The sequence below is a fragment of the Vipera berus genome (genome assembly GCF_964194415.1).
Source record: "Vipera berus genome assembly, chromosome: Z".
NCBI classification, from domain to species: Eukaryota; Metazoa; Chordata; class Lepidosauria; order Squamata; family Viperidae; genus Vipera; species Vipera berus.
This window is the reverse complement of record NC_138205.1, coordinates 26898727-27042905: the sequence shown is the minus strand read 5'-3', so window position 1 is coordinate 27042905 and position 144179 is coordinate 26898727. Positions and strand designations below refer to the sequence as shown.

Sequence of the window (144179 nt, the reverse complement as noted above, 5' to 3'; positions counted from 1 at the left end):
TGGAAGGCTGAGTCAACCTTGAGCCTGGTGGGATGCGAACCTGCACTAATTGCAGGCAGCTGGTGTTACTTAAGGAGGCATTAGCCCACTGCCCCACCAAGGCTCCAAGATATAAGATTCCTTCCTTCCTTCCTTCCTTCCTTCCTTCCTTCCTTCCTTCCTTCCTTCCTTCCTTCCTTCCTTCCCTCTATAATACCATCTGCATTTGAAAATATTTAATTGTATCTTTATTTATCCCTATTTCATTCTTCTCACTTAAATCATTCTTGAATGGTCCACCTCGTAAATTTTGATTGTAATTAAGTGTTGCTACTTTCATGAATACTACATTAATATAATAAACACAACTGACTTTCTATACATGACATGGTTGTCTAGCACTTATCTCTTATACCTTATGATATCATTTCAGCTGATTAATGTTTATATTTTATTTAGATTACACTTTGAGAACATTTACATTAATTGTATAGAGGAATAAAGCTGCTAAAACATTTTTGGATTTTTGTTATGAGCAAAGCCAGAGAAAGAACATTTGGTGCACATACAAGCATGCATTGTTTGCCTGGGCAGATCCATGTAATAAATGTATTTTATAAAAACAGAAAATGTTGTGTTGTATTATTAAATAACATAATACTAAACAGAATTAAACTATATTATATTTGCTAAATCAATTTATATGCATCTGGAATATTGACAAATACGAATATGTAGTTTATACATTTTTGAACGTACATTAACTGGAAAAGCAAAAATTAATATTCAAGCCAGGAAAAAAAACCAATAATATATTAAACCCATTCAGAATTATTAAATATCCACTACCAATACTCAGGAATAATAATTTGATAGTTGTATATCATAATGCACTATTATATCTACATCATCTCTTTCCCTCTCTTTCTCTCTCTCTCTCTCTCTCTCTCTCTCTCTCTCTTTCTCTTTCTGTCTGTGTCTCGCAAACACACCTTTATTTCTGTTTAAATATTCAAATGTCATATATTATTTCCAATTTGTATTTTGTTACATGACATTTGAGCATTATTAAAGTAATATCATCTGCAATTTAGAAGTTAGTTAATCACTAAAGATTTTTCACAAGTTAGTCACTGAAGTGGGAAATACAATAAAAAGAATTCATTGATTCCAAGTACAGAATGATTTTAGATGCTTCACCTTCAAATTCATAGCAATCACTTCTGACTCAATCAATTAAGCAATTAAGCAATTATTCAATCAATCAATCAATCAATCAATCAATCAATCAATCAGTATAGAGCTGGAAGGGACCTCAGAGGTCCTCTAATCCAAACCTCTGGTCAAGCAGGAGACCAATACCATTCAAGACAAGTGTGTTTCCAATCTCTTCTTAAAAATCTTCAGTGATGAAACACAACTTCTGAAGGTAAGGTTAATTGGTTAGTTGTCCTCACTGTTATTTTTCCTCACTTTGGGAAGTTTCTCCTTAATTCCAGATTGCTTCTCTCCTTGGTTAGTTTCCATCCATTGTTTCTTGTCATCCCTATACATACTTTGGTAAATAATATGAACCCCTCCTCTTTGTGGCAATTTCTTAAATACTGGAATACTATTTTTTCATCCCTAGTCCTTCTTTTCTCTAGACTAACCAAACCCAAATCCTGCACCATTTTTCATATATTTTAGTCTCCTGGCCTTTAATCATCTTAATTCCTCTTCTTTGCACTTTTTCCAAAGTCTCAACATCTTTTTTGTAATGTGGTGACCAAAACTGCATGCGGTATTCCAAGTGTGCTCTTACTAGGGCCTTATAAAGTGGTACTAACACTTCATTAGATTTTGATTCTATGTCTCCATTTAAAAAAAAACAACAAAGAATGTATTAGCCTTTTTGGCTGCTGCTGCACATTGCTGGCTCAGGTTTAAGTGATTGTCCACTAGAACTCCAAGATCTCTCACACAGTTATTGTTTTTGAGCCAGATTTCTTCTAATATGTACCTGTAGCTTTGGTTTATCCTGCCTAAGTTTAAAACCTTGCTTTTCTCACATTAAATTTCATGTTGTTGGATAGGGCCCATTGTTCAACTCCAACAAGATCTTTTTGGATCCTGAGCTTGTCTTCTGGGGTGTTGGCTAATCCTGCCAGCTTAGTGTCATCTGCAAATTTGATGAGTTCCCCTTCTATTCCCTCATCTAAGTCAATTATGAAGATATTGAAGAGTACTGGGCCTAAGAAGGAACTGTGTGGCACCTGACTTCTTATTTCCCTCCATGTAAATATAGTACCATTAAGGACGACTTGTTGAGTATGGTTTGTCAGCCAGTCAGCCAGTTATAAAACCATCTGGTAGTGATGCTGCCTATCCCACATTTTTCTAGCTTACCAAGAAATAGGTTTTGGTCTATTTTGTTGAATGCCTTTGCACAGCATTTTGCTTGTCTACTAATTTAGTCAATTTGTCAAAGAATGAAATAAGATTGATTTGTCATGATCTGTTTTTAAGAAACCCATGCTGCCTTTGAGTTTTAAATTTGTTTCTAGATGTTCTCAGATCTGTTTTTCAATGATCTTTTCCAGTATCTTCCCAGGTATTAGGCTGATTGATTTGTAATTTCCTGGATTTGTTTGCTTGTTTTTTTTCCCCTTTTTGAAGATGGGAACCATATCAGCTCTCTTTCAGTCCTCAGGTAACTCCCCGATGTTCTAGGATTTTTGAAAGTTATGGTACAATGGTTCTGAGATAACATCAGCCAGCTCCTTCACAATTCTGGGATGTAAACAAACAGGTCCCAGTGGTTTAGGTTCATCAAGATCAGATAGAGTTCTCTAATCATTTTCTTGCTTATTTTAATTTTTATTTCTAGTCTGTCTTTCATGTTTAGGTTTTTTGAAGGTTGGGCTATTCTTTATTTTTGTGTGAAGAATGATGCAAAGAATGACTTAAGTAGTTCTGCTTTCTCTCTACTGCCTCCTACTTCCTTGTCATCTTCTCTCTTAAGTGGACCTACTGTTTTCTTAACTTTTTTCTTGTTATTTATATATTGAAATAAACTTTTTTTTTGTTACAAGTATTTGTTCATTCTGAGCCTTAGCTTTCCTAACATCATCTTTGCAGATTCGGGCTATATGCTAGTATTCTGCCTTAGTTATATGTTTCTCTTCCCATTTTTTGTACTTGTCTTTTTTATCTTTTAGTTTATGAGTGAGATGTTTGTGCAACCATGCTGGTTTCTTCTTGGATTTCTTGTTGTTCAGTGGTATTCAGTGCTGGACTGGGCTTTTATGATCATAATATTCAAAATGTCCCATGCTTCTTGAGTTGTTTTCCCCTTTAGGATTTTCATCCATGAAATTTTTCTTAGACTCCCTCTGAGTTTGTTAAAATCAGCTCTTTTAAAATTTAAGACAGCAGCTGGAATATGTTCTATTGCTTGTGTTTCTATTATATTGAATTCCAATATGATGTGGTCACTCTCACCCAAAGTTCCAGCAATTTCAACTCCCTGTATTATAAGAATCAGGTTTAGTATAACTTTTCCTCTAGTTTCCTCCTTTACCTTTTGGATGACAATGTTGTCAGCTAGGTTGGTTAGGAATCTTTGATTTCCCAGTTGCTACAGAGTTTGTATCCCAGTTGATGTCAGGGTAGTTAAAGTCTCCCACTACTACAGTGGTGTATTTCCTACATACATTTGTTAGTTGTTTAGCAAAAAGTTCATCTATGTCTTCTGCTTGGTTGGATGGCCTACAGTATACACCTATAGCAATGTCATTTTCCCCCCTTTTATAATGACCCATATGGATTCTAGGAGGTTTTCATCCTTGGTTGTGTGGATTTCTGTAGAGATGTAGTGATCTTTTATATATCATGCAACTCCACCTCTTTTGTTAGGTCTGTTTCTTTTGAATAGCATGAATAGTATGCTTCCATCAATACATTGCAGTCATGAGTTTCATTTCACCATGTTTCAGTAATGGCAACTATATCAAATTTCCATATATTTTGAGCATTTGTGTACAGGCATTTGAATCCTTTATGCATCTTGGGTTTATTTCTTATATCTCCTACTTTGTATCTGGGTTTTTCATCCTTTCCATCACTCTTTACTTCATTGTGTTTTTCATTTTTTCTTCTTTCTCTTTACACCCTACCTACATATATGATTAGTTATATAGTGTTTTTTGCTTGGAATTAAGTTCTAAAGGTCTTGAAGATTGCCCTCCTTTCCCTCAATTTTAGTTTAAAACCCTTCTAATAAGATGAACCAGTTGCTTTCTAAATATGTTCTTTCCAGTTCTTGTGAAGTTCACTCTATCCCTTGCCAGTAGCCCTCCATGTAAGCAATGCAGACCATGATCTAGGAAACTGAAGTTCTCTTGACGACACCAGTTTTTAAGTCATTGGTTTGTTTCTAAAATCCTTTGCTCCCTCATTGGATGTTAGCCTTTTGTTCTATAGATGAAAATACCACTTGTGCTCCTATTTCCTTCACTTTCTTCCCTAGCTGTTCATAATCTTTTGTATTGTTTTTTTTTTAGATTCATTAGTGTGTCATTGGTCCCGATATGCAGGAGAAGAAAGACAAAACAAAACAAAACAAAAAGACACTTAAGACAAAAAGTTTTCTAATGTTCTATCTTTCCCCTTCATGGATTACTGCCTTGTCGTGGCGAAGGGGCTTGCGTAATTCAATGAAGCTATGAGCTATGCCGTGCAGGGCCACCCAAGATGGAAAGGTCATAGCAGAGAGTTCTGACAAAACGTGATCCACTGGAGAAGGAAATGGCAAACCACTCCAGTATCTTTGCCATGAAAACCCTATGGACAGTACCAAAAGGCAAAATGATATGATGCTGGAAGATGAGCCCCTCAGGTTGGAAGGCGTCCAATATGCTACTGGGGAAGAGCAGAGGGCTAGTACTAGTAGCGCCAGAAAGAATGAAGCGACTGGGCCAAAGCCGAAAGGATGCTCAGCTGTGGATATCTTTACCCTACAATCAAACCTTCTCTGTTTGGATCTGCTTCTTAATGGTAGCATTTTATATTCACTCTGAACACAACGTATAATTAAACAGGAACTAAAACAAAATACAGCAGATTCACTCTGTGAAGAATACTGTCAGTGGATCAGTATGAAGAGATGGTGCAAACCAATTATTTTCAAATAAAAAGGCTTATTTTTTATTTTTTTTAAAAAAATGTTTGTTAGATGTTCTTTATGCATGATGATTGAGATAGCCTTGTTTAATTAATTGTTTAGTTTATTTGATAGTAGAGATAACAAAGATTTTGCTTCCTGAACACTTTGGTCTGTATTTTATAGATTTTTGGATGCCAATCCAAAATAATCTGTAATTTAACCTATCACATACTGCATTACAGAAATCCTCTGTTTTAGACAATGGCCGTGTACTTCTTTCAGTACCTGTTGGCTCTTCTGCACACATGAGAGAAAGATATGAAAATGTAGCATTAACCCCTCAGAAGCCGCCAAAGCCCAGGGCCTCCTAGTCCCCCATCTCAATTACGCTCCACAGGCGCACTCTCAAGGCGTTGACAGAATGTCCTTTTATCTCTGGGAGCTCATGTGGAGTGAAATGGGTGGCAGGTTCTCATCATCCAAAAAACAAACAGGCCAACTCCTAAGCATGGCAGTCACCATGTGACAGTGTTTATCAGTCCCGTGGGAAATGTGGCCATAATAGTCAATAACTTGTAGCAGCTGCTTGGAAAAACAGGAAGGGGAAGTCTTCCACTACGGGCAGCAATGGGAACCCTGAGTGAAATTAGTCAGCACTCTGCAGCACAAAGTCACCTCACAAGGGCCATTCCCCACACTGTTTACAGCTTGCACAGGTGATAATAATCAGAGTTCGCTGATATCCCCCTGCGAAAGAAAGCAATAAGACTCATCCCTCTCTGTCTCTGTCTCTCTGTCTCTCTGTCTCTGTCTCTGTCTCTGTCTCTGTCTCTGTCTCTGTCTCTCTCTGTCTCTCTCTCTCTGTCTCTCTGTCTCTCTCTGTCTCTCTCTCTCTGTCTCTGTCTCTCTCTCTCTCTGTCTCTCTCTCTCTCTCTCTCTCTGTCTCTCTCTGTCTCTCTCTCTGTCTCTCTGTCTCTCTCTCTCTGTCTCTCTGTCTCTCTCTGTCTCTGTCTCTGTCTCTCTCTCTCTCTCTCTCTCTCTCTCTGTCTCTCTCTGTCTCTCTCTGTCTCTCTCTGTCTCTCTCTCTCTGTCTCTCTGTCTCTCTCTGTCTCTCTGTCTCTGTCTCTCTCTGTCTCTCTCTGTCTCTCTCTGTCTCTCTCTGTCTCTCTCTCTCTCTCTCTGTCTCTCTCTCTCTCTCTCTCTCTCTCTCTCTCTCTCTCTCTCTCTCTCCCTATTTCCAAGGAAAGAATCATGTAAGAACCCCAAACTCCTCTCTGGGTTCACCTGGTTTCTCCCCCAGCAACACCACACCACTCCCCTTTCTCCTTCCCCTTTTCTTTCTTCCACCCAATCCACACCTGCCGCACCCAGACCGACTGCAGCTGTCCGAGCTTCCCACTTCTCTCTCCGGCAAGGCTCCTGCAAAGCCGCTCAACCAACCTCACTACACAAACATAGAAATGTTGTTGCACATCCAGTACACCAAGTACAACTGGAAGATCTTTAAAATCTAAAAAAAGTGGCAGTTGCATTGAATGCAGCTCATATACACCAAGTGTCATTGTTGCATATACAAATCTGACAGACATATTGAAAAGTTGCATTATACTTTTTAAAAATGGCCACTCCTAAAAATTTTTTAGTTCCAGGACAGAAAAATACGGCACATGAAATATTTGTGGACCTGACAAAGATACGTTTGCTTTCATACAAAGATTGAAAGATTGATGAAAAATATTATGAAAGCAATGAATAGGGAAGGTGAAGTTTTTTGTTATTTAAAACAGATGTTTCCAAAAATAACTGATACCAACACTAATGAAGGCATTGATGCTAGCCCACAAATCAGATATGTCGACAATGATAAGACATTTGAAGATCTATTATGGGGCCAGAGAAAAACACCTGGAAATCATTCAGGGTAGTCATTGAGAATTTTCTTGGCAACTACAGAATGTCATATTATATTCAATTGATTGACAAACTTCTTATAGCATTCAAGACATAAAGTGCAACATGTCACTAAACATTCATTTACTGCATTCACACTTGGACTTATTTCCTCAACATGTCAGTACAATCAGTGATAAACATGAGGAAAAGTTGCCTTAATGGAAAACCAATAACCAGACTACTGCAATCCATTCATGCTGGCTTATTATTGTTGTATACTGCAATGGGGTGCCTTAGACATTGAGGAGAAATGAAAATCAGCTGCAAAGTAGTTTTGGCCTTGTTGTTCTCATACAATGTATCAGAAATATTGTGTGATTAGCTCCATTATAGATATTAAGCTAATTTACTATTTCTCAAGATTTCTATGTGATATGGTCATTCTGAAATTATATGTTCAACTTAAAGGGGTCTTTCAGGGAACAAAACTTTTTTTTTAAAAAAAATGTTTTGTCCAATGTTATTAGAGTATTATTAAAGCTACAGTTTCTCCATCAAACTTGCCATGTTTTTTGTGTGATGGACTCATTTGTCTGTAATATAATCTTTAAATCCTATTAATTCACAAAAACAGCCAAAAGTTTCTTTTTGAAATCAAATTTCTGATTAACAACACTTTCATTTTTTTAATAATTCAAACAAAATTTATTTCGTTTTAGGCAAATCATTATTCTCCAACATATTCTCTTCATTACACATTTGATATTCTTGCTTCTCAAATTAGAATTTTTAATATTTTCTCAGTCAATATCACATAACTGATAGTTTTTGTGGTATTCAGTCTTATTCTACTTATAAGAGTGCTTCTTAAATAGACTGAAAATATGAGATACTATTTAAATAGCTGCTGTCACTGTTAACTTGTTTGCTTATAGAGCAGTTGTTTTCAAGTATGCATCTTTTTTAAAAAAAATGCAATCACTGAAAAAAATGAACACCCAGAGTGTCTTCAACACATAGCTTTGTATCATATTTATTTATTTATTTATTTATTTATTTATTTATTTATTTATTTATTTATTTATTTATTTATTTATTTAATAAATATGGCTGTCCAACTTACACATGGTAACCCATGAACCATCCACTCAGCTCCAATAGTTGCTGTCAATGCTGCTAACATCAGAGCCTTGGTGGAGCAGTGGGCTAATGCCTCCTTAAGTAACACCAGCTGCCTGCTTCGCATCTCACCAGGCTCAAGGTTGACTCAGCCTTCCATCCTTCCGAGGTAGGTAAAATGAGGACCCAGATTGTTGGGGGCAATTAAGCTGACTTTGTAATAATGACGCTTGGGGTGTGTGTGAAAGCCCTAATAAGCAGGCATATACATAGAATGAAGGCTACTGCTAAGCTTGTAAGCCACCCTGAGTCTTCGGAGAAGGGCGGGATATAAATGGAATTAAAATAATTAAAAAAATGTTCTTGCTTTGACAACATGTGCACAGGCAGCTTTGATTCTTTAAAACTTATGTGTTACTTTTAGAGATAGAATTAGTTGATGCTGGGGAGAGGAGGAAGAATGTCTCTCATTGCTGTTTTGAAATAAGAGAAAATAAGAATTTGGCAGGTTGTTAAACAGGAGGGAAAGTTTACAATTCTAACTAATTGGAGAATGTAATTTATGATGGTTAATTAGAGGGAGGAACTGTGCTTTGATACTGTGTGCTTAGAGGAAGGGAATTCAGATTTCATCTTGACCATGTACGTGCCAAAGCTATGCTCTTTTGATTAAAGATTCCTTAAGGTAAACAATGCCTCAAGGTTCTTTGAAGAATTGCATCTGTCAGAACCATGACAGTAGCAACATCAGAATCATACCAGCCACTTCTTTGCTCCCTATCAATCTGGGATTCCCCAGGACCTCTGATATAACCAAAGCTTTAGAAAAATATCAAGGAAGAGCCAAATCTTATTTCCAGAGCAATAATATTCCAAAGCAGGAAGTCACCCCAGAGAAGATCCCTTTCCTTAATCCCATTAGATGTACTTCTCTAAGATGTAATTTTATTATCATTCTATTTAGAATTGAAACATTTCAGGGATTGATTCAACTTTGAAAAACAGTTGAATTGAGGCATGGAAAAGATCTTTATTAATTCAGTTAAATCCCACTTATTTCAATGGCTCAATATGAAAAGCTATTTAGGTGCAACTCTATTCTCGTGAGATGGTTATGGATATGCTGGTAGTAAATTTTTCCATGTTATTTAGGAAGACAAAAGATAGTATATTTTTTGGAGCATAAGACACACTTTTTTCCCCAAAAAGTGGGGGGGGGAATGAGGGTGCGTCTTATGGTCCGAAGGTGATCCGTGTGGCCAGCCCCAACCTCTGCAAGTGGAAATCAAGGGAGATTGCCAGGAGCACGAATCAGCACATGCTGAGAAACGCTGATCTCAAGCTCCTTCAATCTCCCTCGCTCGGTTTCAGCTTTCCTTGCTACAAGAGAAAGCAGGCTGAAACAGAGTGAGGGAGATTGCCAGGAATGCGAATTGGCCGATCTTGCGCTGCTGCAATCTCCCTCACTCCGTTTCAGCCTGCTTCCTCTTGTAGCAAGGGAAGCTGAAACCGAGCGAGGGAGATTGCAGGAGCATGAGATCGGCCGATTCGCATTCCTGGCAATCTCCCTCGCTCCGTTTCAGCTTGCTTTCTGCAAGAGAAAGCCGGGCCACAGGGCCGCCTCCGCGGGTACTGCTCTAATGCGGAGAGGGAAGGACAAAGAGGGAGGGAGGGAAGGAAGGAAGGAAGGAAGGGACAATGGGAGAGGGAGGGAGAGAGAGAAAGAGAAAGAAATAGGGAGGGAGAGAAAGAGGGAGAGAGAGAGAAGGAGAAAGAAATGGGAGAGAAATAGAGGGAGAGAGAGAAAGAGGGAGAGGGAAAGAGAGAGAGAAATAAAGGGAGAGAGAAAGAGGGAAAGAGAGACAAGGAGAAAGAGGGAGGGAAATAGAGGGACAGATAGAAAGAGGGAGAAATAGAGGGAAAGAGAAAAATAGAGAGGGAGAGAAAGAGGGAGAGAGAGAGAAGGAGAAAGAAAGGGAGGGAAATACAGGGAGAGAGAGAAAGAGGGAGGGGGAGAGAGGGAGAGAAAGAGAAGGAGAGAGATAAATTAAATTGGTAATATGATTGTTAAGTGAATCTGGTTTCCCCACTAACTTTGCTTGTCAGAAGGTTGCAAAAGGCGATCACATGACCCTGTAACAATGTGACCATCATAAATATGAATCGATTGCCAAGCATCCGAATGTAAATCACATGACCCTGGGGATGCTGCAATGGTCATAAGTGTGAAAAATGGTCATAAGTCACTTTTTTCAGTGCCGTAGTAACTTTGAACAGTCACTAAGTGAATTGTTGTAAGTCGAGGACTACCTGTACTTTATCATTTTTTTTTCCTTTCTTGGGGGGGTCAAGTTTTTAACACCTTGCTGGGCAACTGGTGGTACTCGGACATTGCCTTGTCCTAAAAGTGGTACAATGGATGAAAAGGTTGAAAAGCCCTGTTTTAGTATACCGGTACTATTTGGTTCAGAATATTTTTTTTCTTGTTTTCCTGCTCTAAAAACTGGTTGCATCTTATGGTCAGGTGCGTCTTATGGTCCGAAAAATATGGTACACAGACTATATTATACATAAAAGAACAGAATTAGTTCTCCAAATATTATTACAATACAATGCAATAAATTTCAACTATTGCAATCATTTGGGCCAAGATGGAAAATTTGGGAGGAAACAAAAGAAATCTGGTTATATTTATCCATACAACCATTCTTAATTAGCAAGAGGAAAATTATTAACTGGACAGAATTGAAACAATATGAAAACATGGTCCACATCTCTGCTTCAGGTTTCACTGCTGACTCCAAAAATGATTCAATGTATATGTTATTCTTTGTTTTTGTAAATGATGACAAAATAAAGATAAAGATCATGTATCCTTATGTTTCACTTTTCATTATTGACAAAAATGTTATCTAGCTTTAAGACAATGGCCCAACAAGTTTTATTTTGTCCTAAACATTTTCCAGTGTAATGTCCTCTTCATTGCAGCTTTGACCTCCTTGTTTCTTAAACTATAAATAATAGGGTTTAACATGGGTGTGATGACTGTATAGGAGAGGGAAAGAAACTTTTTTGTGTCTGGAGAGTACTTTGAAGTAGGGTTGAAGTAGGTAGATGTAGCTGTACCATAAAATAAGGTTACCACCAGAAGATGAGATGAACATGTTGAAAAGGGTTTCTTCCTCCCCTCTGCTGAGTGCATTCTCAAGATGGTAATAATGATGCAGATGTATGTGAATAATATAATGAGGAAAGGAAATACTATGAATATCACAGTAGCTGTAAGAGCCTCAATTTGAACTATGTATGTACCAGCACAAGCCAACTCCATCAGTGGAGGACTATCACAAAAGAAATGATTAATTGTATTAGGCCCACAGAATGTCACACTAAAAACAGAGATGGCGGAGACAGTAGAGTTAGGGAAGCCTAAAACCCATGAGGCCACAGCTAGTTGAAAACATACTTTTCTATTCATAATTTCTGGATAGCGTAATGGATTACAAATGGCAACATAACGGTCATATGCCATTGCAGCAAGAAGACAGCATTCAACTGTACCAAAGAAAAAAAAGAAATACAATTGGGTGAAGCAGCCTATGTAGGAAATGGTTTTCTTCTGCAAAATAAGATCTGCTAGTATTTTTGGAACAATTACTGAATTGAAACAAATATCTATGGAAGAAAGATTTCGGAGGAAGAAGTACATGGGACTATGAAGCGCAGGGTCTACTGTTGTGACAAGTATGATGAGGACATTTCCAGTCAGAGTTATTGTATAAACAAGAAGGAAAATGACAAAAAGGGGTACCTGAAGCTCAGGGTAACTGGAAAATCCCACAAGAATAAATTCGGTTACATTTGTTTGATTACTTCTTATATTTGATATTTTCCATGCCTTTAACATTATTTGGAATATGATTCTCTGACAAAGTTGATAAATTCTTCTAGAAGATTTTTCTTTGTCCAATGAGGTACTCCTCTTTATGACCAGATTATATACAGGCAATTTTCTAAACAAACTTTGTTGTCAATCTCTTAAACTGATTCCTTTCTATAAAAAAAAATGATATAAGAACTATCATTAATTAATTATAAACATGTACATTTGGGAGTTTAGGAGGAATAATCATATTTTTATCAGGGAAAGAGTAAAATATTTTAGAGAAATTTTAGGGCAGCAGTAGTTTGGTTTTATGTTATGATTGACTAGCAATTATCAGCCAGGAAGTGGCAAAAATCATTAATGGATATAGTGCAATCTTTCCATAGCTTTCCATTACACAATAACTATTCTCATCTTTTGGAATACCTTTTCCCTATGATGCTGTCTAGAATCCTTGTCTTTCAAAGAATTGTTTAAAATTGCAGTATTACTATATTATGTATTTATAGATAGGAAAAATATGCATATTCTCATCATGGATGAGAAATTAATAATTCCTGAAATTAATGATTCCTGATTCGTGTTTTTGTACACACACACACACACACACACACACACACAGTCTCTAATTACACTAAAATGTGAATCCCGGGTATATTCATGTTGAGAAAAATAGTTGAACACCAGGATAATATACAAAAACAACAACTGATTAATAAACTTAGCTTTCATCAGCTGACTGCCGACATCATCAGAGTGGAATGCCAGAGGTTCAAAAGCCTGCCGTTAAGACCAACTGCTTCTGCACTCTGCTCATTGAAGGGGCCACTGGTCTACCCATCCCTGCTAATCATATTGCTTCTAGTTGTCTTGCAAACGTCTGCCTGGACACCTGTTGCCATGGGTATCATGTCTGTAGATGAAACGGCTATATTCAACTGACTTTATCAGATGATATAACAGATCGCACAAGCCCCGCAGAAGGCAACACACAGATGCTCCTATAACATGGATAACATTGCCATATGTCAATGGGCTGTCAGAAACAACAGCATGTATGATGGCTCCATACAACATCGGCATCACCCATAAACCAAATCAAACCTTATGTGCCAAAGTGATGTACCCAAAAGAGCTGCTTCCCAATGCATAAAGTTCTTCAGTGATTATATAGAGTGTACTGTAAGGACTGTCACTGTAATTATATGGGGAGACAACCAAAAGGCTTAGAACTAGGATCCATGAACACAAACTGGCCATCAGACAACAAGAGCAATGTGGGTGCATATGGCCAGCAGCAATCTCGCATTCGACCTTGCCTCCAGTTTGCCATGCAGCCGCTATGGATGGCTGGGAGACTTGCTCTCTCTCCCCTGTCCAGTTTTGCATCACTGGGAGGCCCTGAAAAGGGCTGAAAGTCATCCGGAAGCAGTGACCAGCAAGGAGGGGCACTTGCTGGATCACAGGAGAGCCACAACTCTCCCATTATACCTGGCGATCCCTCCAAACTGGTGGACAAAAGGACCGACCATTATGGCTCTTCCCTAGGCTGTGAACAGCTGAAGTCACATTTTCCACCACCCAAATCTTAAAGAAGCACAGAAGAGACTAGGTGAGATCTACCTCTTCTACTTTCTGTATCTCCTTAAGCTACAAAGCATTCTCCCTCCTGCAGTGAGGAAAGGGGGATTTCAGTCCTCCCTCCAGAAAGAGCGGTGACTAAATACCCAGGGGCGTTTTAAACATTGAAAAAGTAACTGAATCCCAATTGGAATCTTACTTCTCAAAGCATGTGGACTGAAAGATTTTTTATTTTTCATTATTTACTTCTCTTGAAAATCTGGCTTTTTTATAAATAGAAAAAAAAGAAAAACTGAAAAGATTGAAATAATTTTGGGACTCAAAGGGAAACTTTAAAGGGTGCCTGGCTGACTGCCCAGGGAAATAGATAAGATACATAACCTTGAGAACTTTGAAACAACAGCTGTGAACGGCTTTGTGTAATGTTTATTAAGTATTTAGATTACCTTGCTAGGCCCCAAACATGGGACAAATCTTATTTCCTGTTTCAGCCTAACTCAAGTTCATCCACAGGCAGTGGTCACAGTAGTGACAGCTCATATTTGTGTAATTTTTTTTGGATTGCTAACAAAGAATTAAGGGAGACTGATATGCATTTCAAGCTTATTTGTTCTCATCAGTCAGCCATACCCTTCTGAGATTCGAACCTGGGCTGATTGCACATTAGGCAGTTGTTTTAACCTCTAGGCCATAGGCTCTTTCTCACTTTGTTAGGTGAGAAGCAAGGGAGATATGTGTTAAATGTTTGTTAAGTATTTAGATTACCTTGCTAGGCCCCAAACTTGGGACAAATCTATATATGTCTTTTGGATTTTCTAAGCGTAAAGCCTTTAGTTTAAAATACCAATATGGAAGAAGACCAGGAACAAAATTTCCTTATAGATGAAGATGAATAAACTCTCTATATTTTGAAAACACTAATTCAAACTCTTACCACAACCAATGAAATACTAAGAGGCTGTGTGAAGGAACAAGAAGACAGCTCAGATATGAAAGCCCAAACTTTGACCACAACTAAAGAATCATCTATACAAAATACAATACTAAAAAAATGAAATATTCAAATACTATGACAGAAGAATCTACTATTCAATAAATATTTATATTTGAAAATCCAGAAAAGACATCAACAACTTGGAAAAAGGAAAAGGTTTTTTATACAACTCAGAAGGAACTAGATGATCTAGAAAAAGGACAGTTGGGTGAGAAGATAAACAATTCAGAGCAACTACGTTCATATGGAAGAATAAAGAGATGACCGATTAGACCTACAAGTCCTCTCAAAAAAATGGCAACTGGATGGTTTTGCCAATATCAATTAATATACATGATATTACAAGGAGATTGGTTTGGTGACTGAAAACAAGGACATGGAAGATGATTTGGCAAACGAAAAAAGCCAGAATAAGACTCAAGAAGAATGGAGTTTTGACCATCTTATTGAAATCTAAAACAGAATGGATTTAAATAGATAACATGTGTATGTTGAACACAAGACATTGTTAAGAACTGAGATAAAGAAAAAACATTTGCTCATTAAAATTTAACAGTATAAATTTGTTGTTCTTGTTAGCTGCGAAGTTGTGTCTGACCCATCACGACCCCATGGACAATGTTCCTCCAGGCCTTCCTGTCCTCTACCATCTTCTGGAGTCCATTTAAGCTCACGCCTACTGCTTCAGTGACTCCATCCAGCCACCTCATTCTTTGTTGTCCCCTTCTTCTATTGCCCTCAATCTTTCCCAGCATTAGGCTCTTCTCCAGTGAGTCCTTAATTCTCATTAGGTGGCCAAAGAATTTGAGTTTCAACTTCAGGATCTGGCCTTCTAAAGAGCAGTCACGGTTGATCTCTTCTAGGACTGACCAGTTTGATCGTCTTGCAGTCCAAGGGACTCACAGGAGTCTTCACCATAGTTCAAAGCCCTCAATTCTTTGGCGCTCAACCTTTCTTATGGTCCAACTTTCACTGCCATACATTGCAACTGGGAAGATCATAGCCTTGACCATATGCACCTTTGTTGACAGGGTGATGTCTCTGCTTTTTAGTGTGCTGTCTAGATTTGCCATTGCATTCTTCCCCAGGAGAAAGCATCTTTTAATTTAATTTAATTTAATTTAATTTAAGATTTTGAATAGCTCAGCTGGAATACTGTCACCTCCACTAGCTTTCTTGTTGCTCAGTTTTTCTAAGGCCCACTTCACTTCACATTCTAGGATGTCTGGCTCAAGGTCAGTGACCACCTCATTGTGGTTATCAGGGACATTAAGCTCATTCTTGTATAGTTCTTTTGTGTAATTTTGCCACCTCTTCTTAATCTCTTCTGCCTCTTAGGTCCCTGCCATTTTGTAATACATTTTGGTCCTTTATCATGGCCAGCTCCTGGTCTTGTTTTTACTCACTGGATAGAGTTTCTCCATCTTTGGCTGCAGAGCACATAGTCAATCTGATTTCTGTGTTGACTCTCTGGTGATGTCCATGTGTAGAGCCATCTCTTGGGTTTTTGGAAAAGAGTGTTTGCTATGACCATCGTATTATCTTGACAAAATTCTATCAGCTTTTGCCCTGCTTCATTTTGTACTCCAAGGGCACACTTGCCTGTTATTCTGGTTATCTTTTGGCTTCCTACTTTAGCATTCCAATCCCCCATGATGATAAGGACATCATTTTTGGTGTTGATTCTATAAGGTGCTGTAGGGCTTCATAGAACCGGTCAATTTCATCTTCTTCAGCACTGCTGCTTGGGGCATAGACTTGGACTACTGTGATATTGAATGGTTTGCCTTGGATTCGAACTGAGATCATTCTGTCATTTTGAGGATTGTATCCCAGTATTGCTTTTCCTACTCTTTTATTGACTATGATGGCTACTCCATTTCTTCTGAGGGATTCTTGCCCGCAGTAGTATACCTGATGGTCATCTGAATTAAATTCACCCATTCCTGTCCATTTTAGGTTGCTGATTCCTAAGATGTTGATGCTTACTCTTGTCATTTCTTGTTTGACCACATCCAGCTTGCCTTGATTCATGGATCTTACATTCCAGGTTCCTATGGAGAAAAAATCTTTACAGCATCGGACTTTCCTTTCACTACCAGATACATCCACAGCTGAGTGTACTTTCGGCTTAGGCCCAGTCGCTTCATTCTTTCTGGCGCTACTAGTACTAGCCCTCTGCTCTTCCCCAGTAGCATATTGGACGCCTTCTGACCTGAGGGGCTCATCTTCCAGCATCATATCATTTTGCCTTTTGGTACTGTCCATAGGGTTTTCATGGTAAAGATACTGGAGTGGGTTGCCATTTCCTTCTCCAGTAGATCACATTTTGTCAGAACTCTCTGCTATGACCTGTCCATCTTGGGTGGTCCTGCATGGCATAGCTCATAGCTTCATTGAATTACGCAAGCCCCTTCGCTATGACAAGGCAGTAATCCATGAAGGGGAACAGTATAAATACTAATAGCTAATTTGAATTTTGAGTTGTGTACATAGGTCATGTAAAGGTGAAAAATGTAGATAAGCTAAAAACCTATTGTTGAAAGTAATAAATAAGTCTACATGGAACATTAAAAACAAAAATTATTAGTTTAAGCAAGAGATAGCAGATACAAAGAGGAAGAGAGAGGAAGTATTAAATATTGAAATAAAAATAAATTTTGATTACTACTTAAAAAAAAACCCTGAAAACTTGCAAAAAGGAAGGATATCATATTGTATCCTTAATTTGTTGACATAGAGGCCGAGAATTTAAGTAAATGGATGTGTATTTTGAATATTAGATTTTGTGAGGAATGGTGATAGATGAATTGGGAGTATATTAAAAATCTTGTGAATGATAAATATCAAATGTTAAATCTAAATGTTAGTGGAGTTGGTCTTATTGGCAGGCTTTTGAGCCTCCGGCATTCCATTCTGAAGATGTTGGCAGTTAGCCGACGAAAGCTAAGTTTATTAAACAGTTGTTGTTTTTGTGTATTATCCCGGTTTCAACTATTTTTCTCAACATGAATATAATAGATTATACCCAGGATTCGCATTTTTAGTGTAATTAGTGTTGAAATTAAAGATATTGGATATTGAAGTTAAATAACACCTGGGGTGGGTACAGTTTTGCCATGGCTGATTTATACAAGAATAAATTGTTTTGGGAAGCCTTGGGTAATGAGTTTCAAGGCTGTCAAATAAAATGTTTAGGTGATCCTATTGAGTCACTTAAGTTTCCTTTTGGGTTTTATAGGCATTTTAATCTTCCTCTTATTTTTATTTTATTTTTTTTTTTGAAATGTCCATATTTACCACTATAGCAATACAACTTCCTAATACAGCAGACATCCTTAATTTAAGGAGAGCAAAGATTTAAAAAAAATGTATTACAGAATAGCAAGACATTTTTATTTCCATGATAAATTATGCAGACGTCATATATGAATCGCAGTATGTATATTTGAGAGCGATTCTTTTAAAATATGACTGATTTATCAATTAATGAATCAGTAAACCATCTTCCACAAGATATTTAACCTAAAATATGTAAGGAGTGAAAGAGTACAGCAGCAGATTATCAGCGGATGCAAGTAAAAAATTGTGATATCAGTAAATTTCCACTTAACAGCAATGGTTACCATCTTTGATTCTGAGGGCAATGGTTTGAAGGGGATTTCCCACAGTTTTGTTTTATTGTTTGATGTGATTCTGTTGCTACTATTTGTCTGGTTTGGATTCTTAATTGTAGCCATATTATCTCTTCCTTTCTTTATGTACTGTATGCTTCAATTATCAAGAGCTTTATATTAACAGTTTAAAATTAAGCAGGAAATGTTAAACATTTAATCAATATTCTTCTTTTAAGACGTACATGATGCATACAAAACTTGTGGTGGCACTGTGGAATCCAATATTGCTGGCAAATTCTGCCAATTGCCAGCAGTTCCCAGGCTCAAGGCTGATTCAGCCTTTCATCCTTCTGAGGTTGGTAAAATGAGGATCGAGATTGTTGAGGGCAATATGGCTTTACAGAGGACTGTAAAGCACTATGAAGTGGTATATACTGTAAGTCTAAGTGCTATTGCTATACAGCAGAGTCTTAAACTTTCCTCAAGTTTATTCACTCTTACTTTATATTAAAATGCATATGCTATTACTCAACACCAAGTCAAACCAATATATGTTAACTTTTTTAAAAAAATGAAAGGGACAGTTAAGCTCAATTTACATATACAGAAAAGGAAATTAAATTTTCATACTTACTTGTAAGCACTGGTGGCTAAGTGTGATTAGATTTTTTTATCTTAGTTCATTATTGCCTGTAAGGATTTATCTTCTTGACTTATTCTTCCTAGAATAATTACACAATTAAGTTAATATGTCACCAATTACTTTTTTTATAAGACAGTATAATATTTAATGTGAGTTCCTATGTTCTTTAATTGTATCCAATTATATCAACACAAACTCAAGGGAGACATAAAAGCACTATCCCTGGGACAGTCTCCCTATAAAGATTAGAGAAAGTTTCTATTTTGTAAAAATAACCATATAAAAATGATATGTGAGTGCTTCCTATATTCTATGCTAGTAATATCCCAATATATTATATCTCTGGTAATTAATATTACAATATGCTATGACAATGTTTATACTAGATTCTGTTCTGTTCTGTTAATAGAAATTCACTCAATTTCAATCACCATTCTATTAGAATTACCTTTAAGCTATGTTCTATACATTACTAACATACCTCAATGTTTCCTTCTTTTTAAGACTGTTCTGTCTCAAATCTCCTGTCTCTGAAATTTCTTCCTCTTTTTCTATCAATGGCCAGCAAGTAGAGTCTACTTCTCCACTGACACATATGTCAGGGTTGCAGCATTATTGGTTGACTCTAAGGGGGAGAAGGCTCAATCGGGAATGAAAGAAGGCACACATGTGCAATTTTGTTTACTCTTCCACCCTCCCATGGGGAAAAATGGCTAAAACAATACCTCTGGGTTTTGGCATGTTGGAAGCAAATTATCAAGAATGTAATCAATAGAGTGAGTTAGAGATAGTCAAAACAAAAGAAGATTTTGATTAATGCCTCAACATTATTTCAATATGCTGATGATACAACTCTCAGAAACTAAAAAGGTAGAGAATATCTGATTAAGAAAATTAAAGAAAAAAGTGAGAATTTTGGTATCTTTGTCTGAACATCAAAAAGTCAAGTTCATGACCACTGCAAGGAAGGGAAACATCAAAATAAAAAAAAAATATTTATTTTATTTTAATTCCATTTATATCCTGCCCTTCTCCGAAGACTCAGGGTGGCTTACAAGCTTAGCAGTATGATAATGATAATGAAGAGATAAAATGTATATAAAAAAATCATTTTCCTAGGGTTGCAGATAGCTTAAAGTGGTGAATGCAGTGCAGAAATAAAATGTTAGATTGCCCTGGGTCACACAGCAATGAACATTCTGGATCTTCCCAGAAGATGGGGAAGGGTAGATACTGTAGGTGGGGGATTCTAAAAGAGATTTAAGATTATCACATAGAGGTCAGATAAACCAACTCATATCATTTCATATTTTATGTGGAAGGGTTTGACCAAAATAACAAGGTATATAGTAAGATAACTTTATTTATTCACTCTATTCCACAAACTTCTCCTCTCCTACAATCAAAGTGATTTTCAGTGACTCACAGTGTACAAATACACATACACATAAAAAATATTCCAGATTATATTACAGCCATTCAAAAATCACAACAACAATAGCCACATAAACAAACAAGATGAGAACCTGAATGAGAATCTCTCTATTCCAAGTTCTGTAGTGTAAACACTATGTTAATTATCTTAACAGGGCAAACAAAAATATATCCTTGTTTTTTTAAAAAAAACTTGTTCCAAACTTTTTTTTATTGAAAAGTTTTATAAAGGTTACAATATTATCCCATCCCCAACCCACCCCTAACCCCCCCTCCCCCTCTCCCACTTCCCAAAGCTGATTACAGGGTTACAAATATATAATAATCATAATCTAACTAACATTAACCAACTATATAAATAATGCACTTTAACCCGCCTATAACATAATTACAATCTAAATGTATCCAACTTATACTAATACAATAATAATACCGTATAATATATATATTATTATAACTAATAATAAAAGAAAAAAAGAAAAATAAATAAATTATAACAATCTAAAATTTACTCATAAGCTAAATGGAACTTTTTAGTCCCATATTTTTTCTGAATATATTCTATCCATCTTCTCCAAACCGAAATGTATCTTTCTTGTGAATGATCCTTCAAATAAGCAGAAATCTTAGCTATTTCTGCTAAATTTGACACTTTATGCGTCCATTCCTCTATAGTAGGCAGGCAGTCCTTCTTCCAATATTGCCCTACCAATAACCTTGCAACTGTTATCAAATTCAACATCAAGTTAATTTCTTTAGTATCCCAATCTGTAATAACACGCAATAAAAATAATTGTGGGGTAAACTTTATCTTTCTCTTAAAAATCTTTTGGATGTTCCACCAAATTTTAATCCAAAAAGCTTTTATATTTCTACAAGTCCACCAAATATGAAAATAAGTAGCGTCCAAACTACCACATCTCCAACATTTGGGCTGTAAATTGGAATACATACAAGACAGCTTTTTAGGATCCAAATGCCATCTATAAAACATTTTATAAAAATTTTCTCTTAAATTTTGGGCTTGAGTAAATTTTACATTTTTCATGCTCCTCTGAAGTAGTTTAAGCCTGCTTGTCTTCAACTAGAGTACACACAAATCCTTATTTAGGTCTTCACACTAAACAACCTAGAGTCCAAGATCTCAGTGGTATATATGTACATACATAGAAGCACACAAATAACAAAACAAAAAAATTCTGTCTATGGTGCGAAAATTGACTGGGATTTTTTGCAGGCAATCTTTTTCTCGTTTTTGAAAGAATGTGCAAAATTTTCATTTCCTTTTACACATTGCCCACAATAATTCTTGCTGTAAGATTACAATAGTGCTGCAATAAAATAAAGAATATGACTTCCAAAGAAGTTTACATGGGATGGAGTACAGAAAACCAGAACATTTTAGCTGATCAACTTAGAAAAAGAAAGAAACTAACAATATCAGCAATAAAGAAAGGGACCAAATTTTTACATTCAAGATTTGAAATAACAGGAGAATTGACAGGGTTTTTAAGGATTGTCTTACAATTGAAAGACTGGATAAATTGACAATTTCACCATTATCTTCTCTTTCAAATACCTTCTATGTTTCTTGACCATAGTAAGAAAAACATAATTACTTGTGCAGATGTGTTTCACTCTGACTCCACAAATTTTTGGCCCAGCAAGAATTATTCAGGGAAAGCTAATGTAGTTACAAATTGCTGGAAGGATAAAATCTGATATCAAGAATGAGACAGGTACACTAGGGAAAAAGCCAAGATTTAAATGCCTATGTAAAATCAACACCATCTGTTAGGACACATATATAAATTCTAACTCACATATGTTATGGAGATAGAAAAAAAATGCATTACAAAACAGATGCAAAACTGTATACCAACTGTGATAGCACAACAATACGAAGAGCCATGGACCAAATCCATAAAATTTCACTCTAAATGAATTTTGGTATAAAATGTTTTACATATGGAATACAATTCCATCAATAATTTCCAAGATAGACAAATCATATAGTAATACTTATTGGATATATCAGAAAAAAAGAAGGAACATGATTTCTGTTATGTATTGGGCTCAGTTGTAACACCACGTGGTTAGCTAGAACAGCTAACGGCTATCCAGCAGCTCAAACTCCCTGTCTCCAGAGCTACTATTGGCTGGCCCTAGGTGGCAATAGTCCAGGCTATAGTCAAGGCTATGGTCTTCCCAGTTGCAATGTATGGCAGTGAAAGCTGGACCATAAGAAAGGCTGAGCGCCAAAGAATTGAAGCCTTTGAACTATGGTGCTGGAGAAGACTCCTGCGAGTTCCTTGGACTGCAAGGCGATCAAACCGGTCAGTCCTAGAGGAGATCAACCCTGACTGCTCTTTAGAAGGCCAGATCCTGAAGCTAAAACTCAAATACTTTGGCCACCTAATGAGAAGGAAGGATTCACTGGAGAAGAGCCTAATACTGGGAAATATTGAGGGCAAGAGAAGAAGGGGACGACAGAGAATGAGGTGGCTGGATGGAGTCATTGAAGCAGTAGGCGTGAGCTTAGATGGACTCCAGAAGATGGTAGAGGACAGGAAGGCCTGGAGGAACATTGTCCATAGGGTCGCGATGGGTCGGACACGACTTCGCAACTAACAACAAACAACAAGGTGGCAATGGGTTGCTTCAAACCTATTGGCTGCCACCTAGGGGCCAGGTTATAAATTACTGCAGGCTGCAGCCCAATTCTCAGTTCAGATCCTGCAAGCAATAAACCATGAACTTTGTTGAACTCACTTGCCTCGTCTCTTTTCCTATACAATACTGATGACAAAAGTGGGATCCTGCTTCTCCAAAAGAGCTGAAGTTCACTAGGGGACAGGCAGCTCACATCTGGAGGGAAAAGCTATTCCCCCCCTACAGTCAGCTAGCAAACCATGCTAGTGACCATGTGCTCAGCAGATTCAGTCCCTGGGCCTTGGAGAAGTAGGATCGAAAACCGCAGGAACCAGCTGAAGACAGAATGCCAAAGATCAGAAGACTACGTGAATTTGATGTCAAGCATCCAAAGGGATGGCCTTCCTACTTGTTATATATTCAGTGTTATATGGTTAGTATTATGGTTAAACTTGACAGCCAGCTGGGCATCAGCTGAGCCTCTCCTAGCAACAGTATGCTATTGGTCCGGCCGTTTTTGGCGGGATCCTTGAAGTATGTGGATTAGCTGGCGGCTAGCCGGCAACTGTATATAAAGAGCGGAGCTGTGGAGAGTTCCCCATTCCAACCACAATAAACCTTAGTTCTAACGCAGCGTCCTGTCATCTGTGTCTGACGGTCAACCCACAATACACAACAGTGGCGACGAGGATGGGATACTGCTTGAGCTGAAGCACTAGCTGAGTCACAAGAGCTGAAGCATGGACTACGGGAAAGGAGGGAAGAGTGAACTCTCCCGATTACATTCCTTCCTGTCAAGCAGTGACCAGACCAGACCAGAATGATGCAAATTGGACACGTACGCGAATTTGACATCCGCCACCCAGGGCAATGGGAGTCCCACCTGGGACAAGTCGAGGGGTATCTCTTCGTGAATAAAATCACGGAAGATCGGGCAAAAGCAGCGGTGCTGCTATGCATCAGCGGGCCAGCCGTGTACGATGTGGCTGTCAGGTTAAGCATCCCAGATCCAGTCTTGGCACTGCCCTACGCTGACCTCATCGGCAAGTTGACCCAGCATTTCATGCCAAAAAAATCCAAAATCTATTGGCGACTCAGATTCATCCAGAGGAACCAGCTTCCCGGAGAATCAGCAATGGACTTAGTGGCCGCCGTATGGCAAGCCGCCCGAATGTGCAGTTTCCCTGACCTCGAAGTTCGGATTCGGGACAGAATCGTCTTCGGTCTGAGGGATGATCACCTCCAGCAGAAGATAATCGCAAAACCTACCCTGAACCTGTCAGAAGTCATCAATGAAATTATGGCTCAGGAGGTGATCAACGAAAAGAACACGCTCAAACACGGTGACAATTCAAGTGGCTCCGTGCATCAGGAGAATGCCATGGACAACGAGGAAGGGGAACCAGCCAACGAAGCACAAATCGCTGCCATTCTCCAGAGACTGGAGAAGTTCAAAACCCAACGGGACTACACACCGTCACAGAAGAAGCCGGCTGGAACCAACAAAAGCCCAAGAGTCCAAAGCCGAAACCCAAGGGGAACCAAGGCAAATTGTGCCAGCTGCAGAAGCAACCATCCCAGAGCATCCTGCCGGTTCCGCAGTGCCAGATGCCATGCCTGTGGTAAAACCGGCCACATTCAAACTGTCTGCCGAGCCAGGAACCACGACAACATAAATGACATCGATGAACTGCCAGCAGGTATCAAAAAACCCCTCAAGCCCCCTGAGACCTGGGCACCCTTAGTCATAGAAAATTTGGAAGTGGCATGCCAGACAGCAATCCACCCCCCCCACTCAAACCTAAAATTAAAATAACAATCAGTGAGGAAGGAATCCCTTGCCAAATGGAGGTGGATTCTGGATCACCTGTGTCTCTAATCTCGTTAGAGACCTATTTGGCAATTTGTTTTAAGAGCGGTCAGCGGGTATGCATAAAGCCAACCCAAATTAGACTAACTGACTTCCAACGTTCCCCGATAAAATTAAAAGGGCAGGCAATTGTATTAGTCAAAATTAAGGAATTCCAGGGCCCATTACAAGTTTTAATTACAGAGGGAAAATGAACCAATTTAGTGGGCTTAGATTGGTTCCAGGCCCTGGGCATTTGGTTAGGGGGCATAAACACCATCCAAACAAACACCTTAGACTCCATCTGTAATGAATTTACAGACGTGTTTGGGGGGGGCTAGGGAAATACACCGGGCCCCCAATAAAGTTAAGATTAAATCCAGACATCTTGCCCATTCGAATTAAGGCTAGGAGGGTCCCGTTCATGTTAAAAGAAAAAATCAAAAACGAGCTAGATAAACTAGTGAGACAGGGAATCCTAGAACCCGTAGAAGGGGGAGATTGGGAAACTCCTATTGTTACCCCCCTTATACCGAACGGTAACATAAGAATTTGCGCAGATTATAAGGCCTCGGTAAACTGGGCCTTGAATCCGCATGCTTACCGGTCCCCTCGGTGAAACACGTCCTTGCTGCAATACAGTCCGGCGCCATCTTTGCCAAGCTCGACTTGGCGCAGGCGTATCAGCAACTTCCGGTCACCCGCGAAACAGCTGAAATTCAAACAATTGTCACACACAAGGGAGCCTTTCGAGTGAATCGCTTGCAATTTGGAATCGCTGTAGCTCCTGGAATATTCCAGGAGATAATGGAAAAAACACTCAAAGGCATCCCTGGTGTGTGCCCTTACTTTGACGACGTGCTGATAGCTGGAGAATCGGAGTCTGATCTAGCTGACAGGTTGAGAGCCGTATTGCACAGGTTCCGATTGGCCGGTTTAAAATTACAGAAAGACAAGTGCCATATCGGAGTTCCCTCTACAGAATTTTTAGGGTTCAGGGTGGATGCTCAAGGCATCCATCCCACTGACTCCAAAATAAGGGCTATTAAGATGGCACCTACCCCTAGGAACAGGGCAGAATTACAAGCATTCCTAGGATTAATCAACTTCTACCATTCCTTTCTACCCCATAAAGCAACAATTGCTGAGCCTCTGCATAGGCTACTTGATAATAACGCCCCCTGGAACTGGACCACCAGACATGACAATAGTTTTAAAGCTTACTCTCTAACAATTCAGCTGTCACACACTTCATTGAGGGAAAACCCTTATGCCTAGAGTGCGATGCCTCACCCTATGGAGTAGGCGCCGTACTTAGCCACTTGGAAGAGACAGGGGAGCAAAAGCCTATTGCTTTTTACTCCAGGACACTTACACAAGCTGAGAGAAACTATGCACAGATTGATAGAGAGGCCCTTGCCCTAGTAGCAGGAGTCAAAAAGTTTCACGACTACCTGTATGGTAGGAAATTTACTATCTTCACTGCTCATAAACCCTTGTTAGGGTTATTCACGACCAATAAAATGACACCTCAAATCCTGTCCCCAAGGGTTTTAAGATGGTCTGTATTCCTGTCTGCATATTCATTTGATTTACACTATAAACCTGGTAAGGACATGGGGCATGCAGATGCACTGAGCAGATTGCCACTGTCAAATTTTGAGCCAGATCCAGCCCCAGCCTGTAATGTCATCGCCATTCAAGAACTTCCTGACTCCCCCCTGCAAGCTAAAGATATAGCAAATGGTTCAGCAATTGACAAAATCCTAAGCAGGGTAGCAACATGGGTGGCCTCAGGGTGGTTAGCACAGTGCCCAGGGAAGGATTTCCAACCATATTATACAAGAAGAAATGAATTATCATCACATAAAGGGTGTTTGTTATGGGGAAATAGGGTCATAGTCCCAGACAAATTGAGGGCAAAAGTTCTAGGGGCATTACACGAGGGACACCCTGGTATTGTCAGGATGAAGGCCCTAGCTCGCAGCTATGTGTGGTGGCCAGGCCTTGACAAGGACATAGAAGTGCAGGTCGCAGGGTGTTATCAGTGCCAAAAAACCAGACCCGAACAACCTCATTCCACTGTACACAATTGGGAACCAACACAAGTACCATGGTCAAGAATCCACATTGACTATGCAGGCCCTTTCCAAGGTCACCTTTTCCTTGTGGTAGTGGACAGTTATTCTAAATGGTTGGAAGTAGTGCCAGTGTCTAGCATGACCACAGCAAAAACTGTATAGGTGCTGAGGGGGCTATTTGCAACTCATGGTTTGCCAGATGTCATTGTGTCAGACAACGGCCCACAATTTAAATCTGCTGATTTTCAGGCTTTCATCAAGGCCAACTTGATTAGACACATCACATCCACGCCTTTCCACCCGGAGACTAACAGCCTTGCTGAACGAATGGTAAGATCAACAAAAGACACCCTGAAGTGAATTGTCATCGGAGACTGGCACCAAAGACTGGCACAATTCCTGCTATGCCAACATACCACCCCGTCCTCAACCTCCGGTAAAAGCCCGGCAGAACTATGTTGGGGCCATCGCCTCAGGACTAAACTGGACAGATTGCACCCTGACCGGGTGGCATCAAAAAGACTGCAACACTGGACCGTGTCAGGGCTAGCAATTGGGGACAATGTGTGGACAAGGAATTACTCCAGTGGAGATTTCTGGGTGCAAGGGGTGGTGATTGATAAAACAGGGCCATTGTCATACCTCATTGAGGGGGAAGGGGGCCGTCAGATGAGGAGGCATTTAGATCAGCTGAGGAAGCGGGCCCCGGAAAATCAACATAGAGAAGTCACTAAAGACAGGGGGCAAACTGGTGACCAGGGAGCCACAACAACACCTGGAAGCCCCCCCCTGTGGTGAGTCCACCAAACATGGAAAGGCCAGGGCCTCTTATGGAAGCACAGGACCAGGGCCACCAGCTGGGAGACTCCATGCCCGGACAGGGAAATTGACAGGAGGAACATGACCAGTCCCCTACCAGGGTAGAGTTGCCACTAAGACGTTCCAGCAGAAGGCGCAGGCCTCCAGCATATCTTCAAGACTTCGTGAGGTCATAGGTCACCAGCAATGGCAAACCCAGCGCCGGGTCAACAATTGTTTGTTCTTCATTGGGGGGGAAAGGGGATGTTATATATTCAGTGTTATATGGTTAGTATTATGGTTAAACTTGACAGCCAGCTGGGCATCAGCTGAGCCTCTCCTAGCAACAGTATGCTATTGGTCCGGCCATTTTTGGCGGGATCCTTGAAGTATGTGGATTGGCCGGTGGCTAGCTGGCAACTGTATATAAAGAGCGGAGCTGTGGAGAGTTCCCCGTTCCAACCACAATAAACCTTAGTTCTAATGCAGCGTCCTGTCATCTGTGTCTGACAGTCAACCCACAATACACAACACTACTTGTCCCAGGTAGAAAACTACCTCCAGGCAAACCAAGTTGCAGAAGATGGGTTGAAGGCCACCACACTGCTCTGCGTGTGCAGCCCAGCCACATTCCACCTGGCCGAAAACCTCTTTGCCCCAATGCTGCTGGAGTCAGTTTCCTACACTGACCTCAAGAAAAACTGGGAGAGCATTTCCAGCCAAAGATGTCAGTGATTGCTTGGCATTTCAAGTTTGAATGGCAGCAGCCCAGCGAAACAGCATCAGAATACATCACGGCCTTGAGGCAGGCCACACGGCTCTGTAAATATTCCAATGTAGAGGAGCAACTATGAGACTGGCTCATCTGAAGCCTAGGAACTGAACGCTCCAGCAGAGACGTTTTGCCAGACCAAATTTAATTTTCATCGAAGCCCAAGATGAAGTAAAGGCAGACGAAGCTGCTGGGGGAGCAGTCCAAACAGTCCAGCCCACCAAAATGATGAACAATGAAGAGACAGTCCACCACGAGGACGCCAAATGCTCAGAAGAATCTTCGGAGGAAGAAGATCCTGAAGTCAACCAGCTTCACAAGCAACCTGACACACAGCACCGCAGCAGCAAATAGCAAGAGAAAACTTACAAGACAGTTCTCTTACCTAGATGTAAAGGTTGCAGCAGCAACCACCAATGCGCTGATTGCAGATTCTGGTAAGCCACATGCAGGGCCTGCAGCAAAACAGGCCACATCACAGCAGTTTGCAGAGCTTGCCAGAGGGACCGGCCACCCAAACACCAATCGGAAGATCTGACCAGGAGAGGTACCGGAGCCCAAGGTCAGTTTAGTGTGGGGTTTTGTAGAAGCCGTAGAAGTGTATGCTACACCAGGGCCTGACGCCCCCTCAACCCTAAACTCAAACTGCAGGTAGAGCTAGAAGGAGTCCCTTGTAAAATGGAGTTGGACTCTGGCTCTGCTGTTTCCATTATTTCCCTGGACACCTTCAATTTCGTGTGGAGTCACATTAGAAAATGGGTCAAGCTAAGGCCCTCTGACATAATTTTAACTGACTTTCAAAACGCTCAAGTCAAAGTTAAGGGGGAAGCCACCTTGGCCATAAAATTTAAGGGGCTTTATGGGCACCTGGATGTCATAGTAGTAGGGGCCAGAGAACAAATCTCATAGGACTCAATTGGTTTGATGCTTTAGGCATTCAAATAACTGGTATCAACCAGACACAATCTGCAAACTTTTCGTCATTTTGCGAGGACTTTGCAGATGTTTTTGATTCAGCCCTAGGAACATACACGGGCCCGCCTATCTCATTCAAGCTAGATCCCAACGTAGTTCCCATGTGGGTTAAGCCTCGAAGGGTGGGAAGAAACGCACACTCCCTGGTTTAGAATTCACATGCCCTTTCAGGGACAGCTCTTTCAGGGACAGCCACTTCAAATGGCTTGAGGTAATCCCAGGTGCAAACATTACTGCTAGGACCATCCAGGTGCTGAGAAAACTCTTTGACACACATGGGTTGCTAGATTTCTTAGTTTCAGACAATGGGGCCCAATTCATTGCTGCTGAAGTTCAGGCCTTCCTAAGAGCAAATCTCATCAGACATGCAATGTCTGCCCCTTTTCACCCGTCCTCTAATGGTCAAGCTGAACAAATGGTGAGGACCATGAAGGAATCACTCAAATGCATCATAACAGGTGACTGGCATCACAGACTGGCTGATTTTATACTCTGCCAACATTCTACGACCTGCACTGTTACAGGCAAAAGTCCTGCAGAACTTCGTTGGGGGAGGTGACTGATCACTAAACTGGACAGGTTGCATCCAGATAGAGTGGCAGCAGAAGAGTCTTGACCAAAACCCCTAAGGGGACTGCAAGTGGGCAATTGGGTATGGGCCAGAAACTATGGACATGGGAATCTGTGGGTTCCTGGTAAAATTACCAATCATCTGGTCCCCTCCAGTGGGGCTGGAGGGAGGGCGAGTTATCAGACGCCACATTGATCAACTCAGAAAATGGTTTCCAGAATGGCCACTAAGCGATGACTTCATCATAAGTCCCTCCCAAAGTCCCCAAGCTGGCAGCCAAGCCAGCCCATACATGGACTCTCAAGACTCTTCCTTCTTAAGCAGTGAGGAACTGGGTGTAGAGGAGGGGAGTCCAGAAGTGCCACATGGATCCCCTGAAGGAGCAAGCCCACCAGACTTTGACAACCACTGTGCCAACTCTGCTGATCAGTATGACTCTGGGGTGGGCCAACCTGGAGACGCCAGTCAGAGAGCATCTAATTCCTTTGACTCAAGTGCATCAAGGAACATAGTGTGCTGTTAATGGAAACCTATTCATTCTGGCTAACTGATGCTATAATGCTAAACCTTGTAATCTGTATTGTTTTCTAACAGTTGCTATGATGTTAAGCCTTGTAACTTATATTATTGCCAAATTATTGCTATGACATTGTCTGTTCTAAGAGAGGAGGGGTGTTATGTATTCAGTTGTAACACCACATGGTTAGCTAAAGCAGCTAACAGCTCTCCAGTAGCTCAGACTCCCTGTCTCCAGAGCTGTTATTGGCTGCCCCTAGGCAGCAATGGGTTACTTCAAACCTATTGGCTGCTGCCTAGGGGCCAGGCTATAAATTGCTGCAAGCTGCAGCCCAATTCTCAGTTCAGATCCTGCAAGCAATAAACCATGAGCTTTGTTGAACTCACTTGCCTCGTCTCCTTTCCTGCACGAAGAACTCACTACACAACAATTACCATACATGATGGACATATAGAATTGTTTGAAATATTGGAAGAATATATACAGTACCATCTAAACAATCTTAGAAATGAAATTTGAGATGAAATCACAAGTGTTTTATTAGATATAAACATAAGATTATATATACACACACAAACACACACACACATATATATGTGTGTGTGTGTATATATATATATATATATATCACAGCTGTGAGAATAATGGTGTTCAACATTAGAAGAAAAATACAACACTGAAAATATCTGATTGGGAAAGTAAATTTGGGGGGTATGCAGCAAAGGCAGAACTAGCAGCATATCATTCAGAACAGAGGTTTAAACAAATTCAGGCAAAAATATGCAAAAGGCAACACAAGACAACTATAAGTACTTATAGTATGGTTTCTAAGAGATTATAGAAACTATAAATACTAATAACAACTATTACAAATTGTTCAAAGTATAAAGAAGGGGGAAGTTAGAAATGAAATAGCCATCCATTTCTCTTAACACCTTAGTATTAAGCATGAAATGCAAGATAAAAACCTCTTTTATATTATAAAATAATTTTGTAATTATCTATTGGTGCAATATTCATCTTTAATTGCACAGTTCAAGCAATCTTATTTTTTGATATTTTAGAAATCAACATTGATATAATGTTTGGGAAGGTTCACCTTACATAAAATACCATAATTCTGACAAATTTCTAGTTTATATTGTATAACATCACTTTATTCAGCTAATACCTGTATCTGTAATGAAGTATTTGCATCTTATAATGAAATAAACAACTATTAGGAGGAAAAAAACCTACAGCAAAATATTGCATGCACTTGATCAATTCTATGATTCAGATGAGGCTTTTTTCTCCTTAAGGTTCTAAATAAAAAAGCATATTAATTAAGAATCCAATTTAAAACACACACACACACACAAATAAGCACATGAAAATTGATTTAACTTGTCCTAAGGAAATTTAACTGATTTAACTTATGCTGAGGAAATTCAAATTCTTGAGGTTATGTTTCCCAAATTGTTTTTCTTGACTTTATTTAAAATATCTTCCTATAATAGAAGATTTTGCTAATCAGTTTTTCAAGTGCTGCTTTGATCTCCTTGTTTCTCAAACTGTAAATGAGTGGATTGGCTATTGGTGACACAATAGAATAGAACAAAGATGCAAGGATTTCTTTGATGGATGATTCTGAGCTTGTCTTCAAGTATGTTAATAAACCAGTACTCATAAACAAGGAAAAAACAGCAAGGTGGGGAAAACATGTGGAGAAGGCTTTGTGCTTCCCTTGGGCAGAAGGGATTTTTTTGATAGTCAAAAAGATACGAACATAAGATGCAATAACTGAAGATGAGAAAATTATACCAAAAATAATGCCACACACAAAAACTGCCATTTCATTGCCATACGTGTTAGCACAAACAAGTTTCAGAGTATGAGTGATTTCACAGAATATCTGATCTATGTTATTTGGCCCACAAAAGGGTAAGAAAATGATGTTTAGAGTGTGCAATGTTGAATAAATAATGCTGCTCACCCAACAGACAGCTACCATACAGAAGCACTTTATTTTGCTCATTAGCAATTGATAATGGAGTGGATAGCATATGGCAATATAGCGATCATATGCCATGACAGCAAGAAGTGTGAATTCTACTACTGCAAATGTAAGTCCCAAAAAGATTTGAACCATACATCCAGAGAAAGAAATAGATCTGATCTGTGTTAAAGAGATATTCATGGATTTAGGGACTGTGATAGAGATGAAGCAAATATCAAGGATGGATAAGTTGGCTAGAAAAATGTACATAGGTTTGTGAAGTTGGCAGTCCAGTACTACAATGGTGATAAGGAGAAGGTTTTCAATCAAGGCTATTAAATAGATCAGTAGAAAGAATCCAAAAAGTAACATCTGCAGTTCATGAATATCAGAGAAATTCAGTAGTAGGAACTCCGTTACTCTGCTTGTGTTCGATGATTCTTTTCTCTGCATAGGAATAAAAAAAAGATGAGAAAATGTATTAAAGACAAATGATGCCAAAAGTTGTTTCCAGAACTGTTTAGTAAAGTTTCCAGTACTTTTGAAATAGAAATGAATGGTTCTTTACATTATTAAGAAAGTAGCCACACAATTGCTGCTCAAGTAGATTGACAGACTTTGAATTTCCTTTGACTTCCTTGTACATGCTTCTAAACTTTATTTATCTTATGAGAAGAATATTTGGTGAAGATTCCCATCAAAGCATGGTTTTCTAGTTTATGCACTCTAATCTTCTACAACAAGATAAATTTAGGATTCTGAAACAGTGGACTGTTTGAATCTATACTATACTGTTTTCAGCAGCTTCTACATCTTTGTAATTGAGTTTCATGTAGAAATTGAGCCAAATGTTTTCAGGGTAATACTGTATAACTTTGGAATAGTTGCTGTGCTTTTGTCAGCATTTCATTTTCAGCTCAGTTTTTTAAAAATGTCTGAGACATTGAATGAAAATCCAATATGCAGAGCATTTAATCTGGTCTCAAACCATATTCTGCATATTCCATTTGTTTAATTTATGGATTTTGAGAAATGCAACAAAACTGAACTTTTGCTTTTAAACTTGGTGATAAAGGAGCATATTAAGTCAGGTTGAGATGTTCTGGGTTACTATGTTTTTCAAGATCAGCCATGACTGTTATGTGATATCAGTTCTATGAGCAGAATCCAACAATTTTGCAGTCGAGGAAGAATTGCTGTTGGCTTCTGCCTTATCATGGCTATTTGCAATATCAGTACTGTTATACAATGAAAATAATAATGAAAATAATAATAATATAAGAAATAATGTGCTATAATAACATATAGCTGATGATGAACCAGACCCAATTCTTCAAAATAAAAGCATTCATTTCTTGTTCAGTCTCTGGGTCTCTCCTTTCACTTATAATTGTATTATTTTGCAAAGTACTTAATTTAGAATGGTACAAATTCATTACACTGAACATATATAATAGTTCTGCTGTTAATCTGTTTTTCTTTTTCTCAGTCTTGTTAAATTAATTCTAATTCAGTCTCACATCAAATCTTTTCATTTCACTTATCTTGCCTTCATTGTTGAATATTGTGTTGCATGGGACAAGGGAAAAGAATGAATCACAATTTATTTTTCCACATCAATTTTATAAAACAGTTGATACGTGGTATTAAAGACTTTTATACAACTTTTATCCAGTTAAGCCTAATTCAATTTCATGTTGTATTAGCTTGATTATACTGTATATCCTACAAATATTTTCAGTAGATTTAATCATAGAAATAACTTTCAATGTTCATTATTCATATATTTTTAAACTATAAAGGAAAGATGAAACTGATATTTAAATTGAGAATTAAAATAAGTTTTGGTACATATAATATATTTGAAATGTAAGCATTAAAATTACATTCAAAACACATACCTTTTCCATTTATGTATCAGACAAGCTGCTATTATTTCAGAATAATCAGCTGTAGAAAATGAAGTTAAAGTACATAGTATAAAATTGTGTCTCCAATCCAAATTATCCTTATTAAATAGATTTAATATTATACACTTTCTGCTAAAAGAAATCGTAATATGCACTCTCACTTTCCAGTGAGTAATAAATGTTTTGAGGGCATTATAATGTTGTCCCAAGAGGACAGTGACATTAAAATATTCATATAATTGCTTATCCCTTCAGTGTGCAGTAAAGTAACTAATCAATTAACTAAAACTCTGAATTATTTTCATGTTGTATCTTCTTGACTTGCTATGCTGTCTCCTATCCACATAAATACATTGAGGATTAGATTTTCAGTGGGAATAGTGTAGCTAAGGACATTTCCTATGCTTAGAAAAGATAGTCTATTGGAATAGAATATAGAAATTCTTGTATGATGCTTACTATTTATTGATTAGGGTGAAAAATTAACAGCAGATGCCATCACTAAAAGTCTCAAATTATGATGATATGACACTTCAGGTAAACTAAATTAAAGAAATTTGGTGAATTAATTTGAAGCTAGAATATTTACATTAGCTGTGTTCAAGCTTTAACTGATTTGGCTCAATGTGGAGGCCTTCTATCTGTTTATTTTATGTTTCTTATATCCCATGTGCTACCCTTTTACAAAAAACTGCCTTATTCTCTAAGGAGCTTTTTGAATTTGGTAAAGCACTTCAAAACAACAGCAAAGAACTAGTAAAAGTAAAGGTAAAGTTTCCCCCGCACATGCGTGCTAGTCGTTTCCGACTCTAGGGGCCAGTGCTCATCTCCGTTTCAAAGCCGAAGAGCCAGCGCTTGTCCGAGGACATCTCCGCCATAAAAAGTGGTATACAGAAAATGGGCAAGAAGAAGATGAATTACAATATTTAACAGCACCAGAACAGTATTCAAGTAACATCCATTTGGTGAGATAATGACTGATTGGATAATGAGTTTTTTTCTTGGTTTTATTCCAGCTGAGTAAAAAGTCCCACTATCAATTTCCTTCCTCTTAATATAATAAAATATATTTTAGGGTAATAATTTATTCATTTTGTAATGAGGGGAATTGACCCATGGTGAGTTGGCTTCAGTGAGTTAGCAGTGGCAAATTGAACATGATAAGTTGGCCATGGTGAGTTGTCCCATGGCAAGTTGACTGCAGCAAATTGGCTGTGGCAAATTGAATATGGCAAGTTAGATACTGTCCAATCAACCAGATATCACAATGGTTGATAAGAAGCAGAAGATGGTGGTGATGTGGTGGTGCCAAATAACAGAAATATCAGGAAAAAGGAGAATGAGAACCCGTATTCAAGGGCCTGAACGGGTACTGGAGATTATATGGAAACTAAAGGTCAAAGTGGTTCTAATGGTGGTAAGGGCATTTGCGGCTATGACTCTAAGCTAGCAGAGTAGCTTCAACAGATCCCAGGAACATCAGAACTCTCTGTTCAAAAGACTGTGGTGCTAAGAACAGTGAAGATACTGCACAGAACCCCCAAAACTCTCTGGCCTCAGAAGAGGACCCAGAATTGAGGAAGAGTACCCATAGGGGTATGAGAAGGTATTTTTTTAAAAAAATCCTAATATACTACTTCCATGAGCCAAATGAGACCCTTGGTCACTATAGCAGGAATCATTTCTGACAAATTTTATTTGAAAGTGGAATCTTTTGTGAGTTTATGCATAGATGCTTCTCATGAAGTGATCTATGGATCACAAAATCCTATGCCTTTTAGTAAGATTTTTTTCCTTGAAAAAAGCAGCTACTGGACACTTTGTGACTCTGAACTCCCACAGATAGAGTCATTTCTAACTATAGGGGCCAGTGCTCATCTCCGTTTCAAAGCTGAAGAGCCAGCGCTTGTCCGAGGACATCTCCGTGGTCATGTGGCCAGCATGACTAGATGCCAAAGGCGCACGGAACACTGTTACCTTCCCACCGGAGTGGTCCCTATTTTTCTACTTGCATTTTTATGTGCTTTCGAACTGCTAGGTTGGCAGAAGCTGGGATGAGTAACAGGCGCTCACTCTGTTACGCGGCACTCAGGATTCGACCGCCAAACTGCCGACCTTCTGATCGACAAGCTCAGCGTCCTAACCCACTGAGCCACTGCGTCCCTTACAGATAGATATAGTTTTATATTGCATTTTCCTATATAGTCACAGGAGCTGAAGATCTGTTAATTTCAACTAGATTTTACATTAAGGGAATACAGGAAGCAACTCTGTTCAGGTAATATTGAATTACACACTGAATTGTCCCAAAGGTGCTTTTTCAAAAATTAACTGGACTTCCTTTCTTTTTCCTTGAAGACGTTTAACTTCTCATCCAAACAATTTCTTCAGTTCAGACTGAAGAAGCTTCTTGGATGAAAAGGAAAAACAAAGAAACTCCAGTTGCCTTTCAAAAAAGCACCTTTGGGACAACCATGACCTGGATGACTGAAAATCTCCATAAATACCCACCGAGTTCTATGTTGGTCATGACCATAGCCATAAAGATTTGACACAGAGTTCTTCTAAAATATAGGATCAAATAAAAAATACATATTCAATATATTCTAAATATATAATACATGTATATACCTAATATTCTATTTCTTCAACAGGTGAGATGTAGGATACAGTGAATTTAATGAAACTCTATTTGTTTTGGAGGAAAACAAAAGCCTAAAGTTTGAGGAAGAGTATCATCATTCTAACTGATAATTTTTCTCAAGCAAAATAAGAAAAACCTCTCAAACTTAAAACAACAAACTTTATTGATTTTTCATCTGATCATATCAAAAAAGAAACAGTAAAAGCAATGCATTCATATTAAAACCAATACAGAATTTTGTATTTATGTAAATGTCAATTTTGTTTTATGTAAATGACCACCCTTCTGGGAATGACATTTTTCTTTCATACGCATGACAGAAAGGAATGTCTTTGTGTATATAAATCTTTTATCTCAATGGAAGAAGTTAATGCAAGGCTAATAGCATTCTATAAGAAAAGGTAAGTTACCATAAGTCCTAGCTCCACAAATCAGTACACATTCCTTCAAACAGTACCCCAGCAGAGCATTGTAAAATCCTTTATGCATGAAAAGGTATTCAGAATCTCAAAATATTAAATATAGAGAGCTTAAACAATAGGCATTAAATATACAACTATCTGTTTCATTCATCAAGGTTATATAAAAATTCACTTGTTGCAAAGCCTACTTAAAGTCAGTTTCTAAACACATTTTTAATAGTTTTCTTCACATTTTTATTTTTCAGGCTGTATATAATGGGGTTAAACATGGGGGTGAGAACACTGCACTGAATTGACACAAACTTATCTATTGTGTCTGAGTAGCCAGAGGTGCGAGAGGCAAGTGTCATATATCTGATGATTGCAGTCCCACAAACCAAGAGGACCACCAGGAGATGAGAAGCACATGTAGAGAATGCCTTCTACCTTCCTTCTGCAGAATTTATCTTGATAATGGAGCCAACAATATGAACATAGGAAGTTATAATTAAAAGAAGGCCAGCTAACCCTAATGCTATGCTAAAGACACAAAAGTACTAGTGCAAGACAGCTGTAATAGCAAACGTAACTCACAGCTGAAATGGTTAATGTTACTAGAACCACAGAAGTTTAATCCAATTAGAAAAGAGTATTAATACAGGAATCCAATAAACCTGACAGCCATGCAGCCAGTACCATAGGGTCTCTGAATCTTTAAAAGAACGTCTTGGCTCAGTTGGCCACTCTCAAGGTACTGTGATTGCTTATTCCTACAAAGATCAGAATTGTGCAAGCCACAGTATTCCCATATGATAGTCTGGATATAAAGAGTATAGATATTTTCAAACTCTGGTATTGGAGAAGAATACCATAGGTGGCCTAGGAAACAAATATGTGGATCATTGAACAAATCAACATACTTTAAATACATTCTGTGAAGGCATCTCTTGAGTAGTCTATAAAGCTGGGAAAGCTAGAAGAAAATAGAAGAGCATGAAGGACTCAAAGTAGTGATGAGTACAAAGTTGGAAGATCTGAAGGACACTATTGGAGACAGTCTCAGCTGGAGAAATGTATGTGGTTGCTGGGAGCTGACACTGACTTGATGACATATAATTGATTTATAGGTTCTGTAAACTAGTACTAGAAAATCTTAATTTTACACATTTTGATGCTTTTTCTTAGGTAGTCTCATTGATTTTACATACTCTATGCAGACTCTTTGTAATATTTCTTATATTAAAGGGGATTAGTATTTGGATGCATAGGATTATGTGGACACAATTTCCCTATACTGCATTTTTACTCTATTCCCATGACAGTCTGAAGGAGGTAGTGTGAGACAGAGGGGCGTGGAGAGTCCTGATCCACAGAATGGTTGATGGTTGTTCATGAATGAATAGCTGACAGCAATGACTATATTTACCCAGTAGGAAGATTTTCCTCTAAAAATAACTGCAAGGGCAATGGGATAATAATAACAACAACAACAACAACAACAACAACAACAACAATAATAATAATAATAACAATAACAACAACAACAACAACAATAACAACAACAATAACAACAACAACAAAAACAACAAAAACAAAGTTGGAAGGGACCTTGGAGGTCATCTAGTCCAACCCCTTGCTCAGGCAGGAAACCCTATACCATTTCAGACAAATGGCTGTCCAGTCTCTTCTTAAAAACTTCCAGTGTTGGAGCATTCACCACCTCTGGAGGCAGTTGTTCCACTGGTTAATTGTTCTAACTGTCAGGAAGTTTCTCCTTAGTTCTAGGTTGCTTCTCTCCTTGACTAGTTTCCATCCATTGCTTCTTGTCCTGCTTTCAGGTGCTTTGGAGAATAGCTTGACTCCCTCTTCTTTGTGGCAACCCCTGAGATATTGGAACACTGTTATCATGTCACCCCTCACCCTTCTCTTTGTTAAACTACACATACCCAATTCCAGCAACCGTTCCCTATATGTTTTAGCCTCCAGTCCCCCAATCATCTTTGTTGCTCTTCTCTGTACCCTTTCTGGAGTCTCGACATCTTTTTTACATCGTGGTGACCAAAACTGGATGCATTATTCCAGGTGTGGCCTGGAAGCATTGTAAAGTGATATTAGTACTTCACTTGATCTTGATTCTATCCCTCTGTTAATGCAGCCTAGCACTGTGTTGGCTTTTTTGGCAGCTGCAGCACACTGCTGGCTCATATTTAAGTGATTGTCCACTAGGACTCCGAGATCTCTCTCACAGTTACTACTATCGAGCAAGGTACCACCTATACTATACCTGTGCATTTGATTTTTCCTGTCTAAATGTAGAACCTTACTTTTTCACAATTGAATTTCATTTTGTTAGATAGTGCCCAGTGTTCGAGTCTGTCCAGATCCTCCTGTATCTTAAGCCTATCTTCTGGAGTATTGGCTATTCCTGCCAGCTTGGTGTCATCTGCAAATTTGTTGAGTTTCCCATCTATCCCCTCATCCAAATCATTAATGAAGATGTTGAAGAGCACTGGGCTCAGGTGAGTTGTAGCCACCAGCCTCTGTAGGAAGGATGGGTCAGTTTAAATGGCCTTCCCCAGGATTTTGGTGGATATGGAATATTTTTACAATGTGTTTGGGAATTTCCCAGCACCCTTGGGGGTAGAGCTGTGGAATACTTTGTTAGGCACTTGGGGGTAGGGGCAGAACAGAGGAGGTCTGAATGCTATGTAGGATTGTTCCTGAATAGTCTCTTCCTGCCTTGCCAAATGTGGATGGGTCCTTGGGTTTCCTGCAATTTCCAAGAGATGAAACAGTGAAGAAATACTTACAATGAAGCTCATAGAATATGATTAATATGACCAGTCTCATGCATGAAACAGAATCATTTCTTTGTCTTTATTTCATCTGCAAAATGTCACCCAACTAATGTTTTTAGAATGTCTCAGTCCCTACTTGAACTACTACTACATATCAGAAGATTTGTGTTCTCATCTAAGCAGTCATGAGAGGCTTTAGAGTTCAAAATTAGCTCTTGGAATTGAAGTAACATGATAAATTACTATTGCTTAACAAACGTTTGAAATTACGACAGACCTCTATGTAAAATGTTGGCTTCCAACCTCATGGTCACATAACCGCTTTTCAGATGCAACCCATCTTTAAAAGTAGTTGCAGTATCCTGTAGCCATGTAAACATGATTTGTGATCTTTTTGCTGGGTTTTTTTTTTGTATTTTTGCCTGTTTTGACCATAGAATTCTCTCAATGATCATAGTGATTTGCTTTATGACCCCACAAAATATATTGTAAAATCATGTCCAGTCACAAATGTGCCTTGACGTATTACCATAAAACCTGTTTACATAATACAAGTAAAGGACTACTTGTATTCCATAATTCTGTAAGGCAAAAGCTAAGAGAAAATATATCCATCTTAAACAAATCAATGGCACACATTTCTTCAGACATTACATCAGGAGAATGTAGCAAAAGATTTATATTTCTTTTTCTTTTTTGCATGGGGGGGAGAAGCAGGGAAAGTGCAGAGGGAAGTATCTTAAAATATTTAATAAACATGTTAATAAACTATGGCCAAATATTTCTGCTGTCATAATTCTTTTGTGTCCTCCACCACCTTGCCCCAAACTACAAGAGTAGGATTTAATGACATAGACTTTCTTTCAAAACAAATATATATTGCATTTATTAATTTTCACAATGCCAATATTGGAGTAAGTTTAAGGATGAAGATAAATAGAACAATGTTAATGTAAAATAATAATTGTAAGTAAAAGAAATTTTAAGAATAAAAGCTTTATTAAATGGATGGCTTAGTTAAGAGCTAAGAGTCTGCAATATTCAGCAGACCACAATTAACCTAGATTCAACTGCTTTTAGTCACTGCCTTATTTTATAAGCAGCTGCACAGAACAGGCAATCTATTACACTGATCAATTGTTCTCACTGTCAGGAAATTTCTCCTTACTTCCAGCTTGGATCTTTCTTTAATAAGCTTTGACACATTGCTTCTTGTCCTGCTTTCAGGTGCTATAGAAAATAAAACAACCCTCTCTTTCCTGTGATAGTCCTTCAAGTATTGGATGCCAGCTATCACATCTCCCCTAACTCTTCTCTTTGGTAGGCTAAATATAATACAATAATGGAGTTGGAAGGAGCCTTGAAGATCTTCTAGTCTAATCCCCTGCTCAAGCAGTAGATCTAGGAAACCCCATTCAAGCAAGGGACTCTTCATCAAAGCAATCTCAAAATTTAGTAAGTTCAAGGGCCTTTTTGAAGTAACTTTATAAAAAGCTTCTTTAGAGCATTTTTATATCTTTGTTTTTCAGACTGTTTATAATGGGGTTTAACATGGGGTTTAAGACACTGTACTTATTACCAATATGATGACCATATTTCCTACTAAGGTTAAAGCAGATTGATAAAAATAATAGGAACAATGGTTGGGGTGGTTTTTTTTTGGTGATCTAGTGGAATGTGGATCACCAGAGAATCTCAAGAGAAGAAATTCAGCCTCAACAGTTTTGTTTTCCATAGTATATTTCTAAATGACATTAATTAATTGATTATGTGGCATCAAGTTGATGCCAAATTCTAGAAATCACATAGACTGATTTTGACCATGAATCTTTGGTTCCAACTTGATCTTTTAAGTCTTCCAACTGTAGTCCCATAATACTGGTCTATGAGGAGAAAGCCTCAGAAATGAAAGTAGCTTAATTTTACCTAAATTGGGTCACTAATAAAGGAAAATTAAGTCCTGAGTATTAATTGTCTCCAGTTTCCAAGAAATAGCTTCAGGTCAAAATTGTATCAAAATAATTAGAAATTACAAGTGGGATATGTGATTATGCTTCATACATTTTCTGCAAAATGTGATACAGCAATACCAACTATAATTTGTTATTGATATCAATAACATAACTTTCCATTCATTTATTGGTTTTTCATGCTTTTCCATGAAAAACTGACAAGCTCTCACATCAGATTAAACAACGTTCCATTGGTGAAATCTGGAGGCCAGTAGCTCTCCCTTACTCTTAGGCAATTCCAAATCCCTGACCAGGTCATTTAGTTCACTTTGTGAAATTAAATGTAGTTCAGGAGGAGCATACAGTGGACTAGTATGGGTCCACAGACATAGATAGCCCTGGATCAGCTGCATCCTGCTCATCATCTTAATCATCATCTGGGTCTAGGAAGAGGATTCTGGTGGATCTGGAATTGGCAAATCTTCACCATAAGGGGTACAGGATGCAGTACAGATTGAAGGTTTAGATATTCCATGGTCCGCTTCTTATTTGTTGAGATCCCTTTTGCAACTGGGGGAACCATGCGAAAAGAGCAGTCACTACTATGACTGGTGGGTTCCCTCCACACCATTGGGACTGTAAAAGGCATGGACTTTTTTTCTTATTTAACCAATGACGCAGATTTATTTATTTATTTTATTTTATTTATTTTAATTCCATTTATATCCCGCCCTTCTCCGAAGACTCAGGGCGGCTTACAAGCTTAGCAGTAGCCTTCATTCTATGTATATGCCTGCTTGTTAGGGCTTTCACACACACCCCAAGCGGCATTATTACAAAGTCATCTTAATTGCCCCCAACAATCTGGGTCCTCATTTTACCTACCTCGGAAGGATGGAAGGCTGAGTCAACCTTGAGCCTGGTGGGATGCGAACCTGCACTAATTGCAGGCAGCTGGTGTTACTTAAGGAGGCATTAGCCCACTGCTCCACCAAGATAAGTTGCACATATAATGCAACAATAATAAGAAGTCCAAATCTTGTCCTGATCCCCTATTTTGTATCCAAAATATACATGGTATGCCTTTTTTTTAACCACTGCTGTCATACTGCACTTTTGAGATGCAAATGTAACCTTGCCACAAACATAGCAGAAGTTATCTGCATTGTTTACATAGTTTTGTGGCACATTGGTTTCCAAGGAAAAATATCACACGACTGTTCCTTGAAAATGTTAGGCAATAACACTTTCACAAGCCACCAGATGTAACTTTATGATGCATAGAACTGACCAAGACAAATGTGCCTTGGAATAAAAGAACAATAAATTACAGTTAGGTAATAATCTTTAGTGTCAAAGTGAAGATAAATTTATACAATTGTATGTGGTACCATTTTCATGGTTCTACCATACTTTGTTGAGAAATTATGAGGCATCAAGATCAAATATACTTGCCTGTGTATAAATCTTTATTGTGAAATATCTTGAAAACTTTAGCCAATCAACACCTTTATCACCTGTTTTCTAATTCATCTAATCAAAATATGTAAATATTAATACATTTTATCTCTTCAGTTGGTAAGTTTTCATTTTTCCAGTATTGGGCAAATGCTATTCTCGTTGCTGTCAGTACATGCAATATTAAATATTCATTCTCCTTCTCATAATTAGATCCTAATATTCCTAACAAAAACAATTCTGGCTTAAATTCTATCAGTCTTTTAGTCATCTTTTCCAACCATGTATGTATCTTAAAAACATTTTTGCTTTAGGGCATGTCCACTAGATGTGATAGTAGGTACCTGGCCTTTGTTTACATTTCCAACAATTATTCGAAGTGTTTTTAAACATTTTCGCTAATCTTACTGGTGTCATATGCCATCTATAAACATGTTATATGAGACTGCTTTAGTCCATCTGACATTTCTATCCCATAGTTTCTGTCAGTCTTCCAAGTCTATAGAATATCCAAAGCTTTTTGCCCATGTTATCATTGTTTCTTTTACTTGTTCTTCTTCCATCTTTAAATTTAGAAGAAATCTATAGAGTTTCCTAAACAAGTTTTCATCTGTTTTTAACAATGTTTGATCAAATTCTGTCTGTGTCAAGTTTCTGACGTATGGGCTTTTCAAGTGACTCTGAGGCATTGTTTACCTTAAAAGTCCTTTATTTAGTCTAATACACCAGCAAATGCTTGCTCAAAGGAATCTGGAATCTGAAATCTCCACCCCCTTGCACAATATATTAAACACAATTCTCCACCTTTCTAATTTTGTCATTAATCATATTCTCCAATTAATTTAAATAATCAGTTTCCCTTCCATTAGAAAACCTGCCAAGTTCTTATCTTCTTTAATTTCAGATGGCCTTGAGGCACAATCCTCCTCCTCTCTCCTCCCAGCCTTAACCCTATCTCTTAAAGCAATACACAAGTTTAACATATGAAATATCTGCTTCTTCATCTCTTGTCAAGCAAGAACATTCGATGTTAGCAGTGTTGACCGTCTGTTATTCATAGAATCCCACTGTCTTCAGTTCTTTTTAATATCACATTTGAATTTGCAACTATGGCCACCATGCTAAATCAATAACTTGTCATTGTAAATCTTGTCTATCTTTCAATTTCCCTTCATTATCCGAGATAAGCCATGAAGTCTTAACACATATGGTATTAATGAATATGGCATTCTATATAAAGTGGGCTCTGCTTGAATATTACTATTGTTTGTTTGAAGTCATAAACAGTAAGTGACAAGATAAAAGTCCTAGGAGTACAATCTGTTCCAAACAGGTTGAACTTAATCCTCTAATTTAAAGGGTGTGGATAAAATTGTAGAAGTGACAACTTCAGTTAGTAATTTAATGAGGCATGCCATATTGTGGTCGCCAGTCTTGCTATTTTTGCCTTAATGCAAAAAAATTAATTTTAATTTTAATTTTGAGATTACTTTTAGTCACTTTCTAAAAAACTTCTTCAGAGCATTTTTTACATCTTTGTTTTTCAGACAGTATATAATGGGATTTAACATGGGGGTTAGGATACTGTACTGGATTGATGCTAGCTTGTCCATGGTGTCTGAATAGCCAGAGGCAGGTTTCATGTATCTAATGAAAGCAGTCCCACAAAACATGAAAACTACTGTGAGGTGGGAAGCACAGGTAGAGAATGCCTTCTGCCTTCCTTCTGCAGAATTTATCTTGAGAATGGAGCCAACAATATGAACATAGGAAGCTATAATTAGAAGAAGGGCAGCAAATCCTAATGGCATGCTAAAGGTAAGAATGACCATTTCATTGGCAAAAGTACTAGTGCAAGACAGCTGCAATAGCAGAGGTAACTCACAGCTGAAATGGTTAATGTTACTGGGACCACAGTAGTGTAAGTCAGTTAAAAAAAGGGTATTGACAAGGGAATCCAGGAAACCTGATAGCCATGCAAACAGTACCATTTGGATGCATAAGCGGTGGTTGATAATGGTGCTGTATCTCAGTGGATTACATATAGCAGCATAACGATCGTATGCCATTGCTGAAAGTAAGAAGATCTCTGTTCCAACCATGAAAATAAAGAAAAAGATCTGAGCTATGCAGCCACAGAGAGTAATTGTCTTTTTAGTAGCCAGGAGATTCTGTAGCATTTTGGGAACCGTTACAGAAGAATAGCAGATGTCTATAAAAGATAAGTTAATAAGAAAGAAATACATTGGAGTGTGTAGTTGAGGGTTAGCTCTTATTACCAATATGATTACCATATTACCTACTAAAGTTACTAAGTAGATTGATAAAAAAACCAGGAACAAGAAAACCTGGAATGTTGGATCACCAGAGAATCCCAAGAGAAGAAATTCAGTCACAGCCGTTTTGTTTTCCATGGAACATTTCTAAGTGAAATTAATTAATTAATTATGTGGCATCACGTTGGTATCAAGTCCTAGCAATCACACATATATATATATATATACTGTCTATGAATCTTTGTTTCCAGTTTGATCTTTACGTGTTCCAACTGTGCTCCTATAACTATTGTAAGTTCATCCATCTTGCCTCAATGAGATGGTAATCTGAAAAAAAAATATTATTTTTTTTAAAAATATGAACTACCCTCTCTAAGCAATTTACAGAGTCAAAATATTGCCCCCTAAAATCTGTGTCCTCATTTTACCAACCTCAGAAGCATGGAAGGCTGAGTCAACCTTGAGCGAGTAGGAATCAAACTGCTGAACTGCTGGTAACCAGCAGTCAGCAGAGGTAGTCTACAGTATTGCATTCTATCCACTCCACCTCCACAGATCATTATGCTAATGGAACAATTTTAATTTCATGAACACAAACTGGTTTTGCAGCAAAATAAAACTAGGCTGCACACTGCAAATGAGGCCACTTTTGTCAACAACTTATATTTCTATTTAACTGGCATTAGATTACAAGGTTGTAATGTGTAAGTTTACCTTCTAAAGCAGGGGTGTCAAATTGTCTGTCCGTGGGCCAGATGCATCATGCCAAAACCAAGCTCACCCCATTCCTGGATAAGGGGAAAAAGTTGTGATACATCATGACACATCATGTGATGTTGCAAGTTTGACACCCCTCTTCTAAAGTAAATGGTGTTTAAAATATTTTTTGGCATTAGTACATACAGATTGTATCAGTGCACTACTACATTACAGAATACCTACATACGTTAATGGTTGAAATAATAAATAATATTATGTATGTAACTATAAGGAAACATTCATTTTAATTAAATTTATTTTATTCATCCAAAAATACTGTGATGGAAAACAAAACCTCTCAGAGTTTTGTTCTGCATTCATTTCAAAATACTCAGATTTTTCCTTTAATCATATTTCTCACTTTCTACAATTTGAACCACAATTTTCAATTAAAAATATTCCACAATAGTATTAAAATATGTCATTTCTAGACAAGTTTTAAAGAATAAGTAGGACCATCTCAATAACTTTCTATAGACTGGGAAGCTAAGCAGATTCAGGACTTGTTATTACTTGACTAAGAGACGTCAGAAATCACTGGAACTATAGGATAGACCAGAAAGTTAAAAAGCATCCCAGGGGAAAGCTTAGCAAATTGCATTCATATTATTGCTTGCAGAACGCATGGATACGTCCATGAATTCAGAATCTAATCTTGATTCCAAAGAGCTTTTACTTCATGCTGAGAACAAATATAGTTTGTATGTTTTGACAATCTAAAAATACATCATTAAATGTAAATTTAAATACATTTTCACAATTTCACAAATATAAAGTAATAGGATAAATTGATCTATGAATGAAAACATGTGGAACTGTATTGAAAAGAAGCTAATTTGGCATAAAGATAGGCTAAAGCTAATATTCAAAGTTGTGTTTAAATATATATGCTTTCTACAGACTTTATTAGATATTTTAATAGAGAAATGATTCCCTGTAGCTTTTTTTTTCTTATAAAGTATGGAATACAAGGCATGGTACTACTTGCATTGTAAGGCTTCTTTCAGATTTTCTTTTTTTAGAAATGGACTACTGACACTTTTAGCTTGAACTAGTATTATCATTTGAATCTTGTTCAATCAATCGGTGTGATTGTATTTAAATGCAGCATAGAAACTGTCTGCAACTTCTTAAACCCAATGTGCCTTTTCCAGGATTCTCTTCAAGGAGTGTAAAACAAGTGTCAAATGAAGGATCTTGCAATTTACACCCCTACCTGAAAGTACATGCAATCATGTTTTAAAACTCAAAATGATGCTATATTGGTTAAAAAGCTAACATTCTATAAGAAATGCAGTTGTTTTTTGTACTTTGAATCATAATAGAAAACAGATAAATCTTATCCTTACCTACTTCATCACTCCCAATTTGGACTAACATGGGCTCAGCTTTTAAAAATAAATATTATTTGTACATATAGAGGGAATAACTTCTTTTGTTTTTTTTTTTGTTTTTTCTAAAATAAGAATTGATTGAGAGAGAGAGAGAGAGAGAGAGAGAGAGAGAGAGAGAGAAAGAGAGAGTGAGAGAGAGAGAAAGAGAGAGAGAGAAAGAAAGAAAGTACCTTCATGGGGAATACACCAGAACAACTATTAGTTAAGAGAGGTGGTATTTTCAAAATAAAACAGAATTAAGTATTATTTCGATTGGGAATTCATTTCCCATTGGATCAATTATCTGAACATATGACTATGCTGGGATTATGTTAAACCTGCACAGCAGAATTCACATAATAGCTAACATTATTTTGTATTATGGGGCGGGGGTGTCTTGAAAACATTAGAGTGGATCTGATAAAACAATGAAAATGGATGAACAATGAAGCAATGACAGAAACTAGAGCAAAGTAGAATGACTGCAGAAATAGAAAATATGAGTCTTATATGAAAGAGTGTGCCCAAATATATTGATCTGCCAAGAGAATGTAAATAAAGTAGATTTAAGGAAGATCATACAGGATCTGCTTGAAACAGAGTGAAGAGAAATATTGCATATTTTCACAGAAATGTATGGAGTTACAATGATGAGAAGTATGAAAAATACTGCATCCAGTTTTGGTCATCACAATGTAAAAAAAGATGTTGAGACTCTAGAAAGAGTACAGAGAAGATTAACAAAGATGATTATAGGACTGGAGGCTAAAACATATAAGGTTGCTGAAATTGGGTATGTCTAGTTTAACGAAGGGACGCGGTGGCTCAGTGGGTTAGGACGCTGAGCTTGTCGATCATAAGGTCGGCAGTTTGGCGGGTCGAATCCCGAGTGCTGCGTAACAGAGTGAGCGCCTGTTACTCGTCCCAGCTTCTGCCAACCTAGCAGTTCGAAAGCACGTAAAAATGCAAGTAGAAAAATAGGGACCACTACGGTGGGAAGGTAACAGCGTTCCGTGTGCCTTTGGCTTCTAGTCATGCCGGCCACATGACCACGGAGACGTCCTCAGACAAGCGCTGGCTCTTCGGCTTTGAAACGGAGATGAGCACCGGCCCCTAGAGTCGGAAACGACTAGCACGCATGTGCGGGGGAACCTTTACCTTTACCTTTAGTTTAACGAAGAGAAGGGTGAGGGGTGACATGATAGCAGTGTTCCAATATCTCAGGGGCTGCCACAAAGAAGAGGGAGTCAAGCTATTCTCCAAAGCACCTGAAGGCAGTACAAGAAGCAATGAATGGAAACTAACTAAAGAGAGAAGCAACCTAGAACTAAGGAGAAATTTCCTGACAGTTAGAATAATTTATCAGTGGAACAACCTGCCTCCAGAAGCTGTGAATGCTCCAACACTGGAAGTTTTTAAGAAGAGACTGGGGCTGGACTAGAAGGGGATTGCACTAGAAGACCTCAAAGGTCCCTTCCAACATTTTTGTTGTTGTTGTTATGTATGATTAAATAAACATACTTAAATTGTGGATTACTTTGCATGGAAGGTTGATCTCTGAATGCAATAAGAATGGAATATTAAAGAATTAAAGCTGGCATGAAAATAAAAACTTAATGGCTCATTTTAAACAGGAACTGTCAGATATTTCTTAGCACAGGGAATAGATATAGACCAGCTTCTGATACTGCACGATTGGCTCAGAACCAAATAATTTGCCCTGACTATTTGACAAATTGTTCATACAAGGAGTATGAATCTGTTTATTGATAAATGGTCAGAGACCAGAAATACAGCACATAAAGTACCATATTTTCCGGCGTATAAGACAACCCGGCGTATAAGACGACCCCCGACTTTTAAGAAGATTTTCAAGGTTTTTCGTCTTATACGCCGGAAAATACTTACATGCCAGTTGCCAAGTGTCCGACACAAGCCCGATTCAGCCCCGTCTGATGCAGATGGTGCAAAGCCTCCCTTTTGAAGCCCAAAGGGGCTTTTCCTTCCACCCACCCATTTGAGAGCACATTTGCAGATGGAGCAGCCGCGCGTCTGGAGCCAAGCCCCACCCAGGAGGCAGTCAGCCAGGTGGGCTCGGAAGATGCGCTGGAGAGGTGGGCTTGGGGCGGCCATGCCGAGGCTGGCTGGTGAGGGCCACTGCATGTTCTGCAGGCGAGAGGGGCGCCAGGCCCGCCAGAAGTCCCCAGAAGTTCCTGGAACTTAGAACGGCCTGACGGTGGGTGGGCGCTCCCTCCCCAGGGGGGATTCAGAGGAGGCGTCCTGCGGGGGGGCGGTGCAACCACCCCACCAGCGCCTGGGGTCCAGCTCCACCCCACAGAAGGCGGCTCTCGGGCCCCTGCGGGGAAGAGGGGCTGCTGGGGGGGCTCTTGCCTTCGAGCTCTGGCTGGGAGGATGCCTCTCAGCCCAGGAGGCTCTTCTCAGGGGAGGGCACGGGGGACGTGCAAAAGGGGCCGTTTCACCTGAGGGCTCCTAGGCCTTGTGGGGGGCGGCAAGGGGGCAACTTTTGCCAATTGCACCTGCGTATACAAGACCCGCAAAGGCAAGAACGGAGGGCCGCCCTGCCCTCCCTGTCCGTTGCAGAGGAGGCGAAGGCCCGACTGGCCCCACTGGCCCTCCCGCTGCTCCCGCACTTCTGCCGGCCCCCGAGGCGCAGCTTTTCCCGGGTGGCAGGCAGTGCCAGAGAGCAGCCGCCACCCCACCACGGCTGGCGCCCCTTCTGCTTCCCCCCAGGCCTTGAACTTCTCCCATTGGACGCAGGGCAGGGCAGCTTCGCCCACCGCCTCTTTTTTACAACTCATGTGCCGCTTCCCTCTCACTGTCGGCCGAGGCGCGCTCGGCCCGGGCTCCCGGTCCCTCTTCCCGGCCGGCTTCCCACCCTACCCCTCATGGAGCTGGACTGGGCGTGCAGCCTCTCGGTGTGGCTGCTTTTCCTGGGCAGCCTGGCGGTGCGGCTCCTGCGCTCGGACCTGTTGCTGAGCCGGCGGCTGCTGCTGCGCGTGAGGCTGCTGGCTGTCCTGTAGGCACTGGGCCAGGCCGTCCTGCCGCTGCCCCTCAGCGCCGCGCTCATGGCGGCTGCCTGCTGGCTCGTCTCGGCCAGCACCGCCTGGCGGAAACGCATCCCCGTGGGGGGGGAGAGTGGTGCTGGTGACAGGTGAGTCCAGCAGGCGAGAGGCCCTCCCCTCGGGCCAAGAGCCAACGGGCAGCGCTGCCTTCGTGTGGGGAGAGCCGCCTGATGCTCCCGCCCAGCCGTGTCCCGGAGCCGCGCCGGAGATAGCTCGGTTGCACAGGGCGGCCCAGCTTTGCAAGAACGGGGACGCTCGACGACCCGGCGTATAAGACGACCCCCCAACTTTTGAGAAGATTTTCATGGGATAAAAAGTTGTCTTATACGCCGGAAAATACGGTATGACTGAAATGCATAGTAAGGGAGCCACCACACCAATAAATACCAATAAATCTAAAATTCATTAATATAGCCAAGACCAACAGTAATATATGAATATGAATGTTTACAACTGGTTTGATTGTAGGTTTTTTAAAACTGATTGTCTTGAAAAGCAGAGATGATGCCTGGGTTGAAAAGAAATAATTCAAGGGCTAGGAAATGTATAAAGGAGGCAAGCACTTACTCTCTGGGCATGTCATACCATTAAAGAAAACAGAGTTGCGCTGAAGCAGAAAAATTCAGAAGCCCAGAACTTGTGAATCATCAGAGTTCAGTCCAGGGTCATACTTAAAGGCTGAAGATGTCAAAGGCTCATACTCAGAGGTAATTATGTTCTTTCCATCAAAGGAAAAGTGCTTAGAGTTTGCTTGTATATAGCTCCATTTGTTGCGATGATTTAATTTGGAGGAAACCCTTCTTTTCTGGAGATAAATGAACTCTCTGTTCTGCTCTTCATAGCTTCTGGATTATCATGACTAGACAAACAACATGTGCAGAGTTTGATTAATTTTAAATAAAAAGTTTGTTATATGCACATTTTTATTATTATTATTAATTAAACTTGGATGCCACTCAACTGTCAACAACACTGGAAGTAATAACCAGGATATAAGGATGAGTGGAAAAAAGCAAAGGAACTTAATCTCCAAAACTTCTGCTAGCCCTAGCAGTGAATAGAAATTTTGCAACCTTTCTAGATATTTCAGTAAAATGCTCTCTTGGAAGCTGATTTATAAGCTTGTATTGCATTTGCTCTCATAACTGATTAAGAAGGGTTGCAATTTACTTGCAGTGCCAGGCATAACATTAAGAGCAGTTTAAAAACATGTGAATCAGAGATGCAGCTTTAGGGTGTGAATTAAGATGCAATTTCTACATGTATCCAGAAGCATCTGACTATTTGATCAGAATTATGAAATGAGTATAGTGACATTGTAACACAATGCAAGCTCCAAACATTACATTCTAATACCCAAGATTTTGATACATACCAATCTGTTTTGATTACAAACAACAACTCAGTCCAATTATTAATCCATTAATCTAGAATGTGGAAAGAGAAAAATAACTTATTAAGGGGCAAAAAATGTTAACAATCTAGGATAAATGATAACTATTTATCTTTTTTCCAAAATGTATAGGAACTCTGGTCTTTCATATATGGCTAATTAATCTTAATTTAAGTGAAAACAACCATGAAATGTTATATATGCTTATTAATCACTTCAGTTTGTTTTGCTTAAGACTGACTCCTGTAGAAGCTTTATAATTTCACCATAAATATATAAAAAACTTTTTTTGGAGTATATTGTAAATAAATATATAAAATCTATGCCATTTATTTAAAGATATGGAAAAAAATCAATTCAGATGCTTTCTGAAAGAAGTACATCAATACATAACTTTGATTCCATATCACTGTGACTCTTCTGTTATTGTATGTTAGCAGAAAATATGAGCAGGTATTGATCTGATTAATTGGCATACAGTGTTTAAAACTAAGCTGAAGATGTCTTTCCAGATACATAACTTGGTAAAGAAGGATATGCATGTTGGCAGTATGCTGATTTCAAAAATAAAATGAATTTCTGCACTATGTTTAGTCACTATAGATTTGAGATTATTTTACTTTAGCTATTTCATGGAGAGAAGTGTAATTGCAGCATCACATAATTAGAACAGCTTTATCCTTATTTTCAATAACTGTAATTCCCTGTTCAATTGTTTGGAATCATCCTTATTTTCTTATAATCCCCAAAAGGCAGATATAGGAGTTTCTGCCTGGCCACTGTAGCAGAAACTCAGGTGTCAGACCCATGAACTATATAGCTGCTGAAGTTATATATGTGAAGAGAAAATTATTCAGTATTTAGCTGTATACCACTGCTATTATTGTTTGAGGTTGTTGTTTCAGGTGCTCTAAGTTTTCTTCGAAGAGTAATTGGATAGTAAGTTAGGCTTTTCTTATTACATTTGTTTTTGTAATGGTTATCTATCTTACTTTTCAACAGACTACTGAAATCAAAAGATCACAAATTCAGTATGGATTTTGATTACTGTATTCTTATCAACTGATCTGTAGTATAGCATGTTGAAGTAAATTATCTTGGGCTCTTTTGTTCCTTCCTTGAAAATATAATTTGATTTGTCTGTATGTATGTATTCATGCTAAGAATTTGGATACTATTTAACACAAATATTGATTAAGGAAATGAGTTTTAACATATTTGTAGCATAGAAGTGGCATTTAGAGAAAATTGTAATGAATTCATATATTTAACCAAGTCACTCATGTTCAGTGTTGAAATAAAGAAAAATATTAAGAATGAACCTGGAAGCAGCTACAGCAGCTTAAAATTCTTGGAAAACAGTAGAAAAATATTGAGCTGCTGTTTTGTATATAGATTGTATTTTTTTTTGTTAACTGAATGTCTACAAGAAAGTGCTTAATTATTTGAATGTCTTTGCACAGTTTGAAGATTCCCTTCAAGATATGTACTACATTCTGGTCATAATATCTGGATGTGGAATATCTGAAAGAATTGAACAGAGCAACGGGACCTGCAGTCACTTCATTAAAATATAAAGTGCTTCAAAACTTTTAATTTAGAATGCTGTGTGCTGATTGTGAAATTTAGCTTATTCAACAGACCACAATTAAAAACAATGTGAGTTATTGTGATACAATGGATTAAGTGATGTCAAACTGCTTTTCCTATTTGTTGCACAAATAAGCATATGAACATAAATAATCACATTGTGATAGCATTGTAACATGTTTTTTTTGATAGAGCAAGCAAAAAGTGAGGGTGCAGATTACATTATGTGACTGTAGAGATAAATGGTGTTAGATTCTATGTATTAAATGATGTCAGCTTGGTAGATTTTCTGACCATTAGGTGAGCATTCTTATTCTGTTTTTTTAAGATTAACTTTTGACACAATGATGAATGAATCTGTTCCAAATGAATTCCTCATCGTGGGCTTCTCTGGTCTCCAGAAACTGCAGCTAATGCTTTTCTTTATCTTTCTTGCCACATATATCTGTACTCTGGTAGGGAATATCTCCATTCTCACTGTTGCTTGCCTGGACCCACAGCTTCATACACCCATGTACTTCTTCTTAGGAAATCTCTCTTTTCTGGATATCTGTTATACCACCACTAATGTTCCACAGATACTTGTACACCTCATGGCACAAAAGAAGAGTATCACCTATGCTGGATGTGTAACTCAGCTATATTTTTTTCTGTCTTTTGTGGGCACTGAATGCATCCTACTAGCTACAATGGCCTATGATCGCTTTGCAGCTATCTGCCATCCTTTGAACTACACTTCCATTATGAGAAGAGCCTTCTGTCTCCAATTGTCTGGTGCCTGCTGGGCAAGTGGCTTTCTCAATTCAGCCCTTCACACTTATTTTACATTCCGTCTGCCATTCTGTGGAGCCAATCAAATCAATTATTTCTTTTGTGATATACCTCCCCTTCTAATGCTTTCATGTGGAGACAAAACTTTAAATGAGATCATCTTACTTGTGGTTGGGGTCTTCATAGGATGGACTCCATTTGTTTGCATTCTTCTTTCTTACATTTATATTATCTCCACTATCATGAAGATGCAGTCCAATGAAGGGAGGATCAAAGCATTCTCCACCTGCACCTCACACCTGACTATTGTCATATTGTATTATGGAAGCTCCATTTTCACCTATGTCCGGCCAATATCAACATACTCATTAGAGAAAGACCGACTCATTTCTGTGCTTTATAGCATTATCACTCCCATGTTAAACCCTTTGATTTATACGTTTAGAAACAAGGACATTAAAAATGCGATGAAAAGGATTTTTCTCAGAAAACTTTATTTAAAATTTACAAAGTAACAATTTCTTCTGAAAGAAAATGAGGAATACTCACATATTTTATAAAACTTCTGTTTATCTGTAATAATATGAATTATGTCTCTCCCTATATTTCTATGAATTGTATATTAACTTGTACTGTTTTACTCTATGTGTTTCCTATCTATAGCATCAGCAAGTGTCTATATTTTTTCTCCTTTTCCACCTTTTCTCTGTTAGGTTAGTTATTTTGTTTGTTTGTACATTGTTATGAACTAATTAAGGACTTAAAATGAATATTAATTGTACTCTTTTTCAGTTTAATAAAATGATACAGTAGATACCAATTTTTCCATTAATCACAAACTTTAAACAGGTTTTAACAGTAACAGCAACAAGACAAAGCTTCTACCTCCAAATAAATTTTAACCAACAAAGGGAAGGAGCTTGGACCTGTCATTTTTGTTCCTTTTCTTTTAAAAAATACATGTCAAGGTCCGGCTGAAAAGCCCAACAAAGTAAAACACCGGAGACATGGCGATCTCTAATGTAAACTTTATTAGGCATAGAATACTGGTATGATAGAAGGAAAGTTAGCTCTGGCAATACGTGGGAAACAGATAATTAAAAAATTAAAACTTACCCTCCCTCTCTGATGGTTCAGGTCACATTATCCAATTAAACTCCAAGCAATTGTTATGAGAAGAAACTTTGATTCATCAAAACATTTCTTTGGTGGGTTTGGCTCTCACACAGATAGGGAGCACCTGTGGATCCCAAGCTCTTCTCTTCCCCCGCACAACTGTAGGCAAGCTAGAAGCCCTATGGCAGTCCTAACAATAATAAATCTTTGTAGCTTGATAGGCTGCCCCCCTACAGAGGTGGGTGAACCTGGAAAACAAAATGGAATACACATTATTACTTGTTTTTATTTTTTATTTTTTATTGTACTGGTCCCGGCTTCCAAGGGTACTTAGTGTGGAATTGCTTTACCAAACGATCCACTTTTACGTGATGAGCTTTTATCCATTTAGCTTCTGACATTGGATAACCTTCCCATTGGATTAAGTACTACAATTTTCCTTTTGGGTTTCTGAAATTGAGGATTTATTTGACCTCATAATGCATTCCCCCCTCTACCATTATCGGGGTTGGGGCTACCTTTCCTACTGGTCTTACTGTGGATTACCAATATGGCTTCAGTAAGCTGCAATGGAATGCTGGGTGCAGCTTATCCAATATCCTTGATAGTTTAAGCTCTACCCTCACTAGATTATTGACTTTTATGATGGGGAAAGGACCTACGTACTTTGGCCCTATTTTCCTGATAGTTTCTCTCATCTTAAGATACTTAGTAGGAGATACACTTTATCTCCTACATAGAGTGCCTCCTGGGGAGTTCTCTTATCTGCTTTTTTTCTCCATTGCTCCAAACATGTTGGAATGAACCCACCCACTCACTCAGTGTGCTCGAGGAGGAGACTCCTGTGAGCACTCTGGTATTGGCACAAATTCCATTTCTGTGGCTAACTTAAATGGAGTGAAACTGAGGCTGCTGTGTACTGCATTGTTATATGCTACCTCTGTAAATGGCAAAAGATCTGGCTAGTTCATTTGTTGATAGTTGACATAGCAATGCAGGTACTGTTCCACTATTGCGTTAGCTTGTTCTGTGGCTCCATTTGTACTCAGACACTTTGTAGCTTGACATTACATTTGAGACCATTCCCACTTGCTGCTTTGCAGGTTTCTTTGCATTTGTGTTATACATTATAGATCTAACAGGGAACCAAATTGTTATCCTCAGTGTCTATAAAACACTATTGATAGAATCATTGGGAGTGGGGCAATATAAAAATTGGATAGATGGATGGATGATTGTGCATCTACATGCTGATAAATAGTAAGAATCTACAGCAAGGGTGTCAAACTCAATTTCATTGAGGGCCGCATCAGCATTGTGGTTGCCCTCAAGGGGCCGGATGGGTATGGCCAGGGTGGGCGTGGCCTACTGGGTGGGCGTGTCTAGAGTGCATATGGCCTACTGGGTGGGCATGGCCAGCTCTACATCGTTCACATCAAGGGTGCCTATGGGGGCCTGGGCAGGAGTGGGACAGATCTGAGGGTCTCTGGCAGAAGGAGGGTCTCTGGGCCAGGGCCAAGGCAGAGGGGGCTGTTCCCTCACTGTTTCCAGGTTGGCTTCGCGGGCCACATGAAACCACTTTGCGGGCCGGACATGTTTGACATGTCTGTATTAAGATGTAAAGCCCATGGTGACTGTACACTGTACATTTTATTTGATCTCAGTGACTATGTAACTATCCTCTGCTACAATTTCTATATAATAAAAAATAGATTTTCAAACAGACGCACTATTGATATTCCAATATTCCAATATTGTTAGATGAGAAATTTATAAAATGGAGGGTGAAGTGTTAGGAAAATTATATTCTTCACTAATTCATTTAATTACTTTCTACAGGATTCAAATACATGAAATGGCCAACCAATCTTCAATGAAAGAGTTCATTCTGATGGAATTTTCTGATGACCCAGATTTGCAAATGTTGCATTCTGTGATGTTCCTTATGGTTTACATAGCAGCCTTAATGGGGAATTTTCTCTTAGCAACAACAACTTTATTGATTAGCCCTTGGGCCATATCAAAGTACAAAGTTCCAGCAACAAACCGTCACCAAAACTAGATAAAAGCAATCCGAAATGGAATTTGATAAAATACAATTTAAAATGGAATTAAAATACAATTTAAGTTAAAATAGTAATAAAATGCAAATTTAAGATATAGATAAAATATGGAAACATTATATTTCAGAGTCGCCCTTACAATCTACCCCAATCAGTCCCACATATGCAGATCTTAACTGGATCATTTTGTTCAAATACTGTGCTACGTTGGATGTTATTTTCGAGTTCTGGCCGGACATAAGGTAAGTTATTTTGATATGGGGATCCCAATGGGTCATTCGTTTGGTATATAGACCAAGATACCTGTCTCTCACCCTCTTATACAAACAACAGTCAAATAGGATGTGAGCCAGGTCCTCTACCTCTGCCGCTCCGCAAATGCAGAGACGCTCATTGTACGGTATAGCATGAAATCTCCCATATCTGACCATTGTATCAAGAGGGAATTTTCTCATTATAACAGTAGTGGCAGCTGACCACCACCTTTATAGTCCCATGTATTTCTTTTTGGTCAATCTCTCTCTTTTAGATATTTGTTCCATCTCCACAACAGTTCCAAAATCCATAGCTGTTTCACTGACAAACAACAAAGGGATTTCTTTTGCAGGATGTGTCACTCAAGTCTTTCTAATGGTCACATTTGTTGGTGGTGAGCTTGCTCTGTTAACCATCATGGCTTATGACTGTTATGTAGCCATCTGGATATCTGAGGGAACACCTGCTGCCAGCATCAAGTTCCCTTCGTCCAGTGCGCTCCCACAGGGAGGGTCTTCTCAGGGTGCCGCTGGTAAAAGATTGCCGGCGGGAAACGCCCAGGGGGAGGGCCTTCTCAGTGGGTGCGCCTGCCCTCTGGAACAAGCTGCCCGTGGAGCTGAGGACTGCCCCCGACCTCCGTTCATTCTGCCGGGACCTGAAGACCTTGCTCTTCGAGCTCTCTGGCCCAGGCTGAGAATTTTAATTTTAATTTTAATTGGGGTTTTTACTCTTTCAGTGACTGTTATAATCTTTTTACGGTAATTGTTTTTTAATTTTTGTATTTCTTGTTTTAATTTCCTGTAAACCGCCCTGAGTCCTTCGGGAAAGGGCCGTATACAAATCCAATAAAATAAAATAAATAAATAAATAAATAAAATAAATCTGTCATCCTCTGCATTATAGGCTGATCATGAACTGGAACGCCTGCATTCAAATGGTAGCAATTTCCTTCATATGCAGTCTGATCCATGCGGTGTTAGAAACTAGTGTGACTTTTACATTAAACTTTTGTGGGTCCAATGCGATTGTCCAATATTTCTGTGACATTCCTCAGTTACAAAAGATTTCTTGCACAGATACAAAAGTCAGTAAAATGGTGATACTTGTTGGATTCTTTTTGGATTCTTTTATTTTTGCATTCATCTTTGCTTCCTATATCCATATCTTCTCTGCAGTGATGAAAATGCCAACAGTTCAAAGCAGGTATAAAGTGTTTTCCACTTGCACTCCCCACCTATCTGTTTTTTCTTTATTTATTATCACTGCAGTATTTTCCGATATGAGACCCAAATCACTCTCTTCTCCTTCTGTGGACTTGCTTTCTGCTGTTTTGTACACTGTTTTGCCACCAGTTTTGAATCCTATTATTTATAGCTTTAGGAACAAGGACCTACAAAAGGCTATCACAAAAATATTTAAAAAAATAAGAATTAAATAACATTTTTGCAGTCACTCATCTCTTTTTATTTTTTATTTTAAAAAACAACTATGGTACAATTATGATTTAGTGTTTGCAGCTATGATTTCTTTGCATTTAATATATTTGATTGAAATAACTTGATTTCAATTTTAGTGTGACTTCTTGTATTTAGAGAATTAATAGTTTTTTTTCATGTTTTAATTATTTAATTACTAAACGAAACCCCATCTGTTCCTGCTTCCTGTTTTTCTACTCAACAATCAGGTAAGTTTGGCTAAGAGAGAATGATTGATTGGAAGTAATCCAGCAAACTTTCCAAATGGAATGAACTCCAATTACTGTAGTTCTCCCCATTTCTGGTCTAACAAGTATACACTACAGATCTCTTTAAACAGATGGTAGATTGTATATGGTACCATCAAATCACAGATAGATAGATAGATAGATAGATAGATAGATAGATAGATAGATAGATAGATAGATAGATAGATAGATAGATAGACAGACAGACAGACAGACAGACAGACAGACAGACAGACAAAAGATAGACATAGACAGATATTCCTTTATTGTGAAAGATAGAATAATATCTGCAATTCATAATAAATTATTAAATCTTCATGTTAAATTTAGTAATCCAAAAACAATCTAATTAACATATTTTCTATTTAAAACTTTCTCTCTCTGTGTGTGTATGTGTGTCTGCCTCTGCCTCTCTCTCACTCTCTTGTAATTCTGTCAAAATATTTAAGTAAATATTGTGTCAATGTATGAATTTTTGATAGAGTTTGAATTCAGATATATATTGAGATCATTCTGATCAGATTTTTAACTATGCAAGACAGACATAATTACTTGTTTCTCCCTGTCATGAATGAATAATATCTTTAAAATCCTGGATCCAATTTCTTATTCTGGCCTGCTAATCCTGTAAACATGAAATTCCACAACAGTCTTCTAGATTAAATAATAATAATAAACAAAAAAGTACATATCATTTCTAAAACACTCTCATGATGGACTGATAAAGGAAAGTATAATGTATTGGGATTTTTACTTGTACTGATTCACGTGTCTGTTTAAATGCTGCTTAAAGGTTGCTCAATGGTGTGTCTGTGTAACAGTCTCTGACTAAGCCAGACTTGTTGTCTCCAAGAAGATCATTGGTAGATTTGGGGCAGGAATGCGTTACTTTAAACCTATTAGCCGCTGCCTAGTGGCCAATTGTATAAGTAGCTGCACAGCAGCCACTTTTTCAGTTCTGTTCCTGTTTACTTCAATAAAGCATGTTCCTGTTTGCAACCCTCCATCTCACTTATTGCCTGCAAAGAACCGGCTACACAACACTGGCGACGAAGGTGGGATGCTGCCGCTTCATAAGAGCCTGAAGTCACTAGGGAGTGAGACCAGCACAGTGCCTGGTAGGGACAGTGTTCCCCCCTCGGTCTGCCTAGCAAGCCACACTGGAGAACACCCGGCCCTGAGGATCAGTCCCAGGACCTACAAAAAAGCCAGCAGCATGAAGTAACAGGAGAAATGAGCCACGAAGACTTCTCACCATGTCAAGGGTCCGAAAGCTCAAAGAATTTGATGTCACACATCCAGAGAGATGGTCATCTTACATGTCGAGAGTGGAGAACTACCTCAGGGCAAATCAAGTTGCCAATGATGGCCTGAAGGCTGCAACACTCCTCTGTGTGTGCGGGCCTGCAACATTTGACATCACTGAGGACTTGGTCGCACCAGCACAGCTGGAGTCCATAACTTACGTGTACCTGAAGAAAAGGCTCAATGACCATTTTAAACTGAAGCTGTCAGTGATAGCATGGAGGCATGCTTTTGAAGAGTGAGAACAGCAACCCAGTGAGATGGCCACAGAGTTCATTGCAGTGTTGAGGCAGGCATCTCGTCTTTGTCAGTTCACAGACTTGGAAGAAAGACTTCATGATTGTCTTGTCTGTGGACTCAGGGGTAGAGCGCTCCAACAAAAACTTTTTGCAAAAGAGATTCTGTCGCTCCAAGAAGGCCCTCTGATAGCCTTTAAGCTTGTTCTTTCAGTAATGCCAATTAGGATTAAGCCTTTTGCACTAAAACACAAAATCGATGCAGACCTGGACAAGCTAGTCAGTCAGGGGACACTCCAGCCCATGGATGGGGGAGAGTGGAAAACTCCCATTGTTATGCTACTAAAGACCAATTGGGAAATCAGGATTTGTGCTGATTACAAGTGCACCATTAACTGGGCACTGCAGCAGCACACGTATTCGGTACCAGTCGTTAGCCACATTTTGGCATCGCTGCAAGGGGGTACCGTGTTTGCTATGTTAGATTTGGCACAGGCCTATCAACAGTTACCAGTGGATGAGGCCACAGTGGCTGCACAAACAATTGTGACACACAGGGGGGCTTTTAATGTCAAGCATCTCCAATTTGGGGTTAGCATAGCCCCAGGGATCTTTCAGGGAGTCATGTAGCGTACACTCAAGGGTATTCTGGGGGTCTGCCTCTATTTTGATGATGTACTCATTGCCAGAGAGTCCACTGAGGTCCTGGTAAGGTGGCTCAAAGCTGTCCTTCAGCGGTTCCACACAGCAGGACTTAGGCTGAAGAAGAACAAGTGTAAAATTGGGGTCCCTTCCACAGAAGTCCTGGGGTTCCATATTGATGCTGAAGGCAATTCAGCTGGCACCAAGCCCCAGGTCTAAACGAGAGCTCCAGACATTCCTGGGTCTCCTGAATTTTTACCATGCATTTCTTCCTAACAAGGCCACAGTGGCAGACCTGTTACACTGGCTCTTAAATAAAAACACTCTGTGGAAGTGGACCAAGGTCCAGGAAAACAGTTTTAAGGCAGTAAAATCACTGCTGTCTTCCAATTCAGTGCTCACACACTTTAATGAAAACTTGCCAGTTTGTATTGTGTGTGATGCATCTCCTTATGGGGTTGGGGCTGTAGTAAGCCATTTGTCAGATGATGGGACTCAGTTCCCTATTGCTTACTATTTAAGGATCTTGTCCTCGGCTGAGCACAATTATGCCCAGATTGACAAAGAAGCTTTGGCCATTGTGGCTGGGGTTAAAAAATTCCATGATTATTTGTATGGCCGCAAATTCATGGTTTTCACTGACCACAAGCCATTGTTGGGGTTATTTACCACAGACAGACAGAAACCTCAAATACTTTGCCCCAGAATGTTAAGGTGGTCCATTTCTATGTCAGCCTACAGCTACAGGCTAGTTCACAAACCCGGCAAAGACATGGGCCACACAGACAATAGCCAGTTGCCATTGCCACACATGCAGCTAGATCTGGCTCCAGCCACTCGCATCTTCTCAATTCAAGATTTGCCTGAATTGCCCCTCCATGATGGGGATGTAGCTGCAGAAACAGCTGCAGACAAAATCTTAAGCAGGGTGCTGTCCTGGGTTCACACCAGATAGCTGGAAAATAGCCCGGGACCAGAGTTCCAGAGCTATTACACATGTAGACATGAGCTTTCAGCTAATAAGGGTTGCATTCTATAGGAGAGCAGGGTTATTGTCCCCAGTTCATTAAAAATGTGTACTCCAGTCTCTGCATGAGGGCCATCCGGGTATTTTCCAGATGAAGGCACTGGCATGAAGATACCTGTGGTGGCCAAGGTTAGAGAAGGCTATCGAGGCCCAAGTACATGGGTGTTATTTGTGTCAAACAGTCCAGACCAGAGATGCTGCAGGCCCCTGTCCACTGATGGGAGGAGACTCATACACCATGCCAGACACAGGAGATAATGATTGGACCATGACAGGGGGAAAATGGCTGGCAAACCCCCTCCCATATCATCCAACCACTGCCCAGATAAAAACACCAGGTCGAGAGTATGACCCCCCACATGAGTCGGTCCCTGAATTACCTGGGTCAGGTCCATGGCTGTCATGGAAGCCATGAACTCCCGAGCTAACTCTGACAACCCTCCCAGGGAAGGCAGGTTGAAGTCACCCAGCACTATAAGCCTGGGGAACTCCACCGCCAACCCTGAGAGGGTGTCGAGCAGCCCAGGCAGGGCTGTTGCCATACAGCTGGGTGCCAGGTATATGAGCAGCAAGCCCATCTGGACCCGAGGGCCAAATCTCAGGAGGAGGGACTCACTCCCGCCTATCTGGACAATGGTGGTCTCCCGCGGACATAAAGTCTCTCGAATAACCACCGCCACCCCACCACCCCTACCCTGAGCCTATGGCTTGTGTAGCACACAGAAACCTGGGGGGCATAGCTCAGTCAGAGGGACCCCTCCCTCCGAGCCCAACCAGGTTTCAGTAATGCATACCAGATCCGCGCATTCCTCCTCGATCAAATCATAAATGAGGGGAGCCTTATTAAAAACACATCTGGCATTAAAATACACCAGCCTAAGCTCAGGGACCTGATCACCCTCATCCCCAGGCAAAAGGGTGCTAACCGGAGGGTCGGAGCATGCCACCGCTCGAAGATAGCAAGGGCGCGATCCCAGATATTGATGTGGCCCTCCGTGCAACCACCTGCTGCCATTCCCTATTGTCGTGGGGATTTGACACCCCAATCCAGCACACGCAGAGCCAGCAGCCTCCACCCCCAACCCCATCCCACCAGAGCCAATAATGGGCCCAGACTGAGTGCCGGTTAATAGTTCCCTCCCCTCCCCACTATTCCTCCCCCTCCCTAACCCTTTAAAAGTTGTTTTTCATAGTGGTCAAAAGCCACTCTAAATGGCTAGAAGTAATTCCTATACCCACTATGACTACTGCTAGGACCATCCAGGTACATAGGAAGCTTTTTGCTACACGTGGGTTGCCGGAAGTCTTAGTCTCAGAAAATGGAGCCCAGTTCACAGCATCTTAATTTCAGGCTTTTTTGAGGGCCAACCTCATAAGGCATGTAACGTTGGTTCCTTTTCACCCCTCGACTAATGGGCAGGCTGAATGCATGGTGCGTATGATGAAAGAGTTGCTAAAGTGCATTGTTTCAGGGGATTGGCACCATAGGCTGGCTGAGTTTTTGCTATGCCAGCACACTATGCCATGCATGGCAATGGGCAAAAGCCCTGCAGAACTTTGCTGGGGAAGATGACTTATCACAAAACTGGACAGGTTGCACTCTGATCGAGTAGCAGCAGACACTGCACACAGAAAGGCACCAAGGGGGTTGCAAGTGGGTGATGGGGTGTGGGCCCGAACTATGGGCATGAGAATTTGTGGGTGCCTGGAGTTGTTCTTGGATGGTGGGGCAAGTTGTTTGCCAACATATTGATCAGTTGCGAAGGCATTTTGATGAACAGTCACTAAACGAGGACTCGCCAGAGGGTATGCAACAAGAGCTGGCAGCCAGCAGTCTAACAGAGCCATTCTCATGCTCTGAGGACTCCTTCAGTCATTACACCGGGGAGGTGTCCGTAGATGGACATAGTCCAGAGGTGCAACTTGGATCTCCAGATAGGGAAGGACAACCTGAACAGGCAGCAGCTCTGCTGACCCAGCTACCACACTGGACTTTGGTTTGGCCCAACCAGGAATGGCCATTCTAGGAGGGAGGGGTGTAATGTATTGGGATTTTTACTTGTACTGATTCACGTATCTGTTTAAATGCTGCTTAAAGGTTGCTCAATGGTGTGTCTGTGTAACAGTCTCTGACTAAGCCAGACTTGTTGTCTCCAAGAAGATCATTGGTAGATTTGGGGCGGAAACGCATTACTTTAAATCTATTAGCTGTCACCTAGTGGCCAACTGTATAAGTAGCTGTGCAGTAGCCACTTTTTCAGTTCTGTTCCTGTTTACTTCAATAAAGCATGTTCCTGTTTGCAACCCTCCGTCTCGCTTTTTGCTGGTTACACAACAGAAGGAATTTTATCATTGGTCAACATAATCAATGGGACACCACTGAACGGAGCCATTTGAGCGATTATGAAAAATATCCAGTTGTTAAAATGCTAACATGCAATATCATTTTGATTAGCTTAGATATGTACATAGATATCTTGCATTAGTTTCACATATTCTAACTGCTGCTATGGTGCTTTGTTATTAATGGAATTCTCTTTATTTCTGCATATTAGATTTTTTTTTTTTAAATTATTGAACTAAATCAAGCAAACTCTTTTCACATTTGTCAAAACATCAAATGTTGCTGTAAATTGCTTTTGGTCTCAGCTGTTCTTCCTTTTTAAAAAAATAAAGATTCAAGCAGTAATATACATTTACAAGCTTAGATATTTGTTAAACATGCATGAAAGAAAAAAATCTTCACAGATAACCATAGTATAGATATTTATAATAGCATGAGATATAATTTAGGACATTTTACTGGGTAATTTTCAACATTTGGAACCTAAATGGAAATATGGTGGGACTGGTGTGATATAATGCTTATTAAGATTAATTACATATAGGTAAGATCTTGGTAGATTGGACAAAGAGACACTGACAAGGGAATGGTCAGATAAGAGACAGCAGAGTCTACTATCTGAAGTCTAGATAGTGGGTGGGGCAAGATGCTCAGAAGGGACCCTTCCTAGTTTCCTGGGCTATAAAGGAGAGGCAGTGGGATTGTACTTTCAGACTTTCAAGATTCTGTCAATATACAGTAGCTTTGTAATAAAGAATCACCTTGTGGCAACATAGGTGAAAAAACAAATTTAATGAATGAATAAATAAAACAAAGTAGAATTAATACATCTGGTTTTGTTTCTTCTCTGGTTTACCCCACAAAACTTTATTAATCTGCTTTTATTTGCCTGAACTGAACTAAATGGTTTTGCAGAATATATTACCTTTCCTAAACTGATTGGACTTCTAGAGAATAGAAAATTCTCATGAAGAGCAGATTTTATGGCTTTCAATATTTGCCACCTCCACTGAAGATTCCCTGCAGGTTGTGTTAGAACTACCAACATGGACAACTTTTCAACAGCTGCTTGGCTGGTTACATAGCATGTAGTGCAACATTTTCTACAAAGTGCTCAGAGCTATCTATTATGGAAGATGCCCTGTAGCATCTCAGCCTTTTCCTCCACTGTTCTCCATTAAGAACCTGCTCTTAAGCTTTTACTAAGTAGGACAATCTGAGCAGGACAATGTGCTTATTTAATTTTAGTCTTAGAACTGAGATTATTGGTTTGAGATATTTGTTTCTCTGACCCTTTTGTAAAGTGAAGATATCCTTCAAAGCTTTGCTAAAATATGGACTTTAGCAAGTGATAGAAATGTGTATTATTCAGAAATCTTAGTCTCTTATCATTAACCACCATATGTCTGGTGAGAGCTGGAGTTCTTCTATATCTGAAGGTAATTCGGTGGCCTTTCTTATACTATACAAAATGTGATTTGCAAAATTGTTTAGGCCTGCTTGTAAAAATAGGAACATGTTCAAGAACAATATGAGATACATTCAGTTTATATTATATTCTCCCACTTTTATTTCTAGCAAAAGCAGAGCCTGCTAATAGCATTTCTTAGCTGAAAAACATGATTCATCACTATCATTATCCTCAACTTCTTCCTCCTCTGGATTCTGACTTCTTCATAAAAATCAAACAGTTAAACATAAAATAAAATAAAATCTCTCATTTCCTATCTCTGAGGGAGATGGGCAGTTAAGAAATATGAAACAAGTCCTAGAGAATGTTCAGTTAGTTTCAATGAATCAGAAATTAAAATTGATTCTTCCAAAATGCTTTAATTTATTACATTTCCCTAATCCTCTAAAAATGTTTTAAAGACTGACATCATATTTCTTTTGTTAGAGATACAAAAAATAAAAAATAAAAATAAAAATGAGGGTTCACTAAAAGGTTCTCAGCTTAAGAACTGCTTACTGTTTAATTTAGAAAACAGCCATCTTTAAAGGACAATTTTATGATGCAACTCATAAAACACTTCAGGGAATAGACTTGATTCCTGCTGCTTTTTAAAAATATAAAATATATAAAAACAAACCAGAGGTACATAAACATCTCATTTTCTAAAAGTGTTGACTGCAGGCTGAGGTAAGCAATTTTATAAATGACAGACAGGACAGATTTAAAGTTTTAGATTTTTCTAACAAGGAAAAGAGGGAATTGTATGACAGAAGACCAGTAATAATGTAGCAGTTTGAAAGCATAGAGAATATATTCAAACACAAGTCCTTCTTTTACAAGTCTGCAAATTACTTTTGCTAAATTATATTTTCATTTAAAATATGATAACAGTTTACTTTAAAAAAAGAAATTTAGATGTGCAGCAACTCAGGAGCATAGAAAATACATTGGTGTGAAAGAATGTACACCTTAGAGTTTGTTAAGTTTTACACACACACAAAAGGTATTCCTAGTAAGACTTTATTTTATGGTTGAATGGAGGGATGAGAATGCAGTATAGATGAACAGAGGGATGCATAAATTACTCATATTTAAGAGCAACAGTCAGAGTTTTTTGTTCATCATATGAATTGATCATTTGAAAATCATTTCATAACAAAAGGGATTTTTCAAAAAGGGAGAGAGATAACCCAGCAGTGTATGATGCTGAAGATGAAGCTAGGGTTTGATGTAATTGTGGAAGAACACCTGGAAAAGGAAAATAATTAAATGTAAACATACTACAACCTTTAATCAGGTAGAACAAGTAACAAATTATTTGTTACAAGACAATATGTATAATTAATATTCACATGAAGATATTAATGCAAACTATCAATTAATTGATAATATTGTTATGCTGTAATAATTATTTCTAACCCATCCTTTACAGATATACTGAAATAGGTGTAATGGGCAACAAATCCATTATGACAGATTTCCTCCTAATGGGGTTTTCAGATGACCATGATATACAACTTTTCTATTTTTTTATGTTTCTCTTTGTTTATTTAACAGCAGTAGTGGGGAATTTTTTCATCATCTCAGCTGTGGTCCTCAATCAACATCTTCACACACCCATGTACTTCTTTCTGGTCAATCTATCATTTGTAGATGTTTGCTACATTTCTACTACAGTTCCCAAAACAATAGCCGTTTCAGTTACAAACAACAAAATGATTCCTTATGCTGGATGTGTTGCACAGGTCTTTTTAGTTATTACATTTGTTGGGGCAGAGATTTTCTTGCTCACTATCATGGCTTATGACCGGTATGTTGCCATCTGCCATCCTTTGCAGTACAGATTGATTATGAACTGGAATGCCTGTATCCAAATGGCAGTTATAGCATGGATATCCACCCTGATCCATGCAGTGTTAGAAACCAGTTTGACTTTTCAGGTGAATTTTTGTGGATTCAATAAGATTGGGCAGTTTTTCTGTAATATGCCTCAGTTACAAAAGATAGCTTGTACTGATTCAAAAGTTCATCAAATTCTAATTTTTCTGATTGGAGTCAGTGTGAATTCATTTTGCTTTTCATTCATTTTGACATCTTATTGTTATATTTTCTCTTCCGTGTTGAAAATTCCATCAGTTCAAGGAAGACACAAAGCTTTTTCAACTTGCATTCCCCACCTCACTGTTTTTGCCTTGTTTATTATCACAGCTGTTTTCTCATTTCTGAGACCAAAGTCACTTTCTTCTCCCAATGTGGACTTAATCTCTGGAATTTTATATACAATTTTGCCACCTGTTTTTAATCCCATAATTTATAGTTTGAGGAATAAGGATATTCAAAGAACTGTGTGGAAAATATCGAAGAAATTAAAAGAATTTATGGATTGAATGTGAACATTCTTAATAACGATATAGAAGAAACCCCTAATTATGTAGCTGAGTGGGGATTGTAGAAGATTTGTAGAGGAAACTGGTCCAGAAGATGGCCCATGGTAAATTCAATGATGTTCTTGTTACCAATATTTGACTTTACATAAATAAATGAATGCTGCTCTGCTTTCTTTCCATTTGCAATGTCTTTTCTTTGTAAATGATGAAATATAGTTAAATAGATAGATAGATAGATAGATAGATAGATAGATAGATAGATAGATAAATAAATAAATAAATAAATAAATAAATAAATAAATAAATAAATAAATAAATAAATAAATAAATAAATAAATAAATAAATAAATAAATGTTTTGCAGTGGGTGGACAGCACATAGTAAGTGCCACAGCAATTCTATTTCTATTTGCAAGTCTTTGTATTTTGTTATGTTCTCTCTTCTGTCTCTTCTATTCTGTTGTACCCAGGTTCTGCCTTATCCACTATCTGGATTTTTTTTTCTTATCAACAAGTATAATTATAATTTATTATGGCTATCACCATCTTCTTCATTATGTTGGTTTGCAATAGACACCTTTGAGATTTCTTTGAGTTGGATTATATTGGATTCTTTGTTGGGAGAGCTATGATAGAGGCTTGCAGCATAAAGCTGATAAACAGAACTTCAAAGAAAAAAATATCTTAATATTTGCTAGCAATAATACTAGGAAAATCCCAATAAGGGAGAAGCAATTATCTTAATAAGGATAATCAGTGTTCAGAAGTTAAATCTAGAAATAAGCATCTCTGGGTATATATTCACAGATCCACAATACATTACCATGGGGGTGATAGATGGAAACAATAGGTTGTATTGTAGGCATCATGTTTCTATTACATAGTAAAGCTAAAGTAATCAATACAAAGGAGACAATGCTCCTTCCAAAGTCTGTTATCAGCTACATTTGATAGAGGAACATAAGAGAGACTATACCCATACAAACATTTTGCTATCCAGATGTTTGGACCATTGTTATTTCTGTCCATATTGCCTCCATTGGCATGTAAATTAAATACCAGAAAGTGTCTAATAAGTAAAGCCATCCACATTCCACATGAGTGGTATCAACCAGGTAACTTTCTCATTGGTGGAATTGGTTCTCAGTTAATTTATATTTCATCTCCAGAGATTTCCTATAAGAAACATCCTTCTCTTGATGAGATTGCCATCCAGATGTAAGTAAATAATGACAAACATAGAATGTCTGTCTCTGTCTCTTTCTATCTCTCCTCCCTCCATATATATACATACATAGATGACTCCGTTTCTTTGTGAAATTTTTACCTTTTTCTTTTCTTTTCACAGTATGCTGAAATTCTTCTTTGATAATAAAAGGAATGTCATGTTATATTTAAATGTACATGATGTGGAAATAGATTTGTATAAGAGTATGGCATCTATTGAATTATATAAAGAATGGCTTAAAAATGAACATTCAAATATCATGCTTCCAACCTAAGCAGTAAGAACATAACAATGATCTTTGTAGAAACTTTCTTTAGATTATTTATGAGACATATATTCCAGCTGTCTCCAATGAGTTTCCCTGTAGCTCAACCTCTTTCTTTGAGGAGTATCCCTAATACTCCTTTTCTTACAATAATAATATGATGTTGGGTGGAGGGAAGGTAGGAGGGAAGAAGAAAGGAAGTTTATATTTTATATCTTAGAGGCAAGTTCCAGCTTGAATGAGAAGCTTTGCTCAAATTAACACTTTTTAGGTAGGAATAGTAGGATATCTATATATATTTTGGAATTAATTATCAGAATGTTATTCCTGTGTGTGTGTTTAGCCGCTTCTTAGGAGAAAACAAAAGTAAGTAAAAATAAGAAACATTAACTTCCCTATGTGGATGCAGACTTGCAAAATGACATAGTATCACTGTAAGGGCTTAGTCAGACCAATATTTAGACTTTATAAGGCTTTATAAGGTTTCCTGTACAGATGCACAATTCTTAAATTACTTTTTCCACTGTTTATTACAAGTTTGTATCTCCTAGGCTTTGTTCTGCTCAGTGTAGGGGATTTTTTTTTTTGCCTTTACCCTGTATTTCTTCTTTTTCTTAAACATTCCTTCCCTCCTTCCCTGTAACAATGGTAATATATGATGCTTTAAAATGAATTTGCTTCACTTAAAGATGGAGTAGATGTAGTGCATGGATTGTAAGGGCTTTTTTCCTATGCAACTGAACATCAACGCTTTACTTTCAGAGTTGTACCAAAGTTATATCAACACATCCTTGCCTTGGCATTTGCTGTTAAGGAGATCAATGAGAACTCAAAACTCTTGCCAAATGTCACATTTGGGTTTCACATCTATGACAGCTATTACAATATGAGGTTGACTTATCGGACCACTCTCGACCTCCTTTTCAAATTAAACAGATTTTTCCCAAACTACAAATGTGATGGCCAGAAAGAACTACTAGCTGTCATTGGGAGCCTTGGTGCTGATGTTTCTTTCCATATATCAAAGATTACAGGTATCTATAAAATTCCACAGGTAGGAATCATTATATAGAAATACAAATAGTGTGTTTTGTTTGCAAATCAAGTTGTTTGTTACTGTGGTTTGTATGGCCATAATTTGAAGGGTCAACTTGATTAAGGAATACATTGCAGGGATTAATGACTTCAGATGAGGGAAGACAAGACAAAAATGGATCTGATATTTTCAATCATTATTTCTCAGAGATTATGTTATTTGTGCTGTTAAACTAGGCTCAGATTTATCCAACTAATGTTGGATTGGGGTTTATTTTTTATCTTCATCTGAAATGCTTTGTGCTAGTGTGACATTCATTTTTTTTCTTTTTATTAACTTTTGGGGGGAAAGTGAGTCAAATATATTAGATGTCCATAGTTTAACATTAAACTAGAAGAATAATGGTTTTTAGTTTTTTCCTGAATTTGCAAAAATATGTTTTACAAACTGACACAAAAGAAATTCAACACATGTTCATTTTTACTCATATCTAAATAAATTTACTTTTTTATATAGTTTACTTATGGGTCTGTTGCCACAAGGAATAGTGATACAATGGAGCCACCATCATTTTATTGCATGGTACCCAATGAAGTTCACCAGTATCTTGGAATTATTCAACTATTACAATATTTTGGATGGACCTGGATTGGGATTTTTGCTGTGGATGATGATAGTGGTGAATATTTCTTACACATGATAGAACAATTATTTTACCAGAACAGTATATGCTCAGCCTTCACAAAGAGAATCCCCAAACAAGCCTCTTGGCATACTGAAGACCAAATGAACAATATGGTCTCAACTATTTACCAGCTCTTAACACATGGCACAGCCAGTACATATATTGTCTATGGTGAAACCATAATAATGTCATGGTTGGTTCTCGTAGTAGGTTTTTTGCAGGAAGAAAATATATCATTAAGAAAAGTGTGGATTATGACATCTCAAATTGATTTTGCATTATCAAGCCTCCAAAGCAAAACAGTTCTGCAAGTGTTCCAAACTGTGATTTCTTTATCAATACACTCACAAGAGCTCCAAAACTTTAAAAAATTTCTTCAGAAACTAAAGCCTTGTAAGATGTGGGGAAATGCTCTGTTCAAGGAATTTTGTGAGCAAGCCTTCAACTGTGAGTTTTCAAAAGCTCAGGAGCCAATGGAATTGAGTGGAATGTGTACTGGGGAGGAGAGGCTGCAGGATCTTCCTGGGTCTCTATTTGAACTGTTTGTGTCTGGACACAGCTACAGTATCTACAATGCTGTCTATGCTGTAGTCAATACCTTAAATGCAATGTATGCATCTAGAACCAACCATAAAATAATAATGGAGAGTAGAGGATATCAGGATCTCTGGCCTTGGCAGGTAACAACTACAGGATAAATAACTTCATGTCCATGAACATGTCAGTATACTGTAGAATAATATCAAATTGTCTCTTACAGAATGCAGAACCAATGATATAGTTCTCCACACCGTATTCATATATTGAAATAAATATTTTAAAATTGGTGTGTAAAATTGAAACACCCCCACAATTCAATTCAGTTTTGATTTGAAGAAACATGAAAAGTTACATAAATCTGTTTGCAAATAAATGTTTGTAAAAGTTGTTTCTATAACAAATAATTTACATTTTACTACAACAAAATTAAAATGTGAATAAAACTATTCAGTGTTCTCAGATCACTGCGGTTGTATTTGAAATTCGTATCTGCTGCTATTGCTGCTTTCAAATAATTGTGTGAAAAATACAGCAAGTTTGATGTAGTGGTTGCAATACCAGTCTAGAAAGTAGGAGGCTGTGAGTACAAAGCCAGCTGGGTTAACTTGGGCCAGTCACTTTATATCAGTGCTAGGAAGGAAGCAATGGCAAACAATTGAAATCTGGCCAAGAAAACTGCAGGGATCAGGAGTAAACATTGACTCAGAGGCACAAAGAAATGAGGAAATTTAGACCATTTGTTTTAAAATATGTCTATATTTTATACATAAATATAAAAATATAATTTAAAATATAGGTGTAAACATTTATTCCTTTAAATGCAGTTTTGAACTCTGAAGAGTATCAAAGTTTTGCAAAATGTATAACTAATGTCACTTATCTACAACTCCTTTCTTCTTGGACTGCTAGGAATTTTAGTTCAACAAATCTATGTGGTGAAAAATTCCCTATCTTTAATGTTCATTAGATCTTCAGCTTACAAATATACAGCTACATATGTCTTATTGATAAAGATAAAAATAAGTTATTTATTTATTTCATTTTATTTTTTTACCTTTTTGCAACTAGCTTTACCAATTACTTGATAATATTGTATTTAACAACTCTGTTGGAGAAACAATTTCCTTTAATATAAATAGAGAAATCAGAGCTGGATTTGACATCACCAATTTGGTAATATTCCCAAATAATTCACTGCATAGAGTGAAAATTGGAAAGGTCCTGCACAATGTCCTAGCAGAAGAAGAATTTGTTATTAATGAAACCTTGATTGTGTGGCATAGAAATATTAACCAGGTGTGGTCTTTTAATATCTTTTGGGGCTATTTTATTCAGTAGATGAATATCAGAAAATGCAAAATCTGATCTTATATTGAACAAACAAATCTGATAATATATTTAAAGTTTCACATTAATTCAGATTTTTTGTTTTTAAGAAAAGAGTTTAAAGAGCTAATTATTTTACAAAAGATATAAACATTTCATCATTGTTATGTCAAAGAAATGACATTTATGGAATTTTAGGCAATGATTTTGGGATCTCAATAAATTATTTGCTATAATAGCCATACCTAGTACTCTTATATAAAGCAATGGTCTAAATAAATAACATTTGTGGCACAATCTGAAGTTATCCATAATCGACAATAGATTGTGCAAATTCCAATTGTTATATTAGATTGTGAAAATTCCAATTGTTAATTTCAATATAACAATTGGAATTTGCATGATCTATTATTAATTTATTATTACTTATTAATTTTAAATTAATGTTAATTTCAAAATATAACGTGTTAGATTTTAATATTTCATATGAATAGTTCAGCTGCTAATTACTTTTTATTTTTAATATCTTCTACTCTTATTTTCCCCAACTTGTGCTTATTAACAGACAAAGCCAACATCATTTTGCAGTCACTCCTGCAATCCTGGTTATCAGAAACAAAAGAAGGAAGGAAATAAATTTTGCTGTTATGACTGTATTCCATGTCCTGAGGGGATGGTTGCAAACCAAAATGGTTGGTGATATAGTACACACACATTCATTCTTGTACATATCTATCTGTCAATCTGTCTATGTGTCTGTGTGTCTGTTTGTCTATCTGTCTGTCTGTCTATCATCTATTATCTATCATCTATCATCTATCAACTATTATCTATCTATCTATCTATCTATCTATCTATCTATCTATCTATCTATCTATCTATCTATCTATCTATCTATCTATCTATCATCTATCTATCATCTATCTATCTATCTTCTATCTATGTATGTATTATCTGTCCATCTATCTCTATATATTATCTCTGTCATCTAATAGGCCACAAAAATCAACTGAGCAGCAATTATTATCTAGACCTATATATTGTTTCATAGTGGTTTACAACACTTTCTAAGCAGTTTGCAGAATCAACATATTACCCTGAACAATCTGGGTTTGACCGTTGAAGGCTGGAAAGCTAAATTAATCTGAAACCCATCAGGATTGAACTCCAGACTGTGGGCATAGTTAGTCTGCAATATTGCATTCTTACCACTGTGCCACCAGGGCTCTTTCTGAAAAGAAATAGGGAAGGTCTTTCTATTCAGAGGATGGGGACAGTGATTGAGGAGTCATACTTACATGCACTTTGCCGATGACAATCTCTAATACATGACATAAATTATGGACCAATTGTAGTTTCTGAATGCCTTTTAAGACATACATGGAATAGTCTAGTGACGACCCAAAAGTGTTTTTTTTTCTTCAAAAGACAACTGGACTTTCTTGTTTTTCTTTGAAGATGTTTTGCTTCTCATCCAAGAAGCTTCTTCAGCTCTGACTGGATGGTGGGGAATGGAAGTATTTATATTCTTTGCAGAACAATCCATCTGCATTTAAAAGACAAAGACCAATCTTTTGAAGACAGCAAAGTCCACAATTTAGACAGAGAGGACTGCTGGTTTGACAGAAGGGTCAAAGAGGCCACTTTGTCAAAACTGAACAGCCCTCTCTCAACAAAGGGAGAGGGATAAATTATCTAACTTCTGTCTACAACACAGTCCTTTCAGCAGTTCCAAGAAGGCTCCACCCACATTTGCACTATTCAGGTGACCCTGTGGACACGGATAAACCTCCAAGTGGCCTCAACAACTCTCTAAAAGAATACAAATGACAAGATTTCTGCAAGGAATATAATTCCTTCCATTTCCCATCATCCAGTCAGAGCTGAAGAATCTTCTTGGAGGAGAAGAAAAACATCTTCAAAGAAAAACAAGAACACCTAGTTCCTCTTGAAAAAGTACCTGTGGGACAACCATGACTTGGAAGTCTAGTGAAGAGTTATACATATAACCATAAAATACATTTACAATGAATAGCCACAAATTTTAGTAAAATGACCATTGCTTTATCTATCTAAGAGTTCTCAATCATTTTCATTCATTTGCTCAGATTAAAATTGTGGTTGCTCAGCACAAAGTTGCTCAATTGGAGAAACATTTGTATATTCAGCTATGTGAGATGTAAATTACTCTATTAATGCACTTGCCTGAGTTGGTTGATGATGCAAGAAGTATACTTTACTTTATTACTTAGAACAAGTACATTTAGAAATAGCTGGATATCTTCAGAAGATTAAAGGAGAGCTAATTTGTTTGAGTCTCTCCAATATGAAGTTCTGGTTGTTGTTAGCAAATATAACAGTGTTTGTTTACAACATTCCTTTATTTATTAATACTAATTCTACAAAGTGGAAACTCAGGGCATTCCAAAGATCCAAACTTGGTAATCTCCACATAGCTTGATATCTATTAATATGCATTTTTGAAGTAATTAGTTCATAAGGAAATGCATAAATTTCCTTACAACAGTAAATCAAATTTCCTTACAACACTAAATAAAATCTACTCTTGAAGTTGACAAAAATTCCCTCGTGTTCACACATTAATTATTGCAAATCTGTTCTTGAAGATGCAGAAAAATGTTTCAGATGCCAAGAAGATCAATATCCTGGCAAGAACCAAGATCAATGCACCCCCAAAATTGCAACCTTTCTGTCCTACAAAGATCCATTAGGAATAAGTTTAACTTCAGCTGCAGGATTTTTTACCTTGATCACAGTCCTTGTGCTAGGAATTTTTATTAAGAAAAAAGACACTCCCATTGTCAAAGCCAACAATTTGGTCATCAGCTACATTCTTTTGATTTCTCTCCTGTTTTGTTTTCTCTGTCCTTTGCTTTTTATTGGACGACCCAGAAAGATGACCTGTCTTCTCCAGCAACCTGCTTTTGGTATAATCTTCTCTATAGCCATTTCTTGTGTATTGGCAAAAACCGCTACTGTAATTATAGCATTCATGGTCACCAAGCCAGGATCCAGAATGAGGAAATGGGTGGGGAAAAGGCTGGCCACATTTATTGTTCTTTGCTGTAATCTGAATCAGGGAGTGATTTGTGTAATTTGGTTAACAAGCTCTCCTCCATTTCCAGATATTGATACTCAATCTTTAGCCAAAAATATCATATTAAAATGTAACGAAGGGTCCATTGCTATGTTCTACATTGTCATGGGCTATTTGGGCTTCTTATCCTTTATAAGTTTTACTGTAGCTTTTATAGCCAGAAAGTTACCAGATTGTTTCAATGAAGCTAAGTTTATTACTTTCAGTATGCTCATCTTTTGCATTGTCTGGATTTCATTTGTTCCTACTTACATAAGTACCAAAGGCAAATATATGGTAGCTGTAGAAATCTTCTCAATTTTAACTTCAAGTGCTAGCTTATTGGGATGTATATTTTTTCCTAAATGTTACATTATTTTAATGAAGCCTGAACTGAACATTAGGGAGCAGTTAGTAAAGAGAACATATGGGAAAAACTAAGAATGCTCTATATGTATCCCTTATGACAGTTAATTTTTTATTCATATAACCAATGGAAATATAACCAATATGTACATACAACAATACATACAAAAAGACTGAAAGCCTATGATGAATAATACATATGTTTATTTCCACGAATTTCTCTGTTATCTGTACATTTTTATTTTTTTATTTTTTTATTTTAATCCCATTTATATCCCGCCATTCTCCGAAGACTCAGGGCAGCTTACAATTTAAAGCACAAATCAATGTGCTCAGCAATAGCCTTCATTCTATGTATATGCCTGCTTATTAGGGCTTTCGCCCCCCCCCCCAGCGGCATTATTACAAAGTCAGCTTATTGCCCCCAACAATCTGGGTCCTCATTTTACCTACCTCGGAAGGATGGAAGGCTGAGTCAACCTTGAGCCTGGTGGGACGCGAACCTGCACTAATTGCAGGCAGCTGGTGTTACTTAAGGAGGCATTAACCCACTGCCCCACCAAGGCTCTTTTTAACTGACTCTACTTTACTACCTTGGGATGCTTACATATTATGTTCTTTTGGAAGTTCACTAGAAGTTTAGAAGTTGTAATAAACAAAGAGACAAAATCATAATAAATAAACTAAGAAGAACAAAAAGAAGAACAAAAACAACTCTGCTTCTGACTCTAGTTTCTTGGGGGGAAAATCTTGGTAAGAAAGACCCTCAAAATGGCAACAAAGTTCTGATAAACATAAACACACACACACCCCTCTTCTGCCTTACATCTAGAGCAGGAGAAAGGTCAGTAAGAAACAAATAACAAGAGAACTGAAGAATAATTATTCATAGCTGGTAACAGTAAGCAAACAGTGTGGGCGTTTGCGGGAAGGATAGTAGATTGCTCAGCTTTATTGAGAAGATAAATATATTTGTTAGTTCCTCGGGTGAATACACAAAGAAAATGAAATTTATTTATTGATTTATTTTTAAGCAAATGAGAAATAGACCTGTTGGGCCAAAAATCTGCATTAAAAAGCATTTTAAGAAAGATGAATGTCAATACCTACTGTAGAAGGATAAGAAGTTAACCAATCCTGGCAATGATGAGCAGGTTCTGGGACAAAATTGGATGGAGTTTGTATCTCTGAATGGATCATTCTTTTTTCTTTTCTTTTCTTTTTTTTGCCACTGTCTCTTCTCTAAAGCACAATTTAATGAAATAAAAGTTTGGAGACATGGCATTTAAGGAATGGATTCAAACTGTATTTGGAGATCTTCTAAGGCTTAGCATATTTTGTCATAGACAAACCTCACCAACAGGTTGCTTGCTGCTTAAACTTAAATAAAAGTTAAGTACAATTTAATTCCATGAAACTCCATGAAACACTCTTGGGAAAAGAGGTGGTTTATTCTACTCTTTCCTGTGTGTATTTGGGCAAAAATAAATAAATAAAATAAAACAGACTCAGGTATAGATCCTCAAATTCTAACAGCCCTGATTTCAGCTAGAGGTGAGCAGTTTTCTAAATCACATTCAGTACAAATTTAAACTTCTGGGTTTCATTTCTAAATTTAATATGGTAACTATGTAAGGAAGTAGTGATACTGAGTTAGATATTTTAAAATTAAAATAATGTATGTTTATGTTTAAAATTCTAATAAAAGCTTCTGTGCAAATCTTTTTATGAAAATAAATTAATTAAGTGCACAGTTCATGACTGAAATTTTGGCAGATATTTATGCAAGGATCAATGGGTTTTAGTAAAACAAAAATACTTTATCGTGCCTATTTTGTTAAGCATAGGTTAATGCCTGCATCTTTTGATATTTATGTCAGATATTATAGGTAAAGCAAGAGATTCATGCAAGGCTTTCATGATATTCTGATAGGAATGGTGTTTTTAATTTACAAAATCATTCTATTCATGATGTGTGTTCAATGGGATGTATTCTCATGTAGTGTGGAAAAACTTACTATCCTTTTAAATCTGAGAATTTTGTTGACAAGTTGCTTAGTATATTTTCATACAGTTTACATAAGGATGTTATATGTATGGAAAAGATCAGCAGAAAATCTGCTATTGTTACTTTTTTCTATTTTAGCTAGGAGATTTTTTTTTACAACAGACATAGGACTTTTACATTTTTCATTATGAAATCTCCAGTACACTTTGCCAATATTTAATTTATAATTCCTTTCAGTAGGAAAACTCTACTGCTTTAAACAGTTTAGGATTTTTCCTAGTAATTTATTTCTTGAATGGCTGGGTGAAAGAATGGGGAAGAATGGATTAAGAGGAGAGAGAGAATAGAGATTTTTTAATCTATTATTATACATATAGGAAATATACATGTGGTTGTATATCACAACTGAAACAATGCCCATTTATCCATGTGTCTCAATATGGGATGCGATAACATAAATTAGGTTCTGTATGGTGATGTCTTAAGCTTATATCACTGTAATCCTAGGAATATCTGCATGCATGCCAATTTGAAGAATGCATATAAATATCATCCTCAATAATATATTGATGCTGAAAGTAATTTCACTATTTAATAGTGGAACAAAATTTGGAATGGGTAAGATAAATAAGAGTTAACATAGACCAATATTTACTGATGTTCAAAGACTCCCAAATGTTAAAAAAATATTAATAAATCTGTATAATAATATTATTGGCCCCACATGTGTATCCTGAATTAACAGGCTATTTTTCACCCACTGTTTCCAAAAGAGTTGAAGTAAGTTTGATGAGATTACAATTTAATTCAAGAGAGTTGATGGCAAAATAATTTATCATTTATTAATCTCAGAGAATATTTCAACTAAGGTTCTCAGATGATGATATTATTAATTCTGGAAAAAAGTATTTTTTCTCTAAATGTATATCCTTTCCTGTAAGAAATCATTGACCATTCTGTAATCTACTCTTTGCAGAACATTTGGAATAAATGAAATGGGCAACCGATCCATTGTGACAGAGTTCCTTTTAATGGGATTTGCAGATGATCATGAAACACAGATTTTGCATTTGGTGATGTTTCTGTTTATATATTTAACAGCTCTAGCGGGAAATCTTCTGATCATAATGGCTGTCACCCTAGACCATTATCTTCACAATCCTATGTATTTCTTTTTGGTCCACCTGTCATTTTTAGATCTCTGCTATATTTCTACTACAGTTCCTAAATCCATAGCTATTTCAATTACAAAAAACAGAATAGTAACAGTTGCTGAATGTGCTGCACAGCTATTTTTTATTGTTACTTATGCTAGTGGTGAACTTTTTTTGCTCACTGCCATGGCCTATGACCGTTATGTAGCCATCTGCCACCCTCTGCAATACAGTATGATCATGAACTGGGGTGCCTGCATTCAGATGGCAGCTGCTGCCTGGATAAGCAGCCTGATTCACGCAGCATTAGAAACCATTCTAACTTTCAGAGTGGACTTTTGTGGATCCAATAAAATTAGAGAATTTTTCTGCGATATGCCTCTGTTGCAAAAAATGTCTTGCACCGACTCAAATGTTCACACATTTCTCATTCTCATCCTTGGGGTCATTTTAATCACATTTTGTGGTGGAGTCCTGTTTGCTTCTTATGGGTATATCTTTTCAACAGTGCAAAAGATAACATCAGTTCATGCAAGAATCAAAACTTTCTCAACCTGCATTCCTCATCTGACTGTGTTTTTCTTATTTGTTACCACTGCTGTATTTTCATATATGATTCCAAAAAATATTTCTACCCCAGTTATGGATGTGGTTTCTGCATGCCTGTATACACTTTTGCCACCGGTTCTAAATCCCATCATTTACAGTTTAAGGAATAAGAATATACAAAAATCTGTGTGGAAAATATCCACTAGATTAAAACATTTCCTACAATGATTGCAAACATTCTTAGAAGGGTTATGCAAGGAACTTATTATTTTATATCAGGGCACATCAGCTACTGTGTGGAGACTAGAGATTTGAAATGTATTTGTTGACAGACAGTTCTAAAATCCAATATGTAAAATATTGGCCTATCTCCTTTCTCCACCCCACTTCACTGCTCACTTTCTCTCTTATCTTTTTAGAATTGGAAATTAAAAATTAAAGCAACTTGAATTTCAAGTACAGCTTGGATGGTCCATTAATTTTAAATGGTTTTTGTCTGATATTCTTCACTTGCAAAAGGCAGCTTTGGTGTAATTATAAAGTTCTCCAAATGACCTTGTTCTGAAGCTGAGTGAAGGGAAAGATACAAACTATATTATTTAAAACCAAAAATCTGATAACTATCTGAGAAACCATTGTAGTTAAAATCCCATGCTTGCCAAATTACAGATAAGTTCATACACAAGAGGTCTAAAACAGGGATATCAGTGATGGCGATTTTAGAATGATAAATTTTTGATGGCAACATTTAGATTCAACAAGGGAATTGATTGTAAAAAAGCAAAATTGTTTATTAATCTCAGAATATTTTAATAGTGTTTTTCAGATGACCATAGTGTCATTCTGGAAGTTAACTGTTTATTTGTTTTTTTCCAGAAGATTAGAACAACTTTTAGAAGATAACTTTATGGTCCATCCTTGTAATAAATAATTGGTTGTGTATATATATTACAAACAATTTAGGGTCTTCCAATACTCCTTCTTTCTAAGCTATTAAGATCTGTCCTAATTCATTCAAAGGGGTTCTCGGGACTTGGGAAGAGTTTTCTGGATAGAAAAGTGCTTCAGAGAATCAAAATCTCACTAATTCTAAAGGCCCCTATAGCAAAATCCTGGGATTCCATATGCTGCTTAGATTTCTATTAAGACAATGTTTCATTGACATCATACAAAATTTATCAGGAAAGTTTCATTTAGTACTACTGATTTAAGTGGCAAAGCTTTTCTCCCCTGTCCCCAAGGGTTAAAATATAAACGTTTAACACAAACTATTTAACACCTCGTCTCCACATCTACAAAACTTTTTATTAGATTTTTAACTTTAATTTTTACTATTAACAAAAAAATGTACTTGTAAAATAGTTTACACACTAAAGGAACTTCTTGGAAAACTGCAAATCATCTTTTACTAAACTTTTAAGGAGCTTCTTAGATATGCTCCTTAATATACTTTCTCAGAAAAAAAATATTACCTGATACTTTCCTATCCTTTCTTTCCCTCAATGTATTACTATTTAAGATTAAAAATTCAAGTTTTTTGCTTTCAATATGAATTATTCTGGACCCAATATTTTTTTTATAAAAAAGAGAATGGGTGTTTTGCATTATTTCAAAAGATCATAAAAAGGTCTTGTAAATTTATTTTGATTTATTTTCTTCTTGGTACATTATGGCTACACTTTCTTCACTGTGGTGAACATTCTCTTAGCTGAACAAACAGATTTTTTTTCTCAACCTGAACTCTACACTTAGCAGACTTTTTTTACCATTATTATGATTATCTTTACTCTGTTGTTTTTCATGTACACTGAGTTTCTGCATCACAGACAAATTCCTTGTGTGTCTAATCACACTTGGCCAAATAAACCTCTTCTCTTCTCTTCTCTTCTCTTCTCTTCTCTTCTCTTCTCTTCTCTTCTCTTCTCTTCTCTGCTCTGCTCTGCTCTGCTCTGCTCTGCTGTGATATCCTTTTTTCATAACTAAAACAGAAGAAAACAAAAAAATCCCTGCTAAAATGTAGCATGGAATTTTTTTCTGCAGTTCTTTACCATGTTTGAATCTTATAATTAACAACTTGAGAAATAAGGATATTTGGAAACCCTCCTCTACACTGAAAGATTTTGGAGGATGATTCTTAAAAGAGTCATAAAAGGAACCCTTAATCATATGACTCTATTGAGGGTAAATAACTATAGTTTTCTATATTTAAATACAGGGGTATTAATGCTTTCTTGCATTTATTGGCATTTGTGATATATTTTGTTTCTTCAGTAATGAATTACCATTTTGGCTACCATTATATAGCACCATGCAGCATCTCTATCAGGTAACAAAATCAGTAGGATAAAGAGTCAGGATGAGACCCACGTAGTATTTTTCAATTTATATACTTTCTAACTCACTATAACTCTATCAATCTCTCATTCTAAAGGCTTCTAGGAAGAAGGATTTAAAGTGAGAGGGAAATTTCAGGTTTACTAACTATTCCAGAGAGTCAGATTGGTATAGTCATTAGAGCACCAGGTTGGAAACTAGGAAACAGTGAATTCTAGTCTCACCTTAGGTATGAAAACTGGCTGGTGACTTTGGGTGAGTCACTTGCTCTTAGCCCAACCCCCCTCACAGTGTTGTTATTGTGCGGAAAGTGGGAAGAGGAAGAAGTATTAGAGATTTTTGGTGTTTTGAATTATTTATAAAAATAACTAAAGTGGGATAAAAATAAATAAGTAATATCATTGTTTTCAACCTTTGTACTGTATATTTGCAACAAGTAAACACCTTTTCTTCCAGTAGTCCTGAATATACTCTTACAATTTTGGTCTACATATATTTACCTGAAAAACAGCTGGAAAACAAACAAACAAATAAATAAATCTATGGAGTAAGGCCACTATAAGGCAATTGTTCTCTGTAATTGAAAGGATAAGGAATACAACTTGTCCATGCCACCTTAGAAATTGGATTGACTCTTTGCATAATTTATTGGTTAATTTGACTGTCTGTTAATCTCATGAAAAAGAAAGTATATACTGATTCAGCTAGAGAAATTAAGTCTTATAAATTGTAATGTATTTGGCTGAAATATTTTAATTCCAGTGCATATTTATCTATCAGGTGCACAATTTTTCCAGGTATTTATTTTTTGGAGGGGAGAGGTTTCCACCAAATGTGTAGATCCCTGGTTCAATAGTCATTTGAGATGGAAGTTATTTATTTGGCCAATGATCAGCAAAAGAAGAAGCATATTAATACTATGGAAATAATAGGCACATTTTCAGCCCCAAAGGGAAACAGTTCTATTTTCCTAATGCAAAGTAGAAGTAGCATTCATATCTAAAGAGGAATAAAGCAAATAAGTTTCCTTTCAATTTCTTTATTTCAAGATTTGTTTAACACCTTGCTTTGGAATTCTGTTGAGACACATATAGAACTCTAGGGAATAGTTGTTTAAACTCCGAATTTGTCAACTTACAAATACATATCGGTATATTCTATCAATGCATAATTCTATTAGCTGTTTGCTCTGCAGAGAGAAGAGGTGTGTGATAGTACTGCACTACTTTATTTTTTAAAGAATGAATGATTATTTTGACTTAGTCCTCAGGATTTTTCAGCACCAGGAAAAGAGGAATGCTGGAACATAGCCCTGCTGTAGAATTTCCCATTAACGTGAGGTTTTTGTACATGTTGAGCTCCCTATTTGTCACAATGCTTCCTAATATTGTGACCTTTGAAGATTCTCAAGGTTTCACTAGGACTCATGTTCTAAATAAGTCTGTAGTTAACCAACCAGATACTGAAAGTATGGAAGGCATAGGCTAATAATAAATATCAAAATAATATTTTAATATAATTTACAATATTTAGAAATTAAAATGTATTTATTTGTTTGTTTTTTTGTTTGAACTTGAGAGTCTATATATTGGTGTATGAAAAAAGATGAACAGAATAAAATAAAATATGTGATATAGCCTATGGATGCTGTATCTATACTGATACTGATATGTTGACAGATATGAAACAATGTGGAGACAATGGAATGAGAGACAAGTTAAAATTTGGTTGATACATCTGTTTGGATTAATGTATATTTAATACATGTTACTAAATACTTTTAGCTGGCACAATATAATAGATTCATGGGATAACTAACAATGCACTATCTTGTATTTTGGCATCTCCCCAAACTGAAGCATTATCGGTATGAAACTCAGTGGCAAAAGTAGACTGATTATATTTTTTATTTCTTTCTTTGTTTGTTTTAAGGGACGCGGTGGCTCAGTGGGTTAGGACGCTGAGCTTGTCGATCGGAAGGTCGGCAGTTTGGCGGGTCGAATCCCGAGTGCCGCGTAACAGAGTGAGCACCTGTTACTCGTCCCAGCTTCTGCCAACCTAGCAGTTCGAAAGCACGTAAAAATGCAAGTAGAAAAATAGGGACCACTACGGTGGGAAGGTAACAGCGTTCCGTGCGCCTTTGGCGTCTAGTCATGCCGGCCACATGACCACGGAGACGTCTTCAGACAAGCGCTGGCTCTTCGGCTTTGAAACGGAGATGAGCACCGGCCCCTAGAGTTGGAAACGACTAGCACGCATGTGCGGGGGAACCTTTACCTTTTACCTTGTTTGTTTTATCAAATTTATAAAGTTACCTATCTTAAAAGGATCAAGAATTCATCATTCCTGGTTTTGGCTATTACAGTGAACTGGATTTATACTGCTGAATGGTGATTTAAAAAGTAAACAGCATATTTTTAGGGCTGGTAGTTATACGCCAGCTCCTGCAGTGGAGAACAGCCCCTTAATGCTGATGGATGGAAGACCTTAGAAGACCTCTAAATCTATGTAGTGCTGAAACAAAGACAAGGTGGACCATACATCTCTGGAGCACTGATGCTGGAAATACTGTTTGTTTCTACAGTGTGTTTGTTTGTTTGTTTGTTATTTTTCTGAAAGCAAATGTTAAACCAAACATTAGTGGCTGAATTCATCCTCCAAGGATTTTCAACTGCTCGAGAGTTACAGATTTTACAATTTGTGATGTTTTTGTCCCTTTATTTAGCAACTACGGTGGGTAACATTCTCATTATCATAACAGTATCCCAGAGCAATAATCTTCACAACCCCATGTATTTTTTTCTGGCTATTCTCTCCTCCATTGATTTCTGCTTCATTTCAACCACTGTTCCTAAATCTATGGACAATTCCTTGATGAACAACAATGTGATCTCATTTGCTGGATGTGTCACTCAGGTTTTCCTTGTGGTCTCCTGTGCTACTTCAGAGATTTTCTTGCTTACTCTCATGGCATATGATCGCTATGTTGCAATATGTCATCCCCTGCAATACAAACTAATCATGAATTGGAAAGTTTGTCTCGATATTACATTAATTATTTTGGTATTTGGTGTAATCAATGGAGCAGGTCATGCTGCAAATACCTTCCATTTAGATTTTTGCTCATCCAATATTATCAAGCAATATTTTTGTGATATCCCTCAGTTGTTAAAAATATCTTGCACCAATACAGAAATAAATGAGAAAATTACATTTGGTTTGGTACTAAGTATAGGTTCATTTTGCTTCCTGTTTGTATCTATTTCTTATTGGTGTATCTTCTCAACAGTTTTCAAGATTCAGTCTACTCAGGGACAGTACAAAGTTTTCTCTACTTGTGTTCCTCATTTGACTGTATTTTGTTTGTTTATTATTACTGTCATGTTTTCATACATGAAACCAAAAGCTTTGTCCTCACCATCTCTGGACTTTCTTTCTGCTGTTTTGTATACAACTTTACCTCCACTAATGAATCCCATAATTTATAGCCTGAGGAACACAGAGATTCAAATGTCTTTAAGGAAGATGCAAAAGAAATATTTCAGATTTCATATGTTAACCTGACTATATACAGTAGGTGTTTTATTTATTTTTTCCCAGACCCTAGAAGGTTGGGTAAAAAAGAGAGGGATTCTTAATGTGATCTGTCTTGGTAATTTAAAAAAAACCATTTTCTGTTAACATTCCAGTTTTTTTTGTTTTTTTTTTTTTGTTTTTGTTTTTTTAACTAGAAATATACATGAGTAAACATTTTGAGTAATAATCCTCACTAAATAAATGCTGTGGTCCTAGTGCCAGTATTGAAATAGTTCCTCTATCTTTTTCAAGAAAGGGTCACTAAGAGTGAATATTGAATTTACGGCATTTATGAAATCAGGTTTAATTGATTTTGCTCTTTAGTATAGGAGGTTAAAAATAATTTCTTACTGGATTTTCCATAACTAAGACGTGTATTTCATTATACAGTGGTATCTCAGTACTCGTCATTAATTGGTTCTGGGAGGTGCAATGAACACCAAAAATGATGTCTACAAATTTTTCCCATAAGGAATAATGTAAATAAGTTTATCAGATTCCCAAACAAAAAACAATGCACATTTTTAAAGCAATATGTAAAAAGATAGGTTGTATATCATTACCTTACATGAGAAATGAACCTAAAAATTAATAAATACTTAGATTAAATAAAATAAAATTTTTACATTACTTGGACTGATAAAGAAAAAAGTGCAAAAATACACAAAATGACCACAGAAGCTACTATGTGACTACTGTGTTACCCTTTGTTTCTGCTGGAAAGGGTAGAACTGAGAAGTTCTAGCTTGCACATTGACTACCAAACCAATGACAAGTACTGGAACAAAATTTTCTCATCAAAATGCACTGGGTATCAAAGTCAATGAGTTTCAAAGCAATTGAGTACTGAGGTATCACTCTATATCTTATTTGATTTTCTGGACATCACCCTTATTATCCAGGATCAATACTTCCCTAATTTGTTCCATTTATCTTTGTACAAACTTAGTTGTAGATTTCTGCTACATTTTCATCCTACATTTTATTCATGATGATGCAGTGGTTAGAGTATAGTATTGCAGGCTAACTAACTGCTCACTCCAGAAGTTTGATTCTGAATGGCTCAAGGTTGACTCAGCCATCTATCCTTCCAAAGTTGATAAAATTATGACCCAAATTGTTGGGGGGGCAATATGTTGCCTCTGTAAACAATTAGGGAGGGCTGTAAAGACTATTAAGTGGCATATAAGTCTAGGTGTTTTTGCTACATTTTCATCAGGCTAATTCTTTGATAATCAATATCCTTTTTATAATTCCCAGTAGTATAGTCATACTATACCATCTACAAATCATCTAAACATACTGTAAGATCACCTGGCTATTTCCATCTAGTGTCTTCACCATCTGGATGTTTTAAAAAAAGTAAAATCAAATCACATCATGAACGGGGTGACATTATTTATGAGTCTGGAACTCACAGAAGACAACTTCACCCAATCTCTGCTCAGGGTAAACTAACCAAATCACTCACTTTGTGTTTCAGTTTGATCAAGTCTTGAGCATACTATCTGCCTATCAGTAGCTTTTATCAATTCTTCCTCTCCATGAATTAACAAGTAACCTTTGCTATTTATTAATCCCATTTCTCCTTTTAGGTTTATGGGAGAAATTGGAATGTAGGATGCACATTTAGAGGGAGAAAATTGAAATAATGCATATTTAAATGAATGCTTCAGCCTAACACCTTTGACACCTTTGGCCTCTGATCACTGTTCAGCTTGGACAAACAATAGCAAATTCCAGAGAAATGTTACCTTATCATGACTCATTATTAGACTGAATATGCCAGTTATATAATTTATTATCTGCTACACCAGTTTTCTACAATTCTGTGAATGATTGAATAGTATTTACACAGTAATAGAAATTAAGTAATAGTTTTGATGACAGAAAGTGTGGTGTAATAGTTTAATACACAGGGCTATAATTGTGTAGTGGGTTTTTGGAGTCGTTAACCAGACCGAACTAATGCAACACTATTTTATTACAGGCAAAACAGAACTGAGAGTACCTGACAGAATGACAGTTCAAATCAAAGCTGTTTTCCTGCTCAAACTTAACGTGGCCTCCAAAACAGTTGGAGACACATTTAAATCAAAACACATTAACTCTTGATATCAATACAAAACACCCCTTCCCCCTGGATAAAGTGATTTCTTTTTCTTTCTTTTCTTTCTTTTTTTATAAAGATTTTAATAGTTTTTCCCTTACATACATATGTTAGTATTTCAACCAGCATGCTGTCTGGATTCAAAAGCGCTAATATATAGTCAATTCCTTATCCTTGATTCTTTCCTCCAGCCATTTGTATAATGACTCCCAGGTTTGCTAGTATTCTGTTTCTTCTTTATTTTTCAGTCTCATAGTTAATCTGTCCATCTCTGTGCATTCCAATATTTTTTTTAATTACTTCTTCCTCTGGTGGTACTCCTTCATTTTTCCAGTATTGCGCAAAGACTATTCTTGCTGCTGTTGTGACATGTAGAACCAAATATAAACTTTGTTTATTAATCTTTTTGGCATTATACCTAATAGAAAAAGTTCAGGATTAAATTCTACATGTTCTCCCAACATTTTTTTTTCTAACCAGGCATGTATCTTTTTCCAATAAGCCTTTGCTTTACCACATGTCCACCAAATATAATAATATATGCCTGAGTTATGTTTATATTTCCAGCATCTATCTGACATATTTTTAAACATTTTTGTTAATCTTGCTGGTGGCAAGTGCCATCTACAAAACATTTTATATAGATTTTCTTTAGACAAAGTTGACATTGTCAATTTATAATTTTTCTCCCATAATTTTTGCCATTTTTCTAGTTCTATATAACCAAAATTTTTCACCCACCTTGTCATTAATCCTTTGGCTTGTTCGCTTTCCATCTCCAAAATTAACAAAAAAATATACATTTTCTTAATTAATTTCTCAACAGAGATTAACAATATCGTATCAAACACAGTTTGTTCTTTATAAAACCCATACAATTTCACATCTTTTTCATATCTATTTTGCATTTGTAGATGTGCCCACCATGACAGGTTGATACCCTGACTTTCCAATTCTTGTCTAGATTTTAATGTTCCATCAATATTTAGAATATCTCTATATGTCCAAATTTTTTCGAAGTCTACCAAGTTCGGATGTAAAAAATCTTCCATCGTTGATAGCCACCCTGGAATTTTTACATATATTTTGGTTTTAATTTTTCCCCATACTGTTAGCAAACCATTTCTTATGTATAAGTGATTTTGGAAATACTTATGAATTTTATTTTTCCCATACCATAAAAAAGCGTGCCACCCCAATTGTAAATCGTGTCCCTCCAAATATAAGAACCTTTTATTTCTGAGAGTTATCCATTCTTTCACCCATGTTAATACAGATGCTTGATAGTACAAAGCCCACTCAGGTAGCCCCAAACCTCTGATTTCCTTAGCATCTTGCAACATTTTCATCTTTATTCTTTATTATTTCTTTCCTTGCCAAACAAATATCAAAATTAATGAATTTAAAACTTGGAAGAATTTTTTCTCAAGTTTTATCAGAATTGTTTGGAATAAAAATAAAATCTTCAGCAATATATTCATTTTGACTGTAGCAATTCTTCCTAGTATTGACAGTTGCAAATTCTTCCACTTTTTGAAGTCTAATTTTATTTGTTTCAATAGCCTTGTATAGTTTTCTTCTTTTATTGTTGACCATTTGGCTGATAGGTATATACCCAAATATTTGACCTTTTTCACTATCTGTACCTCTATTGTTACTGACATTCGTTGTTGTTGTTTTTTTGCTTATCTGTAAGATTCTTAACTATTACCTTGTGTTTTTTTTCTCTATTTATTTTTAACCCCACAAGTCCTTCACCTTTGCCCTCTTGATTGTCTCTTTTTCTGCTCTCCTGCTTGTGCAGTTGCTCCTTGAGTCATCTCTTCCATTTGCTTCTGCTCCTTACTCTCCCCTTGTCTTTGTTTCACTCTTTCACTCCTTCATCTAGAGTTGCTCTATTCCTTACTTCAAATTCTTCTGCTTTCCAGACTGAATCCAATTGATATCTTGTATTGTTCCAATTTATTAAAATGCCTTCTGGCATCAGCCATCTATTGCCTTTGGCAATCAGCTTTGTAGTCAAGAAATGATAATGTCTTCGAGTATATCTTACTCTCTTAGGTATCTGCTTTAAAACCACAATTTCTTTATTTTTATATTGTATTGGCTCATCTCTAACTTTCTGCAATATTTCATCTCTTGTTGTCTTCTTTATGAACATATATTTCTCTTGGCAGTTTATTTCTTCTTGCGTAGCTTGAGTTCATGCAAAATATTCCATTGACCTCTAATTGAATTTCTCGTCTATCTGCATTTAAAGCCTCTTCCAGGATGTCAATAATCACCACTGTTATGTTTTCTTCTCTATCCTCAGGAATATTTTGAGATCTTAAATAGTATTCCGCCTTTTCCATTTCTAGAATCTTAATTGCGCCCTCTAAGTCTTCATTTGCTTGTTCTAGTTTTTCATTTTCTTATAATAACATTTCCATCTTTTTATCAATGTCCTCCGATTTTTCTTTGTCTTTCTGGATTCTCTGTTCATTTTTAATTATTGTTTGATTTTGAGCTTCAAATTTTTCCTTTATATCCAGGATTTCTTGACTTACAGTCTCAAGTTTACTTTGTGTCTCTTTGTGGTTTTTTTGTGTCTCTTCATGATTTCTTTGCATCATCTCTTGATTTCTTTGCACCATTTCTTGAAGCAGTTTTAATGAGGTCTGTGTTTTGCTTTGGGCAGTGCTTATTTTCTCACATTGCAACATTGCTTCAATAGATCCCGGTGTTGTTGGACTAGATTGTCCTACAGAGGGCGCAGAAGAGGTTTTCTTCATAAGTCTGGTAATGTTTAATGAACTCATTTTACAGCTTACAGTCTAAAACCAAAATAGTATCTGTTTGAGTTTAGCCAAAGTCAGCAGAAGTAACTTTAAAAAGTTACTTGTAATCTCACAACAAGGTACTTTTGTTATTTGCAGGTGTCTCCTCAAGGTCAGTTATGAAAGCATTTTTTCCATTTCCTTCTTCTTTTCTTTTTCTTTTTTCTCCATTATTTATTAGTACTGTTGTTGTTTTTTGCCACTAGATGTCCTCCTTGGCTTATTTATCAATGTCCAATATTCTTTTTTTAAAAAGCACTTCCCCCTCTTTATAATTACCCACTGCTTTTAAATTTAGTCCTTCTTTACTTTTCAGCCCTTTCCCATCAGGGGCTCAAGATTTATAATCCCCAAGGAGAAAGAAAGAAAATTATGGCTCACCCAGCCTCAGCATGCAGTTGACAGTCAGCTGTTTTGCGGTGCTTCCCTTCCTGCTGGAGATGACTAGGGCTGCCTTGGCTCACCTGGCAGCCTTTCCTCCACCTTTTCAGAGGGATCTTCAGTAAGCTCCGATAGGCTGCCGCCTGATCCAAGCTCCTAGAGGGTCCCTCCTTCTTCGATGCCCCTCCAGGGCAACTTTCCAACCCTTTAAGGGTCACTGGGCAAAAAGAAACCAGACTGGAAAACCGGAGTGCTGGCTTTTTCCACTCATCCCATTGGCGACCAAACAGGAACTCCTGGATAAAGTGTTTTCTTGTACATTTGATGCACATAGTCTTTGAGGTAGACTGGTGGGTTATGAATTCTGCTGGAATGTCACAAGGCTGTTTGGGTTTCCAGATCGACTTGTCGGTTGTCCTCACTGGGTAGAACTGTGCCACTATGTCTGTTTGAGTCATTTGATGGCAGACATGGTAGACTTCTGCCGCTATGTCCATTTGAGTCTTTTGACAGAAGAGGCAATTCAAAGATCTGTGGCATCTCTGTCTCTGCGAACACACTCTCAACAGGTGTGGACAATGCTGGAATAGTAGCTTCACCTGATATGTCTACAGTCCTTTTGAAATCTCCTCCAGATCTCTGATTTTCTGCTAATGCCACAGCTGGTCAATGTGGCACCAGATCACATGACCATCATTCAAGGCCACCTCATATGATAGTGGCCCTGACACTTTAATAATTGTAGCACCCACCCAAGGTGCCCCCTACCCATAGTTCCTAACCCAAACATGCTCACCCAGGTGTAGATTCCTGGGAGGCTTGGGTTGTGCTGTTTCTGCAGCAATTCTGAAGGTGGTCTAACTTTGTAGTGAGCCAACGTCTCCATAGTAGCTCAACTGGGATGCAACCTATTGTGGTACTTGGCATCATGTGCTAGGACAGGAGAAAGTTTACTAGGTGATGATTCCAGTCTCCCATTGTCAGCCTTTTGAGAGCCTCTTTTGTGGATGTCACCATCTATTCAGCTTGGCCATTGGAAGTGGGATGGAATGGAGCCAAAGTAGTATGTCTGATCATATTAGTATTAAGGAAAGACTGGAACTCTGCTGCCATGAATTGTTTACCATTGTCTGACACAATGACATCCTGCAGACCGTGTGTAGCGAAGAGCCTGCACATTTTCTGGATAGTCCTGGCAGTAGTCATAGATTGGACAGGTACTACCTCTAGCCATTTTGAATAGCTGTCCACTATAATGAGGAATACTTGTCCCTGAAACAGACCCGCAAAGTCAATGTGTATGTGGAGCTTGCATGGTCTCCCAGAAGTGCCCAGGTATTTGAGACATTTCTGGTCTGTTCTCTTGGCAAATCTGCCATCCCCTTACTTGAACCTGTCACAAACGTCCTTGACGATGAACCACAAACACAGCTAAGGAACAAGTGACAAGGTTTATTCTTCCGACACACAGCAAACTGCAATAAAGTCAGCGTTGCCAGCATCCTGCTCCAACGTTCTTTGGACACACCCCAACCCCACCCCTCCAGAACAAACTGGCATCCACCCACTACCTCATAAAGACCCCGCCCATCGCCCTGCACACCAGCCTCCCTCCATGCACATTGTTGGCACCCCGTAGGGCCATCTACCAGGTAAGCCTCATCCTGCCCCTCCCTATGCCACCCCAGCCGTCCTCTCCCAGTCCCCACCACCCGCACTGTGCAGCCCTTTACCCGTGGTCACGCCCCCCCACCAGCCCGCCCTGCCTCCAACACCCAAAACGTCCCCACTGCCTGAAGGTCCGCCCGAAGGTCCGGCCGAGGAGAGGGGCAGTGCAGGCATGGCCACCAACTGGCCGGCATCTGCCTGCGGTGGTCTAGTCCATCTGGCTGCCTCTCTATCATCTTGTTCTGGTCAGAGGGAGATCTGCGGGCCCTGCAGAACTGCGGCGCCGAAAGCACATGGCACAGGCGCAACCGTCCTCCAGCCGGTGGCCACCCACACTGGTCCCAGTCATTCAAGCGCCACATGCCCGTTCCATGCAGGCGCATCCATCAGCCAGTCAGCGGTCACCTGCAGATGCTCCGGCTGTTTGGGCAGAGGCACAGCCGGCAGCTCCGGTGCCGGCCACTCAGGCGCCGTGCAGACGTGCAGCGCAGGCGTGGGCATCAGCTGGCCGGCGGCGGGCTGCTGCAGCTGCTGAAGGTCAGACGCCGTACCCGGCCAGCAGGAACGAGGGGGAGCTGCTCCTCTGTGCTGGTACGGGGAACGGCTTCCGGAGACGAGAAGGGGACACCGGAGTCCAGCCGGCACGTCGGAGACAGATGGGCTGGCGTGAAGAGGTGTCCCCGACGGGTGACAAGCCAGTAGGGCTTGACAGTCGGCTCCCCCTACCAAAGCTCTTGGACAACTGCTTCCCGTTTGGTGTCGTATTGTGGAAGTCGTGAAAACGCATCAGCGAGGAAATTCCATCCCCCCGGCACGTATTTCAATATGAATTTGAATCGCCGGAAGTAGATAGCCCACCTGACGTGTTTAGGCGCCAATTTTCTTGGCGACTGCAGGACCTCCAGGTTCTCATGATCTGTCCATACCTCGAAGGGGTGGGCGGCCCTCTCCAACAGATGACGCCATGTCTCCAGGGCCGTGTGCACGGTGAATGCCTCTTTCTCCCAAATCGCCCATGCATGCTCTGAGGATGACAGCTTCTTGGAAGCGTAGGCGCATGGTTGGAGTGCACCTTCCACATTTCACTGCAACAACACCGCTCCCACTGCGACATCACTGGCCTCCACTTGGACCACATACGGTATGTCTGGGTTGGGATGCGCCAATACCGGTTCCCTAGCGAACAGGGCCTTCAAGGACTTGAACGCCTGTTGGCACGTGGTGGTCCATGCCAACTTTGACCCAGGATGTGGTTTCTCCCCAGTCTGCCACGTATGTAACAGGTCCGTCAACGGCAGGGCTATCGCAGCAAAGCCTGGAATAAATTGCCGATAGAAGTTTGCGAAACCTAGGAAGCTTTGCAGCTGTCTTTGCGTCTGTGGCGCTTGCCACTGCTGCACAGCCTCTACCTTACTGTCACAAACGTCCTTGACGATTAACCACAAACACAGCTAAGGAACGAGTGACAAGGTTTATTCTTCCGACACACAGCAAACCGCAATAAAGTCAGTGTTGCCAGCATCCTGCTCCAACGCTCTTTTATTGTGAGGACACGCCCCAACCCCACCCCTCCAGGACAAACTGGCATCTGCCCACTACCTCATAAAGACCCCGCCCATCTCCCTGCATGCCAGCCTCCCTCCATGCACATTGTTGGCACCCCGTAGGGCCGTCTGCCAGGTAAGCCTCATCCTGCCCCTCCCTATGCCACCCAAGCCATCCTCTCCCAGTCCCCACCACCCGCACCATGCAGCCTTTTACCCTTTTACAACCACAGTGCCGAAAGGACATGGCACAGGTGCAACCGTCCTCCAGCCGGTGGCCACCCGCACCGGTCCCAGCCGTTCAAGCGCCACACGCCCATTCCACGCAGGTGCATCCATCGGCCGGTCGTCAATCGCCTGCAGATGCTCCCACTGTTCGGGTGCACGTGCAGCCGGTGGCTCCGGTGCCGGCCGCTCAGGCGCCACGCAACTGTGCAGCGCAGGCGTGGGTGTCAGCTGGCCAGCGGTGGGCTGCTGCAGCTGCTGAAAGTCAGACGACGTACCTGGCTGGCACGAACGAGGGGGAGCTGCTCCTCTGTGCTGGTATGGGGAACGGCTTCCGGAGACGAAAAGGGGACACCAGAGTCCGGCCGGCATGTCGGAGACAGATGGGCTGGCATGACGAGGTGTCCCCGATGGGTGACAAGCCGGTAGGGCTTGACAGTTGGCTCCCCCTACCAAAGTCCCACCTGAAAGGGAAGGACAACATGATGGACAAGCCGGTAGGGGTTGACAGAACCTCAATGTCCTTGTCCAGGTCTGGTCACCACAAGTAATTTCTTGCAAGTGCCTTCATTCTTAGGAGACCTGGATGCCCCTCATGCAGAGATTCTGGCTTGCCATTTGGGTGGAACAATTACTCTGCTTCCCTAGAGCACACAACCTTTGTGGGCTGACAGCTCATCTTTTCTGCATGCATAGAGCTGAAACTGTGGACCTGGTCTGTTTTCTGGCCACCCCCTCAACACCCAGTTGAGAACGCAGCTGAGAGTTCAGTCAGTGGCAGTTTCAGTGACCACATCCCCTGAATGTAGGGGTGTCTCTGGAAGATCCTGTATTACCAGGATGTGAGCTGCTGGATCTGGATCTGGATCTGTGTGTGGCAGAGGCAGTTGGCTGAGTGCATCAGCTTGGCCTATTTCCTTACCAAGCTTATGAACTAGCCTGTATGAATAGGCAGCCATAAAAATTGACCATCATAGCATCCTTGGTGACAGGGTCTGTGGAGGCTGCTTGTTAGCTGTGAAAAGGCCAAGCAGCAGCTTGTAATCAGTGAAAATTGTGAAGGATCACCCGTATAAGAAATCATGGAATTTCTTAATTCCTGCTACAATAGCGCAAGCTTCTTTGTCTACTTGAGCATAGTTTCTCTCAGCTGATGATAGTGTCCTGGAATAGTATGCAATAGGGGCCTTACGACCATCTGCCATTTGATGGCTTAATACTGCCATAATGCCATAAGGTGATGCATAACATGCTAAAGTCATGGGCAGATTTTCGTTAAAATGGGCCAACACTGAGCTCAATGATAGCAGTGATTAGACTGCTCTGAATGCCTTGCCGTGGGTGCAGCTTTGTGTGGCAAAAACAAATGATAAAAGTTTAACAGTCCTAAGAATGCCTATAGCTCCCCTTTGGATTTAGGTCTGGGGGCTTGTTGAATGGCTTTTAACTTAGTCTCTGATGGATGGATTCCAGCAGCATCTATCTGGAACCCCAAAAACTCAGTAGAGTCCACACCAATTTGGCATTTATCTTTCTTTAACTTCAACCCTGCTTCATGGAACTATTGAAGCATTGCCCTAAGGCATTCAGCTAGGATGCTGCTGATCTTCACGCAATCAGGACGTCATCAAAATAGGGGCAGACACCTGGTATATACTTCTCCTCCCTGAGCAGTACCTGACCTTGTTCTGTCCCGGGGCCCATTTACCTTTCTGAGGTATGTCTGCATTGCGAGCTTCTCTGTGGTGACCTCTACAGACCCTGGTAATGTGGCCCTGCTTCCCACAGGCATGGCACACAGCTGTGCGAAACCTGCATTCAGTTATTTTATGTTGTCCTCTGCAGCCAGCACAGTTCAAAGCTCTCTACATGGGGCTGCCCTTGAATACCACTCGGAGGCTCCAGCTGGTGCAGAATGCGGCCGCGCGAGTTGTGATGGGGGTTTCCCGATACTCCCATGTAACACCTCTGCTCCGCAAGCTGCATTGGCTTCCAGTTGTCTTCCGGGTGAGATTCAAGGTGCTGGTGATGACCTATAAAGCCCTAAATGGCATGGGCCTGGGTTATTTTCGGGAGTAACTTTTGCCAGCATTAACTTCCCACCGTCCTCTGCGCTCCCACAGAGAGGGCCTCCTCAGGGTGCTGTCGGTCAGGGAATGTCGACTGGCGACCCCCAGGGGGAGAGCATTCCTGTGGGCATGCCTGCCCTCTGGAATCAGCTCCCTGTTGAGCTCTGGATGGCTCCCGACCTTCGCTCCTTCCGCCGCGACCTGAATACTTGGCTATTTGAACTTGCTGGCCTAGACTGAGGGACTGGGATTTTAGATCTTAAATTTTAAAAATTTTAAATTTTAGAATGTGTTTTATTGTTTAGGGCTATTGGTTTAATTTCATTTTAATTTTTGTATATTTTGTGTTGTTTATAGTGTTTAATTGCCCTGTACACCTCCCCGAGTCCCTTGGGAGAGGGGCGGTATATAAATCCAAATAATAAATAAATAATAATAAATAAAGGGAGGATAGCTTGTTCCATTGCATGATGCCATCTATATGGCTTCTTTGCAACTGGCCAATCTCATTATATTCTTCTGATTCAACCGGTCTCTCAGTGGTCTCCTGATGTATTGCTGTGGGACTGGAGTGTGTCTTCTGCGGTCGGAGAGCCTTCACCGCTCCACTGGCAGCCTCATCTGCCATAACCTCCTTCAGAGCATCTTGGAAGGTTAGATTTTCCATGGCATAAAGGCACTGCTGCAACTGTCTATTCAGCAGTCCACAAATGAGTCTGTCCTTGAGAGAATCCTCCAAGTCAGGGAATTCAGTGGGGTGATGCTTGATGAAGTGCTGCCACGAACTCTGCTACAGATTCTCATAACTTTTGTTCCTGTTGTTCAAAGGCGTAATGGCAAGCAATTACTGACAGCTTCAGTTCGAAGTGCTCTTTCAGTCTCCTCTCCATAGGTTACTCAAAGCTTGCTGGTGCTACCAGATTCTCAGTGATGTCAAATGTAGCCTGTCCACATGCATAGAGTAGAGTTGCCGCTTTCAAACCATCTTCTCTAACCTGGTTGGCCCTCAGGTAGTTGTCTACCCTGGACACATAAGAGCTCCATGGCTCTGGGTGGGAGACATCAAATTCATTTAGTCTGCCTAGCTAGGCCATGGTAGTAGTTTGGTGAGGTCCTAATCACTGCCTATCTTGCTGTGATAGGAGCTGAGCTGCCTAGACCCTGGGGACAAATCCCTCAGGACAACTGTGCCTCAAGTGTGGCTTAATGGCAAGCAGGGTGGGGACATGGTCCCACCAGGACTCTTCTGCCTGGTCTGACACCCAGTGACTTCAGATTCAACTAGGCATCAGCTATCTCCTTCAACAACATCCCATCCTCATCACCACAATTGTGCAGTGGGTTTCTAGAGGCATTAACCATACCAATCTGATGCAACACTATTTTATTTCAGCCAAAACAGAATTGAGAGTAACCGACAGAATGACAGTTATTTATACTTGCTGCCTCTAAGTGGAGACCAATCAAATCAAAGCTGTTTTGCTGTTCAAACTTAAACTTAACTTTCCGGCCAAAACAGTTGGATACATGTTTAAATCAAAACACATTAACTCTTGATATCAATACATAACAGCTATAAACCGGGAGATCATGGATTCTAGTTATTCTTTAGGCATAGTAGCCAGCTGAATGACTTTGGATTGGTCCCTCACTCTCAGCCCTAAGAAGAAGGCAATAATAAACCATGTCAAAAAATTTTTTTAAAAAAATCTGCAGGTACTTTTCCAGTTACTAGGAATCAATTCTCTCTCTCTCTCTCTCTCTCTCTCTCTCTCTCTCTCTCTCTCTCTCTCTCTCTCTCTCTCTCTCTCTCTCTCTCTCTCTCTCTCTCTCTCTCTCTCTCTCTCTCTTACACACACACAATGTAGACAAGAATATTTTTTTACTCAGATTCTTTGATTTTACCTCCTTCTCTCTCAATCTCAAACTATTAAATTAATCAAATACAATATAAAGGTAAAGGTAAAGGTTTCCTTGTCAGCCATGTCTGGCTGTACAGCACGGTGCTCATTTCTTGGCCAAGAAAACCAGCATTGTCCAAAGACAATTTCCCTGGTCATGTGGCCAGCATGACTATATGTCAAAGATGCACAAAACACTGTTACCTTTCCACTGAAATGGTACTTATTAGGCATATGGTGTTAGCCTACAATGTTGGGTTGAAAATATATTAACCATAATGCTATGTCTTTAAGAAGTTAATTGGATGTGTAAGTGTTCTCATGGCCATAAGAGGAAGCTAGGAATGTAGCTTCTCTCTCTCTCTGAATTCACTGATCTCTACTATTACTGTTTTTGCTCTGCTGTTGGTTTACTACTGTTGTAAACCTGAACTGTGTATTGACCTCTGGACTGGTAAGAAGACTTTGTAGTTTGGATTACTCCTTGGACTGTTGCTATTGTGTATGACCTGGACTGTTTATTTTTGACTGTGCATTTTTGTTCTTACACCACCTTCAAGTAAACTACTTTTTGCTTCAACAACTCAGTGTATTCTTGTGTGACTCTTGCTGCTCTCAGTACCCTTTCTTGTCTGTGCAACTCTTTGGTAGCACAAGGAGACCTCTGCACAACAAAATCCTTAACAGTACTTATCAATCTACTTGCTGTCAGAAGTCCCAGCCACAGCCTTGAACCCAACAGAAAACAGGACATTGGGTTCAAAGGAAAATTGGTTTATTGAGGTACACTCTGGCTTGTGAGCTCAAAGCTATTGCAAACAAAGTCAGTGCTGGAAGCAACTACCTCCCAGTGTGCTAAATAGATGGCTCCTGCCTGCCCCCCCCACCTAACCAGCATCTGGAATGATGAGGCAGGGTAAGCAAGGGCTGGTTTCAAAATCCCCAGTTTCTCCACGCCAATCAGCTGTTCAGCGGAGCACCGAACAGCTGATCCAGCAAACCCAGAAGTTCTGCCGGCAGCCATTTTCCTGCATGATGGCCTGGCAGCAGCTAGCTCCCAACCATCTGGTCACATCACCTCCCAGCTGTGCTCCAAACGGCCCCCAGTCATGCAGGTACAGGGGGAAGGGCTGTCACTGCTGTCATTGCTTCTGGCCCCAGCCGTTGCCTCCAGCTGCCGCTGTCTGGTTGACCCCTCCCCCCTCCCATTAGTGACAAGCCCACAGGGGCTTGACACTTGCATTTCATGCTTTGGAACTGCTACAATAACAGTTCTAATACTTAAAAACAATTTATTTGAAATGTATTAATAATGGAGAACCTATCTAGTTCCCCACAAAGGTTCTTTAGATTATGTTGACCGAGGAGGCCTTGCTGGGAATGTTTGTTTATGAAGGAAACTAGTGAATATATAGGTACAATTCATAAAAAATGAAAGGTAACAAGCAATAAACAAATTAGCTAATTTATTATTTAAATTGATTTAATTTGCATTACAGCTTTGTTTACATTTTTATAGTGAAGTTGATAGATTTTAATTTCTCAGTATTTAAATAATAAAAGGAATGTTTGATGAATAATAGTGATGATTCATGGTGATTTTGAAACAAAAACATTTTCAGAAAATTTTATCCCTATTCTTTTAAACATAGATTCAGACATTTGAAGAGTAAAAGAGGTATTTATAATTAATAAATAATTTTGTTATCTCCCAGTCACAAATCATCACATAGATATAATTTGAATTAAATTCAGTGTATTTCACTTATATACAATTTATAGCAGAATATCAGTTTCAATATGTAACAATTTCCTCACTCTTTTCCTTTGAATTAATATCTATTCCTTTAATTAATTAGGAGGTTTGACTGGAAGATATACAAATTATACAGGAAATTATACCTTTAGTATATGAATAGCTGGTCTTTTATTTTACTTTTTGCTTTACTTGGTCAAGCATGTTTAGACACACAAAAAATTTGTTTCTGGTACAGAAACTCTCAGTGTACAAACACCAGACAGTAATCATCATCAACATCATGATCATCATCATCATCTATGTAGCCAATAGAACTAACAAATAATATAAGGGATAAATATATATATATGCACATTTCAAAAACTCAAGTAACTGATGCTGGATAGAAAATGAGTGGAACAACTTCATTTGGAGCAGAAAATCACTCTACAGGATTGTTTTTATGATGGGAAATAGGAGGCAGATGTATTAAGTATGTTGGCCATTTTGAGGTGTGTGAATATGTGTCTGTGTACAGGATAAATCATAATAATAGTAATGCCTATCCCACACCCTGGAGAAGGATAAAATAGGTGGATAAAAATGCCAATCATTGGGCTGACAGTGTGATGACCCATAATAAAATAATCTTTGTCACTACACATGGAGATAATTTTTTTAGCTTATTTGTCTATAGTTATGCTTTTACCAATGTTATTGTGATTATTTTACTTTCCAACATTTCTATTGTAATATTAGTATGCTGCCAATAGATTGGGACAATTCAATTTTAAGGGATGGCAGGCAAAATTGTAAAATAAGGAAATAAATTCAGAGTCCCTTATTTATTTCAGCAGCTGCCCTACTAAATCTGTGGAAAAACAATAGGAAATTTGGCATGTAATATGCTTGCTGATATAATGCAGAACAGTATCTAAATAGATGAAGAAACTTCACTAGCCATGGAAAGATACATTTATAAAATAACAAATCAATTTTAGAAAGTTATTTCTAAATCAATTTTAGAAAGTTATTTAAATTTAAAAGCTTGAATACAGCAACCTTTATTTCCTTATTCCTCATGCTATAGATCACTGGGTTCATCATAGGTGGAACCACTGAGTATATGACAGCAAATACCATATTGGTTTCTGAGGAGACATGAGGTATTGGTCTTAAGTACACAAGCATTCCAGTGAATAAGAACATTGAGAAAACAATGAGATGAGGAATGCATGTAGAAAAGGCCTTTTGTCTTCCTTTTGATGAGGGCATTCGAAGCACTGTTATGAAGATCTGCACGTAAGTCACAACTATAAACAGAAAGCAGCCAAATGCTATGGTAACACTTAGAATAAGAAGTACATGTTCAACTTGGTATAAATTAGAGCATGAGATTTTTAGTAGCTGTGGAAGCTCACAGAAAAACTGGTCAACTACATTGGAACAGAAAGTCATGGCAAAGGTAGTGCTGGTGTGCAAGATGGCATAAAGTAGTCCACTGAACCACGCACTGCCTGCCATCTGGATGCAGGCTCCTTTGTTCATAATTACTTCATATCTGAGTGGGTTACAGATAGCAATGTATCGGTCATGAGCCATGACTGTGAGAAGAGTATAATCAGAAGCTGCAAAGAGGAGGAAGAGAGAAACTTGAAAGACGCAACCAACATATGAAATCAACCTGGTGTTCATGAGAGAATTTGACATGGATTTGGGTATAGTGACAGAAACAGCTCCAAGATCAGTTATAGCTAAATTCATGAGGAAGAAGTACATGGGAGTATGTAGTTGGTGATCAAAAATGACTGCAGAAATGATGATGAGATTTCCAGAAATTGCGGCCAAATAAAAAAAACAGAAACACAACAAATTGCAGAATCTGTATTTCACGGATACCCGAGAACTCCAACAGCAGAAATTCTGTTATGAAAGTTTGATTGGGCATATCATTCATTTCTCAAAGTTAAGTATAGTTTCTGGAGGGTAAAAAAGAAAAAAAACAGGAAAATTAGAAAAGTTTATTTTATCATTACTATTTCATATATTTGAACATTTTTACATTTGCTAGAAATCTGTTATTGGAATAGTCATATTTGAAAAATAAAATAAATGCTCATTATCCTCATTAGTGCAATCTATTAGAATTTACTTATACTGGCACTTGATGGATCTTTGAAAGCATCCATAAAGCTTAGAACACAAACAAGACTGTAATTCAATGTCTGGTTTCTTTCTGAATTTCTTTAGTTTTGCCTCTCACTTGTATGCTACATAAACCAAAGAAGTGCAGCTATAATAATATTTTCATGGAATATTATTTTCAATCCATCCTCTCTGATTTTTCTTTATTTGAATTTATGCCATTGAGAATTGTGACAAATCAAATTTGTAGAAAATAATGATGACAACAACAACTGATCATGGGGGTTAAGATAATGATAACATATTCTCAATTTTTAAAATTATGTTCATCAACATAAAACTTTAATGCATGTTCCAAATGTGGAGACCATATTAGTATACTGTATTTACAACTCTGCAAAGTCAGACTTGATAAAGCTATATACTTAATGGCAAGAAGAGTGAGGGGAAAATATTGTAATATTTCTGATGAGTTCAGGACTTAATGTATGTTTCAACTACTATGATACAGCATAATAACTTTCTAACAATTGATAGAGCAAGGAGTGAAGAGAAAATAATAATGAAAGAGCATGTTAGAAAAAAAATAAGCCAAATGAAAAATACTTACTTTGTTATTTCTGCATTTCTGATTAAAATCTTCTCCTGATAAATAATGTGCACAAATATATTACAATTGCAATTTCATTTCCTTCTGAGCCAGGCACAAAACATGCTGGGAATAAGAGACATTTATTAATGTCTCTTTAGTTTAATGGTCTCAAGAGTCACACAGAGTTGATTAGAGGAATCAGAAATGCAGATCCACACAAAAATTTTAATTGATGGCAAATGAGTTGTACTTACATAGAATACAAATACACATTGATTCAACTGGCAAACTATTTAATCATTGTTTGTTTGTTTGGTATGGAAAATTTTATTTTTTTGTATTACTCCCTACTGATAATATAAACAAAATATTTACTCCTACATTCATGTTGCCTAAAATTAGTTAAATTAATTTGACAGGCTGATTAATATATTCACAATACTAATTTAGTATCAATAAATGATCTAAATATATAATTATACGTAATATAATATATATGTGAGGCTAAAACATATAGGGAACAATTGCTGCAATTGGGTATGTGTAGTTTAATGAAGAGAAGGGTGAGGGGTGACATGATAGCAGTGTTCCAATATCTCAGGGGCTGCCACAAAGAAGAGGGAGTCAAACTATTCTCCAAAGCACCTGAAAGCAGGACAAGAAGCAACGGATGGAAACTAGTCAAGGAGAAAAGCAACCTAGAACTAAGGAGAAACTTCCTGACAGAACAATTAACCAGTGGAACAACCTGCCTCCAGAGGTGGTGAATGCTCCAACACTGGAGGTTTTTAAGAAGAGACTGGCCAGCCACTTGTCTGAAATGGTATAGGGTTTCCTGCCTGAGCAAGGGGTTGGACTAGATGACCTCCAAGGTCCCTTCCAACTTCTTCTTCTTCTTCTTCTTCTTCTTCTTCTTCTTCTTCTTCTTCTTCTTCTTCTTCTTCTTCTTCTTCTTCTTCTTCTTCTTCTTCTTCTTGTTATTGTTATTGTTATTGTTATTGTTATTGTTATTGTTATTATTATTATTATTATTATTATTATTATTATTATTATTATTATTATTATTATTATTATTATTATTATTATTATTATTATTATTATTATTATCTGAAAATGCAGCATGTACTAGGTAGGTACAATATGTTTAATATGTATAGTATGTGCATAGCAATATGCCATATATGCATTCCATTAACAATTGTAACTGACAAATGGTAACACAGAGAGATAGTCCTCTGAATGTTTGAAATTGAATGGACCCCTTGGGGTGTGGAAATTAGACCACTAAGAAATGGCTTAATAAAGTCTCATAAAACATGCTTAAGCCACCATGTGGTAATGAAAATCAGCTAACCCTATTTAAATGTCATTGCTAGTCTTATTCTAGCTAATAAATTATAAGTGGTGAATTCTGTAACAGATTTTGTCACATTCTGCCGGCTGGAGCCTTGTGTCAGACTGTGTGATGTTGGCTTTTGCAGTTCTTTTAAAGTCAGCTTTGGAACCAGAGGTTGCCATCTTCAAAAGACTGCTGGAATTAAATCACTAGCTGTTCAGACCTGCCTGTACAATCTCTCCCATGCATGCTATGACACATCCTTGAGCCTAGCACATCTCCAGAATCACGGGGTATGACATGCCCTGGCATGTCCCGAACAAGGCCTAACCCCCTTTTTTACCAGCAGACACAAACACTCATGCCCCGGATTCGCAGCCCTGACGTGCCTGAACAAGTCTACTTGCCACATGGCTGGTTGCCTCTTGTGAGTATTTTAATTCCTGTTAATATTCCTTGTCTTTTTGCTGTAGGGGGGCAGAATACATTTTATTAAATACCTTTTAGAAAAAGGGGGGGTTAAATGCAAGCCCTGGCTGCCTTTTAGGGGGCTCCTTTTTTCCAGCTTTTGAGGCCCTGATTTTTAAAACTCCACAAAAATTAAAAGCATCATTAGGCTAGAATGATTAGAAATAAAAAGCTTTTTTTTTAATTTCAGAGCTCCCCAAAGAAGGGCTTGTTTCCCAAAAACACAGGCCTCTGTTAATTATTTACTTTGTTTAGGTTATTCTGTTTGTTTTGAATGTCCATAGTCTAGGGTTAAGCTAGTCATGTACCCAGAGGCTTGACTGCCTTGACTTATTGATGGGGGCTAGGTTCAACACGCCTTATCTGAAAATAGGGCTGCTAGGGTTACTCTTGCTTATCTTGATGGGCTTAGGCCAACACGTCACTTCCGCTCGCCTTATCTGAAAATAGGGTGGTTACTTCCGCATATAGGGCCATGATCTGCTGACGTAATCAACACCATGTGGGTTTGTTTACTTTGATGACATCACTGATCAAAAGTGCTGATAATTTTCATTAAAAAAGGTATACACTATTACTACTGACAAGCATTCTTGAAAACACTCAGTAACCAAGGTGTCTTGATTCAAAGTCAGCTTTTTGATGACCTGTAATTTATATGAGTTTTCAAAACAATCTATATGCTTATTTAAGGAAGTGTTTCTTTGTTGCCTGGAGGCTCATTGACTAACTTTGAATAAGATATAGTTCATTGACTCTGATTATAAGAGGGGAGGAGTCTATCAACAGGCTTGTCTTTTTATTTTATTTTTTAAAGAGGATGGATAGCCATCTCTCACTAATTCCTTAATCCCTCCATATAATTCTTGTATGTTGTACCAACAGACTCTTCCTGATTTGTGCAATACTTCATGTACACCCCATGTGCCATTCTCAACCCTGTTTCTATAAATGGTCATTCTGTTTAGATAAGTATTATGTCTGAAATGATGACCAATAGGTTACCTAGAATATAAATAAATATAAAGAAGCAAACAACCAAATAAGTAAAATAAATAAAGTAAAATAAAGTAAAATAAATTTATGTTTTTAATAAATTTCTCATTTACCCAGTCATAATGTTGACATACTACAAAATCAAAATACATATACAAAGATACTTCAATACATTTCTCATTATTCTTTTATGTACAATTTACAAGCAATGTTCCATAAAGCAGACACATTAGATTATTTTCAAATATATTTAATTCATGCTTCCATATAATGTATTTCAGTGTATGTATATATAAACACAGAAAGATATAAACAGAGACACAAACACACACTTTATCTAACACCTCAATATCTGAAATACATAACATTCCATTCAATTATTTAATATAATTCTCTGAATTCTAATTTCCTATGTTTAGGTAGATCTTAGTTCGGTTTCTATCCTGTGAATTAAAAAAGTATACAAACGACATAATTTCTAGTTAAACTACAATTGGAAGAGTTTACTCAATTTCACAATAAAATAAATAAAAATAAATAAATTAATCAACTGTAGTATGAGTTCTAAATGTAGCTTTTTGTAATGTGTAAGATTGTGTGGGATGTTTTCCAAAATTTTATTCCTGCTTTTCTCTTTTCTGTTAAAATAAAAACAAAGTAATTGTTTTGTTTTAAAAAAGAAATAAATAAATGACTTCAAACCTCAAGAAGACTTAAAAGACTTAAAAGAACAATATTAATGTCCTGATAAAGATTAATGAATTTAAAATAAATGCAATAATGGAATACAGAATTATAATTATGAAATCAAAGGGCAATGGAATGTCAGTTTGGTGTGTGGTGGCTAAGAAACATGTGAGTTTAAGTTCTGCTTTAAGCATGAAAACCAGCTGGATGGCTTTGGGTCAGTCACTTTCTCACAGCCCAATCTTCCTCATAGGACTGTTGTTGTTTATTAGGAAGTCAGGAAGTTGTTTTAAAAAAGAAATAAATAAATGACTTCAAACCTCAAGAAGACTTAAAAGACTTAAAAGAACAATATTAATGTCCTGATAAAGATTAATGAATTTAAAATAAATGCAATAATGGAATACAGAATTATAATTATGAAATCAAAGGGCAATGGAATGTCAGTTTGGTGTGTGGTGGCTAAGAAGCATGTGAGTTTACGTTCTGCTTTAAGCATGAAAACCAGCTGGATGGCTTTGGGTCAGTCACTTTCTCACAGCCCAATCTTCCTCATAGGACTGTTGTTGTTTATTAGGAAGTCAGTAAAATTAATCATGATTTTGTAAATATTTCTCATATAGGATATTAGTACGATATTCCACAAAACAAAACAAAAAACTAAATTAAATTACTGTCAAATTCATTTCATCAATCCTTTGTTTCCCCAAATGTCAGGACAGCAATCAATTATGTATGAAATTGGTTCTTTTTGACCAAGAAACAATAACAACAGTAAATAAAGGGATATTAAGTTTTATTATTAGTTCAAGCAAACAGATGTAAAAACATAATGTACAAAGCATACATAACAAGCACAATAATATCCAAATCACTTACAAGCTCTCAGGAGCTCCTTAGTAACCAAAGGGTGACCAATTTCCACAGTACCCAATGCCAGGTTCTGTGTAGAAACTCCTACTAAACAACAAATTTAAAAGCTGGCACCATGACTTAATGATCCCGTTATAGTCATGAGATTACAAGACCTGACCTGAAGCAAAATTCTGAGAAATTCACAGGTTTGCAGCTATGGGAAGATTTTTCCCCATTCCATTTCTCTTTTGTTTAGCAAATAAGAAAGCAAGCAAGTTAACCTGGAAAAAACTCCAAATATTTAAAGTTTTCTTAATTTGAAGGCAAAATAAAAATATGTCACTAAACTTGAAATACAATTGCCTTCTGTATTATAATTGTCTTCTGCATCCTTTTTCTCAAAATATACACTGTAACCTTCTCTCTTGATATTAGATAGATAGATAGATGATAGATAGATAGATAGATAGATAGATAGATAGATAGATAGATAGATAGATAGATAGATAGATAGATAGATAGATGATAGACAGACAGACAGACAGACAGACAGACAGACAGACAGATGAGATAGTGGTTAATCCTCTAGATTAAAAGCTTTCAAGTAGTCACCAGAAATCAGGGTGACAGCGAAAAGAGATATATCTAATATGCTAAACAGATATATGTTCAGTTACAGAAATGAACAATTGTGTTTTCTAATAAGATAACATTTGTGATAATGGAGACTGGTCACATAGTTTTATATGTTATGTTTGTTTTTTCTCTTTCTCACAGATTTTTTTTTAAATTCTGGCAAATGAACACTTGATGCCTCTTTAAAAAGAAATAAATCTCAGATCAAAAAACTTTGAAAGAGCAGTTTTGATCTTCTTGTTTCTCATGCTGTAGATTACTGGATTCAACATGGATGGAATAATGGAATACATAATTGTAATTATGAAATCAAGATGAGATGGATTGTCAGATATGGATCTTAGGTAAGCAAAGCAAGCAGTAAACGAAAATAGGGAGAAGACTATAAGGTGTGGCAAACAAGTAGAGAAGGCCTTTTTCCTTCCTTGTGTAGAAGGAATGTTCAGCACAGCAGAGAAGATGTGCACATAAGTAACCATCACAAAGACAAAACAACCAAATCCTAAAGTAGAACTGAACATTATAATTCCAGGTTCAGCTACATATAAACCAGGGCAAGCAATCTTAAGTAAATATGGGATTTCACAATAGAACTGATTGATGATGTTAGAGCAGAAAGGAAGAGTGAATGTTGCAGTAGTGTGTAATGTGGCATTGAGAAAGCTGGCAATCCATGCACTGCCAACCATTTTAGTACAGGCTTTTTTGTTCATTATCATTTCATATTGTAAAGGATTACAAATGGCAATATACCGATCATATGCCATAATAGTAAGGAGGGAAACATCACAGCCCAAGAAAAAGAAAAACAAAATAACCTGAGAAACACACCCAGAATAAGAAATGTATCTTATATTTGTAAGAAAATTTAAAATAATTTTAGGTATAATGACTGAAACTGAACCAATGTCTTGGATAGCTAAATTCATCATGAAGAAATACATGGGAGTGTGAAGATGATGGTCAAAGACAACAGCAATGATAATGAGAAGGTTCCCAGTTAATGTTGTTAAATAAAGTATCAGGAATAAAGATAAGTAAATAATCTGTACCTCCCAAAGTTTTGAGAAATCCAAAAGAAGAAAGACAGATGTGTCATTATGCATTCTTAATTACAATAATCTTAAAAAAGCAAGGAAAAGTTAATGGAAAGCCTACTTAGCTTGAAGTATTTTAAAAACTAACTGATCAACTTTCACTGAACGTTACAATAAATCTTGATCATACAACTTTTGGAGTAACACCATTACATTTTGATTTGCCAATTATCTTACTTATTTTTAATTTCAGAGTGGTAAAACTTAGGCCTTAAGGCATTGTTATATTTCTTGAATTTGGAGATATTTGAGAATACATCTAGAAGTTTGAAGATATTCCTTCAGTATTCATGTGTAAGGACTGATCAGATTCAAACTTTTGGTTTCTTTGTTTTCTGTTTAGAGTCAAATTAATTCAGATGAAATTATCCAAATTCAATCAAGTTCCTTCAGTCTGAAGTGATTAAAATGATAGATCCAAAGAATGCCTGGAGAAAAAGGCTTTGCATAAGTTGAAGCTTTTTAATCATTTAAACAAATCAAAGTTAGTGACTTTGGTTTAGAAAGTGAATGAAAATGCCTTTTGAGAGAATGTTCATCTTGAACATTTATAAAGCCCTGGCTACTAAGGACATGTTAAAAATGAAAATGAGAGCATAAAGGGTAATAAACTGAATATAGATTACACAAAGATAATGTAAAACTCCAAACTCAGTTGATTCTTAAGCATTGACTTCAGTTGATTACATTCAATCAAGACATTGTACAAGACAGTGTTTTACTAGTTGTAAGCCACCTAGAGTCATCTCTAGGAGAGATGGGCAAGATGATTGTTAAATAAATAAACTCAAATAAAACACAAGAAAAGCCTTGGCTGAATAAGTTCAAAATCAAATAAGTCAATGTCTCACCATCTTTAGCCATCTATTGATCTATTTTTTTCCTTCAGCCATCAGTGAGATTTACTGTACATTATGCAGCTAGTGCTAATATTTAATCCAAATATATTTCCCCAGAGATGTTTTTACAATACTGACTCCATTGGGAGGATAAAAAAGACACTGTAGAATGTTTTTCTTTTCTTTTACTCCTTAGATTATTTCCTTAGAATCAGCACTGTTTTAAGTGGGATGAGGGGAAAATAATTTACAGGATCAATAATGAGAAATGTTATATTAAAGTATATGAACACTAAATGTAACTCTGTCAATTTTCATGTGATGGAAATTTTGTTGTTATTGTGCAGGATATTTTATAGGTGTCCTTAGAAATAAGGTGCTATTTGTTCTTCATTAAATAATGACAGAGGATGATGGTGTAAGAATTATTCTGATTTTAATTGTTGTATTCATATGCAGGTTCTGAGGTTTTGCTTGATAAAAAATACAGGAAACCAGAAGTTGCCTTCAAGCTTTACGTGTTTATTCAGCTGAACAAAGACCGGCTTCTCTAAAAAGAGACAAAAAGTCCCAAATATCAGAAAAGCCTTATTTTTATACCTACTTTGATTACATAAGTGATTCACCCAGCAAACCAGATACACATAAGATTAAGACTTTGCCCTTTAAGGGAGACACACTGTAGATAAGAAAGCAGAAGTAGCTAGTATGTTCCGTTTTGGGTGTTTCCCCAATATACTAGCTGTTCCCGGGTGGGATAGAATATTCTGTGTTTCCTTTGCTGTCCTTTCATGACCCTGCATTCATAGACCTGCAAGTGGCCATCTGCACATATTCACAATTGATACTGTCCCCTAAGTCCTGGTCATCAGTATACTGTATGTGATCCCTAAAAATATTTTTCTGTCCTTTTCAAACAAATTTCCTGTGTTATTCTGAAAATCAAGGGTTGGCAAACTTTTTACTATACAGAAGCTGTACCTAGCAATTTTTTGGAGAAGTGAGAATGACAATGGGAAACTTGGTCATGCAAATTTCACAGAAATATGCTTTGTTTGTAAGTGAAGTGATGTATTTATATTTTCCCTTTTGCATTATCTACCACAATATATATAATTCTTCAATATATATAGTTCTTCAATAAAGTTTGGAGTCTGATTGATTATATTTTATCAAGTTGTATTCACTCGTAGGAAATACATAGATTTTCTCTAGGACAGGGGTGTCAAACTCAGTTTCAATGAGGGCTGCATCAGCATTGCGGTTGCCCTCAGGGGGCCAGGTGGGTATGGTCAGGGTGGGCGTGGCCTACTGGGTGGGCGTGGCTAGAGTGCATATGGCCTACTGGGTGGGCGTGGCCAGCTTTACATCATTTGTATCAAGGGTGCCTATGGGGGCCTGGGCAGGAGTGGGACAGATCTGAGGGTCTCTGGCAGAAGGAGGGTCTCTGGGCCAGGGCCAAGGCAGTGGGGACCATTCCCTCACTGTTTCCAGGATGGCTTTGTGGGCCACATGAAACCACTTCGCGGGTCGGATCTGGCCCCCGGGCCTTGTGTTTGACATGTCTGATCTACAGGAAGAAAGAAGGGAAAAAGGCAAGGCTCAAGAGACTTTTATTCTGCTAGCCTGCTTCTTTAGTAAAAAAAAATTGTAGACAGATGAAGATACAGCTTGCCAGCCTTTTTGAGTGTAGCACATTACTGAGTCCATTATATATATAGATAAATCATTAAAATTATTTATTTATTTATTTATTTATTTATTTATTTATTTATTTATTTATTTATTTATTTATTTATTTATTTATTTATTTATTTATTTATTTATTTATTTATTTATGGTTACTTTTTATCCCACCTTTTATTCCTTAGATGTTTCTAGATCTGAATGCAACCATCTATATATTAATTAAGAATTACCACAAATAGAATTTGAATTCTAGTCCCACCTTAGGCACAAAGCCAACTGGGTGATTTAAGACCAGTCAGTCTTTCTCACCTCTAGGAAAAACAATGGCAAACCACTTCCAAAAATGATGTCAAGAAAACTGCTTGTATAGGCAGTTGCCAAGAGTCAGGAGTGACATGAAAGCAGGTGTGTGTGCGCACGTGCATACACACACACACACACAAACAGAGGGAGACAGAGACAGAGAGAAGAGAATTATTAAGAAGCTGCATTTTTTTTAACTTAAAACCCAAGTGGCTTATTTTAATTTTTTATTTTATTTTTTAATCCCATTTATATCCCGCCCTTCTCCGAAGACTCAGGGCGGCTTACAATTTAAAGCACAAATCAATGTGCTTAGCAATTAAGTCATACATGGTAACTTAATTGCCTAAAGGGGCGTATTCAGTTGTGCAATATATTTTGTAATTAAATTTAATGAAAGTCTATATCCATTATGGGAACTCAAAAGCTCTTAAGGTTCTTAGGTTAGAACATTTCATTTTCTTTTGTCTACCACCTGTGCAGGTAAGTTAGGCAGATTCCACTTTGAGGAATCCTCCTTTTGGACAGTTATTAGGAAGGGCTGTGATTCTTTTTCTTGTCCTAATTTCATATTCATACCGGTTCTCAGAATTTATTGCAAGGTTAGATTCAGTGATACTTTTATGGAGTCATGTTTTTCTGGCTTGCATGTTTACCCAATTATTTCTATGGAAGTACTTTTTCTAATACATAAATCATATTTGTTTTGGCACAATTTTATACATACAAATGTGCACTTACATCTAAATTGAGAAAATTAATATCAGGTAATCAAGACCACTCAAATTTATTTTATCTCTGGTTTTTATTGCCTGATATAATTGATACAACTTATCTGAATGCTACTAATACTATCATATTGATGATGGAAATTGATAGGGGATAATTGCATGATTATTTGAAAAAAGCATGATATCCTTGTATTTAATCTGTATCAATTGTTTTTCATTCTGTTGGTCACAATTCTAACAACATATTCATATTTGATTATTAATCTTTTGTTGCATCTTAGCATAGCCATTCATTTTGGTATCTTAGGTTAACAGGTTCCTTTTAGGTTTAATTATTTAATCTTAGGATTCATAGATTTAATGCTCATAATTCTGTATTATATTTTATTGCTGTATATAATTGAAAATATAGTTTATTTTGCTATTTGTTGTAGGAAATGTTATATTTCATCTTAACATATTTATCTACAGTATATTGACTTATATAGCTATGGGGAGTAAAGTAACAATGTAACATATCTTACAATTATAAATATCAATAGCTGTATTTTAAATTAAAAGATGACATCTTAATTTTTATTAGCATTCACTGGAAATTGCACAATTTTAGAAATGATTATGACTCACATACTAAGACATAACAACTGGATATTAACAAATCTGAGAAACAGTTGTTTCTTTAACCCAGTTGAAACTTCTTAGTGCTTTTCCCCCCCAAACACAGAGTAGACTTTGGGGTACATTTTACACATTTCCACTTAAATTTGGTCTATCTTATATTCATTATTTCATGATTATTTCTGTATTTTTGTCCAAAAGGTGCTCATAAAAAAGCACCTTTGGGATAACTATGACCTCAATGACTGAGAATTTCCATAGATTTCTTTTTTTGTTTGTTTGTATCTATAGTCACATGCCACCATGCTTTTCTCTATATATTATTCCTTTCATAATCAATCATACTTATTAACAGATATGATAGTTTAATATTTTGTACATTAGGTACTATTATAATCCAGGTTAAAAAGGGAGCAACTCTACCATTTGCCTTTTTATTCCATTTATGAAAAAGGAAAACATCTGTGATAAAAAGTTAAATATTTTTTTTTCTGGTGAAACCAATCTATCAGAGCAACTTGGTCTACCCAAATATGGGACAGAGCTAACTGCTTCCACTTTCACCTTTCAGCCCCAGTCTAGGAGCCTTCACAGGCAGTTACTTCTGCGACAAACTATTTCTGTGTTAAATTTAAATTTACTGACAAAGAAATAAAGGCAGACTAGTATAGCAATATTTGACCTAGCTGATGAGAGCTAAATAGCTCAAAATAGCTATACTAGTCTCCCTTTAATGAAAAAAGAAGGTAACTATCCTTATTGTTCCCTAAATGCCATACTTTTATTAATCAATGTTATGTATAAAAGAAATAATTATATCTCAAATGCAAATATAAATAATATCATATTTCTATTATTTTTTTCAGTCTGATTACTGTGTGAATGATGGGACAAACCAATCAGTCAGTTGTCAAAGAGTTTGTATTTGTGGGATTCTCCAGGGAACAAGGAATTAACCAATGCTTGTTTGTGATTGTCCTCTCCATGTACCTCATTACTCTTGTGGGCAATTTACTTATCATCACAGCTATCCATATTGATGCACGACTGAACACACCAATGTACTTCTTCTTAGGCAACTTGTCTTTTTTGGATATATGTTTTACAACCAGTGTGGTGCCTCAGCTGCTGTTCCATTTTCTAAGTAGTCACAAAACTATCTCTTTCAGCAAATGTATGATTCAGCTTTGCATCTCTTTGACTTTTGGCAGCACTGAATTCATTCTATTGGCAGCCATGGCTTATGATAGATATGTAGCTGTCTGCTGTCCCTTGCACTATGAGATCATCATGAGAAAGAAAGTGTGCATCCAGCTGGTACTGGCTTCCTGGAGTGGTGGATTTCTTAATGCTGTAATACAGACTGGGTTTACCATGCATCTTGATTTCTGCTCATACAGCACCATCAATCATTTTGCTTGTGAAGTCCTTGCTGTTATAAAATTAGCTTGTTCAGACCTGTTTGTTAATGAAATCTCTCTAATGGTGGCAGGATTCATCCTCCTCCTAATTCCCTGCATTGTGGTAATTCTTTCCTACATCTACATAATCCATGCAATTTTGGCAATTCATTCTTCTCAAGGTCGCTATAAAGCCTTCTCCACATGTACTTCTCACCTGATGGTGGTTACCCTCTGCTATGGCACAGCAGCCTTTGCTTATATGAACCCCCAAAGTAGCAAAAGTTCAAATCAGGATAAGATCCTTGCTTTCTTCTATGCGGTAGTTACACCAATGTTCAACCCCCTCGTATATAGCCTAAGAAACAAAGAAGTAAAAGGAGCCCTGAAGAAAATATTAGGAAAACATATTTCTGAAGAAAATGAATAAATCATTTGTGTACTGTGAATTGATGTACAATATTATAAAGACACAATACTAACTCAGGTATTTCCATGGTTATACAAGAAAGAAAGTATTGGGATATTAGTTCTACTCAGTGCTTTTTTTGTAAAAGAAAAAGGTGCCAGAACTCACACATGTCATACAAACCACCTTGCCTACCCTACAAGGTTCTATCCAAAAAAGGTGCCAAAACTCCGTTCTGAGCGTTCTATGAGAAAAAAAGCCCTGGTTCTACTCCACTAGTTCTAGGTATCTCTCACTTGAGTGCTTACCCTCTGCTATGGCACAACAGTCTTTGCTCATATGAATCTCAAAGCCAAGACATTCTCAAACAGAATAAGACTTTTGTATTTTTCTATGGAGTAATTACTCCCATGATAAGTCCTACATATATAACATAAGAATGAAGAAGTAAAAGGAGCTTTGGGTAAAATAGCAGGAAACACATTTCCACATAAAGCTAATGAATCATTTCTGAATTTTGTACTTCAGATTTGAATTCCCAAAAGAAGTTTAAACAGTATATCATGATACAGAGGTAAAAATGCAAAGAAATCATGGGGTATTCGATTCATTCCTCCTGTCTCTATCACTGTTTCCCTCTTTATTAACACAAATCCCATAGCTTTAATGTGTCTAGATAATCTAATGCAGACTTATAGTTGTATTAATATGAACACATTAAGAGTATCCATGTGAATGAATACCCTGTTTGATGAAAGAGACCGTAGAGACACTTTTATGACCTTTGAGTTTAAAATGTTTTTGTGTTTAAAATAAGTTGGGAGTAGTGAAGACAAAAAAAAATATACTATGTGTGGTGCCTTTCTCTTCTGTACCAGCTTCTCATGTTCAGGCAAATGTTCAAAAAATTCCACATTGTTCTGATGTTGTAAGGATCGTTAAACCATGTATAAACATTAATTATGTGGTGTTGATTATGGAAAACTGAGAATATATTTGACTAATCTGTACATTTCTTTAAGACTCCTCACAATAAGAGCATCTGAATTGAAAGCAATTATTGTACAGCATTACTTAGCCAAATCTCATGTACAAATCTGTCATTCAACAATGCTTCCAAATTATTAATAGTGAGCTATCTTGTCATTGATGGTAGTAATGGGAATCAGAGGATCATCTGAAATTTCAAAACTTCTTTTCTGTTGCGTTCTCTTTTCCAATGACACCCCAGATTCTATTTTAATTTAATTTAATTTAATTTTCAATTTAAAAGCTATTGACATGAAATTTATTATGTTTTTGACCTGTGGTAATGAACAGTAGGTAGAAAAATTAGCACTTTGATTTATCTGAAGAGCTCTGTGCATCTGATACTTTGTGATTGACAGCTAAATATGTGAGTTTGATACAATGAAATTTTGCTATCATGGATATGATAATCTTAGGTTGCAGATCTGTTTCTGTAATTTCAGTTAGCTCATAGCTAATTTTAAATTAAATCTATCAGATAAATATGAAAATATAAAGTGAAAATTTGCATTTAAGATTTGCATCTAACTGAGCTATATAATCCAATGATTATCTTTCTCCCCCTTCACACACATAGACAGACACAGATACTCATAACAAACACAGACATATTTATTGCATCAATCAACTGGATCTTTATTTATATTTAATTGTTCAAAATACTTACAGTATATGATTCCCTATCTTTCATAGCACAACTCTGAAAGACTCACAACACACCACATTTCAAGCATAGCAAGACTAGGGGAGTGGCAATGGGAGAAAAACATATTTAACAATAAAATATGTTATGTTCCTGGAAAATCAATAACATACAAGATGTATTGAAACCGTGATGTTACATTTTCACCTAGTGATTTTTAGCAATATCATGAGATCATCACTGACACACATAGACTTTGGCTCTTCACAGTGAAAGCTATAAAATTTTGCTCTGAAAGTCTTATATAAAGATCTTCATGGTGTGTAATGCAACTTGTCATGCAGCAATCCCTATGACAATATGTCCCTAATATAGATAGGGCTTATTTTCTCACAGCAAAGTTTAGGTGGAATCTATTTGTAATTGAGCTTCAATGTGAAAGATTGATATCTCTAGGAAGGTTCTCATTTTTATTGATATAATTTATTATGTAAACTAATTAAAATATACAAATTAATCTAATACAGACATGTCAAACTCGTGACATCACATGACATCATGCAATGTATCGGGACAGTTTTGCCATTGCCGGCAATGGGTTGGGTGTGGCTTCCGGATGATGTGTCCAGCCCGCGGGCCAGCAGTTTGACACCCCTGATCTAATATTATTAGAGGATTGATACAATTTTAAAATGAATATGAAAAGGGAAAGATGTGGGGCAGCTGGAAATATTCTAAAGAAAACATCTCCAAAACTTTAGATATATTGTTTGAAAGTTGTCATCTTTGCCCCTTTGAAGAAAAAAAAAATCACCTTAAATCAGTGTTGGCAAACAGCACATAGAGGAAGTGGTGGATTTTTGCCTCTAGATGATTCTCCTCCCATATCTCTTTTTGTCTAGATGTGTGTCTAATTGTCTTGATGACTGCCTGCAAGTTCCTGAAAATTTATTGGCAACATTTTCAAAAGAGGCTTGTCATTGCTCTCTTCCATGGACTAAAAGAAAGTGACTGGCCCAAAATTGCCCAGTTTGTGTCTGATGTAGACTAGAACTTGCAGTTGCCCAATTTCTAGGTCTGTTTTTATAACCACTACATTAAACTTAAACTCCCCTTTACTATTAGATAATAATAATAATTTTAGCGAATCTTCATAAGTGAAAAATTCTTAATGTTTGGTATTTCAATAGATTTCACATATGGAGAACAAATCCAGGAATAACTTATACTGCATTCAAAGATGCTATCAGTTCAAAATGAAGCACTAAAAACAAGCAATATGAATTAAAACTATGACACCAGATTTAAATTTATAACTTCAGGGTGATTATAATCATCACATAATAAACAATAAATATTATTGCAGTACCTAGTGCATACAAGACATTATTTCTATGTATTAGTTTCACTATAGCATTCAGCTATACCACATGGATCATTTTATTAACACAGATGATGGAGTTTTAACTTTGGCAAACCCCATTGCTGCATTAAAGATATGATTAAACTATTTTATATAAATATTTAAACTTAACAGAAGTAGAATAAATATAAAAATATAATTTAACTTCTATATAGATAAAAAAATTTATAATCGTCAAGAATGTAACAATTTTTGTTGTACTCCTAATACATTCACTTTGTCTTCTATCCATTATAAAGTACATTCCTATGCTATTAGTGTGATACTTTTGCATTAAAGCAGAATATAGGAAATGAATATAAAAGCAACATTTTAAACATTTTTTCAGATAATATTATGGACTTCCAAATCCTTATGCTTAACCCACATGGACACATAATTCCAATGTTCAGCATCTGTGGCACTTACAAGAAAACACAATATAAACGTTCCTTGTAAGGAAGAAGAAAACTTTTATTTTTAAATTAATATTTTCAGTTTTAAATAAAAAAAAGCATGTGTAACTCAGCTGACCTTTCCCATTGTTTTGACCAAAGCCTCCTTAACATCTTTGTTTCTCAGGCTATAGATGATGGGATTCAGCATGGGAGAGACCAAAGCATAGAAGACTGAGGCCTTTTTCTCCTGGTCTGCTACATGATGAGATCTGGGTTTTAAGTAACTGAAGCCAATAGTAGTGTAAAACAATGTAACAATAGTAAGGTGGGTAGCACAAGTGGAGAAAGCTCTTTGATGACCTTTAGTTGAGTGCATGCTGAGCACCACTCTGGCAATGTGGGCATAAGAAACCATTATGAAGGTAAAAGGTAGCATGAGTACAATCACACTCAGGGCAAAGATAAGTGCCTCTGCCATATATGTATCCATACAGGCCAGTTGAAGCATTGCAGGTAACTCACAATAGAAATGATTAATCTGATTGGGTCCACAGAAAGGAAAACTGGTAGTGATGGCTGTCAGCACAGAAGCATTAAAAAAATGCTGTGATCCAGCAGATCCCTGCCATCTTCATGCATACACGCATTCCCATAATGGTTGGGTATCTTAGAGGCTGACAAATTGCCACATAACGGTCATAGGCCATGAAAGCCAGAATGAAGCACTCAGTCATTCCACAGGAAAGGCTCAGGTTAAGTTGGGCCATGCAGCTATTGAATGAAATTTTATTGACCCCAGAAGCTATGTGTGCAAGCATCTGAGGGACAGTGATTATTGTGAAAAGTATGTCCAGCAAAGAGAGATTACCAATGAAAAAATACATAGCTGTGTGGAGGTGGGAGTGAGTCCAAACCAGGAAGATAATGAGACTATTTCCAATTACTGTGCCCAGAGCCATAACCAGACACATCACAATGAAAAGACGCTGCAATGTAGGATGATTGGTAAAGCCAAGAAGAATAAATTCATTCACTGTAGTTCTGTTTGAGCCCCACATCTTCTTTACCTGGCACCTGAAAAAATAAATCTAAATAAGTCAATAGGAAACAATATCATGCAGCTTAAGAAGAAGATCTGGCATCCAATTTCCTATTCAAATATTCCCTCCACCACCACCACCCACCTCTTCTTACACAAAAAGACATTGATTCTAATGTCACAAACATTTATGTTCATTTCTAATTTGCTGCTTCCAGTTCTGCTCAATATAGTCCTTTCTGATATAGTGGATTTACATTTGCCTTAATCTTATTCACAGTTTGTTTATTTTCAATAGAAACTAGGTTCATCAGGACATTGAATTTATATAAATTCGCGATGAGTCGGACACGACTTCGCAGCTAACAACAACAAATATATATATATATATATATATATATATATATATATATATATATATATATATATATATATATGTGTGTGTGTGTGTGTGTGTGTGTGTGTGTGTGTGTGTGTGTGTGTAAATTTTTTTGGATTGGTAGCAAAAAAAATACAACACACATATGAGCTGTCACTGTTGTGACTACTTCCTGTGGATGACCTTGGGTTAGGCTGAAACTGGAATAAGATTTGTCCCATGTTTGGGGCCTAGGAAGGTATTCTAAATACTTAACAAACACTTAACATATGTGTGTGTGTGTGTGTGTGTATTTGATAGATAGATAGATAGATAGATAGATAGATAGATAGATAGATAGATAGATATAGATATATACTGTAGATATAGATATAGATATAGATATACAGTAGATATAGATATATAGAGATACTGTACATATATATATATATATATATATATATATATATATATATATATATATATATACAGATATATATACAGATATATATACAGATATATATACAGATATATATATAGATAGTGCTTTTTTTGTTAAAAAAAATGGTGCCGGAACTCACACATGTCATACAATCTGTCTGGCCTAACCTACAAGATTCCATCCAAAAAAGGTGCTGGAACTCCGTTCTGGGTGTTCTATGACAAAAAAAGCCCTGGATATAGATATTGATATAGATATATACACACTATTCATAAGTAGCTTTGTTTATCACAATGTTATCAAGTTACTGGAATATCCTGTTTCTGTAGATATGTATAAGACTGTGGCTTTTCTTAGACCTGCTACTACATCACATTTTTTCTGTAACTGATTTATGCAGAAATGTCAGCAGGTAATTATTCTGTATCATTTTTTATTACAATCAGAAAAAGACATTGAACCAGTATACTAGAATTAAAAATATCTTTAAAAAGCATGTAAACATGGTTGAAGTCCTTTCCCTTCAAATGTTAGTGTAGTATTTTCTTTAAAAAGCTTGTGTGATTTGAAGGCCTTTTCTGAATTGTCTACATGTTCATATAAATATATATCAAACTTATTACTTAAAGCAGAAGTGTAGTGTATTTGCATTTATATTTGCAAACTTCTGGGGAAAGCTTTCTAAAAGATATAGCTCCTTTAACATTCTGGAAAGAAGTACTTTACTGATACATGCTTTGCAAAACATCTTTTTAAAAATACTTTGCACAATTCTATAAAAAAGAGTACTAAATATATTCAACAAATTTTGCTGGAAGTGGTTCACCTGATCCATAAATCAAGTTTATTTTGTAAATATAAGATAAGATAAGATAACCTTTATTGTCATTTTTTACTGTGGGCACAATGGCACACTACAAAACTGAAATTTAGTTGCCTGCTCTCAAAGTGAAACACATAGATGACACACACTTAAAACATACTACATACAACGTATGTATAGACCCACACCCCTACATATACATAACAATAAAATATTAAATACTGTCCATCTTGAATATATAACAGAAGGAGGAAGCTTGAGAATTCACAAGGTTAATGCTGTATGGAATGAAACTATGGTTGAATCTGGATGTTCTGCTACGGATACCACCTCCTTCCAGAAGGAAACAGGTTGTGAAGAGGTAGTGTGCCAGATAATCTTACGGACCCTGTTCAAACAACACTTCTGTGCTATGTCCTGGATGGGAGGGAGGGACATGCCAATGATCTTTTTGGCCATCCTCACCACTCTCTACACCACCTTCCTGCCCAAACCAGACTGTGATGGTGCATGACAGGATGCTCTCGATCATCCCCCTGTAGAAAGTGGTCAGAACAGGGGAAGGAAGATGAGCTTTTCTTAGGCGATGCAGAAAATGCAGGCACTACTGCGTCCACTTTACCAGTTTCTCACTGTTGAGCGACCAAGCCAGCCTACTCATTAGCTGCATGCAATAGAAAATATAAGTGTTGGGTTTAAACATGATGTGACTACATACAAGGAAATTTTAAGTTTGGAAAGGAATGTATGGCATTTAAAGTCGTATAATATTTTAAGAGAAGAAAAGATTGTACAAACCTGGTGATGACATACAAGGCCCTACATGGCATGGGTCTGGATTACCTACGGGAGCACCTACTGCCAGCGTCAACACCCCTCCGTCCTGTGCGCTCCCACAGAGAAGACCTCCTCAGGGTGCCACCGGTCAAAGAATGCCAGCTGGTGGCCCCCAGGGGGAGAGCATTCTCAGTGGGTGCGCCAACCCTCTGGAACTGCTTGCCTGACGAAATCCGGATGGCCCCTGACCTTCGCACCTTCCGGCGTGACTTAAAAACCTACCTATTCCAGCAAGCCGGCCTGGCCTGATAGATTTTGGGGTTTCATTTGTTTTTACCATTGTTTTACTGTATACTTACCTTGCTCTGTACACCGCCCCGAGTCCTTCGGGAGAAGGGCGGTATATAAAAACAAACAAACAAATAAATAAATAAATAAATTACAGGCCAGGTGGAAAGAAGACCAGAAAATTGGTTTTTCAATGACTGATGAAAATCTGGTAAAGCAAATTAGAGATCAAGGCCAAGCACATATTAAAAGGATATATCTTGCATTGATAGAAATTGACTCAGAGACAGAACTTGTTAAAGATTGTATGATAAAGTGGGCTCAGAATTTTCAAGAAGTTATTACAATGGATACCTGGGAAAAGATTTGGGTGAGAAATGTAAAATTTACGCAAGCTCAAAACTTAAGAAAGAATTTTTATAAGATGTTTTATAGGTGGCATTTAGATCCTAAAAAATTAGCAAGTATGTATCCGAACTGCCAGCCCAAATGTTGGAGGTGTGGTGGTGAAGATGCAACGTATTTTCATGTATGGTGGACCTGTAAAAAGGTTAAAGCTTTTTGGATTAAAATTTGGTGGAATATGCAAAAGATATTTACGAAAAGGATAAAGTTTTGTCCGCAACTGTTTTTACTGGGTATTATTACGGATACTACTGTTGTGGACACTAAGTTGATCTTGAATTTAATTACGGCAGCAAGACTTTTAGTAGGGCAATATTGGAAGAAGGAAGAACTGCCGACTATAGAAGAATGGACTTTAAAAGTTTCCAACCTGGCGGAAATGGCAAAGATTTCAGCGTATTTAAAAGACCAGTCGCAACAGAGATATATTGTGGAGTGGAGAAGATGGATTGATTATATCCAGAATAAATATGGGACTAAAACGTTTCACCTAGCATTTGAATAAGTATTGATGTGATATTTATATTGCTTGTAGTTAGTTTATAAGAGTTAAAGTGTGATAGATTTAATAGTTTATTGTTGTTTGCATAAGGTAGACTATGATTGTTTGTATTTTTATATTTTATTTATTTTTTTATTTTAATTCCATTTATATCCCGCCCTTCTCCGAAGACTCAGGGCGGCTTACAAGCTTAGCAGTAGCCTTCATTCTATGTATATGCCTGCTTATTAGGGCTTTCACACACACCCCAAGTGGCATTATTACAAAGTCAGCTTAATTGCCCCCAACAATCTGGGTCTTCATTTTACCTACCTCGGAAGGATGGAAGGCTGAGTCAACCTTGAGCCTGGTGGGATGCGAACCTGCACTAATTGCAGGCAGCTGGTGTTACAAACAATCATAGTCTACCTTATGCAAACAACAATAAACTATTAAATCTATCGCACTTTAACTCTTATAAACTAACTACAAGCAATATAAATATCACATCAATACTTATTCAAATGCTAGGTGAAACGTTTTAGTCCCATATTTATTCTGGATATAATCAATCCATCTTCTCCACTCCACAATATATCTCTGTTGCGACTGGTATTTTAAATACGCTGAAATCTTTGCCATTTCCGCCAGGTTGGAAACTTTTAAAGTCCATTCTTCTATAGTCGGCAGTTCTTCCTTCTTCCAATATTGCCCTACTAAAAGTCTCGGGGAGGGGGGAGGGGGAAGGGAGGGAGGTGTTGGGGAGGGTTGGGGAGAGGGGAGGGTTGGGGAGGGGTTTTGCTTTGTTAAAAATGTATTGTAAACCTTTTCAATAAAAAAAAGAATTTTATCAAAGCTGACACCAGAAACAGACTAACAGATGACCTGAGTGCTGCATGTGTTGCTCTCAAACTTACAAAGTATAAGCCAAGGTTTGACAAATTATCAGCATGCTTACAATAGCAAAAATCACATTAATTGTTCAAAAGCATGCCAAATGCAAACTTTTACCTTTCAGTAAAAAGTTGTTTGTATAAAAAAAAAAGATAACCTTTATTGTCATTTTTTAGTGTGAGCACAATGGCACACTACAAAACTGAAATTTAGTTGCCTGCTCTCAAAGTGAAACACATAGATGACACACACTTAAAACATACTACATACAACGTATGTATAGACCCACACCCCTACATATACATAACAATAAAATATTAAATACTGTCCATCTTGAATATATAACAGAAGGAGGAAGCTTGAGAATTCACAAGGTTAATGCTGTATGGAATGAAACTATGGTTGAATCTGGATGTTCTGCTACGGATACCACCTCCTTCCAGAAGGAAACAGGTTATGAAGAGGTAGTGTCCCAGATAATCTTACCGACCCTGTTCAAACAACACTTCTGTGCTATGTCCTGGATGGGAGGGAGGGACATGCCAATGATCTTTTTGGCCATCCTCACCACTCTCTACACCACCTTCCTGCCCAAACCAGACTGTGATGGTGCATGACAGGATGCTCTCGATCATCCCCCTGTAGAAAGTGGTCAGAACAGGGGAAGGAAGATGAGCTTTTCTTAGGCGATGCAGAAAATGCAGGCACTACTGCGCCCACTTTACCAGTTTCTCACTGTTGAGCGACCAAGCCAGCCTACTCATGAGCTGCACACCCAGGAATTTGATGCTGGTAACCATCTCCACAGGTGAATCATTAATGCACAGAGAAGTGTGGCTGTGGCCTGCCTTTTCTGAAATCGACAATGATCTCTTTGGGTTTTCTGATATTTAAAACTAGGCTGTTTTCCTAGTTCCATATGCATGACTCATTTCATAAAGGATCATTATGGTACAGAAAGTAAATATATTTAATTTTGAATAAATGGGAAGAGGAGGAGAGAAGATGGATTAAATGTATATTGGTAACTTTGTCCTCATTATTTTGGAAGTATTCTCCTTGTTGGAGAAAATTCCTGTGTGCTACAGTATGTTCTTGCTTTGAGTAGTGAGATTGTAAGACATCAGTCTTCTTTTCAAAATAAATAGGGTGGACTTGTTAGGGAATATGTATTTATGAAGTCAAAAATATTCTCCTGCTCATATTGAATGTTTAGTGTATGTACAATCTATAAGAGTGTGTGGCTAGATTTGTTTAGGCTTCTTAATATTTCCTATCCCCAAATAACTGCCTTTACATATAATGCATAGAAATAAGTTAACTCTTCCCACCTTGAAATCCATACATATTCCATTTATATAGCCAATAAGCATGAGCTTAAATGGACTCCAGAAGATGGTAGAAGACAGGAAGGCCTGGAGGAACATTGTCCATAGGGTCGCGATGGGTCGGACACGACTTCGCAGCTAACAACAACAACAAAGCATGCACTGAATATCTGTAGAGTATAAATATTTATTTATCTAACAAAACAAAAGTACATCCCTACCTGCTAGAATTATGATGTCAAGATGTTAACTCTCCAACTTCATACTTTTGAAAAGGAGTTCAGATCCTTATATGGAATTTACTAGTACACATTACAATAAGAAGAAAGCATCTTGTCAATGCCTCCACTATTATTCATCTTCTAATCATGTAAAAACCTTCCAGACATTTTGGTATGGATTGTCTTATGCTAACTCAGCTGCACAAGTGCATCACAGTTTGGTCTTCAAAATGTACAAATACATCAGTAGCTGTGTTGGTCCATTTGGAAACACACATATTCCCATAATATACATATAAGCACATATGAAAATAATAATGGAACTATAAAAGTTAACAAAAAATAGAATACTTTTAACAGGTACCACTAAAAGCCCAAAAGAAGAGGCAAACAAGAAAAATGAATAACTGAATTATCTACTTGTTCTATGTGTAGATGAAATAGGACAGTTAGCATATTATTTTCCATAGTTCACTTAAGAAATTAAATCCTTGGAGGAGTCCAATCTCATTATCTTTTATTGTCCATAGAGATTTAATTGCTTGGAAATCCTGTTAACTTTTAAAGGAGAAAAAAAAACTTTCTCAAACAAGGAAAATCATTTTCAGAAGAATTCAGACTGTAATGTTGAAAACAGAATAACAATTTGGAGTGTGAAAAGCTGTTTAATTTGATCAAACTTTAATCAAAGATTTCCTGTAAATATAAAACATAAAATCAAATGGTTTCCCCACTAACAGTGACATGGAGCAGCCACACTACTTTCCTGTCTTGATATGTGGAATGTTGGGTTCAAAATGTCTTCAAATGTCTCCAAAATATCTTCTACTAAAATGAATAAATTGATGGTGAATTGATATTTGATGTTTTTCAAGGCATAGGATGATTCCTCTAATTGGATAGGCCCATTTCTCATCTTAGTGGAAACCACACTTAGTATAGGTAGTGTGTCTTGGAGCTAATTGTGGTCTGAAGCTTGCTGTAGACATATTGAAAGGGTAATGACCAGTTCTTCCTGAAAGCTATTGCAAAATTACTTACCAAGAGCCAGCTGACTGACAAACAGCTAATCTAAGTAATGCCACTAGATTTGCAATAACTCTAAAGAGGCCATCCTCACCATATGCTTAGCATTTAACTGGCTATTCCCAGGGTTCTGGTTTGTATCATGACTTTGGTATCCATTGCCTATCTGTGTTACAGCTGCTCCTCATTCCAACGTCAACCATATTGAAAAATATTAATAGAAGGAATGAAAAAACTTAGCTGTCCACTTCAAGCCAATCCATCTCTCTGCTGTATTCTGACACTTTCATACGCTTAAGGACTTAGAGAAAGTTGAGCATCATCATATAAATCCATGAATATATGCCCTACTTGAAGATGTAATGTTTGAAAAGCTATGATAGTATCATCTGCATATAGTTCCATGAGAGCTATAGTCCAGCCCATGACTCCTTGATGGGAAAAAGACATTCAGCACATCATTTATCATCAAACTGATCCTTGATCCTCCTATTTTATTTTTGCTCCTTCCCATTGTTTAGTGAGGGGACCATGACAGCAGTGTGTCAAAAGTTCATTCATCTGGAGCAGAAATATCAAGGATGCTTTTTATTATTTTGATTCTCTTCACAAAAATTTAAGAAGTTGAACCTTTTTGGAGAAAGCTCTATTTCTTTTACATTCTGTCCTCTAATATCATGGATGAAAAAAGGACACACAATAGAGCAAAGGTATACAACTATTGTTGTAGATACTCTTTTGCATTGAGAAAGTTAAAAGTTGATATAATAAATAGCTCAAAGTTCTAATCCAAAAAGGTCATAGAAGATTCTCAGAGTAACAGCTGTACCCTTTACAAAAGAATGTTCCAGAAAAGTAACAGAAAACCTCTTGCTCTTCTTATCATCTATCACCATTTCCCTCCTTAGTGTTATGTTATACATAATTCCCAAAATTCTCTCCAAAAGTTGTCACCAGCATTTTTAAAAAGGGGAAATGGACTATATTGTGAGTAATCAATAATTCTACTTAACCTAATTTAAATCAAATTACTTTTTGTTTTGTTTTGGTAACACCCAAATCTTTGACTTCACATTTTTAAAATACTACTCAAACAATAAATGTATTTTTGATTTAGAAGACAGATTTTAATCATGCTAGTTCCAATTATTTATTTTGTTCTCTAGGGTTGTTTGATGTTTGGGGATTATGATATTAAGAGCCTGCTTTTTTTCCCCTAATGTCACATATGGTAGCAAATTGGGAGGAAAAAAATCAATTAATTCTGTTATGTATATACAGTATGTATATAGGGGATGATGGCTTACGAAGCAGCAAATGACTCTGGCAAGCACACACACCACAATAGCAGCAGCTCAGGAGTGACCATACATCATGAGTGTGCTTGGAGCGGCAGAAGCAGCGACCTGGACAGAGAGGCAGAGATAGATGCGGTACAGTATAGACCCGGGAAGCATCCACCACAGTGGGACATCGATGGAGGCCAGCAGAGAGAATCATTAGCCAACAAAAGCACAGTGTGCAGCTGCGGCTGCAAGGAACTGAGGGGAGCCAACTCATCCAACCAGAAATGTGCCAGCTGTGGGGGAAACCATCCGTGAGTGACCTGCCGGTTCAGATCCATGAAGTATCGTTCCTGAGGCAAGACAGGGCACACATTGCAGCCATCTGCCGGAATCAAAGCAGAGACAGCCTGAACGAATTACAAGCTATGGCATCGGAGCTTGAAGGTACTGTTCTCCCTCAGCACAAACCCCAGCACAATTTCTCAATCCCTGGAAAGAGCAGACAGACCATGTCTCACATGGAAGTCCATCAGCTGCTCAAACCAAAAATAACAATACAGGTCCATCTGCAAGGGGTACCTTGCATGATGGAGCTGGACTGTGGCTCTGCAGTCTCAATAATCTCCTATGAGACATTTAAAAGAATTTGCAATTGGAGTAGGCAGAGGGTTCTCTTGAAGCCCACCAGTTTACAGCTGTCAGATTTTCAGCACACCCCTATTAAAATCAGGGGAAAGGCCACCGTGTTTGTGGGGTTTAAGGACTTCCAGGGTCCCTTATATATTTTGGTGACCGATGAGTGGAGAACTAGTTTAGTAGGGCTGGATTGGTTTGATGCCCTGGGCATTTGGTTGGGGGGGAGTGAATAGCATCCAGCACAAATGTCTTGAATCCGTTTGTAATGAATTTGCAGACGTATTCGATGACAGGCTGGGAAAGTACATGGGCCCTCCCATTAAATTTAAACTAAACCCGAACGTTCCACCGGTTCGTATCAAGCCCCAAAGAGTGCCATTTGCTCTCAGACATAAGATTGAGAGCGAACTGGACAAACTGGTGGAACAGGGAATGTTAGAACTGGTGGACAGGGGAGACTGGGAAACCCCAATTGTGACACCGTTAAAGGCAAATGGAGGAATTAGAATATGTGCTGATTATAAGGCTATGGTAAACCGAGCCTTAAATCTGCACACTTACCCGGTTCCGTCAGTCCGGCAAGTCCTCGCCACTGTCCAAGGTGGCGCTCTCTTTGCAAAACTTGATTTGGTGCAAGCGTATCAGCAGCTGTCAGTTACTAAGGAAGCGGCTGACGCTCAAACAATAGTGACACATAGAGGAGCTTTCCGAGTTAACCAGTTACAGTTTGGTATCTCAGTAGCTCCTGGGATTTTTCAAGAAGTGATGGAGAGGACTCTGAAGGGCATTCCCGGTGTATGTCCCTATTATGACGATGTCCTCATCGCTGGGGAATCTGAAGAGATCTTGGCTGACAGGCTGCAAGCTGTTTTAAGCAGGTTTCGCTCTGCTGGGCTTAAACTTAAAAAAAGTAAGTGCAGCATTGGTGTGGCATCCACTGAGTTCTTACAGTTCAGGATTGATGCCAAAGGGATTCACCCCACTGACTCTAAGGTAAAAGCAATTAAATTGGCTCCAACCCCAACAAATAAGGCTGAATTGCAAGCTTTTCTGGGGTTACTTAACTTCTATCACACATTTTTACCCCACAAAGCAGCAATTGCAAAACTTTTACACAGACTGCTAGATAAGAAAACTCCATGGATCTGGATCAAGGTCCACGAACAGAGTTTTACAAATCTCAAACAACTGTTATCTAGTGATTCAACCATCACACATTTTATAGAAAATAAGCCTATCTGCATTACGTGTGATGCATCCCCGTATGGGGTGGGTGCTGTATTAAGTCATATAGAGGAAAATGGGGAGCAAAGGCCTGTTGCATACTACTCCCAAACTCTGTCAAAAGCGGAAAGGAATTATGCACAAATTGACAAGGAAGCACTGGCAATTGTGTCAGGTGTAAAAAAATTCCATGATTACCTGTATGGCAGGGAGTTCACCATTTTTACAGATCACAAACCATTGTTGGGGTTGTTCACAACTGACAAACAAACACCACAAATTCTTTCCCCACAAATGCTTAGGTGGTCCATTTTTCTATCCACCTATGCTTGCAAACTAGTCCATAAACCAGGAAAGGATATGGGCCATGCAGATGCATTAAGCAGATTGCCAATGATGAGCAATGACCCTGACCCAGCACCGGCGGAGCAGATCCTACTCATTCAAGATCTTCCAGATTGTCCTCTACAGGTGAAGGATATTGCTGCTGGCACCACAGCAGACAAGGTAATGAGCAGGGTCATCACATGGGTAGCATCTGGGTGGCAGGACAAGAGCCCGGGTCCGGAATTTCAGGCATATTTTATGAGGAGGCATGAGTTGTCTTCTCATAAAGGATGTTTGCTGTGGGGTAGTATTATTATTAATACTTAGTTATTATTCCAGAGAAATTGAGGGAAAGGGTCTTACAATCGTTACACAAGGGTCATCCTGGCATAGTAAGGATGAAGGCACTAGCTAGAAGCTATTTATGGTGGCCTGGTCTTGACAAAGCCATAGAGGAGCAGGTAGCGGGGTGCTATACGTGTCAGAGGTCAAGGCCAGAACAGCCACAGGCTCCCATTCACAAATGGGAAGCAACTCACACCCCATGGTCTAGGATACACATAGATTACGTTGGGCCCTTTCAGGAACAATTTTTCCTGGTAGTAGTTGACAGTCACTCTAAATGGCTAGAAGTAGTTCCAGTCTCTAGCATGACCACTGCAAAGACAATTCAAGTGTTCCGGGGTCTATTTGCCACTCATGGGTTGCCTGATGTCTTGGTCTCTGATAATGGCCCACAATTCACATCTGCTGATTTCCAGGCATTTACCAGAGCCAACTCGATTAGGCACATCACATCAGTGCCTTTCCACCCGTCGACTAACGGTATGGTAGAACGAATGGTGAGGACAAACAAGGATGCATTGAGGTGCATCATCAGTGGAGATTGGCATCACTGGTTAGCTCAGTTTCTTTTGGCACAACATACCACACCATGCACAGCTACGGGCAAGAGCCCTGCTGATTTGCATTGGGAATGGCGACTCATTACTAAGTTGGACAGACTACACCCAGACAGAGTGGCAGCTCAACAGAAGCAACCAGACACCACCAGAAAACTTCACATAGGTGAAAAGGGTTGGGCCCGGAACTATGGTCAAGGGCATACCTGGATTCAGGGGGTGGTAGTGGACAAAACAGGGCCTGTATCATACATTGTAGAGGTGGAGGAGGGTCGTGAGGTGAGAAGACACATTGATCAGTTGAGGAAGAGACAACCTGAAAAGCCTTAAAATGTGATTCCAGAGCAACATCTGGCTGGTAATCAGGACCCAGTTGGCGTTCCAATTGATGCCTACATTGCAGACCCAGTTGCCCTTGCTGACCCGGTTGACCAGAATGTGGGGCAAACAGTGAAATGGTCAGCAAGGATCCATAGGCCACTGGCGTATCTCAAGGATTATGTAAGGTCTTGAGGCTAGGGCTATTATGTGATAAATCAAGCTCCACACTGCAGGGGTTTTTTCTCATTAGTTGTTTATTGTTTCATTATTATTTGTTCTGTTTTTTCGTATGGGGGAAGGGGTGTTGTGTATATATGTATAGAGGGGATGTTACACAGAGATAGCCACCGACACCACCAGGTGGCAGGGTGCCCTGTCAGGATTGGCAGGGCAGTCTTTGGTGGGAAATCCAGACAATGGGATTGGTTCCAAGTATACCTGGCTAGGTATATAAGAGGGGCAGTTACCCCTTTGTTTGCCAAGTCTGTGCTTCATCAATAAAGAATGTTATGCTGAACCCTGTTGTCCTGCATCGTCCATCTTGGCCATGCGGTCCAGAACTCACGACTTAACAAATTCTACTTAGCTGCTACTGAGAAATGTATAGTAATGCTATAACTTGTGAGTAACTTTAGATATATCTTCACAAAAATTAAGACCAGTTCAAACCTAGGTAAGGAAAAAATTGGATATCTGTTTGTTAGACATTATATTTCCACAGTATAGAAACAGATTTATGTGTATAAATACCTGTATATATGTATATGCATATACATATTTAAAATTTTGTAAAAATATTTTATAATATAGAGCTTTTTTATATTTTTTTAAACATTCACAGAAAAAAGCAAGAATTACAGGCTTATTAATCACCCAAGAGATTTTTTTTTGGATTTGCCCCCCATTTCTAAGGGGTACAAAAGAGGTGAATCTCATTATAAGATTATCATTTTTAAAGCATTAATTTCACTAATGGTGTAGGAATAGAAAATGTTTTATACAGTGATGAAATAAGTGCTTTATTTTATTTTACATCGGGGTTTCAGTTTTATGTTTTCATCATTTGGTTTCAATGGAGATTATGTCTTTTCAGTTTTATTTGGCTGTATAATACTAACTCTCATGTAGTGAGTGAGAAAATATATTTCAAAACTACACTGTTTTTTTAATCAAGATCTTGTGAGCTATCAAAGCCCTGCATTCGCAAGATTTACATACATCCAATAAAACAAATAAACAGTAAATTTCGTGGAAAGAAGACCATTGCCATATTGTACTACTCATAAAAGTTTCTCACTGCATTAATACAAGAGCATTTACCGTATATACTTGAGTATAAGCCGACTCGAGTATAAGCCGAGACCCCCAATTTCACCCCCAAAAACTGGAAAAAGTTGGTGACTTGAGTATAAGCCGATCCGCCGTTCTGCAAGCCTCCGCCGCCGGCTGCTTCGTTCCGCAGCGGAAAGAAGCAGGCAGGCTGCTTCGTTCCGCAGTGGAAAGAAGCAGCCTGCTTCGTTCAGGCTGCTTCGTTCCACAGCGGAAAGAAGCAGGCAGGCAGGGGGCGGAGGAACGGAGACCCGGCGACGTTTGGGGAGGTTTGGGCGCCTCTCCAAATATCCCCAAACATCGCCGGGTCTCCGTTCCTCTGTGCCCTGCCTGCCTGCTTCTTTCCACAGCGGAAAGAAGCAGGCAGGCAGGGGGCGGAGGAACGGAGACCCGGCGACGTTTGGGGAGGTTTGGGCGCCTCTCCAAATATCCCCAAACGTCGCCGGGTCTCCGTTCCTCTGTGCCCTGCCTGCCTGCTTCTTTCCACAGCGGAAAGAAGCAGGCAGGCAGGGGGCGGAGGAACGGAGACCCGGCGACGTTTGGGGAGGTTTGGGCGCCTCTCCAAATATCCCCAAACGTCGCCGGGTCTCCGTTCCTCTGTGCCCTGTCTGCCTGCTTCTTTCCACAGCGGAAAGAAGCAGGCAGGCAGGGGGCGGAGGAACGGAGACCCGGCGACGTTTGGGGAGGTTTGGGCGCCTCTCCAAATATCCCCAAACGTCGCCGGGTCTCCGTTCCTCTGTGCCCTGCCTGCCTGCTTCTTTCCACAGCGGAAAGAAGCAGGCAGGCAGGGCACAGAGGAACGGAGACCCGGCGACGTTTGGGGATATTTGGAGAGGCGCCCAAACCTCCCCAAACGTCGCCGGGTCTCCGTTCCTCCGCCCCCTGCCTGCCTGCTTCTTTCCGCTGTGGAAAGAAGCAGGCAGGCAGGGCACAGAGGAACGGAGACCCGGCGACGTTTGGGGATATTTGGAGAGGCGCCCAAACCTCCCCAAACGTCGCCGGGTCTCCGTTCCTCCGCCCCCTGCCTGCCTGCTTTTTTCCGCTGTGGAAAGAAGCAGGCAGGCAGGGCACAGAGGAACGGAGACCCGGCGACGTTTGGGGATATTTGGAGAGGCGCCCAAACCTCCCCAAACGTCGCCGGGTCTCCGTTCCTCCGCCCCCTGCCTGCCTGCTTCTTTCCGCTGTGGAAAGAAGCAGGCAGGCAGGGCACAGAGGAACGGAGACCCGGCGACGTTTGGGGATATTTGGAGAGGCGCCCAAACCTCCCCAAACGTCGCCGGGTCTCCGTTCCTCCGCCCCCTGCCTGCCTGCTTCTTTCCGCTGTGGAAAGAAGCAGGCAGGCAGGGCACAGAGGAACGGAGACCCGGCGACGTTTGGGGATATTTGGAGAGGCGCCCAAACCTCCCCAAACGTCGCCGGGTCTCCGTTCCTCCGCCCCCTGCCTGCCTGCTTCTTTCCGCTGTGGAAAGAAGCAGGCAGGCAGGGCACAGAGGAACGGAGACCCGGCGACGTTTGGGGATATTTGGAGAGGCGCCCAAACCTCCCCAAACGTCGCCGGGTCTCCGTTCCTCCGCCCCCTGCCTGCCTGCTTCTTTCCGCTGTGGAAAGAAGCAGGCAGGCAGGGCACAGAGGAACGGAGACCCGGCGACGTTTGGGGATATTTGGAGAGGCGCCCAAACCTCCCCAAACGTCGCCGGGTCTCCGTTCCTCCGCCCCCTGCCTGCCTGCTTCTTTCCGCTGTGGAAAGAAGCAGGCAGGCAGGGCACAGAGGAACGGAGACCCGGCGACGTTTGGGGATATTTGGAGAGGCGCCCAAACCTCCCCAAACGTCGCCGGGTCTCCGTTCCTCCGCCCCCTGCCTGCCTGCTTCTTTCCGCTGTGGAAAGAAGCAGGCAGGCAGGGCACAGAGGAACGGAGACCCGGCGACGTTTGGGGATATTTGGAGAGGCGCCCAAACCTCCCCAAACGTCGCCGGGTCTCCGTTCCTCCGCCCCCTGCCTGCCTGCTTCTTTCCACAGCGGAAAGAAGCAGGCAGGCAGGGCACAGAGGAACGGAGACCCGGCGACGTTTGGGGATATTTGGAGAGGCGCCCAAACCTCCCCAAACGTCGCCGGGTCTCCGTTCCTCCGCCCCCTGCCTGCCTGCTTCTTTCCGCTGTGGAAAGAAGCAGGCAGGCAGGGCACAGAGGAACGGAGACCCGGCGACGTTTGGGGATATTTGGAGAGGCGCCCAAACCTCCCCAAACGTCGCCGGGTCTCCGTTCCTCCGCCCCCTGCCTGCCTGCTTTTTTCCGCTGTGGAAAGAAGCAGGCAGGCAGGGCACAGAGGAACGGAGACCCGGCGACGTTTGGGGATATTTGGAGAGGCGCCCAAACCTCCCCAAACGTCGCCGGGTCTCCGTTCCTCCGCCCCCTGCCTGCCTGCTTCTTTCCGCTGTGGAAAGAAGCAGGCAGGCAGGGCACAGAGGAACGGAGACCCGGCGACGTTTGGGGATATTTGGAGAGGCACCCAAACCTCCCCAAACGTCGCCGGGTCTCCGTTCCTCCGCCCCCTGCCTGCCTGCTTCTTTCCGCTGTGGAAAGAAGCAGGCAGGCAGGGCACAGAGGAACGGAGACCCGGCGACGTTTGGGGATATTTGGAGAGGCGCCCAAACCTCCCCAAACGTCGCCGGGTCTCCGTTCCTCCGCCCCCTGCCTGCCTGCTTCTTTCCGCTGTGGAAAGAAGCAGGCAGGCAGGGCACAGAGGAACGGAGACCCGGCGACGTTTGGGGATATTTGGAGAGGCGCCCAAACCTCCCCAAACGTCGCCGGGTCTCCGTTCCTCCGCCCCCTGCCTGCCTGCTTCTTTCCGCTGTGGAAAGAAGCAGGCAGGCAGGGCACAGAGGAACGGAGACCCGGCGACGTTTGGGGATATTTGGAGAGGCGCCCAAACCTCCCCAAACGTCGCCGGGTCTCCGTTCCTCCGCCCCCTGCCTGCCTGCTTCTTTCCGCTGTGGAAAGAAGCAGGCAGGCAGGGCACAGAGGAACGGAGACCCGGCGACGTTTGGGGATATTTGGAGAGGCGCCCAAACCTCCCCAAACGTCGCCGGGTCTCCGTTCCTCCGCCCCCTGCCTGCCTGCTTCTTTCCGCTGTGGAAAGAAGCAGGCAGGCAGGGCACAGAGGAACGGAGACCCGGCGACGTTTGGGGATATTTGGAGAGGCGCCCAAACCTCCCCAAACGTCGCCGGGTCTCCGTTCCTCCGCCCCCTGCCTGCCTGCTTCTTTCCGCTGTGGAAAGAAGCAGGCAGGCAGGGCACAGAGGAACGGAGACCCGGCGACGTTTGGGGATATTTGGAGAGGCGCCCAAACCTCCCCAAACGTCGCCGGGTCTCCGTTCCTCCGCCCCCTGCCTGCCTGCTTCTTTCCGCTGTGGAAAGAAGCAGGCAGGCAGGGCACAGAGGAACGGAGACCCGGCGACGTTTGGGGATATTTGGAGAGGCGCCCAAACCTCCCCAAACGTCGCCGGGTCTCCGTTCCTCCGCCCCCTGCCTGCCTGCTTCTTTCCGCTGTGGAACGAAGCAGCCTGAACGAAGCAGGCTGCTTCTTTCCACTGCGGAACGAAGCAGCCTGCCTGCTTCTTTCCGCTGCGGAACGAAGCAGCCGGCGGCGGAGGCTTGCAGAACGGCGGATCGGCTTATACTCAAGTCACCAACTTTTTCCAGTTTTTGGGGGTGAAATTGGGGGTCTCGGCTTATACTCGAGTCGGCTTATACTCAAGTATATACGGTACTACCTTTATATACTTTACTAAGGAAACAGCTTCTTGAAAATGGTGCCGATACAGATGCTACTACATAGAGCATCTACATATTCATATTGGTTTTATTATAATAAATAAATAAATGCCTCTCCAGGATCATGTTAATATTGCCAGTGTCCCACTCAGATATGCTTTTACAGCTTTTTGCTTGAGATCAACATATCTTGAAAGTAGATTTTGTAAATGATCTCCTGAACAGTGTCTGGGATTGGTCAAATGGAGGACATTATTTACTATGTTCTCCAATACTCCATTTATTTGATTGGTAGCCTAACCCGGCAGCTATATAAAAGTTTCAAATAAATAAATATAATTATTTTAAATAAATAAAAATAAATAAAAAATGAGACCAGTAACAAATTATTCATGGTTGGTGAATTCAAGGCCTCAGACCTGAAGTGATTACTTTCTTGCAGATATGTTTCCTATTGTCAGTAATCAAATTTCTATTTTTACTTTTGTCATTATTTAAAATTAAAAATAAAGGTTATGTTGTTTATTGTGTTCTATCATCTATCTATCTATCTATCTATCTATCTATCTATCTATCTATCTATCTATCTATCTATCATCTATCTATGTCTATCATCCTCATCCTCTTCCTCCTTATCATCATTTTTGTATCTAACACTCATTGCTTTATTGTATTGCTATTTTTCTTTATATTTTGTCATGCTAAATTTTTATGATCTATGGTAAAACATTTTTAATAAGAAAATTATTTGTTTATTTATTTATTTACCTTTTTATGCCACCCATATCCCCTTTACTTTAATGTACCAAAGTATAATGTGGAAAAGATTATTTTCATGCTATGCAAGCAGTTCTTTCATGTGGTTAATATGAGACTGCAGCGCAATATTCTTTTTAGTTTTCTTCAATAGAAATTAAACTTCTTACCTACCTACACTTCCACATAGGAAGTAATGCATGTAAACAGTATTATCACTTCCTCTTAATGTTAAGCCAGGGCAGTTGTCCTGGTTCTAATGACAATTCTTCACTGATAGATTGTTTTTCCTTTCTGTGCTCCCCCTCCTCCCCTTTTTGGCAAAGGATATATTTTATCATTTAAATTATTTATTTATTTATTTATTTATTTATTTATTTATTTATTTATTTATTTATTTATTTATTTATTTATTTATTTATTTATTTATTTATTTATTTATTTATTTATTTATTTGGTTTATATACCGCCCTACTCCCAAAGGACTCAGGGCAGTTTACAAGGCAAAATTTAAAAATTTAAAAACACTACAATATAAAATTAAAATAAAATCAAATTAAGTCTAGCCGCAAAAAATTAAAATCACAATTTAAAAACATTAAACCCCTCAGTCCAGACCAGATAGCTCAAAGAGCCAGGTTTTTAGGTCCTGGCGAAATGAACAAAGGTCGGGAGCAGTCCGGAGTTCCGTTGGCAGTTGATTCCAACGGCATCAACTTCCCTCCGCCCTGTGCGTTCCCACAGAGAGGGCCTCCTCAGGGTGCCACCGGTCAGAGAATGTCGATTGGTGGCCCCCAGGGGGAGATCCTTCTCTGTGGGCGCCCTGGAGCTATGGAATCAGCTACCGGTCGAGCTCCGGACGGCGCCCGATCTTCGCTCCTTTCGCCGTGATCTAAATACATACTTCTTCGAACAAGCTGGCCTGGCCTGATGGGGGATTGGTGGGGTTTTTATTGTCATTTTATTGGGGTTTTATTATGTATTAATTGTTTTTAATGGGCATTTATTTAATCATTTTTTAACTTTTGTAATTCTGTATTTTTATTCTTGCCCTGTTCACCGCCCTGAGTCCTTCGGGAGAAGGGCGGTATAGAAATATTATTAAATTAAAATTAAATTAAATTAAATTCCAAAGAATGACAAAGTGAAGATACTAATTATCTGTAGGAGCAAACCACATATCCTTTCAAAGTTTAGGTTCAAGTGACAAAGTAATGAACACCATTTCTACTTTCTTCTCCACTTTCTACAGGGGGACTATTGAGAGCATCCTGTCATACAATATCACAGTCTGGTTTGGAAACATCAGTGCTTCGGACAGGAAGGCAGTGCAGAGAGTGGTGAGGATGGCCGAAAAGATCATTGGCAGTTCCCTCCCCTCCATCCAGGACACAGCACAGAATCATTGTTTGAACAGAGTCAGTAAGATTATCTGGGACACTACACATCCTCTTCATGACCTGCTTTCCTTATTACCTTCTGGGAGGAAGCTTCATGGTATCCATAGCAGAACATCCAGACTCAACCATAGTTTCATTCCATAGAGCATTAACCTTGTGAACTCTCAAGCTTCCTCCTTGTGTTATATATTCAAGATGGACAGTATTTAATATTTTATTGTTATGTATATGTAGGGGTGTGGGTCTATACATATGTTGTTTGTAGTATGTTTTAGGTGTGTGTCATGTATATGTTTCACTTTCACTTTGATAGCAGGCAGCTAAATTTCATTTTTGATGTGTGCCATTGTGCCCACAGTAAAAAAAAATGACAATAAAGATATCTTATCTTATCTTATCTTATCTTATCTTATCATCTTATCTTATCTTATCTTATCTTATCTTATCTTATCTTATCTTATCTTATCTTATCTTATCTTATCTTATCTTATCTTATCTTATCTTATCTTATCTTATCTTATCTTATCTTATCTTATCATCTTATCTTATCTTATCATCTTATCTTATCTTATCTTATCTTATCTTATCTTATCTTATCTTATCTTATCTTATCTTATCTTATCTTATCTTATGTTTGTTTATTTATTTATTTACTTACTTACTTACTTACTTTCTTACTTACTTACTTACTTACTTACTTACTTACTTACTTACTTACTTACTTACTTATTTACTTACTTACTTAACTTACTAAATTTATAGGCCATCTGTCTCACTATCCAGAGTTTTAAGTGAGTCCCAATACCATCTCTTAAAAAAAGTTCTGAAATTCTCTAATATTTCAGCAGAAAAACAGAGAAAACTATAACTGTGCAGAGATCATTTTCTGAGTAAGATTCAGTGTAATATCCCAAAGATGCTTTTTCAAAAGGCTACTGGACTTTCTTGTTTTTTTTTTCTTTCTTTTAAAATGTTTCACTTCTCATCTAAGAAGCTTTTTCAGTTCTGAATGGATGGTGGGGAATGGAAGGATTTCTATTCCTTGCAGACAGCTGGTCATTTGCATTCTTTAATTGTTGAGGCCGTTTAGAAATTTATCTGTGTCCTCAAGGTCACCTGAGTGGAGTGTAAATGGGTGTGGCCTTCTTGGAACTGCTGAAATGACTGTGTTGTAGTCTGGAAGTAGATGATGTTGTATCCCTCCCTTCTATTGAGAGAGGGCTGTTCAATTTTGAACAATTTAGCTGATACGACATTATCTATCTCCTGTCTACAATACAGTTCTTTTAGCAGTTCCAAGAAGACTCAACACCCATTTGCACCACACAGGTGACCTTGAGGACACAAATAAATTTTAAAAAAATAACCCTCTGCATGACCTTGATAATTTTTCAGTAATTTTCTTTCATAAAAACAGTTATCCCATTGTCCAGTTCTATCAGAATTTTACTCACTGGACTAAAATATATAGTGTGTGGCTGTGTATGTGTTTGTGTGTGTGTGTTTGTGTGTGTATTTCAGTCACTAATAGTGATTTATGAAATATATATCTATAAATGGTCTTTTTAGTATCTGCACAATTGTCTTTTGGGCATTTGTTCTGTTTTGCAAATTAATATGAAACACTTTTATTAAATAATCGTTTAAGTTCTTTCCTAAGGTTTAGTCCTGTGGTGAGTAGTATAGATTATTTATTTTTTATTTATTTATTTTATTAGATTTATATACCGCCCCTCTCCAAGGACTCGGGGCAGTGTACATGGCAATTAAAACGCTAACAACACGCAAGGTATAAAAATTAAAATAAGATTAAATCAATAGCCCTAAGTAATAAATACAATCTAAAATTTATTTATTTTTTAAAATTTAAACACTAACATTATATTATTATATTATATTATTATATTATATTATATTATTATTATATTATATTATATTATATTATATTATATTATATTATATTATATTATATTATATTATATTATATTATATTATATTATATTATATTATTATATTATATTATATTATATTATATTATATTATATTATATTATATTATATTATATTATATTATTATATTATATTATATTATATTATATTATTATATTATATTTATATTATATTATATTATATTATATTATATTATATTATATTATATTATATTATATTATATTATATTATATTATATTATATTATATTATATTATATTATATTATATTATATTATATTATATTATATTATATTATATTATATTATATTATATTATATTATATTATATTATATTATATTATATTATATTATATTATATTATATTATATTATATTATATTATATTATATTATATTATATTATATTATATTATATTATATTATATTATATTATATTATATTATATTATATTATATTATATTATATTATATTATATTATATGATATTTTATATTATATTATATTATATTATATTATATTATATTATATTATATTATATTATATTATATTATATTATATTATATTATATTATATTATATTATATTATATTATATTATATTATATTATATTATATTATATTATATTATATTATATTATATTTATTATATTATATATTATATTATATTATATTATATTATATTATATTATATTATATTATATTATATTATATTATATTATATTATATTATATTATATTATATTATATTATATTATATTATATTATATTATATTATATTATATTATATTATATTATATTATATTATATTATATTATATTATATTATATTATATTATATTATATTATATTATATTATATTATATTATATTATATTATATTATATTATATTATATTATATTATATTATATTATATTATATTATATTATATTATATTATATTATATTATATTATATTATATTATATTATATTATATTATTATTTTTCCACATCCAATTCTCCACAGCCTCCAGGCACTGGGAGAGAACAAAAGCATTACTTAATTTGTCAGGGCCAGAGATTTACAAGCATTCTGATGACACCTCAATCTGTGGCAACAATTTATGCTAAATAGGAATGAAAAGAGTGCCCATCCCATATAACAGTATCCACAAATGGGATGTCTCACTCCCAATCAACATTAACTGGTACCAGCACCATAGGAAGGAAGAGAACCACTCCAATAAACAATCCAACATCCCCAATTCATTGTTATTTGTTTTACAATATTTAGCCTCTTTTTTTAAAAAAAAATATTGTATATACATTTTTCTTATTCCTAATATCTTTCAATCAGTAAATATCCCAAGCCCCCTTTTTGATGCATATTAATAATACAAGGTCACATATGTCTGTGGCATTCTATGAAAACAACTTCAACATTCACTTTCCTTGCACCTTTTTTCTATTTATTTTGAAGGAATTTTTTTTTATTTCTTTATTGAAGAATAAAGAAACATGTTTACACAATTGCCCCTCCCCTGATGTCCAATATAGCCTCCTAGGATACTCTTTCCTAGCTCAGATTGCCTATGCCCATCCCACAGAAACTAGTTGTTCTGGACGGGCAGTGCCAAAGTAAAATAATTTAAGAATATGAGCCAATATAATATAGTAATAACAACACATATTGTAAATGTTGAAATTGAGGCATACAAAACAGTTAATATTTATGATTGTTGTTTATAACTTCCATCTACTAATTAATCTAAACTATAACTCATCTAATATCCAAATTCTTAGTATAACAGGATGGTTTTTAAATCAATACTAAATTAAAATCCATATTACTGTGCAATATCAAATTTGTGGGAGGACAAGAATGCCTTAT

The 144179-nt window shown here is 38.1% G+C and overlaps 10 protein-coding genes and 1 pseudogene across 11 annotated transcripts in view; 8 read left to right on the top strand and 3 right to left on the bottom strand.

The window, feature by feature from the left end:
- Window positions 1-114, top strand: part of LOC308678889 (olfactory receptor 6M1-like) — a gene marked incomplete at its 5' end in the record, with an annotated part of 1229 nt that extends 1115 nt beyond the window's left edge. The window contains one exon of the mRNA XM_081346122.1: window positions 1-114. This exon is cut by the window's left edge and continues 1115 nt beyond it.
- Window positions 115-11078: 10964 nt separating this feature from the next.
- Window positions 11079-46062, bottom strand: LOC308678888 (uncharacterized protein; the record flags this gene model as incomplete). Its single annotated transcript, XM_081346121.1, has 3 exons — window positions 11079-12035; window positions 13128-13218; window positions 45149-46062. The coding sequence occupies 3 exons, from the start codon at window positions 46060-46062 to the stop codon at window positions 11079-11081; spliced, it is 1962 nt and encodes a 653-aa protein (XP_081202247.1).
- An 8404-nt stretch (window positions 46063-54466) lies between these two features.
- LOC308678887 (olfactory receptor 5V1-like) lies at window positions 54467-55408 on the top strand (the record flags this gene model as incomplete). Its single annotated transcript, XM_081346120.1, has 1 exon — window positions 54467-55408. One exon carries the CDS (start codon window positions 54467-54469, stop codon window positions 55406-55408), a length of 942 nt encoding a protein of 313 aa, XP_081202246.1.
- Window positions 55409-55900: 492 nt separating this feature from the next.
- LOC308678885 (olfactory receptor 14A16-like) lies at window positions 55901-59765 on the top strand (the record flags this gene model as incomplete). Its single annotated transcript, XM_081346116.1, has 5 exons — window positions 55901-55942; window positions 56750-56853; window positions 57849-58015; window positions 58536-58768; window positions 59208-59765. 5 exons carry the CDS (start codon window positions 55901-55903, stop codon window positions 59763-59765), a joined length of 1104 nt encoding a protein of 367 aa, XP_081202242.1.
- An 8743-nt stretch (window positions 59766-68508) lies between these two features.
- On the top strand, window positions 68509-69444 carry LOC308678884 (olfactory receptor 14A16-like; the record flags this gene model as incomplete). The annotated part of the gene is made up of 1 exon (XM_081346115.1): window positions 68509-69444. One exon carries the CDS (start codon window positions 68509-68511, stop codon window positions 69442-69444), a length of 936 nt encoding a protein of 311 aa, XP_081202241.1.
- A 94-nt stretch (window positions 69445-69538) lies between these two features.
- Window positions 69539-78061, top strand: LOC308678883 (vomeronasal type-2 receptor 26-like; the record flags this gene model as incomplete). Its single annotated transcript, XM_081346114.1, has 6 exons — window positions 69539-69548; window positions 70613-70661; window positions 71699-71990; window positions 72489-73337; window positions 74266-74493; window positions 77096-78061. 6 exons carry the CDS (start codon window positions 69539-69541, stop codon window positions 78059-78061), a joined length of 2394 nt encoding a protein of 797 aa, XP_081202240.1.
- A 2928-nt stretch (window positions 78062-80989) lies between these two features.
- Window positions 80990-81925, top strand: LOC308678882 (olfactory receptor 14A16-like; the record flags this gene model as incomplete). Its single annotated transcript, XM_081346113.1, has 1 exon — window positions 80990-81925. One exon carries the CDS (start codon window positions 80990-80992, stop codon window positions 81923-81925), a length of 936 nt encoding a protein of 311 aa, XP_081202239.1.
- A 4728-nt stretch (window positions 81926-86653) lies between these two features.
- On the top strand, window positions 86654-87595 carry LOC308678881 (olfactory receptor 14A16-like; the record flags this gene model as incomplete). Its single annotated transcript, XM_081346112.1, has 1 exon — window positions 86654-87595. One exon carries the CDS (start codon window positions 86654-86656, stop codon window positions 87593-87595), a length of 942 nt encoding a protein of 313 aa, XP_081202238.1.
- A 15478-nt stretch (window positions 87596-103073) lies between these two features.
- On the bottom strand, window positions 103074-104134 carry LOC308678880 (olfactory receptor 14I1-like; annotated as a pseudogene). The gene has a single exon. The product of its transcript is annotated as an olfactory receptor 14I1-like (transcript).
- A 5825-nt stretch (window positions 104135-109959) lies between these two features.
- Window positions 109960-110883, bottom strand: LOC308678879 (olfactory receptor 14I1-like; the record flags this gene model as incomplete). Its single annotated transcript, XM_081346111.1, has 1 exon — window positions 109960-110883. The coding sequence occupies one exon, from the start codon at window positions 110881-110883 to the stop codon at window positions 109960-109962; it is 924 nt and encodes a 307-aa protein (XP_081202237.1).
- A 5056-nt stretch (window positions 110884-115939) lies between these two features.
- Window positions 115940-116884, top strand: LOC308678878 (olfactory receptor-like protein OLF3; the record flags this gene model as incomplete). Its single annotated transcript, XM_081346110.1, has 1 exon — window positions 115940-116884. The coding sequence occupies one exon, from the start codon at window positions 115940-115942 to the stop codon at window positions 116882-116884; it is 945 nt and encodes a 314-aa protein (XP_081202236.1).
- Between the last annotated feature and the right edge of the window lie 27295 nt (window positions 116885-144179).